The 122,617-nt window shown below is 37.9% G+C and overlaps 2 protein-coding genes across 2 annotated transcripts; both read left to right on the top strand.

Annotated features, from left to right (window-relative positions):
- The first annotated feature begins 945 nt into the window (after positions 1-945).
- LOC311165069 (betaine--homocysteine S-methyltransferase 1) lies at positions 946-17,528 on the top strand. Its single transcript, XM_084224804.1, has 8 exons — positions 946-1,033; positions 4,735-4,867; positions 8,679-8,797; positions 10,809-11,000; positions 11,554-11,701; positions 12,465-12,647; positions 15,949-16,177; positions 16,647-17,528. The coding sequence occupies exons 1-8, from the start codon at positions 995-997 to the stop codon at positions 16,819-16,821; spliced, it is 1,218 nt and encodes a 405-aa protein (XP_084080930.1). The 5' UTR covers positions 946-994; the 3' UTR covers positions 16,822-17,528.
- A 30,101-nt stretch (positions 17,529-47,629) lies between these two features.
- JMY (junction mediating and regulatory protein, p53 cofactor) lies at positions 47,630-110,581 on the top strand. Its single transcript, XM_084225060.1, has 11 exons — positions 47,630-48,596; positions 65,693-65,866; positions 79,322-79,472; positions 81,284-81,453; positions 86,722-86,887; positions 90,191-90,378; positions 96,834-96,920; positions 99,430-99,525; positions 100,760-101,306; positions 102,908-103,218; positions 106,408-110,581. The coding sequence occupies exons 1-10, from the start codon at positions 47,757-47,759 to the stop codon at positions 103,213-103,215; spliced, it is 2,727 nt and encodes a 908-aa protein (XP_084081186.1). The 5' UTR covers positions 47,630-47,756; the 3' UTR covers positions 103,216-103,218; positions 106,408-110,581.
- The last annotated feature ends 12,036 nt before the right edge of the window (positions 110,582-122,617 follow it).

Raw genomic sequence — 122,617 nt, 5'->3', positions numbered from 1 at the left:
TCTTTAACAGCCAGATGTGTGGCACTTACACCAGCTTCTCTACTGAATTTTGAGGCACATGGTAATCAAGGTTCAGCATAAAGGTTTTTCTTATTGTTCTTTTATGCTGTGGATTTGAAATTCCTCATGGGCCTTTCAGCTTTTTTCAAACCTTTGCCCAGGAGCCTGGCAAGAATCCGGGCTTCACCTTCCCAGTGAACTAAACAGGTCACCCAGATGTTTGATCGTGCCAGTTAAAACCGGTCATTATTTGCTTATCGGTATGGCCCAGAAGACAACCGAAGGGACCTCGCTACACCAGGTCAGCAAGGCACGCCGGGCTGGTTCCGGCTTTGGCGCAGCAAGGCGAGGCGCACAGAGGCACCTCCTGACCACAGCTCCCCAGCCGGAGCTGGCTCCCCTCACCAGCGCCCTTTCTGCGCATCCCCGACAGCAGCGGCGCGGAGCCATCCCGACCGGCCCCTCTGCCCGCGTCCCCGGCCCGGCCCGCACTCACCGCCCCTGAGCGCCGAGGGGCCCGGGCCGGCTCGGGGGCCGCAGCCGCCGCAGGGCTCCCCGCAGCACCGCGCTCATCCCGCACACGCAGCAGGGATGGAGAGCGCTAGCTCCGCGCCGCTCTCTGCCGTGCTGTCCGGCGTCCCGTCCCGTCCCGTCCCGTCCCTGCCCCGCCGAGCCCTGCCCCCCCGGAGGAGGGCGCCGGACCGCCCCTCGGAACAGGGGGCAGTCGGGGGGGCGGCCGGGGGGGCGGCCGGGCGCCTCCGAACCTCGGGCCGGCCGGGCGGGGGCGGCGGGAGGGAGCGGGGCTGCCCCGGCCGAACCAGAGCGCCCCGAGGCGTCAGGGGCCGGGCCGGGTGGGGGTACCGCCCGCAGCGCTGCCCACAGCGTCCCGCCTCCTCCTGGGGCTATAAACGAGCGGCCGGAGAGCCCACCGAATCGAGGATCGCACCGCGCCGTCGGGGAATAGCCGTGCGGGCATCGTGCCTGGGCGAAGAAGATGCTGCCGATCAGGAAGACCGCGAAACAGGGCAAAAGGGTAAATCTCCCGTCTCCCTCCCTCGCGCAGACCCGGCCGCCGCTCCCCGTGGAGCGGGACGTGCCTGCCTCGGCAGGACGGGGCGGTGCGGGGGAGCAGCCCCGCGGCGGGAGCCTGGCACAGGGCAGCGCTCCCGGCCGCCTCCCGCCTCCGCGGGGTCGTGTCCGCGGGCTCTGCAGGGGAACTGCTTCTTGACTGACACAACCCGCCAGTGTCGCCGGTTAACCTCTCTCTAAGGTACTCGGTATCTCCTCAGGTAAGGGGATCTTGTGAAAACCTGAAATAAAGCCATAGTAATTGTACCTGTTCAGCATCGAGAGGTTAAGGGTATTTGGACATCGTTACGAGACAGATAAATTAGATTGATCTTAACGCAGTCACAGCCCATATAATCTTGGTTTCTCTGAACACATAGAGTGGAGCCGCCAGAATACAAAACCATTTAGTGTAATGCTATTTGATACGTGAATTAAGCAGGACTTGCAACACACTTTAAAATAGTAAATTAAAATTAAAATAGTGAATGTTTTAAGGATAAACTGTTATTGGATGAGATTTCTCTCTCCAGCATCCTGCCTGCTGTGTTTAAAAGGTCCAGATTTCTCACTCCTTGATTAATATGACTGGTATTTGTATAATATCAACCCAGACTCTTATGTATGCATGCCCACTGCTCCCCCATTTAGTTAAAGGAATAAGCCAGTATAAAAAGTTATCCAGGCACCAGCCATTCATGCCATTAAGGTAAAGCTATGAGCAATATCTAAGTCAAACTCTCTGACACACATCAGAACTGGTATCCTGTGCTGCTGCTTGACAAGGTCAGCAGAATCACATATTCTATCTTCTATTTAGAGGACACTATTGCCATTAGTAGGGCACATCTTTCTCGGAATGGGTTTTACACATTTTCATGTGTAGAGCAAAAGAGCAGAAAGATATGGTAAGAAATCTATGAGCTCTAGGTCCTACAGATAAATCAATTATTAAAGAAGAAAGTATAGGGTATTTGTTCTGCTTTTTATATTTTGGCATATACCACCTAATTTCAACACCTAGCAGAAATTCCCCCTACAAGCAGTGGAGTTCCCTTTAGGGCTTGATATGTGAATAGTTGCTTCAAGATTTATTTTCTCCTGGATGATGAAAAGGTGGGTTATGGGTTGACCAAGCAGGTTTTTCACTTACACAGTCCAGCTACATGCCTAAAGATGGTAGTAGGAGTATCTTCATAGAGGCACTTGCACTCATACTTTCCATGTATAGGTGTATGGACCATGTGCTGTGACTTCATTCATAGTAGCAAAAGTAAAGCAGCAAAAGATGGCTCAAAAAAAGCCTTGGATAGCTTTTTACATGTACTGTTTTCTGTAATTTAACACATTTTTTGTCTCCTACCAGATCACTTGACAGTACAATATTGATCTGGATTAGACATAAGCGCACAGCAGTAGGTCTCTGAACAAAACAATATTGATGCTGATTTTTGGTTAGTTATACGGTGGTTAAATAGGTGGCATTTTGCACAGTATATGAAGTAAAAATGGTGTGAAGAGAAGATAGCAGACCTGTAATCAAGTCTGCAAAAAGGTTATTTCCATTTGAATCCAGCATGACCTGACAAACAAAGGTTTTATTAAGTATTTTGTGCTTTGTATTTATCTCTCCTGCCAATAGATACCCTGGTGCTAGACTTAATATATCACAATATGTTAAGCTGCCATGGTCTATTCAAACATGTCTTATGGTGTTTCTGTGTGTCAAAAGTGAAGATTTGTACTTCAAAATTAAACAGAACTGTGAAGAAAAACTGCTATTTAATACAAGAAGTGACTTTTAAAAAGAAAGTTCTGTTGTAGTACATTTAAATACATAATATAATAATAAATATAATACCTATATATGATGACATTTTGTGTCTGTTACTCAACGTTTAGTTAAAAAACAACTGAGGCTGCCTTTATGTTAAAGATTTCTTTTTCTTCTGCATATCAAATTTCTGAAGCAGGCTTCATTTACAAAAGATTCTTTGGCAGGCAACGGAAGCACGGACTCAAGCAGTGAGGTTTTGCTGGCCCCATTTGAGGCATTCTCTTACAAATGAAAGTTGGTTTATTACAAGCACAATCCTCACAAAACCTCCTGACATTTACTCTAAAATTGTTTCTCCCTGATTCTGTAGAGACAAAGATAAAAACTTGCACGCTTTGTTCAAGTTTTAAGGTCAATGGGCTCAATATTTTGGCAAGTCCATAGTATGGAATGGAATGTGATGCGGAAATTTGCAGGCCAACACTTGGCAAAGCTCTGCACAGCAGCACTGTACAGACCAGACCTGCTGTTTTGCTGCAATGCCAGCGCCTCAGCCAAAGCAGGTGATGCTCTCAGCCAGGCTCTGTGGGCTCCAAGGACCCTTACGCTGCTGTGTGGGGTATAAAAGTGGCACAGCTGGCACACTGCTCCTCACTGCTGGAAAGCCCTTGTTCTTGTTCTGCCTAAACAGCAGTTCTGAGATGTTGTAAGCGTTTGTCTTTGTGGGATGTATGGCATGAGAGAATTGTATTAATGAAAAGGAAATTATCAAGAAAGATAATAATGGAAGTTTGAAGGGTAATTGTAAAAAAAACCTGTCCACTCAGCATGAAAATCACACTCAACTCTGTGTCCATAAGGCTTTTCTTTTTCCTACTCCTGCAAACTTCTTCTGTTGAAATGAAGAAAACCATGGATGGAAATTTCAGTCCTACCCTTGATTAATTCTTATCCTTTACTCACTACCCTCGTATATGTATTCAACCACTTTTTAATACAGATGGAATTATGGTTGCCGTCAAATTGTAGAAATCAATCCTACTCCAATAGTAGGTACTTTTTAGAAGCTTTGAACAAGTCAATGAAGCAATTAAAGGAATAAAAATGTAATGTACTTTAGAACAAACCAGTATTTGTTCTCTTGCTTTTCAGTTTTACAAAAAAGATAATTGTCACTTTCCTTGCATTAGTGTGGAGTTCAAGGGAGAAGCAAGGTTAATCTTGCATAGGGTTTTGTAAGGTTTGTAATTTGGCATTCTAAAACATTTCAGGGCTGTGAAAAACAAACAGGATTTTCTTTAATTTTGTAAATTTGGGTAAGCAAACCCAGGCTGTGAAAAGACTGTCAGAAACTGCAAGTCAGCTTTCTGAGATGTGTCTTGTTTGGTAGGAAAGTGTTGCAGGCTTCCTTTTCTGTGGTGCCTGTTGTGCCATCTGGAATCACAAGCCACTTGTGGGAAGGCTCTGTGAAGGTGGCATTGGAAGCTGGAGAGCAGATGAGCTAATAGAGAGATCAGTGCTACTAGTGTCTCATTTTAAGAAGTTTCTCATGTATTTCACAGGAGAATTTGAGATGGCGTGTTACTTTCATAGGAACAGAGCTGGACCACTGACTTGCAGTTCTGGAAACAATATCTCTGGAAAACAATATAACTGACTCATGAGAAGTCTCACATGTAATATATGTGTGCATATTAAAGCCTTATGCTCCAAAAGAGCACATGTACCAGTCTTTTAATTAGAATTTTACAAAGGAAATATATTCCTTTTTATTATTGTGGCAAAAATATTTCTGCTAGCTCACAGATATGTCTACCTTGCAAAAACAGAGAAAATAGCTACCAAATTGAAGAACTGTAATTATTAACCTGCCCTCATGCTTTCCCCAGGGTATTCTAGAACGCTTGGATGCTGGAGAAATTGTGATCGGAGATGGGGGATTTGTCTTTGCTCTTGAAAAGAGGGGATATGTAAAAGCTGGGCCTTGGACTCCTGAAGCAACTGTGGAACATCCAGAAGCAGGTCAGTTTTACTGGGAAATTATATTCCTATAGTGAATGTAAACAATGTAATGGTTGACTCAATAATAAATATATAGAGCTCTTAGTAGATTTTTAAATACAAGCGTTCCTTGACACTGTAAAATTACATTAAGAACAGCCTGAAAGCAGATCATCTTGCCTCTTTTACTTGCTCTAACACTGGCCAAAATCAGTTGGCTCTGTAAGAATATGAGTAGTGCAAACATCTACTGATACCTCTTCAGAATGCTCTCCCAGTTTTCAATAACTTGCATCCCAGGGACTTTTTCATGCAGATGTAGTAATATTAGTGTTTAATAACATTCAGTGATTTCTCTCTCATAGATTTATCCAGTCTGTTCTTGTGCTGATCATTGAAAGCTTGTCGTATAAATTACCTTATAAAAAGGAATTCTGTGGTTAACTATCTGTTTTATTTTGTTCCAGTAATTCATTTATATTTATAATCAAAAATAGTTTTTTAATTAATTCTTTCAGAGAAATGACAGTTTTTAACATTGTAATGGGAAGTATTTAATGTTTCTGGCTCCACTGTAAAATGGGGAATTATAAACCTGATAGGAACCTAAAAATTGCAATAAACATTCAAGAGAGTAACTCTCTTAAAGTGGACAGAGAGAAAATGACCAAACATTTTATGGCTTCCAGTGTAAAGACTGCAGTGTTAATCATAAATAGTGCAGAAGCAGATGGTATTATCTATTTATGCATGCTTCATTACAAGAAAGCATTTGCCCTAATAATACGATGTGCAGTTAATCCCACAAGTCAATTCAGAATATTCTGAGGAAAAAATTCTTTCCTCTAGGTGTTTTCCTTTCCAAGTTAGTGTTTTCTGCTCTACAGGAGAAGAAGGAAGGGGAGTAGAAGGAAAGATGTCTTAGTTCTCTTTGCTACATCACTTGTACACTTCACCTGTTTATTCAGCCGAATCTTTCTCAGCCTTCAGATGTCACTCATGTGTCACTTAGCATCCCTAATTTAGGGTTATGGGCACGTTCAGATAATGCAGAGCTCCAGGAAAGGTTTAAGGATTGATGACCTAATTTGCTGACTCTCATCTCCCAAAGAGACATTCTATCATCTCTCTATTTCTCTCCACATCTATCTCTGTCTGTCCCTGCATGTTCCCTTTTACAGCTCATAGCACTTGTCCCATGCTCCTTCTTTCCCCTTTGCCTGTTATTTTTGCACCTCAAAAGCTCTCCCCATGCTGCACATCTCTCTTATAGGCTATTTATAAATCCACCCTTCAGGGCAAATCTGCTAATTTCTTCTTGTGCAGTGGGGCTGCTTTCCCTCCACACTTTTGCTGCTGCTCGCTCAAGGGTCATGTTACTTTGAAAGCAGATGTAATAGAACACAAGGAGCAACTGGCAGAGAAGTGGGTGTAAAAACCATACAGCTACCAGACCTTCTTGTCTTTATAAAGAAAGAAAAGGAAGGAAGTTCTGAGAAGGCAGCAAGGAATTAAAAAAAAAAAAAAAAAGAGTTCAAGGCCATTAACTGCATTAATGGGAGGGGATTTGCCACACTGATAATTGTAGAAATTAGGAGATATATATTTTACTTCTGAGACAGTCAGAGATTGCTCTGTGCTGAGCCATATGCATGGGTGCTTATTTCTCCTATCTCCTCCCAGCTTATGTCTGTGTCTTTTATGAAATGTCCAACTCATGATGGATTTAAATGAAAAACTGGCATTACACATCTGACTCCTAAAATGCATCAAATTATTAATAATGGTTTAGCCTCATGTTTGACTGTTATTGCCATGTCTCAAATGCTGAGGAAACATGCTGGAAGAGTGGTTTGGGTTTTTGATATTGCATAGTGCTGTGGGTTTGATAAAAACCACAGTGTATTCTACGGGTAAAGCCTCTTTGCTCAAGATTGAATGAGATTGAAACTGATACTTATAACGCTATTGTTTCCCTCAAAATGTATCCCATGTCTCCTATTCACAAACCTGATATTTTGGGGTATGAAGTTCCTTAATCACATGTGTTAGATAATATTTCATTTTCCTACTTATGTCACCATCCATATTCACACAAAACCCAGGCATTCTTCTAGGTTTGGTCTGCTATTGAAGTGTCATGTGTGAAGTGTCATTGTGAAAATATTTGTAGATTTTTTTTTCCCTTTTCCTATTTCCTGACCAGTTTTCATCAATGCTTCCTCATTCAAGAAGATAAAAGCCAAAACACTAGAAACATAAAAAGACAGTCCTTTTATTTGGGATCAGTGGCCTATTGTTATGATGTAGGAAAAAGAATACTCCCAGCACGACAACTTTTTTGTCCCTTCATAAAGATGTGAAAATGAAATTTGATTCCAAGCATTCAGGCAGATTCCAAGAACTTTTTGAACAGTACCTCTGCTACAACCTATGTTCCTGGAAAGATTTTTGTGACTGCTGGACAAAGAAGCGCTGTATTAAGTCACCTGTGTAGTAAGAAAAGAAGCACTTTGTAGTTACCCAAGGCAGCAACTAGAAGTAAAATACTGTACCAGTAGAGTACACCAATCCTTCCCTGAAAGCAGACATGCTTGCATGTGTGCACGTTAAATCTAGCAACACAAAATGCTCTTTGAGCTTCTCTGCTGTAGAAAGCTATGTTTGTTGAAGCATATGGGAGCAATTTTATTCTCATGACAAACTTGCATATTTTTAGTGACACAAACTGTGTCTGTAGACAGTGAGTTGTGATAAACTATGACTTCAGGAAAACCCTTCTAAACATCTGCCATAGAAATTGCAGTGTTCTTGTGTGTGTAGGTAATAAGTATCTTGTGTACAGTAAGTAAGGAACTCCTGTGTTTGCTGTAAGCTGTTAAGCATTTCACTCTGTTTTACATGATCAGTAGCACTCTAGTAACTATTGTAATTAATATTCTGCGGATATATATATAAAATCAATTAACAGTTACTGTTCTGTTGCTGCTGTGGCAATTGCAATGTACTACTTACAGCCAGAAAGTCATGACTAGCATTACAGAGCCTTTTCCTGAAGTCCTAATGTAGGAAATTTGTCTATTGAAAGTAATGGTAACCTTTCCTTTAAAAGGATTGTTGTTTATGTAGTAAAATCATCATGTGGTGACATAAGGGAAGAATTAACTCTGTGCTGTGAGTCACTTTTCTGGAGCAACAAATCTTCTTTTAAGTGAGGATGTATTTAGTAAAATAGAGCTTTGGTTTTGGCTGACTATACTCTTTTACAACTTTGTGGGGGGAGAAAACTCAGAGGAGGTAATGAAACCCTGTATTCTTCCATATAATTATCATCTTGTCCCTTAATTTATTGCTATGGTACTTTCTTCTGTTTTCTTCTTCATAATAGAGAAGCTGAGAGAAGAAAGCTTTTTCATTTGAAGAGCCTTTTGTCTGGTATTCCTTGTTATGCTTTCGTGTTCTTTTGTCAGACATCCATTATCCCATCCTAAATCACTACAAAAAAGCTCTATAAAGCCCTGTATCTGGGAGATCTGAAGGACTGCAGAAAATAGAGGATTGTCAGGGTGGCAGGCAGAACTGAATCTGCAGCTAAACTATATAGAAATCTTCAGTCATTCTTAGCAGAAAAGAATGAAGAAGAAAATTTTCTACCCAATGTTTTGATGGTGAGAAGAAAAAAATTCTATGCAGACTTGGGTACTGCTTCTAGTAAATAGAAGCATAATTGGTCGTCTAGTAGACACAATGTCACTTATTTTACAGTAATGTTACATCAATAAACACTGGATTTGGGGATGACACAATAATAACCTTGTCCCTTAATTTGCAGTTCGTCAGCTTCACCGAGAATTCCTCAGAGCTGGATCCAATGTTCTGCAGACCTTCACCTTTTATGCCAGTGAGGACAAACTAGAGAACAGGGGCAACTATGTAGCTGAGAAAATAAGTGTGAGTAAACCAATTTTGGAGGTACAAAATAAGTTGATCAATTTCAAAAGGTTTGGCAAAGATATTATCAAGTTTGTCCTAACAGTTTTGGCTGTGTTTGAGGACCAGAGAATGAGATGATGGAATGTCAGAGTCTGAAATAGCAAAAAAGCAAGGTGAAGTGATGAAAAACCCCAAACCAAAACAAAAATCAAACTCAAAATGGGGAAAGGATGAACAGAGGAAAGATAATGACCACATTGTATTTTTCTGTTTCTGTATTTTTCTGATGGGTTTACTGGAGTTTAGATACAAAGATTATAGGGAGTACTAAATGCACAGAGAGCAAAACTAGTGAAAAAACAGAGATGTTTTAGCATCCATAGAAATTACTGAACTGTAAAAATGGTGAAGAATCTTAGAGAATAATGAATAGCTAATAAGAACAAGATGTTTTTAGAACCACATCTTCATTAAGTAGCAACTAAAATAATCCACGCTATACACTGTATTCAATATTCCCTTTCTCTTGTGTGAAGGTAATTTTTTACATCAGCAGAAATACCATGTTTGTTAGTGTTTTCTAACCCCCTACATAGAGGAATTGTAGGATTCTGGGTGTGTTTACTAGACACAGGCCCAAGGTCTAGTGGAATTCCTTACCAAACATTTCTATATAGTACCCTTGACACTAGGATGTTTGTCATTGAGTGGTTTCTCTGATCCTGTTCCTTTGGTCCTGCTGTACATTCTATCTTCAGCAAACTAGAGAAAATTCTCCAGGGCTCAGGGAGGAAGGAATAGCTGCACCTGTGAAGATATCCTCAGTCAGAAAATAGAACAGTCTGGACTAGGGAAACACTTGAGGCTTAATTGAGTTTGTACTAAAAAGTCATATGATCAAATTTATCTGAAATGCTGTGTACCTTTTATATTCAATAGATGCAACACTGAAATATCTGAAGTGGTAGTCCCAGAAACACAGTAACCCTGGAACAAGCTATGCTTCAATTCTTACTCACATGCAAAATTATAAGGGCTGAGGAGCACCTGGTATTTGGATTGCATTACATCAAACCTCTCAAAATGTATTTCCTGCCATGTATTTTCTAGAATCAGGTTCCTCCACGATTTAACTAATTTCTGGACCTCACAGAGTCCCTAGGCAGGTACCCATGCACAAGTGCAAATGGAAGACAATCTGTCAGCAACAGCTTTAGAAATCAGCTGGGTTTTTTGAGGCAGCCATGTGAAACTTCAGTGGAGAGGAGATTATGGACTTACAGACTTCTAAATAGTCTATGGGCTGCAGAGAAACCTGCTATAATCAATACTTGTTAAATACCTCAAATAATCATTCTTTTCCCCAGATATTTTTTTTTTCTTGGTTTAACCTCTTTTTGAAAAGCTGTTCTGGTGATCCCAACTTAGGTATAGAAGGAATATGACTTCCGGTCTTGGTGATTAATTAGCAATATTTTTCCCTTTCTTTAAGCTGGCAACTTTATTATCACATAATTAATGATATCTTTTTAAAATGTCTTAAATAACCCTGTATGAATATTATATCGGCAGTGAGAGGTGTTAACTATCACAACTCTAAAATACATTTAAAAAAAGAAAAGTTGACATTCTCATATATCTTCCTTTCCATTCACAAATTTCAAATGAAAACCTATGCTTAGGTGTAACTAACGCATTTTCTAAGAGGCAAAGAAAATTCCTCTTCACACCAAATACTTGGTTTTTATAGGCTATTTGTGTAAGATCTATTAAAGGTATTGTATTTGGTAGTATTTGATAATATGATAACTTAGAGGAGGCAATAAATTATTTTCCTAATGTTTGTTACTGTTTTAAAGAATCTTGTCTTCCTAATCAATATTACTCTAAAAATCCATTTGACTTTAATTATATTTAGTTTAAGTAACAAAAACATGAAAAAGCCATTATGACTTCTGACTATTTTTGTCCTTCTAGGGTTGTGCAGACCTCTGGTAAGATAAAACTAACAGATTCTATATTCACACAGTGCCACAAAGTGAATGAAGCTGCTTGTGACATTGCCAGAGAAGTGGCTAATGAAGGTGATGCTTTAGTGGCTGGAGGAGTCAGTCAAACACCATCTTACTTAAGCTGCAAGGATAAAACAGAGGTTAAAGCAGCCTTTCGAAAGCAACTGGAAGTCTTTATGAAGAAGAATGTGGACTTCTTAATTGCAGAGGTAAATCTGTACAAATAAGTACGCGCCTTCAACTGGCATAGTGTTAAATTTTCAGATGTCTAGCCTACTTTAGGAACTATCAAAATTTATGCTGTGATTTTATCTCAGTAGTATCAGATATTTTTGTCCACCAACATCTACAGGTGTTCTAGAATAGGGTCTTTGAACCTCAGTTTCTACCTAAGTCAAGAAGATTTCTGTATGGATACAAAGAGAAAATTCTGATGGGATCTTGACTAATCCCTGTTTCTTCCAGTACATGGAAAGCAACCTAAGACAACTTTTCTAGTTGACTATGGGTCTTGGGTTAATCCTTGATTAACCTCCCCTATGGGCATTCTTGGTCTGAAACAGAAGTAGCATTCTTTTTAATTTATTTTTACTCACTTTTAAAAATCCTTTTCTAACTGTGTGAGTAAACTCAATTGAATAATGTTAGTATAAATCAGAAAATAATCAAATCATTGTATTGATGGTGAATTTGGGGTCTGGATAGAAATTTTTATATTTCTTTGCTGAGAAACAAAATAGCCTAGTTTTATTTTTTTTTCAGTATTTTGAACATGTTGAAGAGGCTGTCTGGGCAGTTGAAGTTCTAAAAGAATCTGGAAAGCCAGTTGCAGCTACGATGTGCATTGGTCCAGAAGGAGACATGCATGGAGTGTCCCCTGGACAATGTGCTGTCCAGCTGGTAAAGGCTGGTAAGAATCTGTTTTAATATGCCCTTTGAAAATATGGAACAAAGAAAAGTCCCTAATTATTTAAATAAATAGATATGTATGTCAAGGTAGCTTGCCAGTTGTATCTGATAGGAGTTTTGACTCTGTCGAAAAGTTTTTTATATGTACTTTACTAGAACAGTCTTGTAAAAACATATGGAAATACAGCTATGAAATGCTTGATTGTGTATGAAATGGGTAAGAGAAATAGCTATAGAAAACTGATACTAAATACAGCAAAATCCTAAACTGCTCAAATTTCATTACAGACCCATCCCGAAATTCTAGAATCACAAGCACCAAGCTGCTTTTGATTCTCTGCTCTTGTTTTTCCACACAGCTCAAGCTTAAGATGAGAAAATTAAGAGAATGACAAAATTAATAATATTCCCTATGAAATGCTGTTTTCTACAGAACAAGGGGAAGGGTTGTGTTAGGAACCTGCCACCTGTTTCCATGTGTGGCTCTACATAATCAGACCTCACTGATTAAACACTGTAGGATGGTAGAAGAAAAAACAGCTGTAGAAGATGTGATTCATCATTAGAAAGGTAAAGAGGTGTGCAGCTGAGATGTAAATGTAAATGTAAATCAACCTCAGAAGAGTTGTGCCTGGCTGTAGCACAGCTGCCTTGTTTTCATAACGCTGATGTGAAGGTGGACAGCTCTGCTTCTAGAGGGCTGTGGAACTTTCACCTCTCACTTCCTGGGGAGTTGTGACTTGAAGTTACTTTCCTCCTCCTAGGTGCTTCCATAGTTGGAGTCAACTGCCATTTTGATCCAGAAACTTCCATCGAAACTGTGAGGCTGATGAAAGAGGGCTTGCAGGCTGCTAAACTGAAAGCCCACCTGATGTGCCAGCCACTTGCTTTCCATACTCCTGATTGTGGAAAGCAGGGATTTATTGATCTTCCGGAATTTCCCTTTGGTAAGACAAGGGTAAATTTTTGTTGGTGGTGTTGCTTTATTGGCTGTTCCTGGCTTGTTTTTCCCCCCAGCTTTTAGTACAGCTGAAGCTGCAAGGTGTCCTTTTATTCAATATGATGAGTCCTAGTTATCCTGTCTGGCATATCCTAGTTATCCTGTCTAGTTATCTAGTGCTGGCATCATCCACATAAGGAGAATACTTCAGCAGTATCACAGAATGTAACTTAATGTGTAATTACAATGAAAAGGGTTTAAATGCCCCTATCTAAATTAATTTAAAAAATATTTTTCCTCATGCTGTAGAACCCTGTTCAGGGCTGCTGTAAGCAGTCCAAAGAGCAGCAGCAAATGTAGTAAAAAACCCTCATTTTTCTGGGTTGTGATTTCTATTTCACAAGGCCTATTTTGCCTGTGTAAGCATTCAATATAGAATACAGTACAATGGATATAGGAGCATTACTATTGCACTCATAGTAGTTAAATCTTGTAAGTGTGATTGTCTGATGTACATGACATTGGAGAAACACAAGAAAGGGAACTTCAATATTGCTAACAATTTAGGGGTTTGGAGAAGTCTCCATGTATGCTCAGGAGAAACCCTACAAAACCTGAAGGAGTCAGCCATTTAATATTTATATAAGGCTTGTGTATTTAGGGCTTATTTTCATGTGAATATTTTGCCCTGTAACGTAAGGGCAAAATCAGCTTAAACATTTTAAGGCTGATTAGAAAATTCTTTCATTTTCAGATAACACACACCCTTCTTTTCAAGATCAGAATAAATGGTCCTAAAACATTCACAGTTTGAATTTGCAGCAAAAAAACTGAGAAGTAGATGTGATTTTCAGGAAGCTCATTGTTTTTCTTTAAATCCTTCTCTTTACATAAATGAAAGAAAGAGGATAAAGCATAAGCTTGGGGCATTCATTAAATGGTAATAACACGTCTGAGTCCTGAAAATATCTAAGATGTTAAAAAGTGTTGGGAACTCATTTATCCTATTCATTCCTTCTTATAGTTCCTCTGATTGCAAGCAGAAAAAAAAATCAAGCAGATGCAGTAAGCAATCAAGTGAATGGAAGGATTCACTCTGGTTTATTATGGTTCTTGGCTTCTGTGCTATAAGCAATCTGTATGACATCTCAGCATTTAGAATTTCCATGAATAATTAATTGGTGAAGACCTGCTCTGTGAGTGTTTTCAAAACCCAGAAGTAGCAAAATTGATTGCTTGACAGCAGATAATCTCTTCAGTAAATTATTTTTAAACTGATCAAATTACCTGGTTTTCATGAAGGCAATAACAGAGATATTTAGATATCTGAAGAGTGCATATACTCTCTACAGGACAACAAGATCTAAGTTTCTAGGGAAGCATAAGGTATGTTGTATTGACAAATTCCAGCAATTAGATGCCAGAAAGATTTATTTTTCTGTAGATCTTTTTCCATTTTTCTATGTTTTCTCTTCTGTTTTGCTGCAATTTCTCTGAAATGTCACCAGTTAAATAAGGACAATGTTTTAGAAAGAAATGACCTGGTAACTGAAAGTATACACAATTTTCTCAAGGGTAGATATATTGAGGGAGCAAATCAAGGAGCGTGTTACAGTTTTTCCTCATCAAGAACTGTCAAGTTAGAGATATTTAATTCTGAATAAAGCCAAGAAAACTATTGCATTGACAGACATGGAAAAAATAAATAAAATGTTAGTCAGTTTTGGGAAGGTGTCTCTCCACTTTAAAGACAAGGATGTTGTGTAGGACAGTATCAAATGCTTTGTGGAAGTCCAGGAAGATGACATTCATAACTCTTCTCTACCAATGCTGTAACACCATCATAGGAGGCCACCAAATTTGTAGGCACAGTTTGTCCTCAGTAAAGTCGTGTTGGCTGCCACCAATCGCATCCACATTCTCCATGTGCCTTAGTATAGCTTCCAGGGGATTTGATCTAAGGTTTTCTGGGCATTGTAAGACTGACTGGTCTCTCTTTCTCTGATTTTTCCTTTTTTGCCTTTTTAAAAGTGTGGGTTATGTTTCCCTTTCTCCAGTCACTAGGAACTTCACTGGACTGTCACAAGTTTTCAAATATGATGGACAGTGGCTTAGCCACTTCATCTGCCATCATGTCACATGGATTGTCACAGGGTGATGGAGATGACAGGGAAACAACCAATATTGTTCCCCTGACACTTAGTCGCTTATATAGGCGTAAGTTGAGTGCACAATGACACATTCTTACTGTTGATCATTTGTATAAATTTTGCATTAGCTTCTAAATGATATATGAAAGAAGAGGAAATAATGCATTTGTGCTTCTGATACTTTCTATCACATCTGCAGCACTGTACAAAAGCTTGTTTTTATTTGAACAGCTTTCTAAAATGCTTAATCAGAGTTTTCCATGCCATATTTCCATGCCACCTACTTTTCTTTTGTCCCATCTTTCCCTCTGAGACCAATAATTTTCTGCATAAGAATCTTTAATTGTCCCCCTTCTGCTTTTTTATTTTTAAACCTGATTCTTAACTACAAATTGGATTTAGGGTATATCTGCTTTGTATCAATTTCTTGCATGTTAGGCATTTTTGGGACAGGACATAGAGACATCCTTCAATCCTACTCTCCTTTGTGTTGCTGGAGCCTTACTACCTCAACCACAGCTTCTTTGCCCAGCAGTGTTCAGTGCACAGACGTGATGCTGCGCTTAACTGATAACCATGCTGGTTCACATCCTGCAGATGTGCATATGCATTAAGAAGTGGGAGGATTTTTGTTCTTTTATTTCTGTATTTTTATTTCTTAAAGTTTCGTCTTAAGTCCCCATTCTTTTCTTTCCAATTATGCCACTCTTGTGCCTCCAGCTCCTTGAGGTGTTCTTTTCTTTGCTCTTTTCACTTTTTGCTCCTTTCCTTCCACAAGTCTACTCTCTCAGGTCTTGTTATTCCATCACAATGCTCAACAAAACTTGCAGCAGAGATGGCATTCTGACTGACTTACACACAGAACTTTCCACAAGGAACGAGGTGCTTTGAGGCAGCAAGCTGCTCATGACTGGGGTTGTAACTAAGGCCAAACATGTTTACAAGCACAGGTCAGTGGAGCACTGCAGAACCTGAAAGCTGGCCTTCTAAAAGTTTCAATCACTGATTCTAGGCCAGAGAGTTCAAACACATACATCTGCATCTACAACCACTTTTGCAAACAGAGTGCAAGTGTTTCAACAAGATGATTTCTTACAAAAAAAGTGATAAAAATTGAACGGACCATGGTGGAAACTTAAGATATGAATGTCTTTGCAGGTCTGGAGCCAAGAATTGCGACCAGATGGGACATTCAAAAATATGCAAGAAAGGCCTATGACTTAGGAATTCGTTTCATTGGAGGCTGCTGTGGTTTCGAGCCATATCATATCCGAGCAATAGCTGAGGAGTTGGCTCCTGAAAGAGGATTTTTGCCAGAAGCTTCTGAGAAACATGGTAGCTGGGGTGATAACCTGAGCATGCATACCAAACCCTGGGTCAGAGCAAGGTATGTATATCTGACCTGGAAACCGACACACCTTTTGCAAAGGCTTATGTTGCTCCACAGAGCACGCTGGCTTAGCTGATATAGGCATCTAAACATTACTGTAAACATTTTATGTTTAGAATTATATGTTTTATGTTTAATCTCCAAGAATTAATGCTGACCTAAGAGCAGGGAAAAGGGTGAAGGAGAAGTAGAGGAGATCCTGTGAATGTAAATCGTGATAATGAAAAAGAGAATACTGTATATCAGCTCCTAATTGTGGCTTGCTTACAGTATTCCTTTCAGAGATGGAAAGGTACTTTTAAAGCATGTAGCATTTGATTGCATGTTTTCATTCATACTTCTATATATAAATATAATGTCCAACTTTACAAGTTAGATGACCCTTTGCAATTGTCATTTAAGTCACATTTCCTTCCAAATTATGAGGTGCTGGGAAAAAACCCCGAGTTTCTTTTTCTTTATTTAGGGCAAGAAAAGAATACTGGGAGAATCTGAAGCCTGCTTCCGGCAGGCCATACTGTCCTTGCATGTCAAAGCCAGATGGCTGGGGAGTGACCAGAGGAGCCAAGGAGCTGATGCAACAGAAAGAAGCAACCACTGAACAGCAGCTGAAGGAGCTCTTCCAAAAAAAGAAGTTCTAATCCACCACAGTGATAAAAATCTTAAAATGATTTATCTACAGACCATCTCATGCTTTAGAAGAAAATTTGTGAAGATGAATACTGTGTTGATTTATTAGTTAAAATGTAATGACAGAGAGAAAATGCAGAAAAAATGTGATTACATAGTAAATATGCCTAACTTTGATAGTAAAATCCTTGTCTGGACAAATAATTTAGAGAATACACAGTCAAAAGTAATTTTGGATTCTCATAGTAATTGAGCTTCTGATAGCTGAGTGCCATTAACTGGGTGGACACAGAAATACCTGGAAAGTAATAACTGGCTCAACTCACCTGTGAAAAAAGAAAAAGCCATCTATAAATACAGTGTCAATGGACTTCAACTCCCAAGTCTGTTTCCAGTTTGTTATTATAGGAGCTTCCTCAAACCTCAAGATTTGTTGAGAACTAGTGCAGAAACACACAAACTGCCAATTATTTGTAGTCACTTTCTTGGTTTCAAGAGAACAAAAGTAAACTGAAAAAATATATCTTACAACTGTTATCAAAACCTAAGGAAAATGAGATCTTGTGGGAATCTCTTATATGCAGAGAGCTTTTAGAAGAGAAAAATGGCAGGTAGGTAACTCAGTTTTTGCCTTAAGGTACTGTGTACACAGGATTTACTCTTCTGGGGATTAAAAGGCTTAAGAAATTACTCTGCAATCTTAAGAAATGTCAAATAAATTTAAAATAATATAATGAAATAGTACTGTATTATTTTCACACCTTACATTGTAAAACCTCAAAAAGTATATTGTGTCTCCAGTAAAAAAACTAATTTTCAAATGAATGATACAGCTGATTTCTGGAAATCTCACTGTAATTACTTGGTTATCTTAAAACAGCAGGTTTCTAAGATATAACTCTTGTTTAAAAGAGGAGTAGTACAACATCCTTTTTTTTTTTTTAGCTGATTGATTCACTCTGCAATCTTAGTTTTAAAAATTTAAAACTCTGTTAGGAAATAGATCCACCCATTTAAGTTAGAAAACCCATGGAATTTGTACACTGATTTGTTTTCAAACAAGATACAGTTTTCATGGGAAGGGTACCACTATATTTAGAACTTGTAAAGCACCCATTTCCATCATTTATTTCTGTGAAGTACCATAAAACTTCAATTTCTGTTTAGAATTAATTTTCACTCATCCTACATTAAGGCAACTACATTTATGAAAATCTCATTCTCACAGTTAGTGTTGAAAGATGTAGTTAGACTACTTTTTATGTTTAAGCTTATTTCCTTGTTTCTATCCATGCTGGTACTCTGCAGTTCAGGAAACACTTACATATGCAACACTTCAGTGAGAAACTTAATGCATCATTTTCAGACTGTTATTGGCAGACAGGTTTAAGCCTGCCTTCCCCAGGCTTAAAACATATTAAAATACTTACTAGCTAGAAATTTCTCCTGAAAGACAAAAGCAGACAAATCAAGAAAGTAGATATTTTAAAATGCAGATTATTTGGAAAGCGTCCATGTAAGTATATATGTACTTCATGCACTTTATAAACTCCTTTCCCTCCTAAATGATTCTCAACATTACCTCTGCGGAGAGTGGAATATTGCAAAATCTGTAAAACAGGAATGCCAGATCTTTGATCATCATCAAAACGCATGTAGCATTAAGAACATATGCAAGATTAGGTGGCTTAAAACAAAGGCCACAACCAGTACAGAAATGTTTTGAACAATTATTACCTGTTTAGGGACTTCTTGTTGAATAGAATGCTGTTTGACCATCATACACTAGCTATACAAGTAGCTGGGTTGATTTTTTAGAAACTGTCATAACATGCAAAAATTTGTATTGAAATGAATGACTTCACAACACAGAATAGTGAAGAACCTGGTATTTATGAAGATATGATTTTGAATTTTTGGTATCCAATTTGGAAAGGATGAGTTTTAATACATGATGAGAAATACTTAAAGGCCATTTAAATACATGGAAAATGGGAGTGGGCCCAAGAGCAGGGTGAAACAAACATTCTCTGTTTTATTCATATCACAGGCTGGGCTTATAAAGGAATTTCCACTGGGATGGAAACAACTTCAGGGTGCTTTACTGATCACTTATAAACCCAGTCTATTAAGAAAACCCAAACTCCACCTAAAAAAATCCTGTCCTCAAAAGCACTGTCCTCAAAAAATAAACCAGCCCAAAGCCACCAACCAGCAAAGCCAGCCAATCTACCAAGCTTTCTTACCCCTTTTGTTTCTGTGTAACAATTTAAGCACAAGGAAACTGTTAGATTTTCACATGCTTCTAATGGTTAGTTACATGACCTGTTGAGGAAATAAGAAAAGCCAGCAGCACAGTCCTAGGAAATTTGATTCCCTGTTTTCTGAAAATTTAAGTAAGTGAAAGGGGCTTTAGAGGGCTAGCTCCTGTATTTAGTACCTAAGGATCATTTATTTGTAGGACAAAGTGTTTGCTTAACCTGTTTGGAAATAAATCTAATGATGTAGCTGCCATGACAACACCAGGTTAATTCACTGTCTACAATCACAGAAACACAAAATACTTGGAGTTGGAAGGGACTCCCAAGGATCGTGTTTGGTTACTTCACTCTTAACAAAATTTTCCTAATTTGAATACTCCTTGACGGAATTTATTCTTTCTTTATTATTTTTCGGGTTTTTTCTCCATTATGTCTTTACAGCTCATTAGTGACATGAAGACATGAAGAATTTCTTCCTTTGCTAAAGTCTGTTATACATTTGAAGATTTACATACATTCCTTGTTTCTCTCTCAATCCAACATATCCCGTTCATTCATTCTTCCCTGTGAGCCTGTGATTCATCTTATACCCAGAAATCACCTCCATCAGATCTTTATCCAGACCCTGCTACTTCCTATGTTTTTTATCTGTGAGCTGAAGTGAAGTGTCTGAACCTCAGAAGTACAGATCCAGAAGTGAAAAGCTAAAGTCTTTGACATTTCTAAAATCTAAAGAATAACTCTTGCTCATGACACTGAATGTCAGGACAAGAGGGACCTGAAAAACCATAAACTTCAGAAACTACTAGCTATCTGCACTATGCATTAGGAGATGGCTACGTTTTTGGTAACCGCTGAAGTTTCCAAGAATTTCATGCAAAAAAAAGTCCTAAAAACCTGATGTGCGATGGTCAGATGTTGGTCTGATTTATCTGTAAACCCCAAATATGCAAGGAAAGTGTTGTAAAGAAGGAAAATTGGGAGTTAGTAACAAAACCCACATTGGTTTTTGGGGTTTTTTTGTTTTGCGTTGGTTTGGTTTGGATTTTTTGTTTGGTTTTGTTTTTTGGTTTTTTTTAAGAAAACACAGCTTTTTTTCCCCTGCTCTTTTGAAAAGAAAGTTTTCTAAGACTCCTACTAAATCTGACATCTTCAGGTACCCCAAATTTCTTCCTAAAGCAGTTTATGGCTCCGCCTTGTCTTTCAACTCTATTCACAAATGAAATGGCAGGTTCAGTGACATTTTTTAAATCTAAACATCAAAAGAAGTGGATTCATGTATCTGTCTTGTTCTGCTCTATTGACTTAAAAATATATTGAACATAAACTAATCTACTTTAATCCTGCATTTAATTAAGTATAGACACCAGTGAAATAGGACGGGCAGAATATTATGGTAAAATACATTATATCACCAGCTTGCTCTGTTACAAAGTTCTCTGTTACCTTTTTCTTATGTCCCACTTTATTCAGATAGATGGTATTTGACATAAATTTTATGAAATCATCATACTGAATCTTGCCAGTGGTGTGTACTTCTTCATGGATGACTCTTGAGACAGACAGAAATCAATTACATCCATACATTAGGAATCTGAAGATGGACTTTCCATATATTTTGGTCAACTACACCTCAGAACTTCTGTGTCTAGTAAAGATGTGTATTTGAAAGAAAAAGAAATTAGGGTAATAGGACTTCATGCTATCAGAGTGGAGAGTATGAATTTCAAAGCAGATTGAGAAATGTATGTTTGGAATGGGGAGAAGTATCACAAAGCAACAGCAAGCATGCATCAATCAAACTAAGCTTTACAAGCATTCCCAGCTGTCCCTGGGTGATTCAAGGATGTTTTGTGGCAGTCATTTGAAAACATTTGCATGCTGTTGTTTCTGTGCAATTGAAGAAAGAGATCAAGTGGCAACTGTAACACGGGAAGGAAGTTCTACATGCGATTTTATTTATAATCAGTCAATCAATCAATCAATCAATCAAACAAAAAGTAGGTCAGTTCTACTCAAGAGAAAAAACAAGAATACTTTAGGTCATACTTTAGGTCAAGCAGCACTATTTTTCTGCTCCATGCATGAAATTTTGCATGTTCTTTTAAATTATGTCAGCTGTTACACTGGAACATCCTGCTGGCTCTTCTTACAAAGGTTTTTGTAAAAAAGCACTTCACAAGAGCATCACAGTATTACAGACCCATGGAAAATCAAAGGTGTATCCTATGGAGGCAAAGGCTTTTTTAAAAAAATCATGCTTTCCAGTATGTAATTTTTTCTTCTCTGATTTTTTTCTGTACTGTGGAATCTCAGGAAACTACTTCACAAGCAGGGGTCTGAAGCAACCTATGCGGACACTGCCTCCAGGTGTCTCTGTGCGCGGCTACAGCACTCGGGAGGGGGGGCCCTCTAATGGCTCCTCAGATCTGCACACACGGACAGAAACCAGAAGAGATGTTAATTCCAATTTAACTTCAGAACTGGCTTAATTACACCTGTATTTGCTACTTAACAAGGAAGTGTCTTCTTTACAAGAACTGTAAAAGCTAATTAAGTCTCCAGTTGTGCAACATTTTGGTATTATTTTACTTCCTCAATAAAAGGACTGACTAAAGTTTTTCCTTGAAAATGGCCAGGTCTGCTCTCATCTTACAAAAAGATCAAATTATATACAGTGTAGACAACCATTTTAAATTATGGAGAAGGGACAAAGCACAGAAAGGTTGGAACAGGGACAGGACAGAGGCAAAGAGGCACTGTGTGCAATATTAAATGATGTACAGCACTGCACAACCAGGCAGAATTTAGATGTGATAGGCATGAACATCCGTGTCCTCTGCAGACACTGCTTTCTGCAAGGGCAGACCTTGGAAGGTTTTTCTCTGTTATTTTGGCAAGACTGCCCCATAACTGCAGAGCAAATTGAGGCCATATTCTTTAAATCTTCTGTTTTTCCTAATGCTTCTATTCACATGAGAATTCTTGTCTCAGACAAATCATTGTTATTCCACCCTACTTTCATACTGCTACACCTATGTTTAATGTGACTGGTTCTGCTGGTTCTTCTAGGCAGACAGGACTCTTAAAGATAATTAGTATTTGCACCATTGATCTGAAAGACAATTTGCTGGTTTTTTTTTTTTTTTCCCTGAAGCTGTACATGCTCCATTCAGTTCACAGTGATACCGAGGCACAAAGGGACACAAACAGGATTAGCTCTTTTGCCTAGGAATGAAGCAATCCTTTTGTATCATAACGATACACCTTATCCATTGTGTGAGAATATAAAACTTCCTACATGTGGGAATATAAAACATTGCAAAGGTGTGAGAGTGTGACCAGGACAACCCATACTCCAGTTACTTTTGGCTAGAAAATTAAAATAGCTTATCAGTTTTGTCATGTTATCCTGTGGAAGAATGGCTGCATAGGAGTATGAAAGTAAAGAATTAAATTAGAGAATCTGTTAATGCTTTACTTTTATGCTTGACAGAATTGATACAAACTGTCCAAGGTGTAACAACATTGTAAGTCAGACTTTTAGTTTTTATGTGTAATTTTTACCAGAATACTCAGCTGAGAGTGTCCTGAGGTATTACTGAAAAGCTGTGTCTGGAAATTGTCCTCAGCTGAGGACAGAAAGGACATAGGAGTATGTCCAAATATTAATTGCTAGTATTTTTCAAAGTGCACACAGAACATCATTTGGCTGAAAAAGGATTTGGCCCTTGGTTCAAATCTTCATGCATAAGTTCATAAGCTATGTGAAAGTCCTCTACAAATTGATCAGCTATTTTGTTGTCACTATTATATGAGTGAAAAATTATGCATCTAAATCACTATTTCCTTGTGTTGTTAACAATTGGGCAGATCACATGGGTGAGCATCCAGTGCTGACAGACCAAAGTGCTTCACTCCAGACCTGTGGGCTGGTGTGAGTCCCTGTAGCCAGGATCAAAGCCAGCAGACAGTCATATAAGGTAGCAAGATAAAGCAAAGGCACTAGGAGCAAGAATATATTCCATTCACTACTGGATATGTCTTTACTGTTCATGGAAAAGCTTAATAGTCTGACTAGAATAGAATCTGTTTTATTAGGGTCTCTGGTTATTTATGTATCTGAAGCATACAGAGATTTCTGAGCACCATAGCCTATTCCATTAGTCAGCTTGTTAGCTGCAATAAATCTAACTAATAAATCAAAGTTCTTCTCATTCTTTTGTCCTAATGTCCTGGTCTCCTTTCTAAAAGTAGTGCCAAAATGTGTGCTGGGCATGTGACAGACTTACCTTTTAATTCAATCTTACAGGCACCCCACAGCCATAAATGGGGCTTTGCAGACACTTGTGGGACATTCTTCAGGTTTTTTCTACTCATGAAGAAAAAATACATCAAAATTCCATAAACAAGCAAAAATCATTTTCGTTTACACGGTGGAACTTTTGTTATAACCTTCAGTGATCAGATGCATGGAATTCATTAAAATAATCAAATGTATAATACTCACAGCTCCAGATTTTCTTGCACATGAAAGCCTGTTTCCATGTGAAAACCTGCTGCCCCTCAGCGGCTTCTAAAGGAAACAACAGAACAACGTCATCGAACATGCAGAACAAGGAGAACCTGCTTAGAATCTCCTCCTGTTGGTTAAGAATAAATTAACATTTAATTATTATAGCTAACGATTTGGTTAATACTAAAGAACAGTCTGATTCCAAGGAATAGTTTGTAAACAGTGTCTTGATGATAATGCCAGTTTGTTCTGCTTATTTCCTGAGCTTACAGTACCTCCTTCTAGCCAAACAATGTCTGTTGCAATTCCTGTAGGGTGACAAAAAGCTTCAAGTTAAATGTTAGATATAGGTCTTATTAGATCTGGGAAATTTCAAAAAGATTCTACAGTAGAGAAATTTTGCAACTATGGATTAAATCAATGTTACCCAGCACTTTCTATGACCCAAAAAAATTGCTCATTAAGCAAAGAAAATAAGAGTGGGATTCATCATCTGAAATAACATCTAGTCTCTACAACCACTAATAGTTCAAATAAACAACAAGGATGTATCAGAAGGCTATGGTAATGAAAGTGTAATTCATCTGAAGAAGCTTATATAATTAGATTACATTTATATAACCTCCCTTCTTGCAATATCTCAGTGATTCATATTCTTTTAAAGTCCTTAGTTTCACAGGCACCCAGTGAGGTAAAAAAATACTGACCATCTATTTTACATCTGGGAGGCCAAAGCTAAAGAACGAACAGGGGCAACATTCATACAGGGTCATATAAGTTTACTTCACTATCATAAATACTTTGTCCACTAATGCCTCTGGAAGCTGGATCTTCCAGTCTTGTATAAATGGTGCTCTGAATTGCTTCGTGTCACACTCTTATAGGTAGATGCCATGGCAGTTGCAAAACCAAAGGTTTGTACTGACAGCACACGGTCTGACTACGGCCCTAAAGATCTTGTCCATCGTCACGCTGAGTTTGAAGATGAACAGAAAGTTTTCATTGGATGCTTCCCAAGTCCTGCAGGTCAGGCAGGAAAAATCAGGCAAAGGAGGATTTCTGAAAGTAATCCTTCAATGTAATGGCTGTTTAGGCAAGTCAGAGGAAAGCACAGTGCCCTTACCTGGATTCATATTGTCCTATAGGAGCTTCTGGCAGATATTCACAAACACACTTTGCTCTGGGATTCCTTTTCCCAAGATCTACTTAGCTCCCTCTCTGTGATTTTTTTTTTTTGTTTTTTCCTTTTTAAGAGATCAAGAGCTTCATTTTCAATTCAAGTGAAGATGATTATAATTGATGTGAATTATGCAAAGCCTTTTGTAGCATTTTCCATTCTGGCACATTCAAAGCCTTGGATCTGAAACACCACTCTGTATTGCTGTTCCAGGTCTCAATCTATAGAGCAATCCCATTCCTAGTTTCAGAAATTTTTGTCTGGTTGATCATATTAGTAATTATGATTAATATGAATATAAGTCACTACATTTAAATTTGGGTCACTGGATGAATACCATCAGATGAAACCGTCCTTTAGTAAGTCCTTTGCAATCCATAAATAACACTGATGAGAACATAACAAAGGCCCTTTGTGTTATTGCAGAGTGGAGCCAAAAATGTTCTTGAAGCAAAGTTTGTTTTCAATATAATTACATACAGCTCATACATAAAACAGCTTCTTGTGCTGAAGCCAAAAATGTAGTCTTTTAGATGCTATGAACATCCTCATCTATATTAACAACAGAAACAAATGTATGGCAAGATCATTCATGTTTCACAGGTTCTTTTTATTCTGTTTGCAATATTACTTCTAATCTGAGGACACAGTCCTGCAAGAATCTTACTGCTGGCACAAATATCTGCCTGTACAAACAGCCTTGAAGCACTGGGAGTTCAGTAAGTGAATGCAGGGCTGTTTTGTTGTCTTTCGCAGTAGTGCCTGTTGCTGATCCTGACTGAAGACTTAAAGATCCTCAGAAAATGCAGCAAATATATTTCAAAACACTGAAGAAAAAGTTGAAAGTAAGTACCTAGGGTTTAGGTTTTTTTATATTCTGTGTATTAAGATGCATTCAAACTTTCCAATCAAAGTTAGACAGTTTAGATTTTACTTTAGGAAACTGAGTACATTCTAAGCTACATTCTACAAACTGAGTACAAACTAATCTACATGCTACTTCCATCAGCTGAAGTATCTTGTCAGGATGGTCCATTTTAAGACTCTTCCACAATTAAATAATCATTCCGGATGGCATGTTGGAAACAATGAATCCCCCAAGTTTGGTGGGAGAACCAGACAATTTTCCCTGCACGGAAGTACCATAATTCACCTAGAAAATTTTGTTCCTTAGTCATTTGTCCTCACATCCCTCCACCCTTCTGTGCTACAGCATAATGACTACAGAGTCAATGCCAATAATATCCTATTTCTCCATTGAGTTGACTCATGTATTTCAGCATTTAATCTTTTTTTTTTAGAACACTAGTGGCAAACAAATTATGATAATCCACAGTGCTGTCTCACTCCTCACTAGCATATGTTTCTCTGCCATTGCAACATCTGGGTTTGTATGGTTCCAGGAAAAATCACTTTTTACAGAAAATTGTCCCTGTATAGAAATTTATAGTCAGTAAAGGGCTGCTATAATGATCCATCCCATCTTCATCATTATTCCCACTGAAAGGACAGAAGAGATGCAATGGCTATGCTACAGTGAGAAGTGGAATGGACCAAAGGACAGAGGTAGCTGGAATACTTCATATAAATGCCACTCTTCTCTGCTGGGGACAGGTCAAAACCCTGGAGGCCTTAGATCAACATAACCAATATTTGTGCATATTGCAGATTACTTTTCTGGGAAGGCATGACCCAGATGCCACAGTTGGAAAATTTCTCTTACTGTTAGAAAAAAATCTTTTTCCATATTAGTTTCTGAGGAGTTCTTTTTCCATCAGGCAAAGGACAGTTCTGATCCTGACACAACCTACACAGTAAGGGCAGTATGTAGCTAATATTTCCACCAAAAGAATCACATCTTCAGAGAGCAATAGTACTCTGATTTTTCTCTTTCACTTGCTTGCAGTACTCTGGGAAAGAAAAGTATTCTTACAAGGATACTATTTTACTGTGACATTACCTGGCAACTCACCAGGGTGGAGCTAATGCTTGAGCACCACCTCTGTCAGAAAAGCAGGATGTAATAGAAAGCAGTGACTCTACAGGAGGCCTGCATTATGTTATAGCAGCAGCTTTGCCCCCTCCACTGCTTTACTTTCATTTTCTCACACTTCATACTCTACTCACTCTACTGGTAGTAACAACTGGGGGCAACAAAGGCAATCCAATACCCTTTTGCATTTCCCACACACATTTCCCTGACACATCGGTCAGACTAGTCTTGCTCTAAATAACAATCTAGATAAACACAACCTGGAAATCTTGAATCATTTAGGTTGGAAAAGCCCCTAAGACCATTAAGTCCACAAGGTCTTTTAAGACTAAACTGTCCAATTAAGAACTGACACCTAGATTATTTTCCCTTTTAACCCAATAACTGATCCCTCAAAGCCCACAATGAATTTTCTGTCCAATTTTCTGTCCAATTGGACTTTTCTGTCCGATTACAAAACGTCACCCAAACCCATGAAGAATAAGGAAGAAGAAGATGAAGAAGAACGTAAGAATAAGAAGAACGTAAGAATAAGAAGAATGTAAAGAAGAATAACCTGCCTCCACCCTAAAACCTCCACCTCGCTAGACATTTATTTCTATATTCTAAAACCCCAAACTTTAAGTTTTCCACCCTGTGACATAACACACTTCTAACCAACTACACACCTGCAATCCCAGTGATATCAATAAATTTTGATTGGTAGCCTCAGGTCAATGGGCGTGTTCTCTTGTGGGTCTGTGCCTTTAAGCACAGAAAGCTTAAAAATCTCAGCATCCAGGATTACAACAGTAATATCACAAGGGAGCAGATTATTTTACTGGTATGATTTGAATAGACCTCATCACCAAATAGAAGATATGCCCCAAGGATTAGTATGCATTTTATATTTACTGCTAAATTTCTGGAAATAAAATAGTCAAATAACTGCTTGTGTAAGCAGTTTCAAGCTATCTTATGACATGCAGTGACAAAAAAATACTTCATATGAGATCCAGAGGAAAACATAAATCCCATAAGGAGTGTTCTGTGCTAAGGAAGGAAATGTCCTCATACACAATTCAAATGTCATAAATAAAGGCTGGCAGAAAAGGGTTCCAGAAGAGAAGAACCTACAAAACAGCCTTTTAAAATTCCAGCAGAAAAAAAAAGTTTAAAACTAATAGAGTAGATTTTGACTCTTGCAACCTTTAACCATGGGGAGAGTCTACCAAACCAGAACTACCTGCAGCGAACTTTAAGGTAATGCAGCACGTGTTCTCAACACACTGTGACCATCTATATATCTATGTGAACTGGTAGCACACCTGGCAGCCTGAGTCCTAATTCTATCCTTAAGCACCATCTGCCTGTAGTTCAATAAAACTTCAGAATTAAGTAATGAAAACAATTATCAAATGCAGTAGACACCTAATGGGAAAAATTAGAAAATTTTTACTATAGAGTTTCATTCCAATATGTGACATTTATTTAGACAATCTAGTACTCAGTGAAGAGCAAGCCTTGTAGTAGAACTAAATCTCTGTGTTTTACTTTATTTCCTAACATAGGAAATATTCTGTATTCTGCCATAAAGAATATTCTGTAGTTCTCCATCAGCTAAGTTCCCAGTGAATTAGCTTTTGATCTGTGGGCAATTGCTTTGATGAAGTTGCTGGCACGACAATTATCCTCCATCCAGCCTATTTCAGGAAACAATTTGGAGGGACCCTGTTGTTCAGCAATGGCTAAAATAGCAGCAAATCTGTCACACAAGGATTAAGCCACTGAGGATGCTGAACTGTAGGGTCCCACGAGATCTCCCCAAGTGTGGGAAATGGCTCAGATCTATGGGATTGATTTGAATGCAGAACAATGTATATGAGTGTGTGTAGGCATTCATACACAAGTGAACATGTGCTTTTAACAAACATAGCAGTGAAGGGATTCTCTGCAGATGCAGACAAAGAAGTTGGTAAAAAAAAGCAAGACACAGCCAGCAAAGGAGTGGCAGGAACAGGACTGTGAACAAAATCAAAGCAGCTTTTGGGCTTTCTATGCTGGAAAAGGTTTGGAACTGAGAAAAGAGAAATTTACTTCTGTTACTTGAGTTCAAATACACTCAGAGAAATATGCTCAACCTCTCTAAAATCCCTGAATTGCACCATAAAATACCTTGCTGCATCTTCATTTTCTCTTTTAGTGGAAATTCCCTGAAACACTTTCCAAACTGATGAAATATTCATACTAATAATGGTGAAACAATAGGCAGAAAATTTGGGAAGCTGTACAGGAAGTGGAACTAAAATTGGAATCTGAAAAATATCTGCAACTAGTTTAATTTCTGGGGTTTGGGTGTAGGTTTTTGAAACTGAAAGAAGGAATGCTTTCAACTACTTGATTTATGAAAGTTGCACAATGCTATGTCTGTACTTATGTTCATATAAAGCCATTGAACAAAAATTAGGTTGTAATTCAGTTTTGATTTAAAAAGATCTTGCTGCCTTCTGTAGCAGCCAAATTCCTACCTCCAGCACGATGCTTTAGTCTCGCCTGCTCCTCCTTCACCTTGCCTATCAGAAAGCAAACCAAATGCACATCGTGACAGTGTTGTAATAGAGGCTGTTACTGACTGAAATTATTACATTGGAAAAGAAACTATACCACATATATACTACAAATTAATTGCAGATTTTTCTTTGTTTCCTTTAAAAGCAAACAAACCAACCAACCAACCAACCAAAAGTTAAAAAGAAGAAGTGATTTAACAGATGCATTACACCATATTTCAGAGTATCTGTGCTGTTCCAAACACCACTTTGGTGGAAATCCAAAGTTCTATACATGCTGGATACTGGAATATACCCAAATATTACTTTCCTCCCTGTTGTAATTGCAAGCGCTTACAGAAGATTTAAATGATGCCCCTTTCACAAAGATGACTTCATATTAGAATCAAAATATCTCATGGGAACTGGGAATTATAATTAGAAATCAAAAACAACCCCTGTCATAAGCAGTGCCAGTGGCAACATGGAAGAAAATGGAAGTAAAAAGCATGCAGAAAAGAGCTGATCAAAGATGAAGGCACAGAAACTATTGCTTTGATTTAAATGTTAGTAATATTTGAAGAAAGAAGATGAGAAAATAAAATACCTCTATGATGTATATACTCAGAAGCCAGTGGGAAAACAACTTGGGACTATTAATACATAGGGTTAACATTTCAATTCAATTTTGTCATATACCGAGAACACTTTAAGTCAAATTATACTAAGGAAAACGTAGTAGGGAAAATATTTTTTTCAATCCAAAAGTGTAATTAGATTTTAATTGGGACACTCAAAGGAGGCCAAGTGACAAATGATGGAGATAGACAGCAAAGAAGAAAATAGTAACTAAATTAGGAAGAGAAGTAGGGAAAGTAGAACAGGAGGAAGGAAAGAAAAAACTATTTAGCTCTTACTGCAGCCCCCAAAAGCTTTTGTTTTCCACATCTCTTTCACATTTACTGTGACCTCCCCAAGGATCTCTGTGTTTCACAGCTGTAGAGATCATGAAAACACATTTGCATCACAGAGTATCCATTTCTCAACCATCATTTTTCTTAACTTGCTTCACACCTCCATCATGGACTACAGTCTGCTAAAATTATTTAAAGTGCTTTTCTGAGCCACCAATCTGTCTCCAACAAATCCACCACCAGAGACTCCCACCCAGCAGTCTCCTGCTCCTTTACAACTTCACCTTCCATTTCCCTCAGGGTGCAGCTGCTATTATTGATAGAGTTTGTAAGTGGTAAAATGTATTCAGGAGTCTAAATTGGAGAAACTGTTTCTGTCATTACAGTAGAAAACCTAATAGCAAAACATCCCCTAGCCCATAGTTAGGTACCAATTAATTCCTCTTGGGCCCCAAAACCTTTTTGTCTTCTTCATTGAAGGCATAAGAGCTCCCATTGCTCCTTTGCAGTTTACAAGTCATAGTATTACAAAATAAGTTTGCTCCATATTCCACAAGAAAAATCTTTATATTATTTAAAGGATTCAAAAACTTTCATTTTCAGAATGAAACAAAAATATTTTTCTCTGACTTCTGAGAAAGAAAAGAAACAAAAACCACAAAACCTTCATTGCTTTTCTATGTAATATCACTGAAATACTTTCTATTTCCAGCTGAAGAGAAAAAATTAACAAAATTTAAAAAAGTCTTTGGCTTTTCTTGGAAATATTTTTATACTGAATCATCTGGGTTTTCCTACAAACCCAAAAGAGTGAAGAGGCTGGGCCTCCCACTTAGGCTCTGGCCTGAGGAGTTGAAACATGTCTCAAGTTGTCCAAAGTACAAAAATCCTGCTCAGCTGGTATGAAGAAGATATACTTCTTAGTATACTGCAAGATGGGAAATTAAATATATTAAGTGTAAGTGAGAGCACACGTGCTACTGTCTCAAGAGAAACACGAGGGTTGGCATCCTGTGTGGAAGTCCAGCCAGAGCAACTGGTTTGAACTTTGGGAGAAAAAAGGGACATAGAGACATCATCTGGTCCTAAAAGAGGTACAAAAAAATAGAAAACGAAATAAAATTTGCTGTTTTTTTAGTTGGCTGGTTGGGGTTTTTTTGCAGCCAGTTAGTGAGGCACTGGAACAGGTTTCCCACTAGATTCCCCATCCCTTTAAATGTTTAATCAAGGTTGAATGGAACTTCAAGAAACCTGGTGTAGAAGAAAACTGGTGAACCTGGTGCTCAAGAAACCTGGAATGGGTCTGTGTCCGCAGGTTTGAACTAGACGGCCTTGAAGGTCCTTTCCAATATAACTTGTTTTACAGTTGTGTTATAAAATTAATGTTTCCTCCCAAGGTAATGAAGACAATGGTTAATAAGGACCAGTTGATGTTTACCCTGTATCCATTCCTACTCAAATAAAAGTGTAATGGCTCTTTAAAGAAAAAACAGTCAGTGGCATGGCAAATCATGGTATTCAAATAGTCATGAGTGGCTCTCAAACTGTAATAGGAGTAGCAGCTCAGATTATCTGATTATCTGATATCCAAAGGCATTTGCTCTGAGAGAAGCTCAGAAAGGGAAATAATAGTCAGGAAACATCAGAGTTCAGCAAACTGTCAAACAGTGTTATCTACATAACTCCAGAAGAAGATTAAAGAAGATTAAAGCTAGAAAGATCTCCAGGTACCTGTCCAAGCACTGTGAAAAGATTGTGAGGCAAACAAGTACACCCACTGTGACCCCTCTGGGTCTTTACTCAGTCCTGAGAAACACCCTGACTAGAGCAATGCCTAGTGTGAGCATGATACTGACTCCTCCTCCAGCTTCAGCAAATGCAACTGCTGAAGACAACTTTCATTCCTGCCATCACATCTTTTTACCAGTGTCTCTTTCACTCCCCAACATTTTCTTCCTTCTGGTCCTCTTTCCATTCCTTCAGCTTAGGTCTTAGTTGGCTAGATCACTCTTTTTGGCAGCACCACTGCAAGTCTAAAGCAGGCAGAGTAAAACAATGCTTTTGAACAGCTCAATGCTCATAAAAGCCAAATCTTGAAGTCACTGCGTCTGCTCTAAGAACGATATCGTAAATGAAAGTCAAAGCAGAAACAGAAGATATATTTTAAAACTTGGCTTTTTTCTGTGGAGGCATGGCTACAGGGTAGAGGTCACATTGACATTCTCTTGTTAGCTGACCAAGGACTGGGAAAGTACCAAACCCAGCTTATCTGAGTTCTTTGCACCTGCAAAAATATCGTGTCATTGAGTGTAGCATTAGTACGATAACAGTAATGAGGATGAGACGTGAGAAACAGAAATGTAAGTTCTCAAGAATGAGGAACAGCTGATATTTTAGTATAACCAATAGATTGCTTAGCTTACAGAATATGCATGAGCTTATTACTTGTTGTGTATAAATGTTTGGTGCTTATCAATAAATTTGGAGCTTGCTGATCCTCATATTGAGAGTCCAAGTCTTCCCTCACCGTGACATTTTTCCTCCCTTTTCCTCTTTGTGTGTCCATTTCCTAATTCATCACTAAGGAGGCAGATTCAGGCTTTTACCACAGAAGTAATAACATCAACTCCAGCTACTTCTTCATCCAAAAAGAACAGTTACTACTATCTTTAATACCACCTAAAAGGTTGCCAAATACAACAGCTTCCATTATTATAAAAGACAAAACAAAATTAACAGCCTCTACTGCAGGTATTGAGAAGGGAAGTTAGAAATGTGGTTAAAATTTCCCTCAACTCCTTTTCTGATTTTTTTTTGTCTTCTTTGTGGCTAATAAAGGTTTAAACTTCTGGGTTTTGGCTGGATTTTTGTTGTTTTTTTGGGTTTTTTTTAAAGTGTGGGTGCTTGTTGACAGACGCTTGGGTGTCTCTGAATGCCCAGACTTCAATTACTTAGTTTGTGCAGTGGGTCATATAAATAAATACCTTTTACCCTACTGACTCACTTGTTCCAGTAAAACAGGCATGAAGTTTGTAATTAACACAGGAAGCCACTATCATGTCTCCATCCCTCAGAGAGGACTCTATAAACACTGTGCCATTATTTCTTCATTATTTCCTTAATCTTAGTGCTCTTCCTCTCACAGCTTAGCTGCCAATCCCTGGGTTACCTCCCTGTTCTTACTGCCTTAGGAACCTCAACCATGTCTGCTCTCCCTAGCCAAGAAACTGCTCCGATCCTGATACCCATTACTGAAATGAAAGGCAGTCCTTTCTGCAAAAACTCAGAATCTTCACTTTTAATTATGAAAACCTGAGACAACACAAAATGAGGCCTGAGGGCCTTTTTATATCTCAGGTTGTTCATATTCTTGCCTTCAAGATTCTGGTTTACAGCTAAGGTATAATTGTTACACGGCAGTTCTACCCCTCCCTTTTGGCCTCAGCAGTCACTGCAGTATCTCCAATCCTTCTTACAGTACCCCCTCTTTTTTACAGGTGGTCTTTTGTGTAGACACTTTCCTTGGAAAGATTCTCTATACATGATGGGCTCCTGGGCATCCATTTTCTCAATTTACTATTCCCTATCACAGATTTCAGCCAAATATAGAGCCAAAGCACTTCACCCACTATTGAAATGGCAGAAGGTAAATAAATCACACACCAGGAAACATCTTCCCATCACAAAAAAACCTCAGTGGTGTAGTTCACCTAACAAGACTGAGAAATCTCTGTTGGACACATCAGGAAAGAGATGGCAGAGACTTCTGGCGAGTTATCTTGTGAGGAGTGAGTTATCTGCAGTGGATTACATTCTGGGAGAATGGATGTTTTACCTGGTCTGTTGAGACTCTTCCAGACATAGTTCCTGATTTTGCAATAAAACTAGGAATATCTGTTCAAGCTAAAAGCTGTGGTCAAATTGCATTAGAGCTAAGCACTTGGTAACAAGCTGTTTAACAAAAGAAGTATGTTGCCACCACCTAGAGCCTGGTTGTAGGTTCCCTTTTCGATACCAGCCTTTTCCCAGATCCTTTCCCCTGCTTTGTAGTGCCAGTTATGACTGCAAACATGACACGAGAAATAGCAGGAATATTTGCCATAGAACTTGGAATCGATGATATTCCCTTCAAGTCAGTGAGACAATTCAGAGTAGTGAAGGAAAGCATGTAATTTCTGCAAAATTTTAGTGTAATAACAATGAAGATTTGAGGGATTGTGGAGACTCACACTTAAAGAGATGTAATAAGGAATTACAAATCAACCACATTGAAGGTAAACTTTCAGTGAGGGAAATGGCATTGAAGATTCTGATGTTGCACAAATTAAAAATAACATCCTTTAGTTAATAGATTTGATAGCATTCAGATTACTCAGGAAAATTCCAAATGCAATTTGTGAAATTAAAATGAAGGGTCCTAAAAAAAAAAGCCCCCAATGGGGAGTCTCCTGTTACTGATGAGATCACAAGGAAAACATTTGCTTCCAGAAAAATGATCAGTACCGCACTGGAGGAAAGGTAAACAAAAGATGAGGTGATAGAAATCCTTGATTCTAGATGTTTAAACTCCCCTGACATATCCAATAATATAAGGATGTGATGCAGCTGACTTGAATTAGTTGCAACTGGTGAAGTTCTTCAGTTGGTCCATTTCTGCCAGCAGGTGGATTCAAAACTTTGAAAACTATCAAAATACAGAAGAGGTTAAAGTCCATCAAGTTTTAGAGAAAACAGGGGCAACTACAAAAATGCAGTTGTTAATTACAGAGGAATCATTGCTATTTTAAATAAGCAGAAACAGAGTGATCAATGCAATGTGTAAATGAGTTTTCTGTGTTGGTAAACAAACAAGAAATTACCAAGCAAAATAAACAGGGACATCTTTCAGTATTCAATAAATACAAAATTACATAATCAGAAAAAATCAGTCTGTCCTACTCTTGTAGACAATGTAAAGAGAAAGTAATAGAATTTAACAGCTACTGATTGTATCAATCAACAATACTTTTAAAAACTACGTTTTTCTCCAACTATATTTGTCTAATAAAAGGCATCTCTCACTCATTTTAACCATGGTTAGACTCCTTTTTTTATAGCTATTGTTATAACAATCTGACTATCTCCAAAAGGAATAAACGTACAGAATACAGCTTTGATAGAATTAAACATAAAAGATTTGCCATGGTATGATGACAGGAAATTACCAACAGGAACCTTAATAACCACTCTAATTCTTTAAATCTTGCATCAACAGCAAAGGATGTTGAGATGTGTTTGTCATATGATGTAATTCTAGGAAAAAAGACTGGCTGGAAAAGGTGTCAGCTGGTAATTAATGACAAGCACATGACAAATCTTTAATGAAAGCTATTCCTATGGATGACCAGTTTCCATGCAAAAGGAAACAAGATCACAGTCATAAAGCAAATATACAATACCATAATAGAAATTGGTTTTTTATGTAATTCTTTTACGCATGCTACATCATGTTAAAATACTTATGCTATATTATGCTAAAAGCAAACTGGTGACTGTTAGAATGTGTAATAACTTATACAGTCATTAGGCTTCATTTCAGTAATGTCAGTATGAAACAAATATGGTATGAAACAAATTTACTAAACAGATGCTGAAAGTAAGCCTTGGTAATATGAGATGCAGAGCCTGAGCTAGTAACACTGAAATGAGAGTCTTGCACCCCACTGCTGCGTGTCTGAGAAAACAAGGCTTACACCAGCCATTACTCTGTGTCCCTGCCACTCCACACATAATAACACTTCAGTGGGCCAGCCAATTCTTTATTTTGAATTGTAAAATAATAATTCATGCTGGATGAGTCTAAGTGATGAAAAATCCAAAGTTAAATCAATTTTAACGATTTGAGTCACAAAATTATTAGTATTGGATTAGACCTCAAGAGGTCATCTGGTTTCCACTGATGAAGTATCAATGGGTAAATACATATTTTCTACGCTTCAAAAAAAAAAAAATCCATTAACTCACATATTTATATACAGAACTTATGCTTTGTATCAGCTGACTGACCAACTATGACACATGTACTTGTATTAACATAGCTCTAGGTGAGTCACAGCACATACCTATGTTTACCCAGATGGGATGGCACCCTGGTGAGTGCTGGGTGAGTTAGGACATTGAATTGAGGATACAGAACACAAATCTGCAATAAAATTGCTTTGAACATTCTATTGCTCATGGAACTAAATTGTTGCCTTAGGCATAAATGTAAGAACTGAAAATAGTAAGACTTATTAAATGGGCTACAGAACAGCAGCATAACATCTGATGTAGGTAATCTTCTAATTTCAGCTTAAAAGGCCACGTTTCATTTACTTTAAAAAGTAATGATATGGACATTGTTTCTATTCTGAAGGGCCCACAATCAGAAGGTGAATTTTTGTGCAGAGATTGAGATACTGCTTGAGGGGAAAAATATTTATTTCTAAAAATTAAAGCTTCTGCTTCTCATTTGCAGGGCTAATTTTCTTTCAGGTCATGTATTCACCAGCAATTACATGAAAGTAATAAAGACCCGAAGAAACAACCACCCTCTACAAATGCTGAACATTATTCAAACTTCTGATCAAGACTTCTCTCCCTTCTTCAACACTTGCATTTAAATCACAAATCATAGCTCTATATGATCTCTCTCAGACTTTATTACTCTTCAAAATTTGATCATCTGAATCTGAGGAGGGATTTTATCCACCCATTGGGAAGCATGAGGGCCCCTCAGCAGAAGATCTGTACTTGTTTTTAGCAGGACTGTTCTGCTTTCCTCAGTGCAGGCAGTGGGATCACATGGCAATTTATCTGAAGATGGAACCAGATGAAGATACCATCTGTTTCTTCCGTACTGTGTAACTGGATCAGACTCAAGTATGTAGCAGCTGTGGGTGTAGCTATCTCTATAGACTGCAGCTGATGCTATCCAATACTTCTCCAGAAAAGTTTAATCAGGATGAGAACTTATTTGGAAAGTCAGTTAAATGTCAGGCCTTCTACTGCTGCATAGAGGAGAACACCTTAGATATCCTAGATGTAGGTGTCTCGTCTTGACATGCTCATATGAACACTAGGGAGGAAGTCTTGACTGAACACTGGCAGCATTACTGTGACCTTTCCCTCCAGAACATGAGTTTGTGCTGTTGTGTTCCCACAGTGTTTCCACAGTAATCTAGAAAATTTTGTTGCAAGAGTTTCTCACTCATGTATATTTCTTTGCTCAGCAGGTTGTCCTCTGCCTTGAACTGTCTCTAATCTCACTGGATCCCAAAATGCTGGAAGACATATGTGCCAAACTATTACTGCTACCAGCAGCTATTTCTGCTGAAAATCTGGTGAGGCTTAAACCTCTGACTTGTGTTTTACAAGACAACAGAATTTCCAAATGCGTAGGAAAATAGCTGTGTTTTAGTAAGTATCACAGAAGTCTAGTTATTTTTTATGTTCTTTAGAACATAAAAGTTCTGTCGGTATTGGTGTTTACTTTCTGATTTAGCTTCTGTCTCAACTCTGCCTCTGTTTTAGCATACTTGGTTGCTCTTTTGGTAACCAAATCCAAATTTTTTAAAATGGGCCTTGTCAAAGGAACATTTAAGTATTTCTATACCGGAATCAGAGCTGTGACTGATCCCTGCACAGACCTATGCAAGGCAGCTTTAACAGAAGGATGTTGGATATTTAGAAGAGTAAAGCTGAAATAGCAGGGACATTACATACAGACTTGAGATACTGTAGTTTCTGTGATGAGGCTAGCAAGTGACTTAAAAGGCAATGGACGTCCTTTAGAGGGAGAGGAAATAATAAAGATCACTAATCGTTCTTTAGTGATGAAAGCTGGGCAGAATGATACACGTCATAATGTCTTGGGGGGGAAAAAATTACAGTGTTCTTATAAATATAAATCGCAATTCATAATTGATACTTCTTAATACTGTAAACAAAATAAAGAAAGCAATAAAGATTAAAGGAACAGGAAAAGACAAATTCCTTGTCATTTCCTGAAGCTATTGCCTTGATTGACATCAAATTCCTTGTTTGGTAAGTCATCTTTGAAGTCACAAACACTGCAAACCAATTCTGATGCTTTCTTGGATCAGTGCAGATTTTTTGTCATATTAATACATTAAATTTACCAGGTTTGAGCTAAGACCTCTTGAGTATTGGCTAGAAATGTAACACTTACCCCATAATCATGTAACTGAGCCATTTAGGTCCCTTACTCAATATATACTTGGCCTTTTAGACAAAAGTATTTAGAAATTCTACAATCCAAACTGTGACCCAAGGACAGCATTGGCTCTGCTTACAATGAGTCTGTTAGGCTCATCTCAGCCAACATATATGCAATGATATAAACCCTGCAGAATCTTGCATAGGTCAGATTGCCTGGAAATACACTGGAAATTCAAGTGACTCATCAGTACTCAATTTTCCTCCCTTACACTACAGAAAAAACAGCTTAAACATTTATGGGATATGCCAAGGATTACACACATGAGAAAGATAAGAGGTTGCAGTGGGTTAATCTTAGCTGTCAGGTGGCCACCACAGCTGCTCTATCACTGTCCCTCCGCACCTTGAAGGAGGGGAAGAAAATATGATGAAAGACTTGTGGGTCAAGGTATAGACAGGGAAAGATCACTCACCCATTACCATCATAGTTAAAACAGACTCTGCTTGGGGAGATTATTTTAATTTATTGCCAATCAGACGATAAGAGGGAATAAGAAATAAGAACCAAATGAAACACCTTCCCCTCACCTCTCCCTAATTATTTGGCTCAACTTCACTCTGATTTTTTCTACCTTTTTACCTTAAGCAGCACAGGGAAACAGTCAGTTCAACACAGATTGCTTTGCCACTTCTTCCTCCTCAGACTCTTCCTCTACACTTGTGTGGGGGTCCCTCCCATGGGAAACAGTCATTCATTAATTTTTCCAACATTAACCATTCCTACAGACTGCAGGTCTTCAACTGCCCCAGTGTGGTTCCCTCCCACTGGGTGCAGTACTTCAGGAATCACTGGGCTTTCCATGGCTCCAGCCCAGGCTCTCCATGGGGACACAAGACCTGCCAGCAAACCTGACGTAGCGTGGGCTCCTCTGTCCTTGGGTCCATAGTTTCAGCCAGAACCTGCTCCACCGTGGGCTTTCAATGGGGGTTACAGCCTCTTTTGGGCATCCACATGCTCCAGTGTGGAATCTGTCGCAGGAGGCAGGTGGATTTCTGATCCATCATGGATCTCCATGGGATACAGGGGCACAGCTGTGTCACCATGGTCTTCACCACAGGTTGAAGGGGAATCTCTTCTCCAGTGCCTGGAGCACCCTCCTGCTCCTTCTTCTTCACTGGCCTTGGCATCTGCAGAACTTATTCTCTCTCATCATCTCACTCCTCTCTTAGGCCGCTGTTGCTATTGTATAGCTTTATCCCCCTTCTTGAATGCATTATCCCAGAGATGCTGCCACTGTCTCGGATGGGTTTAGCCTTGGGCATGGGCAGGTCTATCACAGAGCCACCTGGCATTTGCTCCATGAGACGCAGGAAACTTCTCAATGAGGCCAACCCCTGCAGCAGCCCCACTACCAAACCCCATATAAACCCAATATGGAGGCCAAAAGCTAAGTGGTCTTGAATGTACTCTTTTAATCCAAAAGACAATCCAGAATTCTTCAGATAAATCGTTTTCCATACATTCAAATCATTTTAGCACAGGCCTGGTATGATCTTGCAGAGAGAGATTGATCTCTCTATCCGTGTATCAGGGATAGAGATGACACCTTCCAAATATCTGGACTGTTCACTTGTCATTCATTCCACTGATTAACCATAAGGCAGACTGTATTAATTGCCATAGGAGCTGTAATTTCCGTTTTTAAGATTTGTGTAGGTATTTTATCTGTTGTAACTTGATGGTTGTTCTGTGGCTTGTGGCTACCCTTCCTAGTTACAAATGTTCTTGATTGAGTTGAATTGTGGATGTGGCTAAACATATTTCTTCCTCTTTCCTTGAGTAATCTCTTTCAACACTCCACTACAGTCTTGATACTGCTGCAGAGATCAGTACACTGTATTCAGAGCCAAGCAGGCATCTTCTTTATAGAGAAATATTTTAAGATTCCTCAGGAATTACTTATGACTGCAGTTTTTTCACTCTTGTCCTCAAAGAAAAAAGACTTTTGAAAAAGGTTTTAATAAAAATATATATTTTTTAATGATGAGATATTAAGCATAACAAAAAATATTTTTTAAATGCCAGAAATATTTCTTTCATTTTTATACCAAAGATAAAAGAAATTTTTTCAAAGAAAATTTTGTATTTATCAAAATTCAAATTGCTCTGTCATCAGGATAGTTTTCTGTATCACCGTGTACTTGTATAGACAATGTAAGAAAAATGTTTCTGTTAAACAAACAAGTTCACAAATAGCTTTGTAACCCACTAAAAGAGCTGCAAGAAACACCATTCCCAAACCATCCAGTTTCCAAGAAAGGAGTGTTCCAATTTTCTCTCTTGCTGAAAAATGTTTTCTATCTACCACAAAGACTACTGATATCTTTAATGCAATTTAGTAAAGTTCTTATTACTTAGAGTAAAAACTAGTTAAATGGCACATTTAAGTTATTAACTTTGGGTTTTGCATCATCTGATCTTACAAAGAGGGATTCCTGAGTATTATCAACATTATACTAAGTTAATTCTGCTTCAATTTGAGCAGACAAACTGACCTTGCCAGTGTACTTACTTGTTGGCCTAGAAGGGAGAAGATTAACTTTCATGAACCATTATTTTAAAGGAAAGGAAATTATTTATACTTAAACTACTGTGTCCTCTCAACAGTAAGCAAGAGATTACACGTTCAGGTCATCACACACTTGTAAAGCATACCATACAGTTATAACTCCAAGTATTCTACAACAGCAATAATACTTGGTTGCAGAAAGTTCTTCAGTTTAGAGCCAGCAAAACTACCCAAAGTAGACAGTTGTCCTCCATAAAATGGATGGGCTATCCCATGCACTGTAGCTATACTGGTGCTGCTGTACAATGCAAATCCGTGTCCTTGAAATGATTGAAATGATGACCTGAAATGATTTCAATCAAAGCTGTTAGGGATGGGCACCTCCAGAATCTCAAGTGCAGATACAGCTGTTTCTAGAAAGTACGCTTTTGGGTGGGCATTTCATTGGTACTAAGACATCACAAAGCCAACAGTGGTTGCATGCAGCCAGTTTCTTGTCTCACTTCACACAAACAGAATCACAGAAACACTATTAAAACTTTTGCCAGAATAAAAAAGGACTCCAACCAACAACAAATAGATGGTGCTATTTGGCTTGCCCACAATAAAATTTGAATCACACTATCAACAGAAAACTATTAAAAATGCTTGTTCAGCATAGCTATGTTAAGCACAATACTCAATAGCAATTTCAGGACACCTAAACGTAGTCCTGGTGCTACTTTGAACTTCTTTGAAGAACACTATTGAATTACCTCCCCCTTTCATCTCAATTGCCAAAAGAAAATGCATTCACTGAGTTAACTAGTTAACTGAGACTCTATAGTCTCAGAGACTATAGAGACTAAAGAGACTTCAGGCAGAAGTCACTTTTCCATAGCAGGTGTTTGGAATTGATGAAACCTTAAACCAGGCTTCCCAGATGAGGCCTTGTTTCTCATGAACATTTTGTACTAAAGCTACTTTATCCAAGGTGATCAAGGATTCAGATCCAGATGGGTATAATTTCAGCTCAGCCTGAAGCACACTGCAGGAATCACAGACCATGTGCTGGAATGCTTGTATAAACACATATAGGAATATTTATATTCCTGTTCACAACATCAGCATGCAAATGACAATTTAGGCTGCATCAGGCGAGATTACGTTGCAAGGGTTCAGGTTAATCAAAGCTTTTACACCTGGCAATTACTAATCTACCTCACACATGTGCCAGTAAACATATATGTGCAGTTCCATAGGATTCATCCCATCACCAGCTCAGTTTTGCATTTATTATGCATGGATCTGCCTAGGCAGGTCACCTTTTCTGCCAGATTTGGATTCTACAGTTTCCTTGTTCTCCCAACACCAGCCTGAACTGAGATCACACTGATAGCACCAGCAAATAGAGGCTCAGGGAAATGATACTGCTAGGGAGAAAAAGCAGAAAACTCCTGGAAATTTGAATACCTACTCATGGTGGTGTCACTAGTTCAAGATTTTATTAAATACCACTGTGCAGGGATAGCAATCACACAAAGTACGTTAAAAGTTCTGGCACTTGACCCACTTCTTATGAAGAAATAGGACATTAATTGAATTCCTAACATTATATTTTAGCTCACTGGCAACAGGACTCTTGTGGCCCTCACTCATGGTTTGACACTGGCTGAATGCCAGGCACCCACAAGAGCTGCTTGCTCACTGTCCCCGGCCACAGCTGGCCAGAGGGGAGAGAAAAATTTAACAAAGGGTTCCCGAGCTGAGATAAGGACCACCAGCTGAGCCTGTTTTGCCTACCAAGGGCAAAACAGGCTCAGCTTAGAGGTACTAAGTTAGTTTATTGCTAACAAAATCAGATGACAATGAGAAGTAAAATAAGCCCTTGAAGAACACTTTTCCCCCCAACCCCTCCCTCCTTCCCACTGACACAGGAGTGACAGGGCATGGGGATTTTGGTCAGTTCATCACCCGGGGTTTTCTTCTGCTGCTCAGGGAGAGGAGTCCTTCCCCTGTGAGGCCATGGGGTCCCTCCCACAGGACACAGTTCTCTGTGAACTTCTCTGATGTGGTTCCAATCTCATGAGCAGCAGCCCTCCCAAACTGCTGCAACCTGAGTCCCTCCCACAGACAGGCAGAGAGTCCTCCCAAAACTGCTGTGGCGTGGGTCACTCTTCCACGGGATGCAGTCCTCCAAGGACAGGCTGCTCCTGCCTGGAAGCAGGACTCCCTCTCTCCAGAGAGTCTCCCGCTGGACCACAGCCTCCTCCAGGCATCCACCCGCTCCAGCATGGGCAGCTGGTGGATCTCTGCATCCCCTGTGGATCCCCAGGGGCTGCAGGGGCACAGCTGCTTCACCATGGTCTGCACCACAGCCTGCAGAGGAATCTCAGCTCTGGCACCTGGAGCAGCTCCTCCCCTCCCTCTGCACGGACCCTGGAGCCCCCATGGTGGTGCCCTCACCCGTTCTCATCTCCTCCTCTTCTCTGGCTGGAATTAAAACTATGCCGCTGCTTTTGCTTCGATTTCTTCTTAAATCTTCTTTTGCTTTGATATCTTCTTAAATACAGAGGCACTACCAACATCTCTAACTGGTCCAGGCTTGGCCAGCAGCACATCCATCCTCAGAGCCATCAGGGATTGGTTCTGCCAGACATGGTGGAAGCTTCTGGCAGCTTCTCACAGAAGCCACCTCTGTGGCTCCCTTACTACCAAAAACCAGGCTGTGCAAAACCAACACACCCTCAAAAAGCTTTGGCTCTATAAACATAATAAGCCAGCTTGTTGCTACTTCCAACAGCCCTCTCAGTAAGGTAACCATGCCTCTCAGGCACACAGTTTCCACTAGTGGCAGCGGTTCCATGTGCTGCCTGTCATGCTCTCAGCAGCAGCTTGGCTGCAGCAGCAGTTCCCTTCTCTCCCCAGAAAGCTCTGAGTTTTTTTTTCAGAGACACTTGCCAGTAGTTCTTTCAGTTGCTGAAAACTTATCATCTTTTTAAGACATGTGAATCAACACCTCAGGTGGATTGAGTGCTACATAACCCACTTTTTTTTAGTGATAAACAGTCCAGTACACCCCATCACAAACTGCAGGCAATCTAGGTCTTTTAAAATGCGATTTTAATTTTTTTGCTGGTTTATTTGGGAACAATCAGTGATGTTTTTCGTTTAACCACCCTTAAAAAAAATTCACTAACATCTGAAAAGATTTGTCTGTATTTTTATGAATGAAGAGTTATGGATGTTCTCCAATACAGAAGCTACTATGAAGGCTACTCAATGTTTATTGATAATGTAATTTTTAAAAGTTATTTCCTTGCAGGTCCCTTTCTGTAGGGTTACAATTTTAGCAAAGTATGACAGCTATTGAGAGCTGATGGCTTTTCTGTGCCTGAATAAAGGCCTACCAGAAACTTGATTGTAGCCAAGTGATTCCAGACTAGTTTTCAGCCAGCTCCTAAATGTTACATTTACCTAGTTCTTACTTTAAATCATACCAGTTTGCCCCTCTGAGAACAGCCAGAAGACCTCAGCCTCTACACTAGTGTACCTGAAACACCAGGGGTCTCATCCTTTGTCTGATGAAACATATTTGATCCATGTTAAATTTTCTTAAGCCTGGACTTGTAGGGAGAGATATATATTGCTGCATCTTCACTGGTTTTTCTTTCACACATTAAAAAGACAAAGACGGCCTGATGATTACATTCCTCCCCAAAAATTTTGTTTTACAGAATAACATAATTGCAGAAGGGTGAGGGGTGGAAGGGACTTCTGGAGATCATCTAGGCCAATCCCCCCAGCTACAGCAGGTGTCAAGCAACATATCCAGGTGAGTTTCAAAGGTCTCCATAGTGGGAGTCTCCACCACCACCCTGAATACTTAACAGAAAGATACTGTATTTTCTCCACCAACATATTATTTACTTGCTTGATTGGCCACTTCTGGATGGGTTATAATAAAATCTTTTCCACACCATTTCGCAGGTGCTTTGATCTGATGCCTACTTTTACAGTAATAGGAAAGAATGCTGCAATCCAAGATGTACAGAATATGTCACCCTTAACCTTAAGAACAGAGATAGTACATCTTTGGGATGCTGAGCCATAGTTCCCTCCCCTTTCTAACAGCTAGGACTTTCAGACACAACCTCCATTCTCCGGCACACACAAGGTTGCTTGGTTAATGCCCAGAGAATGTCTGAACTGCCAGAGGCCCTTCTCAAACACTTTGGCCTCCAAGGACAGGATGATAGTCAACACAGTAACTTTAGAAAAAGGTTCTAGCTCATTCTGGCTTTCCTGGCAAATGAAAATTCTAATGAAAATTTTTTATTTCCTCAGTGTTTCCTCTAATTTGTAGCAGGACAACGATATCACTGATGGGCTGCATTTGGTCCAGCTGAGATGAAGTTAATTTTCCTTACAGCAGCCCTCACAGTGCTGTGCTTTGCACTGGTAGCTACAGAGGTGTTGATAACACACCAGTGTTTGGCTTCTGCTGTATAGCACTGGCACAGCACCAGCACTGTCTTCCCAACATTCTGCTCCCCCATTCTGCTCCCCCATCCCCTTCCAAAATCTTGCTGGGGATGAGCAAGATTTTGGAAGGGGACACAAATAGGCCAGCTGACCTGAACAGACCAAAGGGGTATTTAATACCATAGGATATAAAATATCATAAAGCATAAAAAATGTAAAAGCTAGCAAAAGGAGGAAGAAGGAGGAGACATTTGTTATTTATGTTTGACTTACAGAGCAATGGCTACTTGCGCTGAAGTCCTGCTTCCCAGGAAGTGGCCTGACATCACTTGCTGATGTGTCATAGTGAATAAAATCTTGGTCTTTTTCCTTGGCTTGTGTGCATGGAACCTTTTGCTTTTGCTTAGGTAAAATGCTCTCAACCCACAAATTGTCTTCCATCTTATTCTCTGTCCCCTGTCCAGTTGAGGAGTAGAAGTGATAAAGTAGTGGGTGGCTACCTGGCATCCAGCCAAGGTCAAGCCACCAGAGCTCTTTTTGGCTTCCTATATGAGGCAAGACAATGGCAGTTTTATATCATGCATACTATCATTATAGTGGTTGTTATGTAGCAAGCTCCCCATCAGAACACTAAGTTTGTGAGCTGCTTATCTCCTTATTTTGCAAAGCTTAGGAATGGGTTTACACAAACCATAACTCTGTCCTTTGCCCTTACATTGATGGCTTTGCCATGCTGGGGGAGCTATCTTGTGGTGATGATGAGAGAATACATCTCCCTTTCTCTGACTATGATTGATGTGGATGGTTTTATTATGCAAGCTCCTGCAGTCCTTGTTCATTCCTACAGTGAACTGTTTAATACCAATAATTAATACTGCTAGCATATTATGGGATTTGTGTAATCTGGTGTCGTCCTGATGCAATGGAAAACAGAGGATGCAACAGTTAAATGTGCTGAAGTGCTGCTTCCCAGGAAATGCCCAGACATCAGCTGTTGCTGGTAAGTAGAGAATGAAATCTATCTTTTTCCTTTGCTTGCATTGCAACCTTTTGCTTTTGCTTCAGCAAACTACCTTATTTGAATGTACTGGTTGTTTTCCATCCTACCTTTTCTCCTTTTTTCAGGGGAGAGAAAAACTGAAAATGGGGATTGATAAAGTGGCATCCGACAAAGGTCAACCCAACATATGGGCCAATGCAAATTGTCCACCAATCCTATTTTTGATACAAATATTTTCAGTTTGTTTTAGTAAGAAGTATTTTTGTTCACTTGTACATAAGAATAAATGGGATATCCCAAACAGCACCAGGAAAGAGCTTCCCTCGAGCTCAGAATCACGGGGGATTCCTTTCAAGACAAGCTTGTGAGCATTGTCTGTCCGACCACACTGAAACCTACGTGTTTTGCAATAAAATTGGCAACCTGCGAATGCACTGCAGACACTGAAAATTCCCAAGGTGTGAGCACAAAAGGCCGGGTCTCAGTGCAGTTTCCTTCAGTTATAAAGTATGCAACTGCCTCAAGACAGCTATTTCGGAACATGCCCTTGTCGCCAGGACTCATCACAGAAGCTTCACTCTATTGCAGACTAATCAGGAGTGCAAGCTCCTGTTGCGCGGCGTGCCGCTAGGCGCTCCCGACAGCTGATCTTTTAGGCATTTTGCTTCAATCGCCGGTCAGAAAGAACGCGCACAACAGCCACGGAACCGCTCCCTCCCCGCGCCGCCTCCCTCTCTCCCCCCCCCGCCTCACCGTCCCCTCACGGCCCCCGCCGCACCGCCCCCTAGCGGCCCCTCCGCACGCGCAGCGCGAGGGCGCCCGAACGGCCGCGTTGGGGTTCCGAGTCAAGGGGCGGGGCGTCGCTCTGCCACGCCCACCGAGGGAGTGCGAGCGTGGCGGCTCGGCGGCGCCGCCGGGGCGCGAGGCTCCGCCCGCCGCCCTCCGCCAATGAGGGAAGGCGCCGCGGGGGGCGGGGCTGCCGCAGGCCGCGCGGGGGGCGGAGCCGGCGCGGAGTTGCCGCAGCGCCGCCGCTTGTAAACAGATCCCGCCCCACGTGACGCGCGCGCGGTGCTTGCGCGGGGGCGCCGCGCATTGTCCGCGTTGGTGACCGGCGGGACCCGTGCGGGGAGCGGAGGAGGCGACTCCCGTCCGCCCTTCCTCCCTCGTCGCTCCGGTGGGGAAGCAGCGCACCCTCCCCCTTGTACCCCGGCCGCTAAGATGGCTGGTGGTGGGCGGTAAGGCGGTGCGGGGCTGCGGAGCAGCTGACGGGACGGGAGCGCGGAGGGCGGGCGGCGTGTGCCCGTGTGCGGAGTCGCGCAGCGCCATGTCCGCCTTCGCCCTGGAGGAGACGCTGGAGGCCGACTGGGTGGCCGTCAGGCCGCACGCCTTCCAGGAGCGGGAGAAGCACAAGTTCGCCTTCATCGTGGCCTGGAACGAGATCGAGGGCAAGTTCGCCATCACCTGCCACAACCGCACGGCGCAGCGCCAGCGCAGCGGCTCCCGTGAGCTGCGCCGTAGCGGCCCCGAGGCCGGAGCCGTCCCCAAGGCTGGCGGCCCCGCGGTGCGCAGGGACCCGGGGCCGTCCCGAGGCTGCGCCCATGCCCGGGCCGAGGCGCTGCCCAAGAGCCCGCTGCGCCCCAAGGGCAGCCCGGCCCGGAGGCCGCAGCGCGGCCCGGAGGCGGCAGGTGCCGCCGAGGAGATCGAAGTGCTCGAGCTGGGGAAGGAGGACGTGGCCGCCGCGCTGTCGCTGCCGCCCTCGCCGCCTCGGGCGAGCGAGTTGGGCGCTCCCGACGCGGAGCCGGCGGGGGAGGAGTGCAGCTGGGCCGGCCTGTTCTCCTTCCAAGACTTGCGGGCCGTGCACCAGCAGCTGTGCTCGGTGAACTCGGAGCTGGAGCCCTACCTGCCTGCCTTCCCCGAGGAGCCCTCGGGCATGTGGACGGTGCTTTTCGGAGCACCGGAACTATCCGAGCAGGAGATGGACGCTCTCTGCTACGAGCTGCAAGTTTACTTGGTTCACAGCTTGGATACCTGTGGCTGGAAGATCCTTTCGCAGGTGCTCTTCACCGAGACCGACGACCCCGAAGAGTATTACGAGAGTCTGAGTGAGCTGCGACAGAAGGGGTACGAGGAGGTGCTCCAGAGGGCCCGCAGGCGCATTCAGGAGGTGAGGCTACTGCGTGGTCCTGATGCTCCCACTTTAGTGTCGTATTTAGTTTCATCTGTGCTATCTTTTTTAGTCTTGTTCTTGCTGTCCTATTCCTTAGTGAGGAAAATGGGGCTTAGCCTTTCCAACGTTCCTAGGGTCAGGATTTAAGGAGGTGCAGATTTCCCTACTCATCGGAGTGTGGCTCAGTACTTTCTTCTGTGCAATCAAATGTAGATGTTTGTAAATAAGTATCCGATGGATTTGGCAAGATCTTGCTCCCATATTTTTGTTCTTGCATTGCCTTGCACCAGGACGTGTTGGGGTCTGAATTTTTTTCTGTTAAATGAGAGCAGCTACCTGTGGTGTTTATTTTGGTAGTACAGTTTAGGCATTTAAGACCAGAATATTCTGGGTTCACACAGTGGTTCTGAATCTGGGATTTATATAGCAAGATTATGTTTCCAGTGGAGTAGGAATAAGTACAACTTTTGTTCAGCTGAGAAGTTCCTAGAGTTGGAATTTAAAGAAAAAAGCAATCTATCTGGTACTAGTGGATATTTACTATATTGCTGTTGATATTGTCTGTCAAGACTTGGGTGTTTCAGAACACTTGGTGTCTTTCTTAAACCATACACTGTTCTAGATAGAGTAGTTGAGGATGCCCATCTAACTACTAGCATCACTGTATGAGAATTTTTACTTTGTTGGTCTTCATGGACTGAGTTGTATGAGGACCCAGATTTCACAAGTATAAAATGAGAATTTTACACTCGTTTTTGGGCTTCGGTGGCCTTGGTCCAGAATATACCCGGATCTATCAAGGTGTGACTATGAGTATGAGTCAGGTTACACTGTGCTTTATTTTTACAAACATCATCTTAATTCTATTGTGCATATAGGTCAAGTTTGTCTGCTTCAGCTACCCACATATATCCTGCCAGTATTCTTTTGCAAAATGTATGGTCGTGATTGTTTTTGATGGAGTGTGAGTATATCTTTTTGCTCTCTGATGGCGTAGTTTTGAGTCCATAGAATTCATGCCAAGCTTTTCCTTTGTGACTGGAGTTACAGAGTATGAGAAAATTGTAGTATCCATGATGTAATCACGGTAAGAACATCCAAGTATAGCATTGCCAGGTAGTTTATTTCCAAACTGGTGTGTTAGGGTATATAATTTTGATTCTTCTTTTTCTTTTTAATGTCTATTTAAAGGACTGAATTAAGTCTTGCTATTTGGTGTATAGTTGGTAATTTGTTTGATAAAATTCAACATTAAAAATTCAGTTTGATAAAATTCAGCAGTGGTTTTAGTCCACAGACTATGAAAACATATCATCTTTCACTGGTTTTTTAAATTGCATTAATGCTTTGGAGTGTATGCTTAAATTAGATTTAGTTTTCAATTCAGCAGTCTTTACAAGGAGTGATGCAGGATAAGAGAAGTTCGTGTTAAGCACATGGAATTTGGGAGCTGGATACCTAACTCGAGGGATGTGGTGTTTTTGAGGAAATACTAGTTAAGAATTACTGAGTAAGAACTATTTGTTTATTGGAGAATCTCAATTTCTATTTTGCCAGTACTACTGGCAAAAATAAATTGGTTCTCTAAGCTACGTAATCGTGTTCTGTGTTAATGTTCTGAACTTGGTGCAGACAAAATGGCAGAGCCTGTGTATGTATTTGACTACCTTACAACCCTCCTTTCCCATGATAACCAGTCTGGTAGTGTACCTAAAGTCAATACAGCTGTACTTCTGTCAGTTGTGTAAGTCGATCCTTCTTTAATTAAGGGTAGTTCATGTTTAAGAAAAGAAACCAATGGAATGACCTGCTCTTTCCCTCTTGGCTCTCAGGTTTCTCTTTTCCTTACCTGTCAGGGGTTTACTTGGTCTACAGGAAATGTCTTTCTTTAAGCAGATACTGATGCTCTTTGTCATTGCAATTCTAAGCAAATGAAGCAGTGGATGATGAGCACTGCTTGGTATTTCTGAAGTAAAGATCTTTGTTCTTTAAAGAAAACCTAGTGAATACGTGTTTTATCTCACGTTTTATTTTTCCTTCTGTGCTGGAATTCTGTCAACTGATAGCAGGAATGTTGGATCCAAGGAATTTTAAACAATTTTGTCTCTTACAAGAATTTTTTGGGAAAAGAGGAAGTGATTGAGAAGCATTGGTAACCAGAATGGTATCTAGGAGGGAATGTGAAGGGTCTTCATTAATGTAAAATTGTGCAAGTCCCAAGACCTTGACTTAGCATCTTAAAATGTGCCTCTGTAGTTTATAGTTATTTAATATATCTCTTATGTTTTCTAGGACAAATTCCTCTGTGAAGTTAGACTGTTATTTGAGAAATGCTTGCAGTTCCTCTTGATATGTATTTTTTAAGTGAGCAACCAAACCTCATGTTCATTGTTTTAGCATCCCCTGCTTGGACAGTTATTGCTTTCCATAAATTACACACAAGCCAGTTTATTTTCACAGCAGTTAGTAATCGTTGCTTTTTGTGACAGTAATTTTTATCTCAGTCCAAATTTTAGGCCTTTAATAAACCATAATAATGTTGCAAGGAGAAACAGTTCCAAGGTGAGTAAGTACAATAGTTGTAGAGGAACTGTGTGACCTGGGGTTCATTTCTTCTGCCTGATTTGCAGTTTTGAAATAACACTTTTTTTATTTTTTTTCAAATAAAACTATTAATTTTGAAATAGTTGAGGAATTTATTTAAAGTAAAAACCTGTTTATTAAGTTTATACCTGTTGAAAAAAAACCTTCAGGTACTCAGTTAAAAGATAAAAAGATATTATTTCAACAGAGAATATACCATTGAATCTTTTTTTGGGATTCCAGCTTACTGGGCAGTATTTCCAAAATACTATACTTTGTGTCAGGAAGGCAGAAAACGTTTGTCTCTGTATTCTTGGTTCTGCCAGTTGCCTTTTTATGTTTTCCTACATAGAGAAGAGTTTTTCTAGGCTAAGTGGAGATGTTTGTAAATTTCTGTGAGTTTAGTAATAGCAGTAATGGTCCTTTATCTCTGTGTCCATTCTGTGTTTTCAAAAGGCTGAAGGTAGTTATGTTTTCCTGAATAAAAAATGATGTTAGTGTAAACTGTGATCAAGAGGATGGGTGCCTTAGTCATGCTCCAAACACATTTCATTGTGTGCTCTTGCATAACAAGTTGACAGTTTGGAAAGTCTATCTGTATGTTATATGTCTACTTCAGTATCTTTGAATTATCAGCTCCTGGGAATGTTCCTGTTCCATACAGCTCTTAGTAGACTGAAATTTGGTCTACAGCCCTGGTTGACTGAAATTTGGTGGATGATAGTCTATAGGATCTTGAGTGCCAGGTATAAAACTAGTCAAAGGCTTGCTTTGTTTTTCTTTTTGCTTTATAAAATCTAAGAATTCCAGTGTTTGCAGGTAGACAAAGACTGTTTTGTATCCCCGCTCTGTGTGTCTTCTTTTAAATTTTTTTTAATGTGAATGTTCAAATACTTGTAAGTGCTTGATTAAATCTGAAGTAATTCTGAAAGCATCTTCTTTTGAGTGGCTGACTTTAGACAGCCGTGAAAGTGAGGACCTCCTGCTATTTATAATCTCCATCTCCTGTATAGTGATGTATTTGCTAAGCACGAGAATAATCCTTCTTGGTTTAATTTTCTTTTGATTCAAAGAGCTAGAAAGGCTAAGGAAAAATGAATCTATTTTGTTACAGTTACAACTTGTATGAGAAGAAAGCGTAGCATTTGTTGATGGAAAGCTATATGGTCTCTTTATTTCCTTCATAATCAGATAATTTTTAGATTACTTTTGCATGTTTAGCAGGCAAGTTTTTTTTTGTTTTGATGAATGAAATATGCTTGTGAAATTAGAGAAAGTGGCAAGGAATTGGTTCAGTTATATATAATGGAATTTCACATTTGTTACTTTTCAACATGTATTTCTTCCATATTGTCACTCATTTCTGTTTAAATCAGAAAAGGTATATAATATCCAATAACATTTTGTTTTGTTGCAGCTGTTATAATATTTCAGTAATCAATAATATTCAGGGTTGTCTCAGTAACTAGAAGAATTATATTTCATTGGTTTTGGCTGTATGCATTCAGTTCTAAAATAAATGTTTGTATGGTAGGTAGTGGGGCACTATAACAAAAGTGGAAGTTTTCCAAAAGTGAGGTGACTGCTGTTCAGTGATCTGCATCTAGGCACAATAACAGAGTTAAAAGAGAGTTTAAAGAGAGTTTCAACATCAGAATTAAAGGTAATACAAAAGTAAATATAAAACATGACAAAAGTGTATTCAGTGTCCCAGTAACATGGAAAAAATGTTAGCAACAGTAATGTTTCCATCAAAACCAATGTAACATCTTTCTATGCAAGAAGAAAGCATAACTGAATATATGAACTGCAGTAGTTAGGTTTAGAAGATACATAAGGGGTTTCAGGAGGGAACAAAACACTGGTTTGAATTTAACATTGGGAGCACAGAGGATTAAAATAAGATACTGTGGATTTTTTTTCTGATTGACATGAGGAGAGCAGAGTTAAGACTAATGCTGAGTATTTGGGAAGTCCAAGCTAGTTTTGTTGGAATACTTTTTTTTGGTGTTTATTATTTGTAGAGTTAATGCTTGTTTCCAGTAACACTGTTTGGATTATAAATCCATTGTAAAAAAGCTGTTTAAGTGCTGAACTAGTACTGTAAGTTAGTACTGACCAGAATATGTCAGCAGCTGTAGGGTATGCTCTGTAGAACTGGCAGGTAGCCTCCAAGCTCTTTGGAGACACCTACATGATATTAATACTTTGGCTGGTGTTGGGCAACTGCTAGAGCAAGTTGACAATGAGTACTGCAGCTGTACCTGAAAGTCAGAGTGCTTAAAACAATGTACATTTCTTCAAAACATGGGAAACTTATATATACACAAAGAAAAGGGCATTGACTTCAAAAATTAGATCATTCTTGACAGAATTTAAATCTTAGCTGAAAAGTAGAGCTGCATTCTGTACAATATAGCAGTATTAGTAATCCTGGTCTTAATTTTTAGAAACTGAAGACAACAGCTTGCAAATCTAGTAATTAATTTCCTTATCCAGATACCTGGAAGAGGGAAAAAAAAATTGCAGTATATGTTTTTTTAACTGCCTAAAGTGGGATTGGGGAACCATTTATGTGTGTTACTTTGGGGAGTACTCTGATGCTGAGATAATTTCATTTAATATTCCCCTGGTTTCCCTAGATATAAATTTTCCTTTGTTTTTTGTTTAAAATTGTTAGTACCTATTTGCAGCTTTTTCATATGACAGAATATTTTGAAGAGGTGTGAACAACCTATGTAATATATGTTCTGTACTCCATTGTGCTACTTAGGATTCAGAGCTTCCTTAATTTCTTAGCCTTTAGAGATGATATTGGGTTGTACTTTCTTTGTGCTTACCTTTGTCTTGTGTATTTTTTCTCATTTTTTCCTACCATTATTTTCTTTCTCTTCAGTTGACTGTCTTCCTTTCAAGTGAATGCTTTTTAAAACTACTTCCTTAAGCCAGTAACATTTTTTTTCCCTCTCCTTTTCTGGCTGACATAGTATGATTACCCAGGCAGGTGTTGAATTTGAAAGCAGATTCACTGTCATAGTTTAATCTTTTTATGTTTCTGTAACATGACAAGACACTGTTTACAAATAGTCAGGGACAATTTTGTGCTTTACATATGTAAATATTGCTACCACAAACCTAAAGTAGGTTTTGAGAAGTAGAGATTTTTGAAAATTACTGCATTTTTTGGTTTTGAGGCTGTGCTTTTACATTTATTTTTTAATATTATTAGAAACATAGCATTTCAATGCACCAGGATATTGCTGTTACTGGAGAGGACTTCTACAGAAGTTATGGCTCAGTCCAGCTAAAGATATATCTGCCAAACTATTTTGCAAGAGATGAAAGCCTAGTAGGTTTTGGTAGAGAGAGAAGGAAGCTAGGACAGGAGGAGATGGAAAATTATATTCTAAGGATACAGAACATCAGTGAGTTAGTCAATACATATATGTATATGTTTTGATGAGAAGACAGCTTCCCTGGCAAGCCAGGTTTTGGACATGATCATCTGCAGCCATTCACTGTAGATGTAAATAGAACATGGGCGATATATCATCACAACTCCACTCACCAGTTACAAAACCTTTGGCAGATACTGCTTTCAATTCAAAACCTTTCAGTGGTAAGACCCTATCTCTGGGTTTCTTTTCTATCCTTTTCTGAGTGAGAAATTTTTATAGGAATATCAGATGTATGTCTGTGAGTTTTTTTGATTGCTAATGACAAACATTATTCATTCAACCTAATTTGAACACTTGGTGAACTTTTCTTGTTAAGGATTTGCTTCTGGAAAGGTCTTAGAAAGCACTTCCAGTCATTCAGCAAACATTCAAAAAATTTTTAAAGGACCTCGAGTACTTCTGATTTCTTAAATACATAAAACAACCAAAATTTTTAATTTTCTACGGTTACAATACTTTCCACAACGTATTTGTGGCAAGTGATTCTGACCTTCTTTTGGAAAAATGCTGTGGTATTAGTGTGAAGGAACTGGATGGGTTTGGGGCTTTTTCTCTGAAAAATGTTATTTAAAGAATCAATTAGCATTTGTTTGTGGTGACATGCAGACAATTTATGTGGGTCATCTAAAATTAATGGTAGCACAATTTTTCACATAACAGTATTGCATCATGATTTGTCTGAGCTGCTTTAGGGAAAGCGTGTTGTAAAAGATTTTTAAATCTTAGAATCAAAGATTATTATGTTAGAAGGAATCTTACTGTGTTTTCTAGTTGCACCGTATGCTTAAAATAGAACTAATTTTGATTAAGGTTTTCTTTTTTTTTAAAGGAAACCCAAACTTTAAAAAACACTGTGTTTTATATCTGTTGAAAGGAAATATAAAACAAATTAAGAAGAAAAAGAAGAAATGAAAAAGATATCAATGTATTAATTAAGTTGTGAAACTTTTGAGGGGGAAAATCTGTAGATCAGTTCTAGAAGTTTCTAAGTTTGCAATTTTTCTACTGTGTAAATAGCCCTGTGACTTCAGATCCCAAATTCTTTAGCCTTCAGTAATGTGTTACTTGTTCATGATCATCAGATGTCAAAATTTTAAATTGTATCATTTTGTCACTTCATAATAGTATAATTCAGAAAAAAAATCATATATGGGAGGAGGTTAAAAAATCCCAAACTACTTGCAATACTGGAGGTCTTCTGGAGGAGTTGAATGAGTAGGTAAATGTATGTATAATTTCAAATGTGTTTTATCATGCTGCTTTATCACACATGGATTTTATTTCCCTTAAACATTTAAACTGAATATCCTTTCCCATTCATTTCTGCCTAAAAACAGGAACAAAACCAACTCAAACAATTAGCACCACAGAATACAAGTCTGTGTTCCCCTGGTGTTAATAGAAATTGCTTTTGCCTAAAATACAGTTCTGTTATTTGCAATTTACTGTATTTGCTGTACGAGGAAAAATGGGCATGATATGGGATCTAAGGATTTTCTTCATACCTTATTTATCCTTTTGTTCTTAGTAGTGGACTGTAAATATGTCCCTTCTACTGTTGTTTTTTTTTTTTTTTTAATTTATTCAACTTTTAAATAAAATCCCTATTATTTGAGCTTGGAAGCTTTAAAAAATTGCATTTATGGATGCAAAATGCTGTTTCCTTAGGCCTGCCTTTCCATGATTGCACCGTCCTATAAGGTGCCGTAGAGGCTGAACTCTACCAGCATTGAAAGAATTCACAGAGGGCTGTTTGAGTTACCTCATATCTGTCACCTGGGCTTAAAGGTGGTTGGTTCATCATCTGTGTTGTTGAAGGGAGCTGAAGAACTGGATCATCAGCTTGCTAGTGTTGACAGGGGGGGATGCTATCGTTTTCTGTCCTCCCCCACATCAGCTTTGTGTTCCTTCCTGTTCTGCTTCTCTGTCCTTTCAGTATGCTGATTCAACTCAATAAACCTCAGTAAATTACTCCTAGAGAGTCCACAAAGTAGTTTTTTGCTAGACGCTGAGTTAGTTGAAGGATCTGAGAAATACTGAAGCCAGTGAAGTGGAGAAGAGGGCACCTGAGAGCAAAAGGAACATGGAATGGGAGTAGACTGGGAAGAAGAGAGGCAAGAGGGGATGGGAAGAGGAATCTTCTCTCGATGGGAGCAAGCTATTGGGTCAGCTTTAAAAAGTAAATTCACCCTCACAAGTACTTAGAATCTGGTATTGTTGTAATGCTTTTCCTGCTTTGAATTAGATTTTTAAAAGTCTAACAGTAGATTTATCAGACATTTGAGAATCACTCGCTACCATGCCAAATGCACTGTAAAACTGCTAAGAGTACTAATTCAGTACTGCTGATCTAATTCCCACGAGCTGACTTCACAGTGAAATTGATTGTACCTGTTAATTTTTTTTTCTTCCCATTAAATGTTCTTCTTTTATGAAAAGACATTAAAACAACATTAACATTAAAAAAAACATTTGATCTTTACTGCAGGTGAGTATGTGGCTAGGGCTTTGTCCTAACATGGCAAATCTTATGTGAGAGGTTTTAAGACTAGCACTATAATACCTGCTAACTAAATGTGTTTGTTCTGTGTAAATATTAGTTTGTTTATATAGTTGTCAGTTTTGATGCTCTTGAGTATATTCTCCTGACTAACAACATAGTTCAGAAGGACCAAAAGTGGACCAAAAGTTAAAGTATTTTACGGCACAGCCTGAACGCTTATGTAATGTGTGTTTTCAGTCTTCTGACCTGCAGAGAAAAAAAAATACTTAGAACTCATTAGGATATGTGTAAAGTAAGTTCTTTGCCAAGCCTTCAGGGTGAGGTGTTGCCTAGAAGTCTTTTTGTTCAGAGTTACCATGTTCCAACCAACCAGTGATTCATTAGTGACATTATCTTTTAATTATTTTGCCCCTTTTCAAAGGAAAGGAGTCCCAAAATATCATAATAACTCTGAAATACAGTTCTAAACAGATCTAGTTCATTCATGAAATTATGTTACAATGTAAATACCTATTTCTTTGTAACTAACAGGAAAAGGAAAACCTAGCACCCTGCTCCCATGCACTTAGCCCTTGTTTGGTATGATTTCTGTAGCTCATCTGTGGCTATCCAAGTAATATACTAAATTCAAACTAATACCTCGTATTTATAGACACTCATTTGACATGGAAGTCTGACTAAGGAGTTGTACAGCCACATCGCACAGTATGGTAAGGTGACCAGACTAGTGCCAGCTTAAAAAAAGCACCCCACATGGTGTTACATGTTTGTCTTGTTTACAGAGAAGGAGATGCATAGTTTTTAGTTGTTGACATTTCCCTCTTGAGCTTTCAGAAGAGATCTACTTTGCCATACATTGTTGTAAGAGCCGAGAGCTTTATGCCTGAGCCTTGTGATTTTCCAACAAGTTATATATGTACCTACAGTTCTGCTTAGATTTCTATTTAGAATTCCATGTGGGAGGAGAGAAGTTGCATTGTTCAGTAATGATGCATACATGGATGTAATGTTTTGGCTCACTTGACTGCCTTAAAATACTGCTTCAGTTTTTCTCACTCAATTCAGTTTTTTTCTTTATCTGTGGAGTTGTATTACAGGTAGTATGTTGAAATGAGGTGCGTTTTGGTAGGCAGTGTAAAAAAACTAGACAAAGGTAATTGTTACTGTCTAGGAGCTGTAACCTGTGTATAAGTGAGGATCACTGATAGGAGGGAAAAGTGGCTAAGCAATCTGTGCTGGTCATAAACTCCTGGGGTGTGCTCTTGCAGTGGGTAGATGTTGTGGCCACATCAGGTGGCCACCAGAGCCATTCTATGACTCCCCTCCTCAGCTGGTAGGGCAAGAAATGTGGCTCCTGGGTTGAGATGAGGATAAGAAGAGATCACTCACCAGTTACTGTCACAGGCAAAACAGAATCCGCTTGGGGAAATTAATTTAATCTATTGCTGATAAATCAAAGTTTGATAGTGAAAAATAAAACCAAATCATAAAACATCTTCACACCACCCCTCCCTTCATTTTGGGCTCAACTTCCCTGCTGATTTCTCTACCTCCTTTCCCAGTATACCATAGGAGGATAGGGAAGGGGGGTTGTGATCAGTTCATCATGTGTTTTCTTTACCATTCCTCCCTCTCCATGTTTTTCCCCTGCTCTAACATGAGAACCCACCCACAGGAGACAGACCTCCATGGACTTCTGGCAGTGTAAGTCCATCTCATTGGGTAAAGTCCTTGGGGAACCAGGTGCTCCAGTGTCTGTCCTCCGTGAGATCATAGGGCTCCTGTCAGAAAACTTCTCCAGCGTAGTCTCCCTTGTCCATGGGGCCACAGGTTGCCTAGAGCCTGCTCCAGGGCTCTCTGTAAAATTACTTCAGGGCGCATCCATCTGCTCCAGTGGCGGGGGTCTTCCACAGGCTGCAAGGATATCTCTACACAAGTCCTTGGAGAACCTCCCCCAGATTCTTCTTCATGGACCTTAGTTTCTGCAAAGTTGTTCCTCTCACCTGTTCTTGCTCCTCTCTTGGGCTTGCAGTTGTTGTGCCAGCACTCTTTCCCTATCCTAAATGCATTATCCGAGAAGTGCTATTGTGGTTGCTGATGGATTTGCCCTTGGCTAGTGGTGGGTCCATCTTGGAGCTCACTGGCTTTAGCTATGTTGGACATGGGGGATGCTTCTGGCATCTTCTCACAGATGCCACTTCCAAAACCCTTTCCACCCACCTGGAAGATCTCTGCACACATGTACTGACGTCCTAGGCTCGCTGTGTACAGGTAAAGGAACTGTTTTAAGTAGTGTTTAAAGGGGAATGATTTGGTTCATTTTGTATTAGCAGCTCTTAAGAGGCCTAGATGGCACATCTTATGCAAGTATTCTTAATTTCTTGTGTTTCAAATACCCCATGTTTTGCTTTCCAATATCTTTGTTGGATTTTCTTGTTTGCTATTTAATTTTTTTGAATACATGTGAATTTTAAACTTGTTTGCTATGTATGTTTTATCTGTGCTTTTAGTTTAATTAGTTGAATTAGCTCAGCTCTTCTTTAAACAGCCACTTTAAAAACTACCCAAATCCAGATAATAACCTTGGCAGTGCATTAGCATACACTTCAATTCCCTGTCTTCAGAAGCCTCTTTGAAAAAAAATGGACACTTTTTGTGCACTCAGTAGGTGGTCAGTTGCTGTGTTGTTTCCAGATAAGTTACTATGGAATTCACTTGTTTTTATCTTTCTTAAGTCTTAGGAGGTAAAACAGATGTAGTGCTGGATCCAGCACTTCCCATGCTAGTCAGTATTAACTAATTTATTTATAACATCCTCCCTCTCTGTCTAGATTTTGTGTTCTCTTAGATGATTTCTGCCCTAGCAGTAAAATATGCTTTAGATCTGTGTGGGAGAGTCTGGCTTTGGTCTGTTACTGCTACAGTAATGCAACTGATCTTTTTTTACCACAAAGGTAAGGATTATTGATGGCAATGCAATCATGCAAACAGCTGGATATCCTGGCAAGTCTTAATCTCTTATCTGTGGTGGGTGACATTTAAGTATAGGACCACATGTTTGTAAGAGTGAGAAAAGCAGTTTGCCTGTAGTGAAGATTTCATGTAATTGAGACTTGTGCTTATTGTCAGGACATGTAGGAGTATATTTGCTTTTAACAGCGATTTCTTTTGTTTGGTTAAAGAGAAACAGTTCTAAGCATGTTCTAATGCAAAAAAAAAAAAAAGTTGACTTCTAAGTTCAGTTGCTAGAATTTTGCATACAGATTTTACGTGTTCTCTAGCTTTACTTCTTTATAACTCATCGTCTGAATGTCATTGCGGACTATTGCTAGTGCATTACCAGGAGGCTTGAGTATTTTACTCCTAGGAATGCTGTTCTCTGGACAAAGGATGGAGTAGCTAAAACTATCTGCAGTACTGTACTTTTCTCTGACACCAGCTATCTGAGGTTCTGAGTATGCTTCAGTTTGAATCTTTAGAACTCTTCTTGGAAATGGCAGGTAATGCTGTCAGACTTATGACAACCTAAATTCATAGAAAAGTAGGGTGTTCTGTAGTTATTTCTGAAGTATAAAGGAATTTAAGATGATACTGAAAAAATATCTTTATGACTGATTTTATCTAAAAATGGTTATGTGTCATATTGCAATGTTTTTATAAAATACACCAAAATAAATAGGAGTAAGAGGGAAAGTTTTGGGAGTATTAGCAAAGGAAATGTAAATCTTGACTCGTCTATGATTAAATTAAACTTTGGATTATGCACCCAGCTGAAGTCAACCTGCACATAATTACACTGTCTATTGTAATGCTTTTAAAGCTTTTTGAATAAAATAAAAAAATACAGAAAAAATCTTTGTTATATAGTTCAAATATATGCGCTGTTAAATTTAAAAAAAAAGTGTTTCCTGCTGGTTAGAGTGTATCTGCATAATAGTTGCCTAAAATATATGGATTCATTTAGTTGTGAACAATGTAACATCTGTGAAACATGATTCTTAAAATAAATGCAGCATTCAATGGGTATAGAGCTAGTCAGGCCTGTACAGGATGTTACTCTACTCTCCTCCACCCACTTCTTTAAATAATGTAATTAAAAAATTGTGAAAGTTAAAAATTCATCCTAAGACTGTTGAAGTAAATGAGCAGTAACACTGAATGTCTGTGCTGAGAACTAGTCTTTACTGGGGCATAAAACATGCCACAAAAACTGTTAGTGTACTTTATGCCAACACCTTGAAAACTGCCTGGCTTTAATGTTCTGTGTTGGTCTAGACACTTGGCTAGGTACACATTTACCTATGTGGAAATGGGAGCATACAAACTACCTGTGGGTCTATGGAGGGTGTGGTTTTCATTATGACATAATTGTGTGCTAGTCCCAGCATCCCAGGTATCTAGTTGTCTGAATACTATCTGGATGGTAGCCAGCTTTAAAAAAATGGTTTAGCTTGCTTTGATCTGGAGCAGGAAAGCTCCATCAGGCTGCATTGTAATGGGAGGTGCTCTGTGCAGCCAGATTTACACCATCTGTTTCCTGTGTCAGTGCCCCTTCCAGACTGGTGGCAGTGAAGCACCTGGACTCTTCATCAGGTTTAAAAACCTCCATATGGAAGTAGAATCAAAGCTATTGGTCTTCGGTTAATACCACCCTGGATTGTTGAAGACTTGGTGGTTGGTACACACTCTCGTTCCAAAATGTGAGAGAAAACAGTTCTGTATTCCTTTAAACGCCTTTTATAGAATCATTTAGGTCAGAGAACACCTTTGAGATCATCAGGTCCAACCATTAATGAAGCACTGCCAAGCCCACCACTAAACCATGCCCCTAAGTGCTACATCTGTGCATCTTCTAAATACCCCCAGGGCTGATGACTGAGCCACTTCACTGCACAGTGCTTGACAGTTCTTTCTGTGAAGAAATTCTTCTACTGTCCAATCTAAACTTGGCACAATTTGAGGTTGTTTCTTCTTGTCCTGTTACTTGTTGCTTAGAAGAAGAGATGGGCCCCCACACAGCTAAAAAAAAAAAAATCAGTTAAAAAAACCAGTCACCAGTAAAACAAACTCTACATCTGCATTAGGCAAGATTAGGGAAGAGTTGGCAATGGTATTTCCAAGTGCTGTATAGCTATACTGTCTTTTTTCTCTTTGTTTAATAAACTTGAAGTTGACTTTTATAGTTAGTTCATACAGTTCAGGTGACTTTCTGTAGAAGCTGATCTACTCTTCTTGGGGAATATTGGATATTTGCTTAAATACACCTTTTCAAGTGGGTTTTAAGTAAGCTACTGTACTATTTTGAGAAGTGCTGTAGCTAGAAATCCCATTTAGTTTTTTGTAGCTCTTTCCCTCCCTCTGTCTTCTCTTGGGGAAGCACCCATTGCAATGGGACACTATAGTTTTTCTGCTTCCTGGTTCCTTGGTAGCTGGTAGGGCGAGCAGCTGTTTTTAGCCAGGAGGAGTCTGATATTTTGATTTATTTAGGCTAATCTTGTAAAACTTATTCTCTAGACAATTCACCAGTTCCATGAAAGGCACCTTTGTGCTTTTCTTGTAATGAGGGTCCCAAAGCTGAACACAGTATTCAAGCTTTATGTCCAAGGTTAGTGTTTTTTGTGAAAATGGGATGTGAATAGATGGATGGGTGTAATGAGGCTGTCTGTAACAAGTACTCTCAGTCTGATTATTTAACTGTTTTGAAGAATTGAAGAATACCCATATTGAATAGCTCATTGATCTTTGCATTAAACCATGTAAGATTATACTCTTTGGTTTCTAAGTAATTTTTCTTGTTTTGTTACATCTTTTTTTGGAACTGCAGAATAGATGAAATTTTGTTACCATTTTCATTCAGAAAGCCCTCATTAGTAATAGGATTCTGCTTGCATCATTGCCTTAGGGATGAAAAATGGAAGCTTACCTTGTGTTAATAGTTAAAGAATAAATATATGTCTAATTTTGTATTAATTGGTTATTAATAACCTGCCCTTACTTCTGCGTTTGGGGTTTTTTTATTGAGGATTTGGTATTTTTGAAGGAATTGAGAATTAGGATTTGATTTAGGTTTTGGGGAACCCCAGCAGCAGACTAACACAGGCAAGACCATGAAGTTACGTCCATTTACTTACCTTTGGTATGCACTGATAATTCATTATTTTATCCCTGCTATTATCAGTGATAGACATGATTTTTTCGGAACAGCCAGCTAGTTATAAGTAGCTACTAGTTTTTAGTGTCCTAAAGATGTCTTTGTACTATTCTCATAGTCATAAAAGTGGATTAGTTGTTCATTTCTTGACACTTTAACTCCAGCTTATGCAAAGTTGTGCCCATCTACCGAAATATCAGAACTAGTAAATAGCCTTTAGAATGGTCTGTGAATAAAAAGGAGAAAGCCCCTCCATTGTATTGTTCTCTCCCTGGAATAAATGTACCTAAGATTCCCCTTCAGATTATTACATTTTCTTGAATTGTTATTTTTTGTTGCCCTCTAGAATTTGTATCCTAGTGGAGTAGTAGTATTTCACAATGAAACAGAGGTGTAAATTTATTAAATAGTAAGATACCAACAGCCTAAACAACTAAAAGGAAATTGTCATGTACTCATAGAGTTGCATTTTGTGCAATGGGTGGCTTGAGAAGAAAGATTGAGTAGCTTGATGGAAGGCTAATTATAGCTTTGGGACTGCAGAGGGATTTCTGATTGTGCTCGGGGAAAGTAGGAGAAAGCTGGTCTATGGCAACTCTTCTTTTAGGCCCTAGTCACATGGAAGTAGAGCTGAGGAAGATGGTGTGTTCTTAGACTAGATGGTTGAAACAAATAGTGAGTTGGAATATTGTGAGATTCATAGGGACTTAAGGCATGAATCCAAGAGTATCTGGGTTTCTATAGTTTCAGGTTATTTCTATAGTTTCTGCTTTATGTGTGTCTAAGACTGAAAGTTAATACAATGTTAGTGTCACAGACTGTAAGCCCAATGGTTGTGTTCTCAGTAAGAACTCAAATGCTACAAAATACTGTGTGCTACTGGAAGAGTAGAAGAGCATAGGCAATGACTTTGTTATAGGTACAACTGTCTGCGTGAAATTGTTTAGGTAACAAAGCAGTTTGCCTTGTGCTGAAGTTTTCTCCTTGTGAGGATTTTCACATGTGTTTTTTATCCTCTCTCCCAGACCTTTCTTCTCTGCTAAACCTTAATAAGGGAAAGCTCTTCCTGTCTTTTCATGGAATCTGGCCGTTACTTTAATGCTGAACATATAAACATATAAAGCTGCTATGAGCATCTCTGCATTCTGCTTTGCATCCTCTCTCTAGCCTTCTTTAGTGCTTCAAAGGTGGGGCTACAGAGATGTTCTAAAACAAACTTTCCATTACAAAGAAAGACACTGTTCATACCCATTCTGGTAACTGAAACACAGTTTGCTATAGAGAGAGATTTCATTAATGTCTTAGCATCCAACTTCAATGAACAGATATAAGATAGGATGTATTTACACCACAGTGTTACTAATCTTTAAGTTTAAATAAACTTGGACTGTGAATATATGCTTTTGAGATGATAATATAAAGGGCAAGAGACTTTCACTTCGAAAATTATGAGAGGGAAATTAATTTCAGATAATCTTGTCTTTGTAAATACATTAAGTACTCCACATGTCTGTATGAGATTTGTTTTTATTAAACAAGTAAATATTTTTTTATTGGACATGGTGAAAGGTTTCCAGCACCATGTGAAGTCTGCTCAGGCAAATGCCCAAAATAGATACAGGATGAGCATATACAATAAAAAAATCTTACATTGTAGCTAGTTTGTACAAGTGAATTTTCTGCTTCCTAAGAACTAAAAGCTAGAACAGACGTTGATGTTGTATTTTCTTATATGAATTAAAGTAGTTTTATATTAACATCTAAGTATTTTTAAAGATTATAATGCTTTGGTAATTGTAAAAATAAAATGAATGAAAGGTTCATACATTTGAAGTTTTGTGATTTGAACTTTCTAGGAAGTTTCGTTTCATATGGGTTACTCTCTGTCTGAGGCCACACTGATGTAGTGGGGGGCTGTGTGTATCCAAAGAACAGACTGACAAAAAACTGCAAACCCAAACACCAAAAATTCTCAAAAACGTAAAAAATTGAAAATGCAACTTTTTTTGTCTCCTTGTCTATCACTTTGTTTTCCTCTGCTCTGTTACCCAAAAATGGGAAATGTCTGAAGTAGCATACCTGATCACTACATTATAAATTGTTGTGCTAAGTTGCTTTTTCTGTTTTCTTTGTGCTCATATTCATTACCTTCCAGAAATCTTTGGAAATTAAAAAATCAGTCTGAGTGTTGCTCAGTTAAGGTTTCAGAGATGTGCTCATACCTAACTGGCTGAATTGAAGATGTGTTTTGGGGACTAAGATTGTTTTGTTTGTCTGGTGATTTTGTGGGAAGGGGAAGATGATACAAGAGGATAGGCTAAAAAATGTTTTTAAAATTGCTTCCACTTTTATCAGGAATATTCCAATATTTTCATTAAAACTTGTACTTTTTCTACAGCTTCTGGAAAAACATAAGAATACAGAAAGTATGGTAGAGCTCCTTGAACTGTACCAAATGGAAGATGAAGCCTACAGTAATCTTGCAGAAGCCACCACGGAGCTCTACCAGTACTTACTGCAACCATTCCGAGATATGAGGGAACTTGCGATGCTTAGAAGACAGCAGATAAAGGTAGGGTAAAGGCAACTAAGATACTTATTATTTGGGAAGTTCTGCTTTTTAGTTCCTGTTTACTAGTTCTGTTGTGCAGTATATGAAGTGATATTTTTCCACTAGATGCTGGCCCTGTTTTTCTGGGCTCTTCACTAAGATGATGTTTTTGATGAGTGAGAACATCTGACATATGTAGCTATGTAGCTAAGCACCACCTGTTTATCTTTCTGTCTTACCCTTCAAATGCATGACTGAATGAAATAGGTCAAACTTAAAATTTTGTGGTTGGGAATATTGAGTAATAAATAAAATACAAAGAGATGTGCAGTATTTGTACTATTGTTTATTCTAGAAGATTATCTCAGGAAACTTTAATGAAAAGTAATTTTCTATGTAATCTGGTGAACTGTGAAAAGTCAGTAGCTTTTTTTGTGATGTTGCAAAAGACTTAAACTCATGGAACATTAATTAAAATACATAATTTGTTGTAACACTTGGACAGTATATTTTCCTAAGAGCTAGAAAAGCCATCTACATTTTGGTAAACTTGTTCCAGAATGAGTGTGTTTCTTATATTTGAAAGTAATTCTGATCTTGAATGCTTAGAAAGATAACTAACAAATGTTATCTTTACTGCATCTTGGATGTACTTTTGATGAAACAGTTGGTTCCTGTGTAGATTGTTAAGACTACAGCCTTCTGATTCTAAGCTAAAATTTTGTTTCATTTAATCTGTATTGTAAATGTCATTTTATCTCAGCTTGATACCTTGTTCAGTTAGCCAACAATTTTTTTACTGTTTTCAGCTTAAAAATAGTGTTCCTCTCTGGTTTTGAGAAAGAATGAGGGAGGCAAAAGGATTTTTTATGTATTCTTTATATTTTGGCATATTGCTGTGAGCCTAAAGTAATTTTTCAAAGAAATCAGCAATCTTAAATAAACTCAGTTTTATAATGTGATGATGTTTTAACTAAAAGTGCTTTTCCTTCTCTTGAATGTTGTTGCTGCACAGAGAATTGGCATGAATATTTTTTTCAGACGTCTTATACAGCTGAAGCCTATAAACACTTCATTTATTAATATGCTTTCTTCAAAGCATGGTGAAATAATTCCCATTTTATTGGAATTTGTAGTAGAGAAAAAGATTATTTGTTTGTTCTTTTGTAAAATAAGAGAAGTAAATATTATAATGAGTAGAATTAGAGATTAAGAGTTATGTTATGTTTTCATCGGTTTTGATTTTTTTAAACCTCAGTAATCTCTTGAATTCCAGTTTTAAAATGCATCATTTAATATTCTTCCAGAAAGATTAATATTGATAAACTTCAGAGGTGTGTTCTGTGGTTGATTATTTTAGTAATACATAATTTCTTCTAATGTACATTGTGTTCTCTTCCTGACTTGGCAATTTGTGAGTTAAAAAAATTGGTCATCTGTATAATGCAGTAGAGAAAGATGCCATCTCTTGTTTTTCCTCTCATCATTTGAGAGAAAGCAGTACTTGTATCTATGATGACAAAACATATATTATACTGGGTAGCTAGGGTTGAAGAAATGTTTTATAAATAGAACTTGTGCATGAAATGGTTTGTATTAACTTGCTGCATATGTTTTTCTGGCAGGCTTTAATATTTTAGACCTTTTCTGTATTAGGTATCTGTTTCTGATTTGTGGGGAAATTGTTTTTGTTTGGTTTGGGTTTTTTGGGCTTTTTAAAAGAATTTGGAAGGTTTTAAGTTTTTAATCAGCTTAATTTTATGAGTTTTCACATTGAGTTTAGAAGGAAGTTAATTACATCACCTGTGATTTTTGGGAAGTGTTTTCTGATTTTGGAGCAGGACATAAAAATGGGAATATATGTCATTTGATGTTAAATTTCTGCTGTTACTGTTAAATTTTAAGGAAGAGACAAGCCTATAAGAGGCAAGGGAAAAACAAAAACCAAGTTCTGTCTTCAGTGGAAACTTACTAGAGAAGGACACCTGTATTGTACCCAGATTCCTTCTTTGGGGAAAAAACCCATCAAGCAACAAACCAAACAACCCAGAATGAAAGTTCATAATGAGGTTAAAAACCATGTGGAAGCTTGGAAATGTAGATTACTGCTGCCCATTATAGACATGATAGAATCTTGTTTCATTTTATATTTTGATTGTATGCTAATTTTTCAGGTGTATTTTGCTTCATTTAGTGTAAAGGATGGAATATAGGTGTGTGAAGAGTCAAAGCTGTGAAGTAATTAAATATTCTGGATTTGAAAAGCAGGATGTAAAAGGTATAAGATCATGAAAGGAAAAAAAGGTGGGCTGTTGTGAAATGAAATGAAATGTCGCTGTGGAAAAGTAACTCCAAATGGCATTTCTGCTTAATTATGGGCTAGTCATCTAACCCTAGAACAATGTGTTCAGTAAGTGATTGCTTGTCTTTGGGCTTCCAGCATCAGAAACCTGGTTTTGTTTATATAAATGTTCTTTATATGTAAGTGCTGCTCAAATCCATGGGGACTTCCTTCCAAGCACGTCAAGATACTTACCAGATACCATGCATTCTTGCAAGAGCGGAACATTACAAGCACAGCTGTGTTTTGGACTTAAATCTTTATATGTATGATATGGGAACAACTCTGCTTGCCCCAAGGCCTTTATGAAGGATACAGAAATGAAAGCCAGCTTGTAATGAATGGTATTATCAAACTGAGAAATGCTTATCAAAGAAGCAAGTCTGAACTCATTTCAAGATTAAAATATAAGATACACTTACTAGACATACTCACTGTGTTTAGTATGACTGTACTTTGTAAGGTAAATGTGAAAAGTTGAATTTGTAAGCCAACCAAACAGTCCATATGTTCACTGAATGCTGGAGAAGGCATAATACAGGAATTGAAGACAGTATTATATTTTTCTATATACATAAAAGCTGGGCTGGATTTGTGTAGGCATTTTCTCATTAAATTACGGACTATTGCTGGTTTAGTTGTAATAATATGTAAAGACATTCAAGCAGTAAGTTTTAGCATGGTAATTTCACTATATGCATTACTGGACCTTTTCTTCTGATTTCACCTTTTCTTTCTGATTTTGTTGCATATTATATTGGCACCTGGCAAGTGAAGCTTGATACTCAAATGCTTTTACATGTTTTGAGCTGTCTGTATATTCTTCCAAGAACTGGGAAGACAACTGTGAACATAAAAGCACAGGACAAACAACGTTCATAGATTAATCTAGCATTGATGTTGGATTTTAAATGGAATTTAAGATACTCTTTTTGGTGGGAATCAGACTACTTGGCAACTAAGAAAGGGTGTTAAATTTTTGATTCTAAAAATGTTTCACATTTATGCTCACAAATCTTTCCTTAATCAAAATAAATTATTTCCCTGTGAAAATTTGGTAATTTTTTTGTGTGTGCAGAGCGCACGTTGCCATAGCAGAAAAGTTCCGGTAGTAGTCATCAATAGCTGGAAATAAAAATGCTAAGTGTTTCTGAAATTTGGAAAAATCAGAGTAGGTACTTCTGTTCTGGTGCCTTTGATTTCAGAAAGTTAAATCTAAACTTTGTGAGATCCTCTATATATAGTGCTGTGTTCTTCAGAAAGCATGGAAGGGACCAATGAGTTAGTGGTTGATGCTTGGCTATAGAACTGCTGGCCAGGTTACTGTCATCAAGCCTTAAGTCCTGTAAGACTAAGACATGAAGGTTTCTTTGATACAGGATACCAAATCTGGTAAATTAGAAAAGACAAAAATTATTTTAAAAAATGACTCCATGGGCTAAACCCCAAAGCCTTTTTTGTCTGTACGTCTGTTTTCACCAGTCTTCATGCAATCAAAGAAACTACCTTGCTACTTAGAGTTTTTATGGCGTTGTAGTTGTGGACAGTACTTCAGTCATGATGAATAGGCACTGGGTTTGTTCAAACGCCAAGTGAAATCAGTGGGAGGCCTTTTCTTTTCATGCTTGAGGGTGTTTTGGATGTCCTTGATATTGGACTAAAGATAAAATGTAACAAATTGCTTCACAACCTACATGTAAATGCCGGCAAAACTTCAAAACATTCATTCTTGAAGGTCTGAGTTGAGCTGGTTTTGCTTAACTGGAAACTGATAATATCTCATTATGGGTGAAAGCTTAGAGCCACCATTACATCTCAGCTCATCTCCAGGAAATGAGAACATTGAAAACTTATTGTATGTTAAATATATTAAACATACTATTAGCTTCATTGCTTACGTGTTAATGGTTTTTACTTGCATGCTAGTTCACATGAATGTGAAGAGATTTTTATGACTTCAGGTACATTAATATTGAGGTCTATCACTGGAAGCTAGAGATTAGAGCAGATTATATGTTGATGATTCATAACATTCTGCTTTTAAAAATTTTGGAATCTCTTATTAGTCTGAAAGTTTGCTTCCCTCTAAAGCTCGCTTATGCAGATTCTGGTATATTAAAAATACAATTCTAGCTCAACTATGTGTGAATTCCTTTGTTTAATATATGGTGGTGAATTGCAGTAGTAAACATAACTAATGTAACTTCGATTTATGCAAAATTAAGTACATAGAAATAAATTACATTGTGTTGAACATGTGAAACTTTGGTTGAAGAATAGTTTAATGAAGTATGAAACAAGTTCAAGGGAAAAGAAATTTAGAGATGAGAACAGCTGGCAAAACCAAGAGAATTACTCTTAAAAGTATCTACAGAATATCTTTTTTTGAAAAGTTTCTAATCACATAAAGATGTTTTGGAGAAACTGTAAAACATCAAAGGATTTTTAACTTTTTTAAAATCTATTTGCAGCTGAAGGTGTGTCCTGACATTATTAGGAATAATACTTAAGTAAAAATAGCTTTTGAAAAACCTGTAGACTGGAGAAGAAATCTAAGTTTATGCATAATGGTCAGAAACTTCAAGGAAATTATTACTTGCTTGTTTGCTGTAATATGGTGAATTATGCTAATTGTCTTTATAGTTTGATTCAAAAGGATTGTATGTCAGTCTCTGTTTACAGTCTGGACTATAAATCCTCTTGACTATTATATGAACTCAGAACATTTTGCTGACCTAAAGTCCGGACCTCATGGACTTTCTCAAAAAAAAACAAAAACAAAAAAAAGAATAAAAACAAAACCAAACCACCAAAAAAACCCCAAAAAACAAAAACAAAAAACAAAACAAACAAACAAAAAAAAAGAACCCAAAAGTTCCAAAGAGGCAATCTGATAGAAAGCAGGCTGGTACCCTAAATCATTTAATGAAACTTAGTTCCTGGTAAGAGGTAGCTGATTACAAAACTGTGGTGTCTAATTTGTTAAATATGCTTGTCTGCAAAATGAATAGAGTACAAGACTGCTCTAGGTATTCAGCTATAAAAGTGGTGAATAAGATTTGGAGAAAAATTTGATTATGTTAGAATGCTGAAAGATTTATTGTTTAGTTTTTTTAAAAGTCACCGTACAAAAAACTGGTTTGGATAACAAAATGGTAGATGAAATTTCAATAAATAAAAATTAATGCATGTGCAGAAGGTTGATGACAACCTCCAAAAGTATATATGCATATTTATGTGCACCTAATTAACTGAGGAAAAATGTATAAGAAATGTATAAGATTTATCTTGAGTTTGCTGTCAAATGCAATAAAATTACACTTCTGCCAAGTGCCAAATAGAAAACATCATACTCTGGTATACATCCATGGTATATTTGCATCTTAAATGTCACAGTTGTAGTTTCTTTCTCTCAAAAACATACCACAGTATCAGAATAATGACAGTATGGAATGTAAGGGTGTTTTCCTATTAAGCATCCTCAGGGCTAGACCAGAGTAAAAGAATTGGATTGCCTTAGTGATTCATCAAAGATCGGAAAGATCTATAGAAATCATGAATGTTAAGGAGTAGAAAGTGTAGAAAATAGGGGTGCCTCAATTTTAAAGCCTGTGGTGCTTTAAAACAACCTCCAAATAAAGCAGAAACAAACTCATAGTACGTGCTTAGTACATACCTTACATGCTCTGTGGCAATAGTTTCCACAGTTTAACTGTGGACACCAAATAAATATGTGTTCAGAAGGAGAATCATCAGTGGCTATTAATGATTCAGATTAACCATCAGTTTAGGAGGCCTCTAAAAGAATTTGGGAGTTAGCAATGTATCCATACCTTGTCTTTATTTACTTTTTTTCTCCAATGCTAATAATGGAGAAAATAGTGCAGAAAAATGCAGAATCAGTGTATCCATTCAAAAAGACATCTTGATGGAACTTTGAAAGGCTGGTGAACATGCAGAAAATTCTAAATTATGTGTCCCTGAGTATTAGAGTCAAGGAGGGTGAAACCTAGAAATGTATGTTGTTGTTTTGTTTGGTTTTTTTTTTTCCTTTGCAGTGTTGGAGATAAGGAAAGAGGAAAAAGGGGGAGACTGATGCAATGTTATTCAAACTGTGGAGGTCAAGGAAGAGGGACTGAAGGCCTTCAGAGGTTGAAAAATTTGCTGAGAGTTTATGAGTTTACAAAAATATTTTTTTACCGAAGTATCTAAATTGCTTGAAATCTAGTACTTTTTAGTACTTCTTTTCAGCAGTGCTCTGAAAAAAAACCTTTTTGTAAGCTTTCATCATATTTTCTAACTTCATACTGAAACTTAGCAGGTTTTATTTGCTAGTTTTTACAGTTATTTTCAGTATCTATGTTCATGGCTATTTATATATCTTTAATCTGATTTCTTCTGGCTAATACTTTTGTCACTATTTCTCTTTCTTCGGTATATCTTTATATAAAAATTGTCAACCATATTTTGATGAACTCTTAATAGATATGCTTAACATTTTGTCTATTGCATACATTAAGTTTTTTTTAACTGAAGATTTAAAAATCCATCCAATCATATTCATGCACAAACAGAATATAAAATGTCTGGAAACACTCAAGCCCACTTGTCTTTGAGTTAACTTGGCTTAAACAACATTTTCAAATAACTAGTAGAATATGTTTTCTTAAAAGAATATTTTCTGAAAAATAAAAGCTTTCTTTTTGAAGGTGAAGTCTCTTTTAGTCTAGGTCTCAGTCAGTGAAGCTGAAATATATAGAAAGGTTTTATGCTATACAGATGAATGAGTAAGGAAGGTGTAATGCTGGACACATTGTTTAGCTTTAATTCTGTCAATTGCCAGTATTAAATACTGTAGCTTAGTGTTTTTAACACTTTACCTCTTTACATAAATTCTTGTGTGTCTTGGGAAAAAATACCAGTTAAATAAACGCAGTCTTTCCTCTTATATGCTTACGCTAACGTAAGTCTTCTATGATTCTTTTCTTCTGACTACTTCTTAGTTTTTCAGCATTCTCCATCATTCTGGAAAAAACATTCACCACTGCGCTTCACAGTAGAATGACCTTACTATTCAGTCTTCTTTCTGTATGTCCTAACATCTTGTTACCTTTTGGTTTGTTGCTTCCTTTACAGTCTTGACTGAATTGTATATGTTGTTCAAGATAATCAAAACTCCTGCAGTTTGTATTTTAGTCCCAGGTGCCAGATATTTTGAGGAATCTAGACCATGCAAACTAAATGGGTTTTTATGTATTAATATTGAAGCCCATGTCCATATTCCTTAGGGTAAAACTGTAAAGCCCTTTCCAAAGCTGAATGCTTTCACCTAATATATTTAGAACTGTATGTACAGAACTATAACTTATTTGGGGAATTGTGTTAACAGTTGGGAGCAGAGTTAAATTAAAAACAACAACAAAAAAAGTTAGTAGGACTAGTCTCTGACTAGATGCTGAAATGTGTGTTTTCTGGCTAATATGTCTAGCAGGCTGTGGTTGGACTTGCTTGTCTGACCTCCTGGAGAAGGCAGATAGCTGAGCCTTTGATCTGAAGCATGCTTTCATGTATAAAGCCATTTCCATTTTGTGTTTTGTCACTGTCATCTGCACTACTTTTTTTTTTGTTCTTATACTTAACTGACCCGCTGTTACGTGTCACATTTTTCTCCTTTTCTACCTATTACAAGTCCATCTACAAGAAGGATAACAAAGGGAGCTGGAGAGATGTGACATACCTGCCTAAGTTACTACATGGCCTGGGCCAAGTCTTACTTCTGTCAGTCTTGTCCATTGTTCAGAAAAAGACATGCAAAGTGTTAAAGACCTTCACTTAGTAGATGTACAATATATGTGTATCCCATTGTTTCAGGCCTGTTGCTCATATTTTCACTCAATAACCTTACTTTAGTCTCTTCAGAACTTAACCATAATTTGCCAACTGTTCCAGAGAAGGATATTTCCAGTACAACATTGTCTCTGTTGAGCCATCCTCATTTGCTTATGGGCTAGTTTAGGAGCCTCCTTTCAGTTTGTTTTCGCTGAAGAATTCATTTGTTCTTCTTCAGAAACATATAAATACAGTGTTGAGATGTGTTCATGTTCCATTAGTCTGAAGTGATAGCTAATGAAAATAGGTGTTTGTATGATGTGTTGAAGTTAATGGCTTCTGCTGTTTCTATCCCTTCTTCTGTGTTTTGCTACAACCACTTTTGTGAAAGCTGTCATAATTTTCTTAGGCTTCAAAGCATCATTTGAAGTAAAACTTGTAAAACATGAAAGTCTACAAAAGCAAGCTTCATCATCAGGGAAAAAAAAATCATAGCAAATCTGCTTGGATTCCTCTTAAGCAGAATATAGGAGTTTTAAAGGAAGAATAGCTGGATTGTTTAATGGGTAAAGTGATGAGTAGAAGAGAAACTGTTGATTTGGCTTCTCATCTAGTTGTGAGATGGGAGGTTTTTCTGTAGACCAAGCTTTCTCCAAAACTTTTGAGTCCAAATGAGCAATTCCAGGCCAAAAGCTCACTTTGAAAAAATGCTAGGTAACTGCAGAGTCTTTTAGGTTAGGAAGAAACTTCAGCTACATTAGAGTTTCTTAATTTTTAACTAAAAATATTATTAAATCTAAAGTAGGTACACAATTTTACAAGAAATGCCATTAAATGACAGCACTTTTTAGTTATTCTTTGCCTTCTTTTAGTAATATTTAGCATGGATAATAGTAATTTAAAGATTATTTGTTTAGTCTCTAAAATGACATCTGCTCTTTTATGAGCTGTAAAAACTGAAGGTGATTGCATCATAAAGGTGAGCAAAATAAAGCATAAGCAGATTGTGCATATATTGCAAACCATAATGGAATGCAGAAGCATGTAAGAGCTTCCTTTAATTCCATAATGAGAGTTGTTGTCTTACGTCAAGGTGATTAATTATTGAAGAGAATATAGAAAATAAAGTCTTCAAGACTCACAAGCCTGTTCATGTTGATGTTTAATTGTCTGGCTACTCCCTTTTCCATTTTAAATTCTTAGGTAGGACATAATGAGGGAGTGGTCACTTCAGTCCTGGAGGTGTTTGCAGGTGGGGAGAAAAACCTGCTATTTCATAAGCTTCAAGTTCCAGAGGCATGTTCCTTATCTTTACTCCCCAACTTTTCCCCCTGTTACAGCTGTAGTCTTCATTTAAGCTATCTCTTTCCCCCCGTGGGCTTACTTTCTATTTCCTGTGATAAAATATGCTATGAATAATTTCTATCTTGTATATAAAGGTACCACAATCATATTATTTAAATTGAATATTATGATTTAATATGTATTTATATAGATTTTCTCTAGTGGCATTTTGTTGGACTGAGATCTAATGCCCAGACAGCTATTTGGCAAGGGGGACCATATATATTTCACCCCCATGTCTCAGTTCTTCATTTCTGTTTTTCTCTGGAGATTTTGTGTCCTGTCTGGAAAGGATGACAAGCATAAATTTAATTAATGACCAGTAGATTACAGTAATTCTCTAGCTAGCTTGCACTTGAGAACTGGTAATTCTTCTAAGTTGTGATGCTGTCACTATGTGCACTCATAATATGGCTGTCTCTTTTTAATATGTTTTCCCAAAGTGTGCCAGGTCCATGGCTAGAGGTATCCTTTTGTATGCCCTCCATCTTCTAGTTTGTCATAGTTTTTGGTTTTGATTATAAAGAATGACCGTAATTACCTTTGGAAAGGTTGCGATCAGTATTTTCTTTTATACTTTAGTTTTTTTGATTGTTTCTTTTTAATAGCTATTTTTAATTTTTACTTTTTGATGGCAAAATTGAATCAGGTGGAATGAAGTGTCTGGATAGGAAGAGATTGTTTTTCCCACAGGGAGCGTTGGGTCGCCTTCAGGTCAATAGAGTGGCTCTCAGAAGTACGCAGGGCATGTGTGTCAGCCAAACCCAGCAGAGCAAGCTTGGTCAGGAATATCACAAGTCTGAAGTGAGAAGCAGGGAGCGGTAGCCAGCTAGATGTGAGGCACCAAAGGAACTCCTAAAGTTTGCTGCCACTCAGAAAGTAATTGACCTAATAGAAACACAGGTGGGAGCTGTCTTGAGGGAGGGAGTGCAGACTCTATTAATTGAATACTGTTTTGGAGTCACCTTTTGACTGCTTTTCCCAAAGTCTGCTTTTCCCAAAATTAGATCCTGTCTTTCATGTATCTGAAGAGTAACAAAGATCTTTGTGACTGAGAATTGTTATTCCAGCCTGAAGCTTGTTCTTGAACTTTCTCATTTGGAATTTGTCACCTTAAACCTCAGTTCTCTCACGCTGTCATAGCTGTGGAGAGGTTGTGGCTGTGGTAGTCCAGTCCAACAGCTTCAGAAGTGAAGGGGACAAGCTTTTCAGTTTAAGGTTCATCCTTAGCTTCTAGCCATTCAACTTTACTAAGAAAGCATATGGGATGTTTCACCTGTCAAAGACAGTTCCCCACTTGTACCTAGATTCTGTCTTCACCTTTAGATTGGATGCTACCTTTGTAATAGTGAGAGCCTCATTCTTTGTCATAGTTGAACCGTGACCATCAACTAATCCCCACGACTGCTTGCTCACTCTAGCTCAGTAGTGGTATGAAGAGAATCAGAAGAGTAAAACGGGGAAGACTCATGAGTTGAGATAAAGACAGTTTATTAAGCAAAGCAAAAACTATGCGCATGAAGCAAAGCAAAATGGGGAACTCATTCACTGATTCCTGTGAGCAGGCAGATATTCAGTTATCTCCAAGAGCACAGTGACTTAGAAAGACAAACACCCACCCCTCTGAACATTTGCTACCCTTAGCTTTATTGCTGAGCACAGTGCTCTATGGTATAGAATGTCTCTGTTGGTTAGTTGGGGTCAGCTTTCCCACTTGTGTCCCTTTCCAACTTCTTGTGAACCCCCAGTCTCCTCCCTAGTGGAGTGGGATGAGAAGCAGAAAAAGTCTTGGCTCTGTGTTGGCACTGCTTAACAATAGCTAAAATTTCCCTGTATTACTAGGACTGTTTGCAGCACAATTCCAAAACAGAGCTCATACCAGCTAATATGGAGAGTATTAATCCAGCCAAAACCAGCGCATCCATTCTCCATTATTTTGTGTCTTCAGAGCCAGAAAGTTAACCCTCTGTGTGTGTGTCCCTTATCCAAGCTGCACAATGCAAAGTCCAAACATGAACATTAGCTGTACCTTTTACCTTTGGTTTTTTTGATTGTACTGCAAGGTATTTAAGAACCATGTTCTAAGAGTTTGACTATCTGGCTAGATGTGTAGGTATGGGCAAACATGAAGGCAGATCAAGCAACATTAGGGAAAAGTTTCTATCCATTTTATCTTTCTGGGGCTCCTTTCACACTTCTGCTAAGCGTGACACTGTTCCTGCAGCCTAAAGGCGAGTTGTTGATCTGTTCTTGTTCATGCTGTTGATTAAAGCCACGACTTCTTGGGTTTTCTCTGTGTTGCTTTATGAGTACCTTTAGTGCTAATTATGATATATGGATGACATATGGATGATTGTGGATAATGAAAAAGTGCTTCCCTTTTTTGTTACTTGTAAATACCTGCTCTAGGGAACAAAGATAAAATTTTATCACGCAATCATAAAACTCTTTAGCTTGCACTATGTGTTAATAATATTTCGCAGATAAAACTTTATGAAAATATGTTACTTTGAGGCTTACTCTCCTAGAACTCATGTCTAATAAGAACGTTACTCGCATTATCAGTGATCCTTTGTCTATTCAGTGTCAAGTTACCTCATCTCTACAGAGGAGCAGAAAAGGATGACTTTTAACTGTGTCGCTTTTTATCCAGCTTCACTAATGAATTTGCTGTTTCAGAGTTCTGTGTAAATGGAAAGCATTAATTTCACCAGTGTGTAATTCACTGGTATATGTGTGTGTATATATATGTGTCTACAGTTCAATATTTATTTGGAAACTTGTCTGTCCACTACTAAGTATTGCCTGTGTGAAACATGGTACATACCTGCTCCATAGAATGACACGTTACAATGTATATAGTGAGTGTTATTCACTTACCACTTGTCCACATTATGCTTTATCTGTTGCCTTTCTAAAAATATTGGAAATATAAAAGAAGTAGATTCAAGTATCTAATTAATGTATTAAGTGTTTTTGAAGAAATTAACAAGTATTTAGAAGGCATCTATTTGTTTTTACTTGTGAAAATCATCTGTCTGAGAGACAGGGACAAGTGGGTATGTAGGTCCTGAACAGTCACTTAAAAACCTTTCATTTGTAATTTGAGTGGAATGGCTATTTAGACCAAATTGAAGCTCTGTGAAATCAAGATTAATACTTGAGGCATTAGAACTTCAGGTTGAAATATTCAGGGACATACAAAGTTATGAGCACTTTTGGCTGTATTATTAAGGTGTCTTCTTGACTGGTAGATATGAAAAATATTAATAATTAATATTTGACATTGCATGAGCAGGCTTAAATTTTTAATTAAGATACAAGATATGTAGTCTGTTGTAGTGTGACAGGTGTGTAAAAATTCTCAGGTTTGGGAGAGAAAGCTATGTGCTTATTAATTGTAAAAGAAACTCCAGGTCTTTTATTGGCGTCAGATAGCATGGGTCCTCAGAATAAAATTGTTTTGATCTTGGCAATGAAAGGATATTTGAGCTCCTAGGCACTAGGAAAATACACTTTTTAAAGTCATCTATAACAAAGAAAATCTTCTAAAATGTTGATGATCGCTTAGCGCTACCCCAGCACAACTCTGATTGCTAGCTTCTTTCTGATCAAAGAGCATTTATTTACTTCATAATGAAATAGTTGGAAGAAAGCCTGGATGAAGCGTGAAGCGTGCATGTAATCTGCAGGTAATGAGATACATAATAAAAAAATTCTGACAAATCAAGCTTATATATGTGGGTTTTATGTGTCCAGTAAGAACAATAATTATGAAAGATGGACGTACTTTTTCAAGAGGAGGGAGTGCTTCCAAAGAGTTTTTTACTGTTGAGTAGAAACTGTGGTGGTAGTTTTATCTCCATTTTGTTGCATTTTCTTTCTTAGCCCTGAAACTGTTTGCTGTTAGCAGAATAGCTGCAATTAATAGTATTTTTAATTATGGGCTGATTTATTTTCAGATCTCAATAGAGAATGACTACCTGGGCCCCAGAAGAATTGAGAGTCTGCAAAAAGAAGATGCTGATTGGCAGAAAAAAGCTCACATGGCTGTGCTTTCTATTCAAGATCTTACAGTTAAATATTTTGAAATAACAGCTAAAACACAAAAAGGTACGTATTTCCTCCCATCCTATCCATCACATAAAACATGAAATAATTTAATGTTTACAAAGTTCTGCGTTGTACCCTGAGTTATTTTTTTCATCAATTCTTCATGAGGAAAATGCACTTGTCATTCCTGTTTGGGTTTTTTTTCTGTGTCTATTTCAATCTTTCACCTGTAAACCTTTTCAGAACGTCATCAGCAATGAACAGACAAGAAATTTTAGGTAGAAGTTTTACAGCCACTTTCTCAATGTAATTGTATTAGTGGTACTTTGTATTTGCAAAGGATTTAGGAGCAGAGAGTCCCTGGTGGATTCTGTTTTCTGTGCTGGATATGGCAGACCCCCATAGTAAATATTAATTGTCTTTCAGTTGATTGCTTTTCTAGTCTTCTTTTCCTTTCAGTATTTTTTTTCATAACTAAGCATTAAGCAATAGCTCAGTTTAACTACTCAATGAAAGCTGCTCTGTTGTTCAGAAGCCTTCATGGATATAACCTTGGCTTTTCTGTGTTTGAAGAATGTGATAGTTTTAGTAAAAAGTGGTACAGTAAAGTGAGGTCAAATGACTTGTTATGTACACCTGTGCTCTCATCCTTGTGCCATTTTAACTTAAATAACCAATTTAATAGGGCAAACAGACCTTTTTCTAGTTCACTGACAAAGTTTGTCCTGGTGTCCTCCCCTGCCTAACTGCAGGTCCCTGTTTCTTTCTTTGCCTTGGTGATAGTGATTGTGCAAGACCCACAGGAGAAATCCTTTTTTGACTGGTAGGTCTCTTGCCACCTCTGTACATGACTGCTACATCTGACTCAAGAGATGCAGGCACTGCAAATTTACTCTGTTTAGTGACTACCCAAGTTAATGTGAAACTTCAATTTATTCTGACTGGATGACTTAATAGGTTAAAGCATGCTGGAATAAGTTTAATTAGAGGAAATTCTAAATGTACTAATCAGCTTCACTCCCTTTCTAGTATGACAAAGGCAGTCAATAAGATACACTGCTTGTTGATAATGCATATTTATAGATATTTACTTGGTTTTGTTCACATGATTTTTTATGTACAGCATTCAGGATTTGAGGGAGAACCAGTGGAAAGTGACTGATTGACTGATTACAGTGTAGATCTTTAAAATACAAGTTGTTTACCTGGTTTTTGTTTGGGATTTTTCTTCGCCTCCTGGTGATCGCAGGGTAGTCTTACATACCCAAATGCTAACAGATGGCAGAGGAAAAACACATGAGAACGTAAAGGTGCTTCTTATTACCTAAGAACCAGCATGTAATAGCATGTGGTGACTCAATGCCACCCCTTTGATTCCATTACTTTTGTGGCTTTTACTTTGCAATGCTAAGTACAGTATCACATGACCTGTCTATTAACAGTGGTGAAAATCTTGTATGTGTCCACCTAGATGTTGTCTGGAGCCCAAGAATAGTAAATCTGAATCAGGCAAGGGACTTCTGAGTTTTGAGTTAAAAGACAGATGTTGTTTTAATTTCACGCAGTGTTCTTACAGAGTTGCACTTGAAGTTAAGCTGAAGTCTTTGTTTTAAATAATATTTTTTTCACTCTTCAGATTTGCTTTAATTTATTACTGTACTATAAATGTTATTAAGATAAGCTGGAGACTTTAGTAGCTGATAATTGGTGGTTACAGAAGTGGGGAAAATTTGGGATCCAGTTCAAGACCAAATAGTTTTTTAATTAGATTTTTATTAAGTACAAATGTGTGCATTTTCTTTGCAGCAGGATCACTAGTGGTTTGAAGATTAGACTAGTAAGATGCCTGCTTCTTCTGTTCCTTTCTGTAGCTGTGTACGATCGAATGCGAGCAGACCAGAAAAAATTTGGTAAGGCAGCATGGGCAGCAGCAGTGGAACGTATGGAAAAGCTTCAGTATGCAGTTTCTAAGGAGACTTTGCAGTTGATGCGTGCTAAAGAAATCTGTTTGGAGCAGAAGAAGCATGCGCTGAGAGAGGAGGTAAGTTTTCATGCCAGTAAGTAGAAAATTAAAGTGCACAGAAAAGCGATGTTAGACAAATGATGTTGCAATGTAGGTGTGGTGAGTTTTGTGCCACTTACGTATGTTTTCTGTTCACTTTTTCCTGGTTAGTCAACCAAAAAGACAGTTTTTGCTCTTTCTGTTTACAGCCATCCACTGGGATGAGTAAAATGAAGAGAAAGGATAGGACAGTAATTGGCTGCTTTGTAATCTCTGCAGTTTAGCTCTGAGGCATGACCATCTTTTCAGAATAGCTCTGACATTTCAGATGGAAGGTGTTTGACCATTAGTAAATATATGGGTAGCTGGTCGGTTGTGTTGCACTCTTTCTCTGCTTACCTGAATTACTAAGGCAGTGTTCCACGGGGGGCTGTGCTAGTTACGGTTTTCCTGAGGAAAGAGTTAATGCATGAAACTGTGCTTAAATGCCTTGGTAGGAAAAAAATCCACGTTTATTGGATTTTTATGACATCTCAAAAGTAACAATGTTTCAAATTCTCTTTTAAACTTTGCTACCATATGAAGAACTTTCTGCCATACTAATGTTAATGTGTGTTCTAGCAATTAGATGATTGATTGTTTTAAGAGAACTTTTCAAATGTTTTCAGCAAAATTTGATTAAACTGGTGGTGCTGTTTATGAAAAGGTTATCCAGAGAGCTCACAACTTTATCACTGCAAAGGCTGGTAGGTTTGTAAGGCTGATAGACTATGTGTCTATTTTAGGAGCCTCTGTAGAAGACAGCTTGATCTGCAGGGAAGAGAGAGTACATGCAAGACCCAGAGCACAAAAATAGGTTTACTGCATTTCAATGCTCTTTAGATTTGGAAATCCAAGACTTGTCTGGAAACTTGAGTTTATCAGGCTGTTGTCATCCTTAGTCAAGAGTTGATGAGACAGTCCTGAACTACTAATTGGAAATATATTGAACATTTTCACTTAGAGTAACCATGCATCTTCTTTTTGTGGCATATCTTATTTTCTTCCCTGTGGCAATCTCTGAATTTTTGTTGAATGAGATCTCAGTCTGGTAAATGAGTGAGTGTTTGGTCTGATATGCTAAAGTATTAGGGGCTGCACAGGAAAAGGAAAGATTTCTTGTAGTATCCATTGGGATGAAAGTGAGCTGTGAGTTTGAGGCTTTTGGGCACAGAGAAATAAGGACTATCTAATGATCATGGTGCTTTGGGATGGTGTATAGAGAGCATAGAGAGCTCTGGGTCTGTGTACAGTGATAGGGAGATGGCACCAACCAGCTTCTGCTCTGATACATACACATCATGTGTTCTGAAAATGTAAAAGGCTTAAGTATAAAGAGTTAAATGTGAGAAACGTGACTGGGAATCCCATCTTTGCGAAGAATGGTGGCAGTCTTGTAAAGATAATGTTTGTAGAACTGAAATACCTCCTGGCAAACCATTTAGCTACTAAGGAGAGAAAACGATATTTGTTTGAAGATACTAAAATGCTCAAGAAATTAGTACATCTGGATTTTAGCTGAGAAAAATGACAATTCAGAACAAAGATGTGATATGACTTCACTTGAGGAAAGTGTGTTTAGCAGCTTTATGGATTTTTGAACATTTAGTCTTGGAAAATAAATTTTTTGCAAGGGCATATTGTGGTAGGAGAAGGGGAAATAGCTTTAAACTGAAAGTGCATGAGTTTAAATTATATATTCGGAAGAAATTTTTGGAATTTTGAGGGAGCAACACTGGAACAAGTTGCCCAGAGATGTTGTGGATCAACATCCTGAGAAGTGTTCAAGGCCAGCTTGGATGGAGCTCTGAGCAGCCTGGTCTAGTGAAAGGTGTCCCTGCCTGTGGTGGAGGGCTTGAAACTTGATGAGTTTTCAAGTCCCTTCCAACCCAAGCTGCTCTTAGGATTCAGTGAATGCAACTACTCTCTGATTAGTATGAATGCAACAACAAAGATTCTAGAGATTAAATTATTTGCTTTCATTAGTGCGGAAAGTTGGGGCATTACAGGAAATTGAACTTGGATCTCCCCAGTTTCAGTTTTTTGTTCCACTGCCGTGGTGTTTTAACCCCAGCCAAAAACCAAAAGCCATGTGGCTGCTCACTTGCTCCCTCACAAGTGGGATCAGACGGGCTAAAAGCTAGAAAACTCATGGGCTGAGATAAAGGCAGTTGAATAGGGAAAGCCAAAGCCAAACATGTGAGCAAAGCAAAACAAGGAATTAATTCCCATGGTTCAGCCATCTCCAGGAGTTCAGAGCCCCATCACAGGTAACTGACTTGGGAATACAAAACTCCACTCCCTTCCTCTCTTTCTTCCCCCCACTTTATATTCTGGGCATGATGTCACATGGTCTGGAATATCCCTTTGGTCAGTTGGGGTCACCTGTTCTGGCTGTGTCTCTTCCCAACCTCGAATGCACTTCTATCTTTCCTGCTAGAGTGGCCATACAAAAAGCATTTAAGGCCTTGGCTCTGTGCAAGCCAACAATAATGAAAACATCTCTGTATTATCAACCCTGTGTTCAGCACAAACCCAAAACACAGCACTGAGACAGAGCTGAGAAGAAAATTAGCTCTAGTCCAGCCAAAACCAGCACAACTGCAGAATGTTTCCTGTACTGTTCTCATGTTAAGTTTCTTTGTGTTTCTTTCACTATGTTGATCAGCCTGAGAACTACCAAGGATGCAGCAAATTAGTAGTACAGATTAGGAAAAACTCGTAAGAATTGCTTTCAATTAAGGAGAGAAATTTTTAGCAGCATATACTGAAATACATCCATAAGTGATTATATTGTTTTGAATTATCACACATTATTAGTATCTTACCTGAAGTTTTAACATAAATTGTTGAAATGCAAGGTCTTCGTTTTACTTTTTCATGGGGAGCTATTATGTGGCTAGGATATCTGCTTGTGAACCATTCAGCAGTACTAATTTCCCATTTCTTTTGCACCTGAAAGCTGAATAAAGTGGTGGGGTACCCCTAAAACAGAACAGGTAACTAACAGCATCTGTAGTGTATGCTCTTTGTAGGGCAAAGATACAGTTGTCAGATGCTAAGGTCCTTTATCAGGCAGATACCAGTGCAACTGAATGACATACGCAGCTGCTATGACTTGGTGAGCTGATACTTTTGAAGATGGTCTGTGTGTGTCTTTATGTCTTTATTCAGTTTTTATATACATTGTGTATTTAAATTTTGAAACATCTGTTTCTAAGGAGAAAATTGTGAAGGTTTGAGTAATTTTCACAATTCATGGAAAAAGGGAAGTTCTTAGGTGTGGTCACATTTGACACTACCTTAATTTAAAAAGCAAACAAACATTTCCTATACTGACTTTCCTTACCCACAAACCCACCAAATTTTGCTGCCTTTTTACAGGGAGGAAATCCTTGAAAAATGCCAAATGCCTTGAAAACTGCTAATATTATAATGAACAATAAAAATTATCCCCCTTATATGGAAAAATTGGAGAGTTCAAGTGAATCAGTCATTTTGTCTTGAAAAGTAGCCTGTAGTTCACTCCAGTTATGCAATCAGTATGTCATTTACTGTTCTCATCAAGTTATTAACTTAATATACATGCAAAGTAATAAAATGGCATAACAAGACATTTTTGTGTAGCGCTGGACTCTAGCATATACATGATACATTCATTAATGATTGTAAGGTTTCTGGTGTTCACTTAAGGACTTAATGGAGTTTTCAGGCTAATAGTTGATATACAAAAGATGCATACAGAAGTACAAAATATAGCAGAGGAAACTTAAAATAGAAATTGCAAGAATTGATTTGCTGATCTTCTGTCTAGCAGTCTTATATGGAAATAAGTATAGTACACAGAACTATTTGTGTTTAATTGAGCTGTGAAGTCGTTGTCAAAAATATTGGGGCACGTGCTAAAAGCTTACATGTTTAAAAAAAAACAAAGGGATATGACAAATGTATTAATTAAGTCCAGTAAGTCTGTTTTGTATAAGAGGTGACAATGTGGTTTAAGTTGTGCTACAGGCTGTGGTAGAGGCTGGTGAATCCTTTTGGGAAGATATCCCTGCACTGCCTGTTTTGTTTCACTGTCCTGGATTTTTGCAACATTTTCCCAAAACAGGGCATTGACTAAAATGGATCATTGGTTTAATTCAGTAGAGATACCTTTCTAGTTTACTATAGTCATATTTAAATACTCAAGGAACCCATTTGTAGCTGTTAGTTACAGACTCAGTTTTACAATGTGAAGATAACACCATAATGTAGAGAACATGCTAGCAAATATTTTTTTAGATGTTTTGCTAAATGGGTTGGGTATTTTTTCTTGGTAGACGTCCCTTTTTAATGACTGACTGTCTATAATATGAAACTGGACATTTCTTCTGAATAAAGAGGTAGACAGATCACAAATCTCCTTCAAAATTTACCATTACTTTCATCCAGTATCTGAGAGAAACCATCAGATACACATAATTTGAGCAGGTAAAAAATTTGGATGGGATCCTAACTCTTCTGTTCGCAGGTTGTAGAGGTGTGTGAATTCCCTCCAGCCTCCATGTAAGATTCCCTTACATGCTGGTATTTCTTAAATAAAATCTGAATGGCTGACTGTATTGAGCAGATAAATCTTGTTTGACTGAAAAAAAAGAGAATGGTTGAGGTTCACTCTGGTTGTGTGTTACTTTTCTATTCAAACATATAATACAAATAACTACTGAAATATAAGTATTTTAAGTGTGTATTTATTAAGGACTCCGGAAAGAACAGAACAACTAAATTGTCATTACAGGATGATCAGTGCATGTATTTATCCCTGTTTGCGCATCCTTTCACATTTTTTGTCAGTTCTGCTTTTATGGGTTTTAACTGTAGCTTTCTAGATGCCGACTTTTAGACTTAGGATTGAAGATAGGAGAATTCTAATTTAATTATGTACCTTCAGAGAATCAAGTGGTAGAGTAAAAGAATGTGAGGGATGTTTCACACTACGCACTGTATGACTTGACACTTGACAGTTGCAAAGTGTAATTCAATGCCATAGATTTATTTCATTGCCATGTAGAAAAAGAGTGAGTTATTAAAGGCATCCTAAAGTGTGTGTCTGATCAGAACATATCTTAGGGACTTGATTTTAAGTCCCTAAGTTCAATTTTAATGTGTTGCATTTACTGTACCAGACAGTATCTAGCTGTAATCATTAAATCTGTAGTTTTGTTCTTGTAATTATCCTGGAGTTGTATGGTTTTTGTTTGTTTGTTGTTTTCTCTTTTTATTTAGATGCAGAGCCTGAAGGGTGGTACAGAAGCATTAGCCCATTTGGACCACTTAGAAGCTGATTACTATGATCTACAGCTTCAGTTATATGAAGTGCAGTTTGAGATCTTGAAATGTGAAGAGCTGCTACTGACAGCTCAGCTTGAAAGCATCAGAAGATTGATGTCAGGTACTTTATTTATTTCAATTAATACAAATCTGTGAAAGATGGCTTTCGTCCTAAGAGTCCAGGGAAGCCTGTGGGAATGAAATGAGAACAGATTCTTTGCCATGTGAGGAGCTGCAAAAGTACGATTAAATTAAAATTTACACCTGTTTATAAGGCATAAGAAGTTCTGGTATGGTTCTCATTGCCTGTATTTGGAAATTTGCATATAAGATATGCAAACTATATATGTTTTGAAGAACTAAGATCAGGGAGGAGGAGATGCCTTAATTACTGTACTTGTCTAAAAATATGCAGTATGCATTGATATTACTCATTTTTTGAAAGTGATTGGTTTTCAAAAGCTGTATGTGCAAATTGGATTCCTTTTGCTACACTTGAAGCTCATATTGTTATCAGATTTAGAGCAGCAATGAAAACATTATGCTTCCAGAACCGACTGTCCTACTATATCTCATGTACATACAAACTGCAGAAACCGTACATGTAAATCATAAAGCATTTTTCTAACCAGTTCTGTCCTTCAGACCTTTCTGTCTTTAATGTCTGTATTTAAGCAAGCTCTGTTTTTAGAGGCTAGGGCTTGAATAAAAGATTTTACTATGGAAAGAAAGTTCTCCTGAGAGAAGTTTGAAGCTGTATTGTATTTTGAGTTGCCACTAGAAAAGGAGAAAACATAGGTATCGCAGATTTGTCTCACTGTAACATGAATCTCCACCTTTATGGTTTCTGATGGAAACAACTATAACTGTATGCTTGGAACATAAGGGTTGGAAACTTTGTAAATGAGTTACAGAAATGTGGCAGCTTTGACTGGGTAGAGAATTAGTTAGTGGGTTTGAGATAGATAGGTTTTGGACTGGGAAAGCAGACATGTAGTTTTGGTACTGAAGACATCTGCTCAATTACGAACTGAAGGAAATCCTCTGAACAGGAGATAGAGAAGAAATATGTATCAAAATCCTTTGCCTTTGGTGTAGTGATAGTAAAATGTCTGGGCCGTCAGAGACTAAGCTGTAAAAGTGTCACAGGGCAATACAATTTGTCATTGATGTTTTCTCCAGAAATCTCAAAAAAGCCCTCAACCCACCACCTAATCCAAAATAAAACCCTCAGTCAGCTAAACCATCACCGTGTTCCTACCCTCATGGCAACAAAACAGTTCACCATTCTGTCTTCCTTTGCTATTTTAAATTTGTAAGATACTGTTTAATAATAAATCCAAAACCATTCCATAGGACAGAAAATGAAAAATACAGTTCCTAAATGTCTGAGAATTGTTCAACACAAGAAATTACCTTTTCAGACTTTCCTTAGGTGGATAGAACAATCAGTGTGAAAAATAATGTGGTGTGCAAGTGACTCATATGTTTGAGACTATTCATCACCAAATCTGAATTCAAGCATCTGAAACATTTAGTGGTCTTTTAACATGGGTTGTTTCCTATGATGTCAAAAGAAAAGCATGGTCTGTTACACTTTCTTTTTGAAGTGTAGCTGATAGTAAAGTAAGAGACTTTGATTTTGCACATCTGTATGATTTGAAATTCATGTGTGTAAGCCAATGCTGTTGCTTCTCTCTAGTCTCTGACTGTAGTGGTTCTGCAGAGATAGTTCAGAGGATTCTCAACTAATGTTTTGAGAGCGTGGTTTGAATTGACTGCAGTTGGTTGTGACCTAGAAGAGCATCTTTGCAAATTTAGCAAAGGATCTGAAAAGGATTGAGTGATTATAGATTGTCATATTATGAGCAACACTAGTCATTAAGCAAATACCTGCACTGAAATTCAAGAAGCATGACTTTATTACGTAGAATTTACAAGGGTTTTATCTTATTCATATGAAGTATGAGTACATTCTTGTCAAAATGGTTTTGTGATGGGTGAACTTTTATATTTCTGGTTTTAACTTTGCATTAAAGTCTTCTAAAGCAAAATTCTGGTGTAAATTATCCACTTTTATAACTGCATGGTGAAATACAATTGTCAGCCGTGAGTCTTCTTACTCAGTGGTATCTCAAAGGGAGTTCCAGTGACTTGACAGTTACATATTGATGAACCTTTGCAGGATTTTTAACATATTGATGAACCTTTGCAGGATTTTTAATTTTTAAACTGAGTGCTGAAGTAAAGAGACTGTTTGTTATGTTTTATTAGCTTTTATTTTAAGGTGAATGTCTTGGTGTGCTTTATTGTCTGGTCCTGCCACGACTTCAGCTGAGCTGAAATCAGCATGGTAGACGGAATTCTGGTTGCAGCAGAAACTGTACACACAAATAACATGAAGTGACAACTTCATGACAACAGCTTTTAAAATGAACTGGGTACTGAGGAAAATCCTGTGCCTGTCCCCAGATAATCAAGTAGCTGAAGCAGGATTCTGATAGTTGAAAAAGTTGAAATAAAGTTTGGTGTTGCTGTGGCACTGGACAGACATGCTAACTGCATCTCCCTGTTTCAGACAGCAGTAATGCATTTCCTTCTTACTGCATGACAAATATATCCTACTTTATATTCCAACGGAATAAGAGCAAGAGGTCTTCGCTGCTTCTTCATCCCAACATCCTTCAAGGATTTATAATCACCACACTTTCCTTCTTGGCAAGAGATGAGAAGGCAGCATTTAAAGATGAGCTCAGTGTTATTCCAAATGTTTCACTCAGGAAACTAAAAATCATGAGTGTTGATAAAACTATTAGTAATTACCTCCTTTTCTGGCCTATAATGCTTTGAAGGATTGCCTTGAAGTTGCCCGCCCTCCCTCCCAGGAGCAGTGACCGGGACATGAAAAACCTGTGAAAGGATTTTTGGTGTCCTGTTGTCTAAGTCCCTTACATGAAATTACGAGTTGGTTGTAACAGAAGAATCTCATACTGAGGACTTCTGGTAGTCTTGTCTATCCTGAACTTCATGGTGATGACCAGAGAAAATGGCTACACACCTTGGGTCCCTTTGAGACCCAAAGACATACATGGGCATTGTGTTCAAATTAGTCTACACATTATAGCTGTACATTTAGAATTGCTTTTGTGTTTTAATACTCTGAGCTTAATAGCAGGCTGAGCTTCATTGGTATTAATTTCTGTTTCTCATAAAGACCTTAAAGGTGTACAGTGTCTTGCTGTGTAATGTTTTTCCTCTGACCTATTGATTTTTGGTAGTAGTCCTCTACCAAAGGACTGTGGCATTCTTTTGCATCATATCTTGCAAGTCAGTGGGAGGGTTGTTGTTGAAGAAAACAAAATGTTAATCAAATGCAAACCAATGATTTGATTTTTTTTTTTTATTGCTGACATCTTTAAAACAGAGAAGAGAGATGAAGTGGTATATTATGACACTTACGAAAGTATGGAGGCCATGCTCGAAAAAGAGGATATGGCAACATCTGTACACTTGCAAAAAGAGGAGCTGCAAAAATTGCAACAAAAAATCCGCCAGCTGGAAGCAAGGCGTGGACGTATTTCAGCCAAGAAAGCCTACCTCAGAAATAAGAAGGTACCGTTTAATTACCTTTTTTTTGGAGATAATTAGCAAATTTAACAGAACTTCAAAAGGTTTCCTTGCAGATACAAATTTCCCGGAATTTTTGTGCGTTACGTTCATTGTTTGCTAAAAGTTTTTTTGCAGAATACTAAATAAAATAGCATGTATTATTATATTGATACATTTAAGATTCTGTTTACCTTTCTTCTAGCTGTAAAGGAACCTTCAATTACTTTGAAGTCAACAAATAAACTTATTTCTATTAACTAATCAGAATACTTTCATGCAGGAAGTCCATGCTAGAATGAATGTTTTTATGAAGAGTAGTTTTGTATATGTTTGCCAAAGAGAACTTTCAAATGTGTTTCTCACTAGTGAGTTCTATTTTCATTCTCTTACCATCCTTTTAAACTTATGTCATGTGTTGTTGATATTCTGTGTTTGGCAGATCTATAGGAAATACAGTCTATATTCTTAATTTGTAATTCTGGGTGTGCTATTTAGGCCAAAGTTTTGGGAGACCATTGTAATGCTTGTTAGAAAATCAGTTCCACCCCATACTACGTACTGTAAAACTATGCTGAAATGTCAGTTGACAGGCCTCATTCTGGATTAGAATGAGTGATCAGTTTGGTGTTGGGTTCGCAGTCATGTCCTTAAAGTGAAAATGACCCCTTCATATAAAGAGTTCTAGCAGATTGACAATAAACCCTTCAGGTTTATTGTCAACCCTCCACTTCATAATTAATATCTCTATTTCTGTACCTAAATCTGAAGCATAACGGAGCAAATGAAAAGCTGTTGATACATTTTATTTTTTGTATTTTGTCAACTACTGCCTGGTTTCTAGTTAGCCAATATGGAGAAGACTGCAAATAAAGTATTAGAAGAGAGGTCTCTTGTTTGCCAATTATGTGAAGTAGCTTGCTTTGTCATTGTGTTTGTTTTACATGAGTTTGTAAAGAGAAAAGGTATCAGGAACGTTGTTAGTATTTTAAGAGAATTTACCTGTAGTGTTACACTAATTTTCACAGGCTGTAGTATAATAAGATATTTTCTCCTGGATATGAGAAGACACTGCTGGCACCTTACAGAGTAGACAAACCTGTTTAGAAATGACAGCCTGTTTGCTGTTCTTTGCTTAACTTACTGGAGTTCACAGGTCAAGAAGAAACCCTGAAGCAGGAGTAGAGATTTTTTAGCATGCCCATATATCTGTATAATGAACTAGTCACCTTCAATGGCTCATTTGTTTCAGTGTTATGCTATGATAGAATACCTTTTTAAGCTGAAGGAGTTGGTTTTGGCTGTAGCAGGAGTAGCAGCATGCCTGGTTGTGCACTGTGAGAAGATGCAGAGCTGTGTGTGGTAGTGTTGCTTTTCTGCATCTGCATGCAGGAGTGGTAGTGTTGCATCTTCTCAACATTGTGCTGGGATAGCTGTGGCTATACTGCTTTCAGGACCTGAGGTAATGTCTCCATGTGGAACTTGGACATCGCATCACTCTCAGAACTAGTTCCAGCTCTCTTACATATGCCATTCTTTGCAGTTGAATGCTGCAGGGAGATACTTAGCTTCTAAGAAAAATCACAGAGTAGAACAACGTGTGTTTAGACTTACAGGAGAAAATAAATGATCTTTATTTGAACAAAAAGAAAGGGCAGAATCTGTTGTGTGCCCTTGTGTAGCACTTGTTGGGCAGAAAAGAATATGGCCATTTTTTAGCTTCTCTTCTTACTGCTGGATAACACAGAGTCCTACTAAGCTTTCTGGCAATTACCTAAAAATAAAAGCTCATAGATTTGTCTCATTTCTGTAAGCAATCTTTGCATTTTCATTGGTATTTCTAGTGGTACTGTAAAACGTTCATGAATGCCATTTAAGGTGCTGGTGTGAATAATTGTATTTGTGGGGGGAAAAAGGGATTCTTGCTCTGAAGTGTTTGGAGGTTGAGTATGCAGAACTGAGATACAGATGGGATACAAAACCAGACTGTAGATGGTGAGAATGAGGGCAGTGATGACTGAATGCTATGTGAAGAAAAGTGACTTTTTGAGGGTGAATATGGAAAGTACATACTGTGTGGTAAATCTGTGTCTGTCTCAATTAAGAAACATTTATTGTTGAACTGAGATGAGAGTGTACTTAATGCTTTTCAGATTGTGTTCCTGACTTCGTGTGTTTCAGCAAAGTACCTTAAAACAGACTGGTGTTCTGTTTTGGATTGGGTTGGTGAGATTTAGGTGGTGGATTGGTGGGATTTTTCCTTCTTTTTTGTTGTGTGGTTTTTTTTTTAAGCTTGTCAGTTCTGTAGGCAAAAACAAAAAGCAAGCTGTGCATTAAGTGGTGTACAGGACAGTCTTGTGATATGTTTAGAATTTACAGTCCTTTCTCATTATCAAGATTTTGGCAACTGAAAATGCCCTTAGGAGAATGTCTCCTTTCTAGCAGTAGATATCAGGATTAAGGAAACAATAGGAAATTTTTCTCTATCATCAGTTTTATTGTTTGGAAGAAGGTAATTTCATCATCCAGCCATTTGAAAATCTTTTCTATTAAGGAGATAACACAGTGAAAGGAAAGAAATTACTTTTTATAGATGCTTTGTAATTTAAATATAAACTTCAGTGACTATAGTCTCTATTTTGTTTTTCAGAACTTCTTTCCCTAATTTTGCAGATGATGCCTCAGTTTTGCAGTGATGTTGTCAAGTAATCGTACCAAGCTTTTATTTAGAAACTTTTGGTAAAGGTTTATTGCAAACATAATTCAGTCATGACTCTAGAATAACTGAACTGGCATTTTAAAAATTCATGGTTTTACAGAGTTTGATATTTTTCTACTGTACTACTGTACTACCATGAGGATAAACTCTTCATTTTCTTTTTTTAATGCAAATCTCTTTGCATTTGTTAAGCAATCATTTCCTGATGTTCCTGTCATCAACAGTGAGTTAAGAAATAAATTTTTAATAGCAGTTTAACTTTTTTTCCCTTACTTCTAGAGAGCTAGCTGTAGATTTTTCATGCAGGCAATTGCTATTGTTATGCCAGTCTACCCCCTGCTGGCTACACATTAGTATTAATTAGATGATCATATGGAACAAGCAGCTGGTTTATTAGGGAGCTAGATTTATAGCAAGGAGTCACGGTGAAAAAAATGGTATAGAAGGTATCTTGAAAACTCTGAAAAAACAGAGTTGTGATGAAATGAAGTTATTTTTCACCTGGAAAGAGTATTTCTTATCACAAGCAGACTGGGAAAAACAACTGTTTGGTGAAGCTGTTTGGGGTATGTTCATAATATAGAAACTTCTATAGAAAACTTCCTCACATACTTTTGTGTTCATTTAATAGGGCACCTTTAGAATTTTGCAGGCCCACATTTTAAAGCACAGCCCATGCCAAAATAGGTGTTATGAAGATGCACTGACAGCTGGCATAGGATTATTGGTATTCTGTTATTAACTACTATTACAACAACAGCAGCATAAGAATGTAACTACACTGAATGCTTTTTGTAAAAAGCACATGACTTCTGCACATGAAAAGCTAGCCTTTTAATTGGGATGTTTTTTAAGCTGAAAGCAAGACTCACTGGAACTAGTTAGATATAATACTAATGCAGATCTCTTTTACATATATTACATATTACTAGTCTTAAACATTGTAGTTCATGCAGTGACAAAGGTTGAAATGGTTCCTCAGCTCTCCCTTTTTGTCTCTTTAATGGAAGTACAGCTCGATACTGTGAAATCAGTCAGTTGATTAAAGGAAGAATGGGCATTACTTCTTGTTGCTTTCCCAGTTACATACAGTTGATCAACATATTTCTTGAGGTGTGGCTCTTGCTGGACGTAATTTCACAGGGAGGTGCTAAGCTCATCCCTGAGAAGTGTCTAGATTTGGTGCTGGATGATGGTTGAGTGGTAACAATGGCAGTGCTGGGTGGACAGTTGCACTGAATGATCTTAAAGATCTTTTCCAGACTGATGATTCTATGATAATGTGCCTGCTTCCCAGTGCTTAGAAGTAAGGACTACCTTGCATGTGCAGTAGGCTATGTATTCCTGCTCATACACCCAATTATTATGTTTGGTTTTATTGTTTTGGTGTTTTTTGCCGGAGTTCATCGGTATATATGGAATTTGTCATCTGCCATAATCATCCAGTTGGTTTTCTTATAGCTGGCATCTGGGTGTTTTTTATTTCATCCTTTATTTGAAATCACTTAATCTTGTCTACAAGTAGAACCCTGCATTTGTCCCTCTGAAATTGCAACCTTTCCTTTTTTCCTTAGACCGTTTCTGTAATTAGTTAAGATGATTCAGATTTCTAATCCTGTCCTGCAACATGTTTTCAGCCCCTCCTAATAGTTTTTATTATTTCATGTCAAAGAGATCTAATTACATTGAAGTAGGTTGTTTATTAAAACTAACTCAGCACCAAATACATTTTGGTCAGGTTTGTCCTCTTTACATACATAAAATATCTTTTGTTATTGCATTTAATCAGAAATGTTTAAATACCGATGCTAAAGTGAAAACATTACATAAAATTGTGCCTGAGTATCTGAGACATGTCAAAAAACCCAAACCATGCTTAACTTACATTTTCTCATTATTTTATAATATTTAAAACATAAATAGAGGATAAACTGTAAACTAGTTAGGAATATTACAGAAAGTTGTTCGGATTTTCTGTTAGTATAATGTAGCTTGCTGTGTCTTTGAATCACAGAGATGAAATATTTTGTACTTTTTCAGCTACAAATTAAATTGGTTGACTGTTCCAGGATTAACTGCTTTCACCAGGGGAAAGAAACCTTCAGAAATAAATACAAAACCCAGCAGTGTTTGGCTGTATATATGTATGGACCTGTTAGAACAAGTCCAGAGTAGGTCCACAATGATGATCAGAGGGTTGGAGCACTTCTCCTATAATGACAGGCTGAGGTTGTTCAGCCTGGAGAAGGGAAGGCTATGGGAAGACCTCAGTACAGCCTTTCAGAACATACAGGGAGCTTATAAAAAAGAGGGAGATAGTGCCTTTTGACATGGCTAGATATTTTACATGGGCGAGAGGGAACAGCTTTAAACAAGAAGAGATTTTAATAGCTGTTAGAAATTTCTTTACTCTGGGGGTGGTGAGCTGCTAACACAGGTTCCCCTGAGAAGTTGTGGATGCCCCATCTGTGGAAATGTTCAAGGCCAGATTGGATGGGGCCCTGAGTACCCTGGTTTTGTGGAAGTTCCCTGTCTGTGAAAAGGAGGTTGGCACTAGATGAGCTTCAAGATGTCTTCCTACCTAAGCCATTCTGTGGTACACCTCTGATGAAGGTGGGACAGTCTTTGCACAGAAATCTTTGCTTTTGTCAGTTACTTGTATACAGCAGCAACATTGATGGTTTTACTGTCCTATACAGGAACACTGGTACTGGTTACTTTTTTTATGTGATCAAAGCATGTCCACAGACAACTTGCAGAAGAACAGCTTTTTCTGCATTTTTAAGCATCCAAAATAGTCAGGTTTCTTTAATCCCTTCCCTCCTTATTTTTGTGCTTTACTCCATCAGCTCCCTCAAGCAATGCTTTCAATGGCAAAGCTCTTTTCTCAATCTACCCAGAAAGTCATACTGAATGATGCTTGAGGACCCATCAGCTCCATGCTCTGTCTGGAGTCTCCAAGCTGCTAACATTGCACGTTCTTGCACAACTGTGAGATTTGCTTATGACTGTACGTCTGACTTTGTTCTAGTTCTGCGTGGTGCTTGTACCAGGTCTAATTCCATTGCTCATACTGTCCAATTTTCTGGCCCTCAATATCATCCAATGAAGTTGTCTATCTACTTGAAGTTTGACTCTTTGACTGTTATCCTCTTGTGTTGTAACATGGCCTAGTTTTTTCCTTGTTTGTTTTTAACCTATTCTTATTTGCAGACGGTGTAACAAATTCTTGTTTTAAACCAGATGTTAGAGATGTGAACTCAATGTAATAAGTGAACACAATGAATTGTAACAACTTTATTCCTGTCTGTGCTTGCTTAGAGTACATGGAAACGATGAACTGACATCTGTAAATGGGAAGCTGTCTATTTGAATAAACAGAAATACGTAGTACATTCAAGAGTTAGTTATTTTCCATGGATGCAAATACATGGCTTTAAACAAGGGTTATGAAGTGTTGACAGATTGGTGATTTTTGCTACACTTATATTGGTCCTGGAGAACAGACTTTCCAAGCAGCTGTCACTTGGATCTACTCTTTTGATAGTTAAAACGAATAGATTTTGGGGTTGTCTGGCTTGTTTTTGTTTTTTTTTAGTTACAGTTCATTGTAAGTTAAATGAGCCTGTATGAAATAGGCTCTGCAGTTTCTATTTTTCTACCTGCCATTTGCTAAATATGACATTATGTAAATCTGTATTTAAATTGCATGCTTTATAGGTTGTGTTTTGTGTCGCTGCAGGAGATCTGTATCGCAAAGCATAATGAGAAGATCCAGCAGCGTCACCAGAGTGAGAAGGAGTACAAAATGCACCATACTGTTCAGCTGGTAAGTTTGAGTTTTCTGCTGTTGAGCTTAGCCTGTTATTAATAGTTTGCATTTCTCATTATATATTAATTAGGGGAGCATTGAGAGTGATAGCTCTTTCAAAAGATGCTGTGTATCCCTGACCTTTGCACCATGGATTTCTGTGTCATATTATGCTGGCAAGGGAGAGTATATAGTTGTGTTAGGAAAATATGGGAACCAAGCAAGTAGAACAGTTCTGTATGCTAGGTTGACATTCTGTGTGTTTTGTTATGTTTATCATCATGTGCACATAGATGATTCTGAACACCTCTGAGTACCATGTCCAGTATGCTGATAGGAGTAAGGAAATCACACATATTTATTCTTGAATCTTAATAAGCTTGGTTACTACTTTTCTTCCTTCTACTAAAGCAGTTACTGGAATTATGTTACATAAACTTATAGTTCCAGATGGATGCTCCATTATTTTTTTCATAGTCTCATTGCAGAGAATAGACCAGCTGGTCTCTTATGCTGTAGCAAATAGGCTTATCTTAAAGAATATTCAAATTTTGAACTAGGTCTTGGGAGCTGATATAGTATCAATATTTGATAAAGATCACTGACAAAGATGCATTGAAATCCAAGTCACTTTAATTCAAGCTTCAATTAGATTAGTGAAAGTGATTCTATTTCATCCTTATACATTTTTAACATTGATATTTTTGTCCAGGAAGTCAGCTGCATAATTTATTTTATGGAAAGGCTACTTGTCAAAGGCAGTATGTATTGGAATATTCTTTCAGGAATTGAAAAAAAAAATTCTTTTTTTTCATCAGTTCTTATAATAAGACAGAGGAGGTTACTGTGTGGACTGTAGGCCATTTATAGTCTTACAAGTAAGACCTGACAAAGCCAAAGGACTTCATTGTCTCGCAAGTACTGCAGAGCTTTATATTATGGGGTGGCCTGCTTGAATGATACAAAGAACCTTATGCTAATTTTTTGTGCTTGTGTGGGGTTTTTCTGGTAAAAATGTGACTGGAAAATTCTAGCATTACAGTAAAATGTTTTAAACTACTAGATTTCATTAAGAATTTTGAAAAGATTACTCTTAGGAAACTTTGGAAAAGGGGAGTCCAAATTTGAAAGCAAATCCAAATAAGAATTGCAATTTTACTATTTTACTTAAAAGTGAAACAAAACCAAATACACAAGTCAGCCAGAACAAAAAAAAAAAAAAACAAACACCTTGATTTTGAGACTGCTTCAGGAAAAGTTTGATCTGAACGCATATGTAACATTCAGGTACAGTGATAGAACTACTTTTCTTCCTTTCTTTATGTTTCTGTTCTAACTTCTCTGACCATTGTTCTTATTTTCTTTTACCACATGCTTCTCCTCTTCTTCACCTTTTTCTGTTTTCTGTCCTTACTATTTTTCAGACATGTTCTCATCTTTCTCTCCCTCATGCATCTATACTTCCTTCCTTCCAAATCACAGGAGTTGGCTTTTTGTGAAGGACACCAGGCCACTAGCTGACTTATGAAAATGGCAGGCAGACACTGCTTTTGTGGTGACTGAATGAGAGTAAAAGGTTCACAAAAGTGATCAGAATTTTTGATTGTGAAGATACACTTTCAAAAGTAATATTAAATGCTGTGAGTCGGTTTTGCTCAGGGTTTTTGCTTTGTGGTCAGCTGTTACATCACTTTTCCTGATAGCTTCTGAACTTGCATGCAGTGAAATTCACCTTCCAGTAATTAGCTTCCATTTCCAGTAAATTTGACTGAGAAGTGAGTGTTTGTTTCAAAGGTAGCAACTCTTGCTGAAATTCTGTAAGAAAGAATGATTAGTTAAAGGAGATGTACCCAAAGATGTTTTCCATAAGGTAAAATCGCTGTACAAGAAAAAACACAACCGTACCAGGTGCGAGGAAGAGCTTCAGACCTTTACTTAAGTGCAATTACGTAAAATCAAGCTGGATTAAGTAACAAAAGCTGGTGTAAATACAAACTTATATTTACTGTAGTAAATGTAAGTGTGAAAGCATTTACTTAATTTGCTTGCTATTGTGTTCAAAACTTTGTGATGCTGAGTTCTGTGAATTCCTGTACTTTGAGAATACTAAAATACCTTGTTTAAATGGACTGCCTTGCAATTTGGACTGTCATTTTGCTATTGGAATGAGGGGGAAACGATACTGCTTTGCTCTTTGGCTAATTTATGTAATTTTAATTCAAGGGGGCCTGTCTAAGTATAGCATTCTGTCGCTTGTTATTTCTCATCTCTCAAAGTAACAAGTCTGCCAAGTGCTCCTGTTCAAGATTGAAACATTTTTTTACTGAGCTTTGCATTTTTTTGAGAAAAGAAACCAGGAAATGTAAACTATTTTTTAAGGGGAAGTCCAAGGCCAAATTTTGGGGTTATGTTTATTTGAGAAGTATCTTTTTAAGTAACTCTTCACATTTAGAAGAAGAGTTTTTTTCTAGTGAAGCAAATAGAGCCCTAGATATAATATTTACATGTTTTCCATATATTTTCTCAGAAACGAGATCAGCTGCAAGATGAAGAGGAAAGAAAGAGCTCCTGGGTTAGTCAGGAACGACAGAAAACGCTGGACAGACTTCGTACATTTAAGCAGGTACCAGAAGAACTGTTGTTCTTTTCTGGCCGTTTTCTTTCCCAAAGAAATTCTCACTCATTCCAGTAATAGCATTCACTTTCCTATTAGTGATTCTCTTTCATTGTATCATTAACTGGTCTTTGGAAAATTCACAACAAAGTATGGCATTGGTGGTAACAAATTCCTCTAGCTGTTGCATTCCCAGTGCCATAATAAGTTTCTATTTACTTTTACACCTATACCTTGTGACAAGACACTTGGCAAATATTCCTGAGAAGTATAATCTTAACAGTACTTCCCACAAAGAGCATTGCCCCCTGACATGGCCCCCTGCTCCTGATTGCTAGAACACCTGCTCCTTCTTATTACAATGGAAGCGTCAGAAAGTGCATACAAGGTAGAATGAAGGGGAAGGAATAAGGAAAGGGCTGAAAGTGAAAGAAAACAGAGACTGTATTAATTGGTGTAGACTTTTTGTTGTATACATTAAAATAATAAAGGTATGAGAAGTTAATTTGCTGGAAAGTTGTCTTCTTCAGCAGTATTTCAGCAGTATATTCATGTCCTTATTTTTTGCAAGGCTCCTGAATTCTGTAACTTCTGTAAATTGAAGCAAATGTACTTGTTTTAACCAGCAACTGTTCATGACCTGACTTTTTCTATTAACATACTAAGACTTTAGGCTATTGCTTTAGGCCTTCCACAGTTGTGCAAAAAATATTACACCTGTCTTTCAGAAGCAGCTTAATTTTTTGTTTTAAAAAGGCTATGGATGAAACTAATATGAAAAGACTGATAACGAGGCAGCAAACTTAATAAGTAAATTAAGGCTGAAAAACGCTTATTTTCTCAATATATACTGTTTAAAACAGTTTGATTCCCATATAAGGCCAGTGTGTTAAGTCAGGACTGGTCTGCGCTTGCAGAGGGAGCCATTGACCAGGTTTAGAAGAGGAAAGCAACGGGGAATTTTGAATTTCAGTTCCCAGTAAGAAAAGTTTTGAATGTGTAATCTGATTCTTAGTAAAATTGTAATTCTAACCTATGTATTTCACTGATTAGACTAATAAAATTGTGGCTTAAATAAGAAAAAAAATTATGAATAATTTTTTGCATAAAGCTGAGGATATATTTGCTTTGTTTTTACGTACAGAGCAAAATAAAAATTGTTTGTCAGAAACGACAGGTACGTAAAATCTAAAATAGTCCATTGCAAGTGCTTACATTATTGTCAATACCTTATTCACTTTAGCGGTACCCTGGGCAAGTAATACTTAAATCGACCAGACTACGGCTGGCTCATGCAAGAAGAAAATGTGCAGCCAGCTCAGTGCCCTCTGTCGAGCAGCCTCAATCTTTGCCAGCAACCATACAAATCCAAGAGAAGAGTGAGGAGGTGGAATTGGAAAAAGCAGTTCAGCCTTTGCAAGTGCAGGAATCCACAAGCCTAAAACAACTTCAGGATGTCTCTTTGCCTCCTAATGGTGTTACCTCTGAACTGCCCCACGTTAGCACTTCTCCACTCACCAATGACCAGCTTCAGCCAGAGACTGCAGCTGGAGTACAGCTTCCGCCTGCTTTGCCTCCTCCACCTCCACCTCCACCTTTGCCCTCCAAGGAAGATGCCACCAAATCCTTAGAGAAAAGTGACAGCTTGGTTAAACGTCAGAGTGTGGAGAAGGGAGTCCAGCACTCTTCTGGTGTCCCACCAGCACATCTGTTCGATAGCAGTCAGCTAGTCAGTGCCAAGAAGAAGCTTAAGAAAACTGGTGATCTAGAGGGTTTACAGAGGAGGAGAGGTAATGTTTTAATTTCTGCATATTTAATTTAAAATTTTTTGTTATTAATTTAAAAATTGCAGTGCATATCAGTTCATCTTTTGAATTGCTAGTAGGAAAGTGCATGCTGTGATTAATTTATTACTAATGGGAAAGTTGTTAAATCCTTTTTAGCTGAGAGATGCTGGCAACTTGAACACTAGGGCTTTTACGACAGCGTGGCATACTTGTTCAGTGGGAAAACGCTTGTGAAATTGAGTCGACATTATCCCATGTTAGACTAGATAGAAAATGGACCTAAATGTTGTTGAAAAGAATATTTATGTGTCTACTTACTGCCTGTAAATATTCTATGTTTCACCTGAGGATGCAGTGTTCTATTTAATAACAGAATAACAATAATTTTTATGTAGTGCTATTGTTTATTTTACTGACTCACACTTTATCTTGCATTTTTTTTACAAAGCCCCTGTTGTGTGTGCAGTTTTATATGCATCATAATATGACAAATATAAATTCAAATCAATTATCCTTCTTAAGAATATTATTAATGTCTGCAGCATCACTCTACCTGCTGCTCCATATCCTCTGAGATGTTCCAAGTTTCTAAGTGGCTTCAGAAATTTGTCTCTGTATGACAGACGGGGCATTACAATCTGTCTTTCCTCTTTCAAATGTATAATACTGTGTTCTTATATATTTCTCTTCTCATTGTGTCTTTTCTGTCTAGGCCTTTAGTGGGATGGACAAAGCTTATTCCTAAATGCAAAACAGGTTTTAAAAAATATATTGTACAATGTACAAAAAAGAACCTGGAGATGGATATGTATTGATAGAGAGGTGCTGCACAAATTACATGCTAGTGTATGCAAAGTGTTTAAACTTTATTATACTGTATTATAAAGCATTCTGTGGGATGAAGATCTTTCCCACTTGTGGCTCTTACAAGAGCAAAAGCCTGATTTTTATTTTTGCGGAAAACTAGTTTCAAAATTAGTGATAAAGGAAGGATTTGTCATAAAGAACTATCTCTGACTTATTTATTTTCATTAATTATAAAGGAAGACAATTTTTATAACTGTGCTGGGACTAGATGCTAACAAATACATGAACCCAGAGAAGTAGGAAAATGCATGCTCTTGCAATTGACTATATTGCTGCTTCCCTTGCTGGCTTGTGGAAATAGTCATGCAATAGGTAAAATTAGCCTAAAAATGCATGTGGTAAGAATGGATCCCACACTCCAGTATGTAAGACATGTACTCATTACCTGAGTTCCAAAGTAAAAAAAGATGATGCAGTAAACACTTCCATTTACGTTAAATCCTTGCAGTTTATTTGACTTTCCTACTGCAAACAGAAAAGCCACATTGTTCAGAAAGTTTTTCTTCCTGACAGGAAGTTAAGTGGTTACAAAAATTAAAATTGTCTGTATAAACCAGCTTTGACCTGGTAATAAGGAGGATTATTTAGAAGCTAAAACAGTATTGGAGCTACTATTATACTTCTAGTATGGACTATCATATTAATAGTATGCAGGCACTTTTTGGTCAGTAGGAAATAAAAATTAAAACTGATGAATTTTGTGAAAATAATACTGAAGGTCTTTTGATTTGCTGCAGTGAGTTCCCCAATGGATGAAGTGCTGGCTTCCTTGAAACGAGGCAGCTTTCACTTAAGAAAAGTTGAGCAGAGAAGTCTCCCTCCTTTTCCTGATGAAGATGATAGCAATAACATCTTGGCACAGATCAGGAAAGGCGTGAAACTGAAGAAAGTACAGAAAGATGTTTTGAGAGAATCCTTTACAATTCTGCCTGATACTGACCCTCTGACAAGGAGCATCCATGAAGCATTGCGAAGGATTAAGGAAGCATCACCTGAGTCAGAGGATGAAGAGGAGAGTTTGCCTTGCACAGACTGGGAAAACTAACCTGTAATTAAGCTACATTTAAAGATAATATTTCTGCAACAGTTTTTATAACAGTAGGAGCTAAAGCTCAGGTTGTGCATTCTAGGAGACTTAGTAGAAATGTGACTAAGCTGTCTGACATCCAGTGTGATAAAAAATGCACGTATGAATTGCGTATCAATGACTTTTCAAAGAATTTAAGGTTTATATTAAGGAAAACCTCTTTTTAGACAGTATGTTAGCCTTTTACTGTTCCAGTACTTCTGCTGAATATTGACAGGATGACTGCAGAAAAAAAGCTCTATTTTATTTAGTAAATTCTGAGGGACGGTTCCCAGTTTATCTAAAAAGTTTAAAAAGCAGCACAATCACCCTGAGATACACCTTATACTTACTTTCTAATTATTTCTAGCCTTGTAAAAATTGGGTATGTCTTATTTCAGACTGAGTAATTTTAAGTGAAGGGCAGTTAGGTTTGAATGCTGAACACATCGAAATCTCATGGGTTACCCTGAATGGCTGACTTCTTATGGCTTGGTTTTGGTCTCTAAAATCTCTGACTTGAATTTCCAGGCTATAAACAGCAAATATACAATTTATACTTCTGCTAGTCATATGAATTCCATGAACTTGCAATAATACTAAGCTACAGTGCCTGAAAGTACAGATATCAGACTTCAGCAGATGAAATTAATGATTTCAGAACAAACCAAAAATTGGTAAGAGATCAGTTTCAAAATAATTGCTGCATCAGCAGCACAAAGTTATCTGAGACTGCAGCAGCAGCATAGGGCGCTTCTCTGTGGTGGCTCTCTCATGTTATACATTAATGAACTTGAGTGTGAATGAAGGTTTCCACTAAGCCTAAAATCTGAGAAACCAGAGGCATGACAATCTGCAAAGAAATTAAAAATCTGTTTAGAAAGGATAATTAAACAGAATGGAAGACAAATATTTGTAATCCTTGCAACACAGTTAGCAGTAGAAAGAAGATAACCTTTTGAATGTTCACAATCCAGCATTTCTACCCTGGTTAGTTGTTACCATAGCTGGAGAGTGATTATTTGTAAAGTGCTACGACTGTTTAAAAACTGATTCTGACTTGGCACATCATCTGCTGAATGTTCTTATGATTATGAAATACTGTCTCAATCTGTTGGTTTGGTGTGGTATTTTCAAATTACAATATTTTAATTTTTTTGATAAGGAAAATAAATGCTGAGTTCAATTCCTCACGAACTAGCCATTGGCCACCCTAATGATTTCACACTGTTTAATTATGGCTTGCTCCTAGCAGTATCAAAGGTGCTGCTAGTTTTGGTGTGGAAGCTCCAGGAGTGGAGATGTGCTTAAAACTCTTGCTGAAACTCCAAGTGAAAATAATTTTGCTTTCATGTAACTTCTTTCTATCCTTGCATATTGAAAACTCCCACTACCACAGCTTTTCAGAAATCAAGTGACAGCTATAAGAAAAGACATGTCTTGGAACTAACTTGGCTTTCTTAGTGCAGTTGCAATTAGACTGCAGGCTAATTTCCTAGATAACAGATCAAATTTAAACTTTGTGATTTGACTTTGATTTTAGTAAATCTATTTGACTGTTTAGGATTTTGTTTGCATTTTTTTGGCAAGATACAAAGAAATTTTCCAAGACTGACTTAATTTTTTAAAAAGTCAAATTGGTTGACCTCCTAAGCATTTTACTTTGGAAGTGCATCTTAGAAATATTCTGTGGTCGTTACCACATAGTGTAAGTATATGTTTTTCTCTGCTATTTGCAGCCCCATAAAAGGAGTTCAGAATGCAGGCTGAAAATAACTGCTACATGGTCCCTGATTGTTGTCTCCTTTTTTACCAGTCTACATCTTGCTGAAGTCCTGTGAAATCATTTGTACCTAAAAGCAGGGTTCAGTGTCAGGAGTATGTGCTCCTTGTTCTTCACATATCTGGGATTTCCTTTCTCTTACCTATGTTGTATTTTATTACAAAAACAACCCTGTTAGGTGTTGGTTTAGGTGAGATTATTTAACACGTAATAGTTTAGATTGAAAAATGGTTGTAAAAAATAGCTCAGAAATAGCAGAGATTGAGACAAAGCCCTTGAAAAACTCAACTGAAAAAATGCTTTCCATATAGATGAGCATACTTGCTTGAAGCTACAGACTGGTTTACAAACATTCATCATACAAGATTAAAATAATGAAAATTTGTTGTAGAAATAGCAGGCTAGTATTTTTTACTGTAAGGTCATCCACTTAATATCATGATTTAAGATTGACCTACTGGTTTTTAACTTGTAAGTGCAACACATGGCAAAACAGTAGCATAGAGATTTTAGGTTGAAAACATGTTTACAGAAGTGTGTTGGCACACATTTTCTATGCATTATGCTTAATTATACGTGTCTCTGTATAGGCTAAGTGTAATGCAGATATTTGCCTTACAAAAGGGAGGCTAAATCTGATACAGTGATGTATATTTATTAAGTACCAGAAAGTTCCTTGATATGTGCAAAGTGAGTATTAGCAGTGCTCAGTGAAGTGTTTTCATTAATTATTAAAGTGTGACGACAAAAGTAATAGTAGCTAATTCTTGCAGGAGATCTAGTAATTTCTTGTATTTCCTGTTCTGTGAGTTAACTTCTACTAAAGTTATGACTAACCTTAAGAGCAGTTCTTTCCAGACACTCTGAAACATGTAATAAGATACTGAGTCATTCTGTATATTGAAGTAGCTGAGTGAGCAGTATAAATGTGTACTAGCTTCTGTATGAAAAATCTGAGAGATTACTGGTTATCGAAAGTATACTGAGAATATCTGCGTATGAGTACATAGTAGTGCACCATAGTACACTAAGAGTACTGTAAGTAATGCAGAACCTGAGTTCCTGTCAGTGGTGGACAAAATAACAGATAACAAGGGAACTTTTGTTCCCTGTAGTGTCCTAATCCAGTATTTTGGGCCTCTTCAAACTAATCTGTGTTAACTGCCAGTAATACAAGAAGGCAAAAAAAAAGTTCTGGTCATATGTGTGTTCTGGCTCCAGAGTCACTGTGTCATTACCCTGGGAGCAAAGAGAACCTTTGCTCAGTATATTGCGCTGCTCAGTATATTTATTGCATGTTAGAATTGCCTAATATGTTGAGAATATCATAGAATCTTTGTACAGCCGTTTAGCTTTTCAGATATTCTTTTTTCTTTCTTCCCAAACAGGTGCTTGACAGCCACCAATGTGCGAAAAGAAACCCCAGTTGAAGATTACTTTTCTTCTGCATTTCTGAGAATTCAGAGCCAGCAGTTATGACCATCAATTCCACAGGAGGCTTTCTTTGACAAAGAAATAGTCTTTCTTTGGCAAATAACTCAGTACTTGGAAAAAAATGGCCTGAAATGTTAATTTCAGATCACTTTTTTCTTTATTGGTTCAAACAAATTCTGGTTTGGGCACAAAGCTAAGTTGTTAAGACATGCATTTTATACTATCAAGAATGCCCAATTCTTAAGCACTTTTTATATTTGTGTTAGTAATGTACGGCCAGTTAAGTGAGGGGCCCATTTTGAGTTGGGAGACTACTTGCTGTTAGAGTAACTTTGGGGTTCTAAACCAGCTGTAAAATGGCCCCTTCACTGCACTGAATATCTCATGTGCTTGAAAATTCAACGAAATGGCTCCCTGCAGAGAAGCTTGCTGTGTAGCAGTCTGATATTCCAGAAAGAGAATTCCTAGTTGCACTACAGTAGCTGAAATTCAGTAACATGCAACTAAGATTTTTTTCTTCTTAGCTTGAAGAAGCATATATCAGTATGAAAAGCAACAAGTGACCACAGCACAATGAGAATTAAGAGTTGAATTCAGTACATATTCAAGAATGTGTTTGTTTCCATCATGATATATTTAGCAAGACATACTGCAGCACCTTTTTAGAAGGTCATGTTTAGTCTGACATCTTTTTAAAGTAGACATTTTCATGCTTTTTAAAAATATTTAGCTATGCTGAACCAAGTTAGTTATACTTTTATCATTTGTTATAAGAAGCAATATTTTGTAATTTCATACTTAAAAATATTTTTCTCTTTTGGTTTAAAATGGCTTTTGATTAGTCTAAGCAGCCTTCTTTAAAAAAAGCTCAAAGCACTTAAGCATTCTGATAATTGAGTTGTGAAAATCATGCTATTCTTGCTGGTTTTCATTATTCCCTTTAGTGGCTGCGAAAATGTTTGTATTTCATACCCAAAAGCCTACTGGCTGAAAAAAAGTTTCTTTTGATTCTGACTGTTTTATTTTTAAAGGAGAGTTACAACTTCCTCTGCAGTAAATACTTAGGAGTAGTCCTAAACCTCATGACTAATGGCTGCAGGCAGCTACTCTTAGGATACCACAGTACCAAGAGGTATGTTAATATACAGAGATACAAGTAGCCTTGTACCACCTAAAAACCTCATGTGGTATTAAAAATCAGCCCATTACACTTCTAGGAAAGCTGAATTTCCATTAGCATTTTGTTTTTACTAGTGTAACATACACTGTGTTTGAGACATACACAGTCCCTGTCCTTTGTGTTGTGTGGTCCATTCACTGTTCCTCTTTTGACAGATAAACTACTTTATGGGGATCTGGGTTCTTTTAAGTGGAGTTACTCATTGCTGCTGTCGTGTAATGGAACACGTACTGTGTTAACATTTATAACAGGGGATTTCACGTCTTGCCGTTTACTTACAGAGAGAGGAGCAGGAGACCTTACCTTAGCAATAGGCTGTGTGATCTAAAGGAACCTCAGCTCTGGGACCCTTCAGTCTATTGAAGATGTTTTGCTGTGGCTGTCCAAAAATTAAAGCTCTGTCAAACATCTCGGGAGGATTTTCTTAACCATGTTGCCTTACTTAAAAAGTTAGTGAACATTGATTTTCAAAGCACCTGCGAGCAGCGTTACTGTAGGATTGTATAGATTTTCCTGTGTTAGTTGCTAGGTCTCTCTTTTTCAGCTGTGTGAAACACCTGATACTGGCTTCCCACAGGCTAAAACTACATTATGCTTTTTTCTTACACTTATTCTCCAAATTCTGTGTTACATGGTATGGTTGTGAGCTGTCTGATGCTGTGTTCATGCAGCAATTAGCAGTACTTTCAAGGTTCATCATAATCATTCGACACTGCCTATACCATCAGCTGTTTTGTTCTGCATTTGTTTGTGCTTTCAGTCACACCTCACATTAAAACCAAGGTAAGCAAATAATTTTTTTGCTGTAGCACAAAACAGAACTTTGATGTAGAATGGTAATACACATTATACATTTCATCTGAAACTTAGTGCTAAGCAAGCAACTTTTATGTTCATTTTTTCCTATTTTCCAGCCTGCAGTTTCATTCCTTAGAGTATGCATACAGAACACTAGCAAAATTTCAAGCCGAGGAAAAATAGTGTAATTTTAAAGTATTTGTGCAGTGGTTCCTTTGCACAACACGTTTGTCTGCTGTTTACCACTGTGTTGTTATCAAAATAGCTCCATGCTGTACTCTACTACAGTTTTGAGATGTTTGCCATGTGGTCTGTCATCTTTGCCTTGAAAAATGTGTGCATGATTGATGAAAATTACTCTTCTTAATCTGTTTCATATTTAGCTGAAATCTTAGATTTCTGTAGTAGCGTAGTCTCAATAGAAATGGAGTTCTCATATGAGCATGTATTTTATGGACACACAAAAAGTAGTTGTTATGCTGAGCATAGCAGTATGTATCAGTTCAAAACTGCCATCTTCTATATGGAAAATGAATGGATTTGTTTCTCACATCCTGCTCAAAAAAAAAAAAAATCCTGAATTGAAATCTCCATGAGTTTCTAGATGTCACAATTTCACGTAATTTTCACTTTGATATAAAAATTGCATACGTAGTGTACACAGGCTAATGCATAAAAGGTACCATCCTCTGCCATGTGCAATTTTCCAGTGGGATGGCTACTGCAGAAGAAGGGGAAAGTTTAGTATATTTACAAGAAACCTAGGGAAATTATGACAGTCCTGCATTGAGGTCAGTTCCTCCACGGCTGAGAAAAGCTGTAATAATTGTGTTGGTCCGTGAGAAATCCTGGCAAGCATCACTAAGGAAAAACACGTAAACATGCGCAAGGAAAAAGAGCCTCCATAAAAAGACCTGCCTATTGATACTTTTCATTTTATTGTTGTGGCTGCATTGTTCTGTTGCTAGTTATTTATCTTAAGTAGTTTGTCGGCTTTTTGGCTTTTTTCTATTTTTAGAAACTTATTTCTGTTTTCAAATTAAAAGTTTTACTATGGTATAACTGATCCAGTGAAGTAAAGATTTGGGATGAATACTGTTTATTGTACAAATGCTTATGTAAGGACTGAAAAACCTTTTATGAATGGGAATAAGAAACTAAATACTCAGTTTCTGCTAAAATAACCAAAATGTAAGGTAAACAGCAATAGTCTTGTTCAGAAATTGAATTTGTATGAACAAGAATTTCATGTTCTAATTCATGGAGGTTCCAGATCCTTGACAAATGACCAATAGTCTTACTCACTTAACTGTATTTTCATATTAGTTATTTGTCTAGGGTAGATGAAGGCTTTTTTTTTTATTCTTTTCAAACATCACTTCTAATTTTTGCCTAGTTTAGTTTGTTTTTTTAATCTGACAGTCTGCATTCTACACCAGACACTTGTAAAATAAATTAGTATGATTATATATTGTGTACTTTTGTGACTGAACTGGGGATAGAACTCAACATACTTCACTACATTATTTGTAAAGAATCATTTTGAGTATAAGCACTATATTCTGTACTGTTTAATAATAAAGTAATGATAGATGCATTATTGAAGATGCAACTTATTGAGAAGAGGAGGCAGAAACATTTTTGGTTAATGTTACCCTTATTCCATTTGTTGCACTGAATTTCAGGAGTGTAATTTGTAAATCAAGTTTGCTCATGCGTGTAATCAGATTTTATTTTCATTGTAATGCTTATGTAATTAAATTACCTGGATGTATTTCTGGTAATGATTTCATAAGCATGGACAATATGTTGTTGATGTTTCGCACTACAGAATTAATGTTAAGAACAAGCAAAGCTTCTTGCAAAGAAAAGGAGTAACAGAAGCACCTTACTGGGAGAGCATGTTGCATGATTTCAGTTCTCTTGGAGCTGACAGACAGTAGGTCATCCTAAACTTGACTGCAAATTGCTCTTTGGTGTAATGATCACATCAACAAGTGATGGGCCACTTGCCCACATCGACATACTGCTATCAATGCTATCAACACAATGGCTATTTTTAACCTATAAATATACTGTAATTTAAGTTTTCCTACAAAGTGAATTTATATTTAATTGCTGCCTAATACATAAATACTTAGAATTTTTAGGAGGGTTGAGGGAGGGCGGGCGGGCATGCCAATATATTTGTGGGAGGGGCTGTTGCATATATGGGTCTTTGTACTTCCCTTTCAGTTTGACTGTTAATCCAAAACTCACAGCTCTGGCCATGGTGAATCTGCTACCTGACATTTATGTATTTTTATTGTGATTCAGGTCTTCTATATTCTGTGGCTCAGAGCTTCAGAATTTGACAGAAAAGGTCATCTTTCCATTCTCAAATGTGAATGCTCTGTACCTCTAATATGGAAAATGACCACGCAATGAATTTTCTTCTGCTGAGTTTTTAGTATTAATGTGTAGAGCATTATCTGAAGCTCATTGACCAATAGTGTTTCCATTGAAAACAAGTAGAAAGGATGAAGACCATTTTGGTGCATATAGTCCAAACTCTGCAGAGACTTTATTCCAGAGACTGTCACCTATCCAGGAATTAATTTGCCATAAACTGGCTTGATTTTCAGAGTATAAACATAGTTTTGACTTCTGAATTGGTAAATAGGTGTTGGGCATTGGGGATATTCACTTAACATCTTCCAGCGTGTTGTTGCTGTTGCTGTATGTTTTGAATTTCATTTTATGTGTATAGAAACGCATCATCACAAAAGGAAAGCTAAAGAATCACAGATGGCTGCAAGTTGTCTTACATGAATGAAGCCAGTGAAGCTTAAGGAAACTAACTTCTTTGTTAAGCCTGTAGAATAAATAAGAAATAATGAAAACAAATTTTCCATTCACTAGCTTTGTGCAATATTATCATTAGACTAAGACACTACTAGCACATTGTGCTTGGCTTTAAGAAAGTTCTTTAATTCCATTATATTCAAAAGGACATATTAAATGCATATTTTATTGTTAACAACTCTGCAAATTTACTATGCCTGAAAATGCTCAAAGTTATTAAGTATTAAGCACAAGTATGTTTAAAAAAAAAGTTTAATAACTAAACAAAGATTTCTAGCAATACCTAGAAACTAAAAAAAGTTTTAATTGTCTGCTTCTTGGTCTTTTTTCTTTAGTGCAGCTTTTCTGCAGTGCAAGTTTATTGCTGTGTCTTTCATGGGATTTTATTATCATGACTCAGAAATTTAAACCTGTACGCAAAGTACTGCATTCACCTTATTGTACATGCGATGTAACATCATACTCACAGTTTTGGTGCTTTAAAATTATTCCTCTTTTCTTTATTAAAGGATATTTATTTGATCACTGTCTTGGTTTTAACTTTGGTTATGTACTAGCATTTAAAAAATACTTTTGGTACAGTTTGGTTCCCGCAAAAAACAATTTCAGATCTAATTCATTTCAGTTCCCGTTGGTATTCTTACAACTCCTCAAATTCTCTGTTATGGTTTAATGGTAGGTGGTTGCATCTAAGCTATGTTGCAGCATGGAATATTCGTATTTAGGTAACATCCTTGTAAATGAAGCCACATGAACAATTTAAGTATTACAGAAGAACCTTCCTCCTAAATGATGCTGGGTTGTGTGTAATTACAAATCACAACCACTTTCCAGCTCTTGATCAAAAGACAGAAACACTATCAAAAAGGGTGAAAGTTTAGATACAAAAATGTTAAGAGCTTAGCACCCTTATTTACACCTACCATGTCCCTGACTGGAGTTCCTAGGTGTCTGTGGGCAAGTTCTTCCTTTTATTGCTCTAGCCATTTTGTGTTATTATTTATGTAGACCTAAATCTTGCAAAAATGGGTATCTTTATATTGTATCTCTTTTCCCTTTTGCTCATGTGTTTTTGGTGCAGTGCAGGTAGGTTCTGTTTCTAGCTGGTTCGTTAACATGAGGAAACAAAAAACCAGTGTAATTCTGGAACAGAAACATTTTAGTGCCATTACAATCCTGAGAAAACAAGAAAAAGGACATTTCAAAGAGCAACATGAAACCAACTTTGTATTTGCAGTGCAAATCTACATTGCAACACGTCTTGTACAAAATTCAAAGCTGTCTGGCTTTGGTTTCCTAGTGGTGTTTTTCATGCCAGGTAATAATGACTCTTAATTTTGGGTTATGGCAGAACATGTAGAGCAAGGAGGAAATGTGTTTTGAAATAATCAGTTCTTTGATCGTTGCTGACTTAAGTGAGAAGAGTTGTATTTGTGCCTGAGGTCTGTTCCTAAAGCTCTGGCAGTGTGCGACCTTGATGTGGGTGCCTGCACAGATTTTGCTCTGCAGGACAAACTGATGCTCCATCAGCTGGTTCTGCTTGGCATTGGCTTCAGTAGTTAAGTTGATTGTCTTTTATAACTCTCTACACTATCCATACAGGTTGGAAATGAATTTAGTGTATGCATCAGGATTGCAGATGAGTCAATATTACCTGTAGGCAGACTTAAAAGGCAGTGGTATGCCATGCAAAATAAGGCCTCTTGTTTGTACAACACAGAGGATGAAAGAACCATCTTTTTTTTTCCCCCTGCTTGTTACATGTCAGATGTAAATCAAAGGTACATTGTAAATAAATACTCAGGTGGCCACAGTGCCTCTGAAATAGGGGAACTACTGATACATGCAGGGTTTGTCTCTGTTCCACCTCTTAATACTGAACAGAGGCAGTAGGTACAAGGGAAAGAAGTAATAATGGAAGGCGTATTTTGCAGATGTTTTTTTCCAAAATCTATGAACTGTTGCTTTTCTCAGCAGTTCTTGCTGCTGCTTCCCATCATAGGGAGAAGCCCATTTCTTAGGCTTCATTCTTCCTGCAACTGGAGGAAGCTTAGAGGGATCCTGGACTGCCACAGTATCTCTGAATCTTGGGATTAGCAAGTCATCAGCATGTCACTGTCACCACTGCAGCTGGAGCTTTATGCTCAAGGCACAGATCACTGTCTAAATCTACCATTACAGCATTGTGCCACTGTGTTTTTACCATTTGTAAAGGAAGGTTATAATGTCCAAAAAAAAAGGATAAAATAGTGTCTTAAACCCTAGATGTACCATGTCAGCCATTTAATTGTTCCAGGCATCACTTTGCTTACACAACTGCCCTTCAGCAGAAAACCATCCCAGAGGTCTTCCCAAGAAGCTGCAGCATCACCATGTAACCTACCTTGCTCACAGAAGTGTTGCAAATCTCTGTCCAAATCTCCATCCTGCAGAACTGATCCCACAGAGAAGCATTTCTGCCCTTTCCCCCTTTGCAGTAAGATTCTCAATCTCTAATTACTTTCTCTAAACTTTACGCAGATCTTCACCACAGTCATGCTCACTGTCCAGATTTTCATCAGCTCAAAAACAGCACATCTCCCTTGAACTGTTGCTTCCACAGGAAGGGCTGGTGGATAAAAAGCACAGATTACTCTGTGCTGTTAAAGCTGCTGTCTGTGTTGTTGCTAGGGTTTGCTTATCATTAATCAACCAAAACTTGGGGGAAAAAAGAACCTAAACCAAAACAAAAGTTATATTCACATTCACACTGTATCTGCTGTCTTACCCCTTTTTCCTATTGTAGTTTTGTGCTGTTTGTGGGATGTTTGTTGGAGATAGTTGTGCCACAGGCAAATCATCTGTATTGCTTTCTTCGCCATGGAATGCAGAAGCCTTCTTGACTTCTTGAGACATCTCACTATAACCCACATAGCTTACATAAGACTAAGCACATTCACAGTCTTTCAAACATCAGTCACTGTTTACTTAATTCTTTCATCTTAACAACTTTTCTAATTAGCATCACATTCCCCCTGTACATTACTGTTTAAAAGTCAGGAATAAAGAAGATTTAAGAATCATGCAATTCATACAAAGCACTTATATTAACTATACTTTTTCTTCCTCAGTACTTTATTTTAATCCCATTCAATTTCAGTAAGAGTGTAACTGAGTTCTTAGCATACAAAATCATCAGTGCATGCTCAAACTGCCATGCATGTTAAAAGCACAATTTAAACACCAGTAACAGACATTTATGAATCAACTTCTTTCGAAGCACCATAAAAGGATGGCCGCTTTCCCCCCCCATTTTACTTGGCTGTGAGTAAAATGACGGCTGGAATGGATAAAGTCCTGTGAAAACAATTTGACAGAGAAACCACTGCACACTGCTCTTGGTTTCTAATGACATATTAAAAAGAAAGTCTTAAATTGGCATTATAAAATAATATTTATAGTATCAAAAAAGAAAAAGCACATGTCCTATACTTTTGATGGTGTACATATATTTTTGTCATGGTTTCCTAAAGATTTCTGCTGCTGAAAAGTCTTCTCTTAAAAGCAGAGTAAGTTGAAATATAAGGTTCATTCTCCTGCCCAGCACCACTGTAGGAGGAAATTTATTTTCCCCCACTTTACGACAGTGTTTTATGTGTCCCCTGACACACCCATACCTTGCTCTAAGGTACGGGTGTGTCAGGGGACACATAAAGACTCAGCTCTAAGTCAAACTGTGCTCAGTGAGTCAGGCTGTTGGTTTTTTTGAGGTCTGACCATTCATGGGCCATTCTGTCAGTGCTTGTGGCTGGGAGATGGTCAAAAAAACCCCAAGTGATACTTAGAGGGCACCTAATCTTATTCAGCCATTCTGGGAAAAGATCAGAGGAGTGCAGAAATTGTCCTCAGTCAAAGGTTCTATTAGTTAAAGCAAATCTCTGTTTAGGAGATCAGGTTTGTCACTCATTAAAGAAAAAAAAAGAAAAAAACCCAAGTCTACTTGGGCTATGTATTCAGGGAAAACGTGAGCCACACAGTGCCTACCAGGGCATGCTTTGCTTAACTGGTGTACAAAATAACATGCATTATATTTAAATACTCAAAAGCAGTTACATTTCCAAGTTAGTGCTATGTCCCATTTTGCGAAAAACCCCAACCCTTCAAGTATTCACCTTTTAATCTCTCTTTGCAGTGAGAAACTTTGAACAGAAACTTTGTGTCTCAGACAGTATTTGTTGCTGTCAGCCATCTGGGATAAACCTGGGTTCTGCTCCCAGCCATTAGCTGCCTGAGATAAACTACAGAATCCCTGCCTTTTGAGGCCCAGATGAATGAATTTGCTGCAGTCCTTGGTGGATGCTCAAGTTGCAGGGATGCTTCTGCATAAGGAAGTGCTTGGTACTATCAGTAGTACCAGCTTGGCTAATTGAATTCAAACTTTAGCTTCTGCTCCCTTCCCAGTGGAAGGAGCCTAGCTGTTCCCCAAGAGGACACTACAGCGTCTTCTATTAACCCATCAATACGTCATTGCAATAGCAAGCTGAGAAGTTTCGGCTTAAAAAAAAAAAAAGCTTACCCTGAAATACTATGAATTAGAATTTCTTCACTTAAATCCATCAAGACCTTCTAGCTGATGAAGGCCTGATCCCTTGACATGCCACTGTCACCAGCTAACTATTTTCCAAGTAGCTGCATTCCAGCATTTATGCCATGTAAGACCCAGCACTGTGCTTGTGGGAGCCATGGAGGTCACCTTACAACTGCCTCTAGTAGTGGCCTCCTCTTCTAGTGCAGCCCCTCAATAGAGAGACTTGAAATGTTATGGCAAATTCCACAGCCACCTAATGGCTATTGCTGAGCTGTAAAACTGGCCTCAAGGCTGGTGAACCTGTTTGTTCTTATCCCATAAGTGAACCATCCTCATTGCCAGGTTCAGGGAGACCATTCCGTGTTTGGGCACATCAGCAGTTCCAGTGCAGTTGCTTGCTCAGTCACAGAAGTGACCAGTGCTGTGCTCTGTGAGGCCTTATTGCCTTCTGGATTTTAGATACCTATGTCCTTGTCACAGCTTCAACACTGTAATTTGGCCCAAGTGTCAAAATTCCTTTGAACCCCTCTGAAATGACGGCGCTGTTTGCCACCTGCCCAACCTGTTACTCAAGACTAAGTCCCATAGCTGGATTTCCCAGCCTGACTCAGGCAATGAGAACTGTTCTCATCGTTGTACTTGTTCTCTCATGGAGATTTCCAATGTAGCTATAAGTCATTTGCAAAAGACCTGTCACCTATCCTAGCTGATGACAGAAATCCTCTAGCTTGATGGGAACTTTTGCAGCCAATCCTAACACATTTTTGCATTTTGACTTGAGAAGTTACATGTGCCTTATAGGTATTTTCTATTTGTGCAATACAGTTGTCATCATTGGTGAAGAGCACGAAAACTCATGTCTTCTGAAAATACTTGCATTGCTGTCTTTATGATAGCTTTATGACAGCTCTGATTCAAGGTACTTTCTAGTAGTGTGCCTCAGTAATGCTTGTTTAGAAGATCCCCAATGCTTCCTCACTGAGGCTAAGATGTTCATGCACAACAGTCAGCACCTCATTCCCACAGGTATCTCATGTGTGGGTGGGTTTTGGGATTTTTTGGATTACTGATGTCCCTGCTGGGTGAGCTTGACACTGAATATTTATGTTTCTCATTCCATAAGCAGTTTAGGACTTATATTGACTATAAACACGTTTGGTTTTTCCATGTTATGTAAGAGAAAAGAACACAGACAGAACAAAAGGAAAAATGCAAGAAATAGAGGATAATGAAAGTTTTGACTGGTAGGTTCAAATGGTAACAATAAAGCTTCCATCATTTCTTTTCAAAGAGGTGGGGAAAAGCAGCTTATAGCAAATCTACATATTACTCTGCTTCTTTAAGATATACAGAATGAAATTTCCCCTTTTCTCCCCCTGCAAGCAAAACTCTGAATGTGCAAAATGCTCTGGAGCAATAGGGCTCCAGACTGGTACAGAGCTACACTTTTGAAGCAGCAGCTTGTGAACAAAGGACAGCAAGCCCTTCTGGGTGGATTCGGGACAGACAGCAAGTGCAGTTGGCAGGGTGTAGCTGCGAGGCTGTGCAGCAGGGACTTGATGCAGGATGCTCGCACGAAATACTACTTGAGGCACTCAGCTACATACTTCTACCCTGGCTCCTCTCACTAACTGAAAGTCAAAGAGAGCTGTACCTTACACTGATAGATTTCTGGTTCTCATTGCTGCGGATTCCTGAGAAACAAAACTGCTGGAATTATAAAAATAACCATATATATTCAGATGTGAAGAAAGAAGTAGATTTAATGTTAAAATTTCCATCCATAAGTAAGGGTTATGATCTTTGTCCTGCAGGCAAGTACAAGGTCATTTTGCTTCAAATTTCTTTTGTTTTGTTTAGAGACAATGCCACTGAACATTTAACAAAATACAAGCCAGACTCAGAGAATTTCAAAGGCCTTGTTCCCTCTCTGCAAGTATCTGCATGACTATATTTAATCCAACAGGAGGAAATCCATACACACAGATTATATTTACACATACCTTGTCAAGTGTAGCTCTTCCTCTCCCCTTAGCACCTGGATGCATGGTATTGTTTGTGAAGGTCCTTAGATTCTGCCCTCCTTCTTGATCTACTGGGAAAAAATCCTTCTTCTTCAAGAATTACCACAGTCACAGAAATGCAAGTTCTCTTCCAAGAAAATGTCTATGTTGCTATTCTCAATCTAATGGAAGCAAAAGCACCTGACACACTGCTGGATCCATGCAGTAAGATGAGGCTTGGATGAGAGCAGATGAGAAATCCCAAAGCAGGGAACAAGGTTGGAGACTACTTCCAAGTTAAAAGAAAGAAAAACCCACAAACTCAGCTCAGAATTCCATTAACATCATAGGAACAAACATCATAGGAACTGATGGCAGCAGAAAACAGGGAGCACTGATGGCTAATACTGGTATCAAACCTCTAGAGTCGTGAAGGTAAAAGACAGAATGGACATGGGGTTTGCAGACTGTCAAGGCTTCAGCTGTGTTCATGAAACACACCCCCAGTGCTGACCTTGGGAAGCCTCTAGCAATCAAGAATGGACTTTTGGGGCAAGCCAGGTGTGCTCCATGTCAGCATGATGTGAGCACCTAAGGAAAGTGAGATCCTTTCAGGTGGTTTGTCATTCCCTATGCAAATCATTCTCACCTATTTTACAGCTACACAAGGGTTCCACACTAGGGAATCTTTTTGAAATCTGTGCTTCCCTCACCCACCCCAAATTTACAACACCTTTAATAGTTACTTTCCTTCCAATGCCTTTATCTGAAAATACTAAGGAATGCCAGATATATTGTTGCATCTGAGCTCTGCTTATGCAAGACCCAGCAATAAGGGGGAAAGTAGGTATATCATGTTTCTTTGGTCCTATGAGGAGCTGCCAGCAGTGCAGAAGCAGAACTGGCCACTGCAGGTCCCTGAGAGGTTGTGGTGGGCAAGCTATGAGACCCCTTATGGTGTGAAAACCCACTTATGACTACAGTATCTAGAAGTATTGTGACATTTAGACTCACACCTGCTTTCTGGCTAGGCATGGCCAGAAGAGTGGACACGAGCTGAACTGACTCTGGGATCTAACAGAAAACTCTGCTCATTGTTTCAAAGCGTTTAACACAACAGGGAAAATTCACCCATCTTGTCTGAAGTAAATGGAGTAAAACAAGGACTAAGGCTGCTAAGCAAAACCATAGATTTCAAATAATGTGTGTTATTCCATGATATGGTCTCTGCTTAGCACTGTTCAGAGGTAGTGCACAAATGCAGCATTACTAAGAAAATGTAAACAGGACAGTTTGAACATTGCTTAGCAGAGTCAGGTCCATTTTCTGAAAAAGAAACCCCAGTGTATAGGCGTGCACTTAACTGGCATGTTCAGTTACTGAGACTGAGCTATGCACATTGGGATGGAGTTTCTTGATGGTATTTTTTAATTCTCTTCTCATATCCAGATCTAATCTCTAATTAGATCTATCTTTGGCCTTAAGGTTTTTGCAACTAACCAAGTTAAGTGCTTTTACTGATATCTGCAGCCCTGCAGAGAATTAAGGTCTGCAACAGTTTTCCATTCCTCCCTCCATGCAGTATTTCTGAAAAATGGCTTTGATTTTGACTTTTGAATGCAGTGTTCACAGAGTGCTGTTCACCAGCCACTTCAGTACAGAATATATAAGATGATAGAATGAAATGAGGTTTTAGCCTCTTATTGAAGGCAAACCTGAAGTTAATCCCCAACTGGTAGAAAAATGAGCAGAAATCAGAAACCTTTCACAACTGACAACTGAAAATGCATATCCCAAAGCATTACTCTTTAATTGATGCACTGTTAATTCTAGGGTTTGCTTTAAAGGAATTATCTTGGAAATGCCGCCGATAGCGTTAAATGATACTTATTTGTGTAACAACTGGTTTAGCCCTTTATTTATTTATTTATTTATTTATTTATATTTTACCTGAAAATGTACTTTCTTAGAGACGTTATAACCGCATTTCTGAATTATCAGTTCCTTTTGTTCTCCTCTTTCCTGGATATAATGGCCAGGAAAAGGAACTTCCAGTCATCTATAATGGACAGTTTAATTCACATGTTTTACTTTGTCCACATAGAAAAATGCAATTTCTGGATCATTGAGGCATATGGATTATGAACAATACACTCCCAAAACTAGCTATCCAGACGGGGATATACTTACAAAAATTTTTTATGTCAAAGTCAGGATTTCACAACATAACACACTAATGCAAAATCCAGTAGCACCTGAAAGATTAAGGTAGCTGCTGCTATCACTTGCACATACTTGAAAAAGATTTAAGGAAAAAAAAAAAAGAGTAATACATTCTCCAGAGAATAGCAAGTGTATTTCAAAAGAAAGAACTGTGGTTTTAATTTATTTTTTCTTTTTTTTTTCTTTTTTTTTTTTTTTTCTATTTCTGAATTTCTGTGAGGTTTATGGTAATTCTTTTGTTGGCTTTTTTTTTTTTCCCCCAAGACTGTAGTTGCCATGTAAATTAATACACAAAGTAACTGTTCTCCCCTCCAGTGCAAGTTCACGGTCATGTTTTCAGGCTATAGTACTGAACACTGTTTTCTTGTATACATATTCCCATAGTTTCATTAAAGATAGATACAATGTACAGTACTTGTCTCTGGGACAGTAATGTTTCAAATGGCAAAACCTTTACCTTAAAACAGAAGTGAAGAGGCTACAGTAGGTATAGCCACCTAAGTATGAACTTTCGATCACAATTTCTAAACACTTGCCTACTGTACATAAGCATTAAAAATAGTCTTAGACATAGGATTTTATTTATATGTGCACGTATGTCCACCTCATCCCATATTTATGTTTGGCAACTATTTGGGAATTCAAAGGTGCAGCCCTCAGTAATTGTATTATTTAAAAAAAAAAGAAATGAAGCTTATCTATTCTATGAGAAAAAGAAATTCTCAAATATCAATTTCCAATTTTAAATTTAATTTCAATAGGAAAATATTAAAAATGTGCACATCTAAATTTTTCCATGTTCTGTATATACATATGTGTGTGTACTTACACATAGAAATGCTCATGTACCACACATATTCACAAAATTTAAGTGGAAATATTTCTGTCCACTATTTTTCCCACACATATGACATCATATCTTTAAAAATGTCAATAATAATATCATTAAAAATAATATTACATTTATTCCATCATTATGTTTTTTTATTCTTTCTTCATCCTTATTATGTCCACTGAGCATTAACAGGCCAAATTCTCCTTGCACTTCCACGGATGCTATGCCAACGGAATGTTGCTGACATCACATCAAGGACACATCTGGTTTACAGCAGCACAAGTGACAGGAGAATCAGGCCCAAATATCCCCAGGAAAATTAAAAACTGGCTGTATCTGCTCATATGGACCTGATGAAGATATACACACTACTGTCTAAAATCCCCTGAATGATTAACATGTAGCTCACCACAAAGTTTTCAACCAGTAGCACAATGAAACAAGCTCCCCCCACCCCTTTAATAAATGTGAGAAAATACCCTAAAAAATATGGAGAAAGCGTAAACATTGTGTATATTACATACCATATAATACAAGACAGTTTTAGCATTTAACCTAAGCCACTTCCCTGACTAGTCAGGGGAGACCTGATAAATTATCAGTTAAGGGAAAAGAAAAAGGTATTTTAGAAATAAAGCATGTCTTTCCAATATAAATGACAACCTGCGTGTATTATATGGTACATACACACAGTACATACATGAAAACAAACTTATCTTTTCTAGTTTCGAATATCAGAATCTAAGTGAAGAAAACTGTGTTCTACAAATTGAATAAGCAGCTAGATTTCATGTTTAACATTCAAATTAATTTGGGGAGCAAACAAAGGTTCGTGCATCTTTCAACTCTGAGGTCTGACATTCATTCATACATTTTAAAAAAGCCCTCTTCAGCATTACAAGCAATTTATGGCAAGAATGCACTGTGATGCAAGACACATGACAATTGGCTTACCTTTCAAAGAGTTGGGTTTTTTTTAAATAAATCTACTATATTAAGAAATATGTGTTTGCCAAAAGTCTGTTAAAATTACATCAAAACAACTTTAAAACCTGCTCACTAAGGATAATTCAATTAAATGTCTTGTTTTTAAACACTTAGTTAACAGTTCAGAATATTGCCTGGTGTAGTTTGGATAAAGATGTGATATGAAGACCCATAAAAGAGTAAACATGTCTTCAGTTCAATTTGCTATGACAACAAAACTTCAAGAAAAAACTTCTAGCCTTTTTGGCTAGACACGCTCAGTGTACGAACAATCTCTTGCGGTACCTCTGTGCTCTTAATCAATCTGTAACAGAACAGTGCTCCCCATAAGCCATTATTCACAGAACCTCTATTTCATGTCACATTCTGAAAAAGTCTCTTGCAGAACAGCAAATTGAACATTCAATATAAGTATCAAGGCCAGAAAACAAAAAACTGGCCATTCCTTGTTATGTGTGCAGGTCAAATTTAAAATGTTAAGTTTACATTTAAAATTCTCAGGGCAGTTTGGGCTTTTTATTTTTCCTGTAGGACTCACCTTCTATCACTGGTTGGCTTCAAAATTTAGTTAAGTGGAAGATACTATCTCACTGTAAGTACATGGAATTCATATGAAAAACTAAACCTTACATTGGACAATATTGTGGAACACCAAAGTAAGCTCCATAAAGAAATACGGTATCTTCCAGTATATATGTATAGCTATAAAAAAACCAAAAAACCAACC

The sequence above is a fragment of the Fringilla coelebs genome, assembly GCF_963513975.1.
Source record: "Fringilla coelebs genome assembly, chromosome: Z".
Classification (NCBI taxonomy): Eukaryota; Metazoa; Chordata; class Aves; order Passeriformes; family Fringillidae; genus Fringilla; species Fringilla coelebs.
The sequence above is the reverse complement of the archived record's forward strand: the minus strand, read 5'-3'. Positions and strand labels throughout refer to the sequence as shown.

What these genes read in the sequence shown, in the direction of transcription:
- JMY (XM_084225060.1), top strand. Translation starts at nt 47,757, where the DNA reads ATGTCCGCCTTCGCCCTGGAGGAGACGCTGGAGGCCGACTGGGTGGCC. An exon ending in AACAGCTAAAACACAAAAAG is followed by an intron (nt 79,473 to 81,283) that starts GTACGTATTTCC and finishes TCCTTTCTGTAG; the next exon opens with CTGTGTACGATCGAATGCGA. An exon ending in AGCATGCGCTGAGAGAGGAG is followed by an intron (nt 81,454 to 86,721) that starts GTAAGTTTTCAT and finishes CTTTTTATTTAG; the next exon opens with ATGCAGAGCCTGAAGGGTGG.
- LOC311165069 (XM_084224804.1), top strand. Translation starts at nt 995, where the DNA reads ATGCTGCCGATCAGGAAGACCGCGAAACAGGGCAAAAGG. An exon ending in CCGCGAAACAGGGCAAAAGG is followed by an intron (nt 1,034 to 4,734) that starts GTAAATCTCCCG and finishes TGCTTTCCCCAG; the next exon opens with GGTATTCTAGAACGCTTGGA. An exon ending in TGGACTTCTTAATTGCAGAG is followed by an intron (nt 11,001 to 11,553) that starts GTAAATCTGTAC and finishes TTTTTTTTTCAG; the next exon opens with TATTTTGAACATGTTGAAGA.